Source organism: Symphalangus syndactylus, chromosome 16, assembly GCF_028878055.3.
Source record: "Symphalangus syndactylus isolate Jambi chromosome 16, NHGRI_mSymSyn1-v2.1_pri, whole genome shotgun sequence".
Taxonomy (NCBI): Eukaryota; Metazoa; Chordata; class Mammalia; order Primates; family Hylobatidae; genus Symphalangus; species Symphalangus syndactylus.
The window spans coordinates 25900759-26044937 of NC_072438.2; the positions used below are offsets into that span (position 1 = coordinate 25900759).

Genomic DNA, 144179 nt, shown 5'->3' on the forward strand with positions numbered 1-144179 from the left:
GGAGAAAGAAAACCCCCTTTCTTTCTTTTTTTTTTAAATTTAATTTAATTTTAAGTTCTGGGATACGTTTGCAGGACGTGCAGTTGTGTTACATAGATAAATGTGTGCCATGGTGGTTTGCTGCACCTATCAACACATCATCTAGGTATTAAGCCCCACACGTATTAGCTATTTATCTTGATGCTCTCCCTCCCCTCACAGGCCCTCCACCCCTGCCAACAGGCCTGAAAATCCCCTTTCCACAGGAATAAAATAAAGAAATGGAGAAACTCGGCTTTCCCGTTTACTGTCCCTGAGCTCCAAGTCCAACCTTCTAAATTTTTCTCTGTTGTGCTGGGGCTGGGGCAGGTTCCCAGGTTCAAACTGCAGTTCATAGTTTCCTTTGCCTGCTTTCTTCTGTCAATAGGGAGCACTAAAGGAGGTTGGGAGGCAGGAGCAGAGGGAAGGAACTTTCTTGTGGTTTGTTGCTGTTTATGTCTGTTATCCCTGCAGCTACACTGCCCCAGTAGGGGTGGTTAGTTCTACTCTTCTGCTTCTAATGGAATCCTTGGAAACAGCTTTGTTTTTCCCCTGAGGTATGAGCCTCTACTCTTCTAGGCTCCTCTTCTAAGGTCCTAGGTTCTTATAACTCAACTCCCTTTCTCTTTGTGGCTTCATTTCTAGGGATGGTACCAGCATTCTGCAATTATCTCTTGCTGTGCCTCATTGCTCCCTTCTTGTTCTTTCACCTTTTCAATACCTATGTCATTCATTCGCTATTTTAAATTCCATCTGATGAAATATGCAGTGGTTCTTTTCCCCCGACTTACCCTTTTGTGGTTCAGTTTCCTCAGATGTAAAATGGAGATGATGATGGTGATGACAGTGATGATGACTGACAGTGATGGTGACAATAATCCTTACCACCTTAGCCTGTTGTAAAGATTAAGTGAGTTAATGTTGTGACTTCTGAGAACTATGGCACAGAGTAAGCCCACTATAAATTATTATGAAAAAGATTTACCCACCCACTTCAACTTCCTCAGAAAAGCACCAGGCCTTGACAGATTTACAGGGGACTATTACAAAAACTTTAACAGGTAGATGCTTCTATTACTATTTAATCTATTCTAGAGTGCTCAGAAAGAGGGAAAACTCCCACATCAGTTTTTGTGATATAAGTACAACCTTGATAACAAAGCTTAAGAAAAATTTTATAAAAATGATAATAGTCTCACTTTACAAATAAAGATGAAAAATCTTAAATAAAGCATTCACAAAGAAAACTTCCAGCACATTAAGGAATAATACATCATGACCATGTCAGAAATGAAAAAAGTCTCAATATTAGAAACTCTGTTAACATAATTCATCATATTAATAAGTATCATTAGTGTAATTTACTGTTTGAGGCCTCAGGCCTGGTTTAGTCTGTGATATTCTTCTATCTTCACTCCCTTGGAGATCTCAAGTTCTCTTGACTTCAAATGCTATCCATGTCCTGTTTTTCTATAGACTTCAAGTTAAGAATTGCTTTTACATTTTTTTTTGTAAAAAATAACAACAGAAAAACAATGAAAAAAAGCCCCAATAGAGACCATGTGTGCCTCAAAAAGCCTAAAATGTTTACTATCTAGCTGTTTGCAGAAAAGGTTTGACTGCCTTCTTGGATACAATATAATGGCTTTTGGGGTGGACTTACTTTAACATTTAAAAAAATTTAAACATAGCACACATTCAGAAAAGTGCACATACCCTGTGTGTACTGCTGTATGAATTTCATAAACTGATCACAGCTATGTAACCAGCACTCAGCTCAACAATTACTTGGTCTCCAGAAGCTACCTTGTTCCAGCAGTGGCCTGGCTTTTCTACTGCATTATAATCTTTAGAGCACAGTTTTCAAATGTGTCTCTCATATTCTTGATTAATTCTTTACCAATTCCCTTCCCACCAGAAATAAATATGCCTTAACTTTATCATCTTGCGAAATTCCTTTTAACAACTTGAAAATTTTAACAGAAAAGAAAATTCAAAACTATATCAAGTCGAGCAGCATGAAACTAACACAACAGCATCGTGTAGGATGGCAGTTTATATTTTTTCCTAAATAGACCAGAACATAACGCTGAGAAATAACATAGTACTTCACTTTAAATAGATGAGAGGGAATTATGCTTTGTGTCTTCAAGGTAGCACATACACAGTTTAATGCCAAAGTTGCTATGGAAACTATTGAATGATAGGAAAAATAGTTGCATAAATCTGTATAATTCATGAATTTCTGAGAATTTTCAGCTCTAAGTTTATAATACACAGAACTTCTTACCCAATGAAGCATTCATCTATTTGGTAAACATATTTTTTTTGTCTATATGTGCTGAAATACTTCTATTGATTGAATTAGTCTGAAAAACCTACCTGAATTTTCAAAATTCTGTTTTGAAGGCTTAAAATTCTTAAACATTTTTTATTTTTTTGAGAAGGAGCCTCTCTCTGTTGCCCAGGCTGGAGCGCAGCGGCACGATCTCAGCTCACTGCAACCTCCGCCTGCCAGGTTCAAGTGATTCTTGTGCCTCAGCTTCCTGAGTAGCTGGGACTACGGACACCTGCCACCACGCCCAGCTGATTTTTGTATTTTTAGTAGAGATGGGGTTTCACCACATTGCCCAAGCTGGTCTTGAACTCCTGACCTCAGGTGATCCGCCTGCCTTGGCCTCCCAAAGTGCTGGTATTACAGGAATGAGCCAACTTGCCCAGCCCATGTATATATATATATATATTTTTTTTAAAGAAAAATATACACACATCTTTTACTTATGTAAAGAATCAATAAAGTTCTATCAACAATTTAAATTATTATATTAAAGGTACTGTGTAGCCTTTTAGAAATTTAACAGGGATAAGTGATCTGTGGGAGAATGAGAAGCCTGATCATTTAGAAATCAATATATTACAAATACTAATTTTTGATTCCAAAGTGGATCTGAAATCAGTTTAGAAAAGATAGGGGGAATCTGTGTCCTAGACTACAGAGAGTTTCATTTACCTTTTAATATGAAGATGTTAATTCAATAAGCCTTTACTGAAGCCTTCTCTCTCAGCATTTTTCCAAGCACCGAGGATAGGGCAGAAAACAAGACCTCAGGAGCAGAATTACTGTTCTCACTGATGCTTTCGTTCTGCCAGTGGTAGACAAATGATAAACAAAAATATTAGCTAGTAATAGGTGTTCTAATGAGAAGCAAACAGAAGGGCTATTTATTTTACTAGTGGGTAGTCAGGGAAGTTCTCATCAGGAGATTACATTTGATCTTAATTCTGAATTGCAAAAAGGAGGCAGTTGGGGGAAGATTTGGGGAAATACCACTCAGGTGGAGGAAAAACTGGGACAAAAGGCTCTAGGAAATGGATGAGTATAAGAACTGCAAGCCACTTTTAGTACTTAGTGTCCAAGTCCAAGTAAAATTCAGAGATCATTGTGTTTTTGGACATTTGGGGTATGCCATTAAAAGGAAAGAAAAGTTATGCCTTTTCTGTTGACTACCTTCTCTGCAATCACAGCCTTGATGCTTCAAAGTGATCTCCTGCCCTCAGAGAGGATTCAACCACAGAATTCAACCACAGTATTCTAGCTCAGCATGCACACTTAGACATACACATATCTTTTTCTTTTCCATTGCCTCCTTTTCCTTGCCCACTCTCCTTCCTTCCTTCCTTCCTTCCTTCCTTCCTTCCTTCCTTCCTTCTTTCCTTCCTTCCTTCCTTCGCTCCTTCCCTCCCTCCTTCCTTCCTCTCTTCCTTCCTCCCTCCTTCCCTCCCTTCCTTCCACAAACATCTGTGAAGTGCTCAGAGTGTATGTATGTGACAAAGACACAATAGAGGAGGTTTGGAGCGGGCAGATCCATCAGTTGGAGGTCACCAAGAACAGGTGGTCCTCATCCAGCAAATTCAAATGCACAACTTGCTTCAGCCTTGGCTGATTTTCTGAGGCAGAATTTAAAAGTTCCAGATTCCTAAATTTCAAAACACAATAACCTCTTCTGTTTGTTTCACTTATTATAGCAAATGTCTCTCATTTGTGAGATCAACATTTTTGGTGTGCACATTATGAGGTAGGAGTGTGGGGGAAAGTGTTATGCCAACAGTGAGGGGGAAACCAAACTTCGTTCTCTAGCATGAAAATAATGACTCATTCCTCTACATCAGGGTTGGCCTTTGGGATATTGATTTTAAAAACTTGACTCATTGGTGGCAAAAATATAAAAAATAACATACACACAACAGACATACCCACGAAGCCATTAAAAAGTCCAAAGTGGAAAATATGCTGAAGATGACTATAAAGACATATCATAGCATGTAGCTCATCCAGACAGGAATACATTTTAGAGCATCTTCACAAGCGTCTTGGGAAGGATGACTTATCTGTTTTACCCCCTCTGGGTTACACAATGTTGAATACAACTGTTAAGAGTGTCAACAGCATTTGGATATTATTATTACTATTATTGTTGTTTTAATTAACACTATGAGGAGCTTCTTTAACTGGAAACATTATGAAGATAATTGAAGGCTTAGCTGAGAATAGCTGAATCCACATTAGCAAGTGAAAACTATGTACAGTTTATTCACTACATATATAACTTAATTTGTAGCTCATTATAAATAATAACTAGATATTAACTTTCTATCTCCTTCCACTAAGAGGTAGTGTAACCCTTAGTTTTGCCTTGCAAGGGAAAGGGCAGCTCTGGGCTGATGTGGATTCTCTCTTTCTTCAATGTCTGTTGATCCATGCCTGGCCCCCCACGAGTTGGTCATGGAAAAACTGCTTCAGTGCATTTGGCATATTAGGTCAAGAACTATTTGGACAATTCTCAGTCTCTGCTTCTCCAATTTTGGATGTTCAGTCTGTAACCACAGTTTTTGTTGCTTTTCCTCAACGTCCTTTTAAAAACACTGGCTGCTCAAGGCTGCTGTTGTGTGGCCCAGTGTTCTCAGCAAAATCTCTCTTCTCTCTCATGGGCCCTTCTAGACTTGAGCATGGGGAGGGCTTGATCAATCCCGACTTTTTTTGTGTGCAAAGCAAACACACAAATGATTCCCCTTTTCAGTGACTGTCTGTGGACCCCGCACTTCTCCCTGGTGCCTTGATGAACAACACCTCTAATTGCCTATAACCTCTGATCACTGTCCACCTGCTTCCACCTACCTTCCTACGTACTTCTGCCTTCATTCTTGTTCTCTGTGCTTCAGATACGCAGGACTTTTCCTAGTTCCTGGAAAATGTTCTACCACATTATCTCCTGTCTCAGGGTTGTCTTACATGCTGCTGCCTCTGCCTGAAAAGCTTTTCTGCTGTGATCAACCTTTTCCTCTGCTCCAGCATACCTGCCTGCTTGTGCTAGTTGATTCCTCCCCACTTCTCAGATTGCTGTGAAGTGCCTCTGCCGTAGAGATGCTGTCCTCCACCGTGTAGTCTATACTGGACTTGCTTATAATATGTTCTCTGCATTAGTCAGGGTGGTGCTAACTGTCGCAACAAATACACTTCCAAATTTCAGTAGTTTTACACAAAGTTTATTTCTTCCTCACTGTTTTAGGTTCTTAGGACTAACGTAATAAAGTACCAAAACTGGGTAGCTTAAAATAACACAAACACATATTGTCTCACACTTCTGGGAGCTGGAAGTCTGAAATCAAGGTGACAGAAAGGCCATGTTCTCTCTGATGGCTCTAGGGGAGAATCCTTCCTGGGCTCTTCCAGCTTCTGGTACTTACCTGCAATCCTTGGCTTGTAGCCTCATCACTCCAGTTCCATGGCCCTGTTCTCCCTGTGTCTTCACACTATCTTTCCTCTGTCTGTGTCTGCCCTTGTGTCCAAATTTTTCCTCTTTATAAAGGACATCAATACTGTGGGATTAAGGCCCATTCTAATGACCTCATTTTAAGTTGATTACCTTTCTAAAGACCTCTTTCCAAATAAGGTCACTTTTTAGGTACTAGGAGTTACGACTTCAACATATCCTTTTTGGGGACACACTTCAACCCATAATACCAACAATACTCTCAATGTTTTTGGTCAGTGGGCAGCTTTCCTACCCATGACGAAGGAGAAACCAGACTCCTCCCACTTTATTGCGCTACTGCTCCCTTAGGCTTTGGCATCATCTGTGTCTAGCTGATGAACAAAGAAAATGTGCAAAGGCACATTACCCCACACCCACGCTGGTCCAAGAGGTGGTAACATCCTTCTCACCCACATGCCCTTCTGGAGGACGGGTCTCAGGGCCTCACCTAGATGCAAGGGAAGAATGGAAAATGTAGTCCCTGCTGGGCAGTGCTTCTTAAGCCATCTGTGGTGAAGAGCTGGTATTTCTATTTACAATTCATCACAGGCCAATATTTTATAAAACAGAATTAAAAATGTACTATATTTAAAAAATGAATGAAAAGCATGCAAAATACAAGCTCCATTTTAGAAATTATTAAATTTAACAAACCTAAAGTTACTTCACCAAAATTCTCTAAGTTGCTAAACACTTAAATTCTCAATTTCCACACTTATTCTTGTCATCGACCACTAACAGTTTGCGGATGGGCACTGGTCTGGGCCCACACTTTGAGTAGCACTGCCTTACATTGTGGAAGGAAGTATCATATTTGTCGTGTAGATGGCCATTTCTGCCTCACTCTAATAGCCCCTGGCACTTACCCTAACCCTGTTGTTAGACTTTATTATGCTTATCTGTTTGACAGTTGTATTTCCTGCTCATCTGGACTCCAAACTCTGTGAGGTCAGAGACCACGTTTGTTTTGTTTATGGCTGTGTCCTTAGCACTCAGTTGAGTGACTGGCATAAAGTTAGAGATTAAGAAATACTTGACAAAATTTTGTTTCTGGTATGTACCTGGAACAATCCCTATGAAAAATACGTTTACATAAAATTTGTGACATTAATTTACTTAACAAAAGCTCCATTATTTTCATCTGCTTTTAAATGTTTTCCCTTTGCCTTGTTTATCAAACACTCATGCCCTAAGTCTATCTAGTACAGAAAAGAAGGAGCTCTTTGAAACAATGGGCCAATAAAATGGCAAGAAGGGGGTCAAGCTGGATGGCTGGCCTTTGTTAAAGCAAGAAGAATAGTAATAGTTTTCCAAACTCTTACTGAACTTACGAAGAATAATTTTGTAAGCAAAGTAAGAATATTTTGCTAAAGAAGTAAATACTGAGAAATAAAGAGAGGGCCTGGTTAGTTGCCATAATCAATCAGAATTCTTTTTTTTAAATTTTATTATTATTATACTTTAAGTTTTAGGGTACATGTGCACAACGTGCAGGTTTGTTACATATGTATTCATGTGCCATGTTGGTGTGCTGCACCCATTAACTCGTCATTTAACATTAGGTATATCTCCTAATGCTATCCCTCCCCTCTCCCCCCAACCCCACAACAGGCTCTGGTGTGTGATGTTCCCCTTCCTGTGTCCATGTTTTCTCATTGCTCAGTTCCCACCTGTGAGTGAGAACATGTGGTGTTTGGATTTTTGTCCTTGCAATAGTTTGCTGAGAATGATGGTTTCCAGCTTCATCCATGTCCCTACAAAGGACATGAACTCATCTGTTTTTATGGCTGCATAATATTCCATGGTGTATATGTGCCACATTTTCTTAATCCAGTCTATCATTGTTGGACATTTGGGGTGGTTCCAAGTCTTTGCTATTGTGTATAGTGCCACAATAAACATACGTGTGCATGGGTCTTTATAGCAGCATGATTTATAATCCTTTGGGTATATAACCAGTAATGGGATGGCTGGGTCAAATAGTATTTCTAGTTCTAGATCCCTGAGGAATCGCCACACTGACTTCCACAATGGTTGAACTAGTTTACAGTCCCACCAACAGTGTAAAAGTGTTCCTGTTTCTCTACATCCTCTCCAGCACCTGTTGTTTCCTGACTTTTTAATGATGGCCATTCTAACTGGTGTGAGATGGTATGTCATTGTGGTTTTGATTTGCGTTTCTCTGATGGCTAGTGATGATGAGCATTTTTTCATGTGTTTTTTGGCTGCATAAATGTATTCTTTTGAGAAGTGTCTGTTCATATCTTTTGCCTACTTTTCGATGGGGTTTTTTTTTCTTGTAAATTTGTTTGAGTTCATTGTAGATTCTGGATATTAGCCCTTTGTCAGATGAGTGCAAAAATCACAAGCATTGTTATACACCAATAACAGAGAGCCAAATCATGAGTGAAATCTCATTTACAATTGCTTCAAAGAGAATAAAATACCTAGGAATCCAACTTACAAGGGATGTGAAGGACCTCTTCAAGGAGAACTGCAAACCACTGCTCAATGAAATAAAAGAGGATGCAAATAAATGGAAGAACATTCCATGCTCATGGGTAGGAAGAATCAATATTGTGAAAATGGCCATACTGCCCAAGGTAATTTATAGATTCAATGCCATCCCCATCAAGCTACCAATGACTTTCTTCACAGAATTGGAAAAAACTACTTTAAAGTTCACAGGGAACCAAAAAAGAGCCCGCATCACCAAGTCAATCCTAAGCCAAAAGAACAAAGCTGGAGGCATCATGCTACCTGACTTCAAACTATACTACAAGGCTACAGTAACCAAAACAGCATGGTACTGGTACCAAAACAGAGACATAGACCAATGGAACAGAACAGAGCCCTCAGAAATAATGCCACACATCTACAACCATCTGATCTCTGACAAACCTGACAAAAACAAGAAATGGGGAAGGATTCCCTATTTAATAAATGGTGCTGGGAAAACTGGCTAGCCATATGTAGAAAGCTGCAACTGGATCCCTTCCTTACACCTTATACAAAAATTAATTCAAAATGGATTAAAGACTTACATGTTAGATCTAAAACCATAAAAACCCTAGAAGAAAACCTAGGCAATACCATTCACGACATAGGCATGGGCAAGGACTTCATGTCTAAAACACCAAAAGCAATGGCAACAAAAGCCAAAATTGACAAATGGGATCTAATTAAACTAAAGAGCTTCTGCACAGCAAAAGAAACTACCATCAGAGTGAACAGGCAACCTACAGAATGGGATAATTCTTCCATGAAGACAGAAAAAGAAAATTGTAGATAATAGTGTTTGAAAACATGTACCCATGGAGAATGGAATACTGCTGAGTTCTGTAAGGAAAAATTTAGTGACTATTCTAAATGCAAAATTCAGAAGTGGCCCCATTAGTCAAGCAAGAATTTAATAGATGATTTGAGCAGGATTATTTGTAACATTTTTCTCTAATAACTGGAAACACTATTGTTCCGTAGAAAGAACTTTGGTGGATTTTTTTTCTAATTTTATATCTCATAGTCTTTTTTAAGAGTATAGTTGCTACACACAGAAAGGAACATATAGTTAACTTGTATACATTGTGAAAAATAGCTAACATTTATTCAGAGGTTACTTTTGTCAGGTACTGAACTACATACTTTTCTTTTTGTTTTGGAGACAGACTCTCGCTGTATCACCTAGGCTGGAGTGCAGTGGCACAATCTCGGCTCACTGCAACCTCCACCTCCTGTGCTTAAGCGATTCTCCAGCCTCAATCTCCCAAGTAGTTGGTACTACAGGCACCTGCCACCACTGGTATTTCTAGTAGAGACGGGGTTTCACCATGTTGGCCAGGCTGGTCTCGAACCCCTAACCTCAAAAGATCCACCCGCCTCAGCCTCCCAAAGTGCTGGGATTACAGGTGTGAGCCACCATGCCTGGCCTACATACTTTTTATGCATCGTTCATTTAACCTCAACTACGGGTCTACAAGCTATTATCATCTCCATTCTACAGGTGACAGAACTGAATCTGCAAGAATAAGTAATTTTCCAGAGGCCTCCGAACTAGTTAAGTGAGAAATATTTATCCAGTTATTAATAGCTTCCTATTTGAACAACGAATTCAATCATCCAAAAGTCAGTCCTCCCGCCAGGACAAATCACCACAAATTCCTTTCAGTTTTAGAAACAGTGACATCTGTGAGCATTTATTTTCTTTCTGAAACTCTTTATATGATCTTAGGTTATATTATGTTATGTTGTGTTACACCATATTGTGTTATTTATTTTGGGTGACAAAGATTTTCTTAACTGATAACTGTGATAACTGATGTGGGATCACACAGAATTTTCAGAGTGAATACAACTCAGAGTCACAGGAACAAGATAATTTAGAAGAATTTAAATTAACATCACTCAGGATCTCATAGGCAACAACTGCTTTCATATATTACCCCCAGGAGAAGATCTTGGGGAGAGATAAAAATGTGAAACTCCAGTAACAATAAACCAGCAAAATAATGTGTTAAAAATGTTTACTGAAGACACAATTTGATGAAATAAAAGTTGTTGCCGCAAGAAAGGAGATAATGGTGACTTTCAGTGACTTAATTTCTTTCTGGAAGCTAAATGTGTTTCAAACGCCCAAGCTTCTATTGTGTATTGCTTGAGTTTCCTGTTTAGCAATCTCATTGATTTAGTATGGCATGGCCTTTCTTTGTTCCTTTAAAGAGACAATCAACTCAGGTTTGCGTGTTCCTTCCCTTCTTTTCCTCTGTATCCTCTGGCTTTAGGACAGATGTGTGTCTCATTGGTTTTGCAGGCATTTCCAGGCCACTTGGAAGTGAACTCTGCAGCTGGAAGGCACCTTGCTTGGCCTATTGTCTGGGACACAGTAACCATGATACAGTGTGTTATGTCTCTCAAAGTATTAAGCATAATGGGTGCACAGAAGAGGGAATTAGTTATATTTATATGAATGAGGACACATTTAACAGACAAGAACAATTTGAAGGCCGAGTTTTCAATACCCCAGACAAATAGCTCCATGAAGACAAAGCTATTGCCATCTGTTGATCACTGTATTACAGAGAGCTTATGACAATTCTTGAAACATAACTCATTGAAAAAATATTTGCTGAATTGATCAATAAATGATTTAAAAATCATTGTGGTGTAATGGAGAAATGTAAGGCCAGTAAAGTTAAAAATTGTAGGATTTTTTCCTTCTTGAGGGTGCTCCTCATCGGCTGTGCAGTCTTGGTAATGTCACCTACTTCTGAATGTTAGCTTCCCTCCCTATGAAAAAGGAGAAAGCAAAGTAAATGCTCAAATATTATTGTGAATATTAAATGAAGTAAAATGTGTCAAAACCACACACAAATACACACACACACACACAACATACCAAGATCTCTGGGATGTAGCAAAAGCAGTATTAAGAGGAAAGTTGATAATGTTAAATGCCTACCTCAGAAAGTGAGAAAGAGCTGAAATTAATGATCTAACATCACACCTAGAGGAACTAGGAAAACAAGAACAAACTAACCACAAAGCTGGCAGAAGAAAAGAAGTAAATAAAATCTGAGCAGAATTGAACAAAATTGAGACCTCAAAATCCATACCAACAGATCAACAAAAATAAAAGTTTGTTTTTTGAAAACATAAATAAGACTGATAGACTGCTACCCAGATTAACAAAGGATAAAAGATCCAGATAAACATAATCAGAAATGAAAAAGGTGACGTTACAACTGATCCAATGGAAATACAAAAGATCCCCAGACTAACATTAATACTCTACACAGAGAAACTAGCAAATCTAGAGGAAATGATTAAATTCTTGGAAACACACAATCTGCCAAGATTGAATCAGGAAGTGAAATACTGAAAGATTTTGAGTTGTGAGATTGAATCAGCAATAAAAAACCTACCAACTAAAGAAAAAGCCCAAGACCAGATGGATTCACAGCCAAATTCTATGAGACCTGTAAAGGAGATCTGGTATCAATTCTAGGGAAACTATTCCAAAAAACTGAGGAAGAGGACCTCCTCCCTAACTCATCCTATGAAGCCAGCATCACTCTGATACCAGAACTTGGCAAAGGCATAACAAAAAAAGAAAAGTACAGCCAACGTCCCTGATGAACGTAGATGCAAAAGCCCTCAACAAAAATGCTAGCAAACCAAATTCAACAACATATCAAAAAGTTAATTCACTGTAATCAGGTAGGCTTCATTCCTGGGAAGCAAGGTTGGTTCAACATATGTGAATCTGTAAAATGTAATTCACCACATAAATAGAACTAAAAACAAAAGCCACATGATCATCTCAATAGATGCAGAAAAGGTCTTTGATAAAATCCAACCTCCCTTTATGATAAAAACCCATAATTAATAAGAATTATTCATTATTTTGATGATATATCCACAGTAAGTGCATAGTAAATGGGTGAAAACTGGAAGCATTCTCCTTGAGAACTGGAACAAACAAGGATCCCCACTCTCACTATCCCTATTAAACATAATGTTGGAAGTCCTAGTGAGAGCACTCAGGTAATAGAAAGAAATAAAAAGCATCCAAGTAGAAAGAGAAGTCAAACTGTGTCTCTTCATGGATGATATGATCCCATGCCTAGAAAAACCTGAAGACTCACCCAAAAAGTTTCTGGAATGGATAAATGACTTCAGTAAAATTTCAGGGTACAAAATCAATGTAAAAAAATCAGTAACATTTTTATACACCAACAACATCCAAGGTGAGAGCCAAATCAACAATGCAGTCCCATTTACAATAGACACACACACACACACACACACACACAAGCATCTTTAATCACACCACTTTGTGAGACCAAGGCAAAAAGATTGCTTGAGCCCAGCAGTTCAAGACCAGATGGGGAAACATAGGGAGAATTTCTCTCTACAAAATAAATAAATTAAAGTAATAAATAAATAAATATTCTGGGCATGGTGGTGCACACCTGTGGTCCCAGCTAAACTTAGGAGACTGAGGCAGGAGGAATATCTGGGCCCAGGAGGTCAAGGCTGCCATAAGCCATGATCACACCACTGCACTCTGGCCTGGGCTACAGAGCAAGAGTCTGTCACTAAAAAAATTAATAAATACATCAAAATAAAATATACTATAATTTACAGAATACTGTTCATGTTGTATTAAAACTCTTGACACTTTAATTATGTGCAAAGAAAATAATAAAAACATAAAGCAGTGAAAAAAATAAAAATATGGTATAATCTTATGGGACTGCTGTCTTATATGTGGTCTATCATTGACTAAAACGTCATTATGCAGCACATGACTGTATACAGCCATATACAGATATACAGGAATGAAGAAATATATACACACACACATATATATGGGCATATAAAAATGAAGGAATGCAATTCCTTCAATATAATAAAGTATAAATAAATGTAACCTTAATATAATGAAGGCCACATATGACGGGCCCACAGATCATGATATATTAAATGGTGAAAAGCTGAAAACTTTTCCTCTGAGATCAGGAACAAGCTAGAGATGCTTGCTCTCACCATTTCCATTCAGTATAGTATTAGAAGTCCTAGTCAGAGCAATTTTAGGCAAGAAAAAGAAAAAAAGGCATCCAAATTGGGAAAGAAGAAGTTAAATTGTCTCTGCAGATGACATGATCTTATGAAATCCTAAAGGCTACAAACAATAAAACTATTAGAACCAATAAACAATTCAGTAAAGTTGCAGGATACAGAATGAGCACACAAAATTAATACACAAAATTAATAACATTTTTATACACAAACAATGAACAAGAAAATGATTCCACTTATAATAGCATAAAAATACTTAGGAATAAAGTATTTAACTAAGGAGGTGAAATATTTGTACACTGAATAATATAAAATATTGATGAAAGAAATTTAAGATGGCACAAATAAATGGAAAGATACCCTGTGTTCATGGACTAGAAGAATTAATAATGTAAAAATGCCATGTTACCCAATGTGATCTACTGATTAAATGCAATCCTTATCAAAAGTCCAGTGACGTTTTTTCAGAGAAATAGAAAAAAAAAACCCTAAAATTCATATGGAAGCACAAAGGACCTTAAATAATCAAGGCAATCTGAAACAAAAAGAACAAAACTGAAGACATCACACCATCTGATTTTAAAATATACTATAAAGCTATAGTAGTCAAAACAGTATGATACTAGCATAAAAACAGACATATAGCAGAATGGAAAAGAATGGTAAGTCCAGAATAAATTCATGCATTTATGGTAAATTAGTCTTTGACAAAAGTGCCAAGAACACATAATGGGGAAAGGACAATCTCTCCAGTAAATGCTGTTAGGAAAGCTGGATGTCCACATGCAGAAGAATGAAATTTTACCCTTATTTCACAATATAAACAATAATCAGTTCAAACTGGATTAAAAACTTAAACCTGAAACTGTAAAACTAGTAGAAGAAAACACGAAAAAAATCTTCTTGACACTGGTCTGGGCAATGACTTTTTCAATATGACCCAAAAGGACAGTCAACAGAAGCAAAAATAGACAAATGGGATTACACCAAACTAAAAAACTTCTGTATAGTAATGAAAACAATCAAAAGCATAAAGAGACAACTTATAGAATGGGAGAAAATATTTGGAAAACATACATTTGATAAAAGCTTAGTATGCAAAGTATATAAGGAACCCATACAACTCAATAGCAGGAAAACAGTAACTCAGTTAAGAAATGGGCAAAGGACCTTAACAGACATTTCATAAAAGAAGACATACAAATGGACAATAGATATTAAAAAAAGCTCAACATCATTAATTATCAGGGAAATTCAAATGGAAACATCTTGTTTTAAAACAGACTCTTTCAGACTTTTCTTAGGGTTAGTTTTCAATTACTATTTTAAGAAACCTTTTAAGCAGAAATACACTTAGACATCACCCAGTGTTGTATAGTAAGTGGTGATGTAAAAATAAAATATTTCCTCTCATAAGGGCAGGTATCCTTTCTTCTTGTTGGGACGTGGCTCAACATAGACAATTTGCATAACATATGTAAAAAGTGTGCTGTCATTTTCTAAATACAAATATTGATTTTTTCCCTAGTTGACTGTATTTATTTGAAAGGATATGATTAGGGAGTCTCATATGACAATACTTGCAACTAGACCATTAGAAATGCAAAGAGCTTGTCACAAGCCAATTGGGCCTCTTCCATGGTTTAAGACCTGTGTCTATGAAATCTCTCCCTCTCAAATAAACCCAGAGACCTAGTGTTTGGTTTTCTTATGAAAGACAATTCAACAAAAATATTTAAGTTAAAGAGATTTCCATTATTTGTTGTCACTTGTAAAAATTATTAAAAGGATTCAAACTTACGGGGCAATGAACAGTACAGTATTTTAAGATGACTGCCAAGATTCCCATCCTGGGGGTTGCATATTTTATATACTCTCTGGAGCCTATGACTATGATGTGATATCATTCACATGATTGGGTTACTAATTAACTCTGTGTTACTCAAAAGGGGGGATTATCCTGGATGAATCTGATCTAATCAGGCAAGTCTTTAGAAGAAGTACTAATGTGATGTGATGATGAGACATGAAGCAAAAAATTGAGAGTGCTCTCCAGCCTCTAAGAGCTAGCAAGAAAATGGGGACTTTTCCAGTCCTGCAATCACAAAGGGAATCCAGTCAACAACTGAATTCAGTGAACACCTTGGAAGAACTTGGAAGAGAGCCCAATGCTCCAAACAGGAGCTGTAGCACAAGAGGCACCTTGATTCCAGGCTTGCGAGAGGCTGGACAGAAGATCCAGCTAAGGAGTGCCTGGACTCCTGACCCAAGAAAACTATGAGATAATAAATTTCTGTCGTTTGAAGTCTCTACGTTTGGGGTAATCTGTGATGCAGCAATAGAAAAACAAATAATACAGTTTTTGCAACATTCACTAGAATCCCTTTTCCTGCTCTATACTGTTCTCTCACCTCCACAGGCTCATTCATCTCATTCACTTCTCTAAAAGCTTCCTCCTTCATATCCAGTCTGATTAGCTCTCTTAAGCTTTCTTCCCTCCTAATGCCCACTCAGCATTTTAATGGGAAGATTAACTTAACTTTCCTTCCAGCAGGAATCTTTCCTCCCCTAGAAGAAGTAAGGAGGTAGGTTAGGCAGGCAATTTTAGGAATCTCTTGCACCCAAAAAGGAGCAGATTAGTCTATGTCCAGGCTTTTGTGACAGTTTTTGGACCTATGTGCACACGCTTACACAGACTGCACATGCATGATGATGCTTAACCATTTGCTTTTGACTTCTAAGTGAAAACAAAACATTTTTAGCCCACTCAAGTTTTTCCCCAGACACCTAAGAATGGCTTATCTTCATTTTGGTCTCTTGGTGAAAACGGAATTGTCTTCCAATATCTCTTCGCTTTTTTCCATGTAGTAGAAGTTTTATCATTGAGCACCTGACCAGTCAGTTATATAGATTTTCTCACCTCTCCTATAGCTAGAATATGATGAATAGGATGTATGAGAAGGTGATATTTGCAACTTCTAGGACATGCCCATAAAGGAAAGGAGTTTGCCATTTCACGTTTTCCATTTCCTGTTGGCAGGAATGTGGCAATGATGGCAGGGCACTGTTCAGCCATATTGCATGAAGAGATGGAAGTCACATGAGGACAATGGCAGGGCCACAAGATAGAAGAAACCTGGGTGCGAGGGAATTTAAGGGTAGCTTCTTGTGACATCAGCTACTAATTGTCCCCAATATTTGTTCTCCATTTCCTCTCCTATTTAGCATTGGGTCTCTGCCTCCAGACTTATCTAGACACATAGGAAACCAGCTGGATAACTCATTTCCTAGCCTCCCTTGCAGTATGGTCATGTGACCAAGTCCTCATCAATGAATTTTAAGCAGGAATGGTGAGCTGAAGTTGTGCCTTTTTCTAATTAAAACATGGTCATAACCCTTGTTATCTTTTTGGGATAGAAGTTAGGTCAGTCCCGTCCTGGAGATAGCCAAGGTGGCTTACTGTTCGAAATTTTTGTATCAATTGGACAAACCATCTAGTATCTGTTACCAATATGTAGAATAACAACAGCAAGCAGGCCATTTGGTTTACCTGCTCTTCCTTTAGGCTTCTTTGGTTCCCTGTGAGACCTTTATAAAATACTATACTGACATTGTTTCTTTAGTCGTCTGTTTTGTACACTAGATTGTGGTTCCTGGAAGACTAAAGTTTATCTTCATATTTCTCTGAATTCTCAGTTCCTGGAATAGCACCTGATACACAAAAGGCATCCAGCCGATGTTTGCTGAACAAAGAAATGAAGGTAATGTTTGAAATAAAGGTAATGTATGAAGTTGAGAGGGAATGATGGGAAGGCAGACTAAACACAGAATTGAGAATCAGGAAAACTTGAAGAGATTATTTCCAAAGCTCTTATTGGTTACAGAGTTGGTTGGTGACATATCCAGAATATAATTATGCTGGCTAACTTCTAGTCTATATTTTTACTACACCAATGTAGCTACAGTTACATTCAGATCAGGAGACATTTAGGAAGGACATCTTCTTTCTTTCTTTCTTTTTTGAGACGGAGTCTTGCTCTGTTTCTCAGGCTAGAGTGCAGTGGAACGATCTCAGCTCACTGGAACCTCTGCCTCCTGGGTTCAAGCGATTCTTCTGTCTCAGCCTCCTGAGTAGCTGGGATTACAGGCGCCCACCACCGCACTGAGATAATTTTTGTATTTTTAGTAGAGACGGGGTTTCATCATCTTGGTCAGGCTGGTCTCGAACCCCTGACCTCAGGTGATCCACCTGCTTTGGCCTCCCAAAGTCCTGGGATTACAGGTGTGAGCCACTGCGCCTGGCCAGGAAGGACATCTTAAGAAGAGGTTATTGACAGGAGCAGGAGACAAAAGAGAATAGAAGTGGGTACACATACCAATGAGCATGGGTGTTGATATGGTTTGGCTGTGTCCCCACCCAAATCTCATCTTGAATTCTAATTTCCACAATTCCCACCTGTCATGGGAGGGACCCAGTGGGAGGTAATTGAATCATGGGGGTGGGTCTTTCTCGTGCTGTTCTCATGATAGTGAGTAAGTCTCACGAGATCTGATGTTTTTATAAGGAGTTTCCCCTTTCACTTGGCTCTCATTCTCTTTTGCCTCCTGCCATGTAAGACACGCCTTTTGCTTTCCACTATGATTGTGAGGCCTCCCCAGCCATGTGGAACTGTGAATCAATTAAACCTCTTTTTCTTTGTAGACTGTCCAGTCTCAGGTATGTATTTATCATCAGTGTGAAAACGGACTCATACAGGTGTGTACCTCTAGAGTGGATTTTGGCAGAATGCATTAATGCCTGAATTTTCATTTCTCTATTTATCCATGCCTATTGCCATGTAACTTTTCAGTTTATTCCATTAAAGAGGCAGAGTAAGTTTCTCTGCCCCTTTAGTTTGGGTTCAGTCACATGAGTTGCTTTTGCCAATGGAATTTTGGCAGAAATGACATGACCAAGCTTGCTCTATTTTGTCTCTGATATGGTCAGGTCACAAAACGTGAAAGGCTGCCTGCTGTTACTAGGAGAAGGATGACAAGCAGATGGAATAGAGAAGAGTTTCTACGGTTGAAGCCAGGCCAGGATCTGCTGCATCCCTGACTGCCTTCAGATGTGTGAATGAGACCAGGTGAGAGCAGTTGAGTGGCTCATTTGAGTCCAGGGTAAATCAATCTACACTGTAGCCATGAGATAAATTTTTAAAAACCTCTTTTATTGTATGCTGCTGATATTGCACAGCACAATCATAACCATAATTACCTGATGGGGGTAATGGCTAGAAATAGGTGATATGGATGAAGGGGAATGATGTCAGCAATGCTCTCTTGTAAAGGACTTGTTGGAATTTAGGATTGCATTTCAGTGGTAGGGTGAAGGCTGTGAAATGCCACATTTGCATGTTAGTCTCCTAGTGGTGTCCTCATCACATAAATTTCAGTTCTAGATAACAATATTTCAATCTAGAAGTGATTATTTTCATTTTACAAAGACCAAAGAGTCATGAAATAGCACCTTTCCTGAACTATGCCATAAAGGCTAGATAGGGATAAATGAGAAACAAGATAAATAAGTAACTGACTCTAACTGACTCTCAATTATTGCTACATGGTTGAACAATTAGAGGAAAATGTACTTTATTAAAAGATGGGGAACTCAAAATTATTTGTAATATTTGAACAATAAACAGCCTTTGCTTAATGGATAGAGATACTATTTCACTTCACCAACATGTTTGACCATATGATTGGAGAACTTGGGCACTGCCAAAAAATACATTATTGGCTTTAAATTATCATAGAAAAGTGAAATGCTCCTAGCTGGGTATTTTTCAAATTCCTCTTGATTTACATCCAGGGACTCAATACTGGGAAGACACTCTTTTCTCCCATTTCTCCTTCTTCAGCCAAGTCCTCTGCCTCTATCATCCTTAAATCTCTTCTTTTTCTTTCATTTTGTTTTTGCCTCTAGATGGAATTTCCTCCCATCAAAAAGGCTTTTTTTTTTTTCTTTTTGAGATGAAGTTTTGCTCTGTCACCCAGGCTGGAGTGCAGCAGCAAAATCTCAGCTCACTGCAACTACCACCTCCCAAGTTCATGCAATTCTCCCATCTCAGCCTCCAGAGTAGCTGGATTACAGGTACACCATGCCTGGCTAATTTTTGTATTTTTGGTAGAGACAGGGTTTCACTATGTTGGCTAAGCTGGTCTCGAACTCCTGACCTCAGGTGATCCACCTGCCTCAGCCTCCCAAAGTATTGGAATTACAGGTGTGAGCCACCGTGCCCAGCCCCAAAAGGCTTTTCAACTTTAGTATTTTCACATTCCCATGCCTTTTATTCATAACTCATCCCACATCTGGTTTGTTCCAAGAAAAATACCAAATTCAGTTAGGGTAAGCCTCCCCAACTATCTGAGAAGAGGCCAAGCTACTATAATAAGGAGACTGCTAACTACAGAGGCTCATGGAAGAGAGGTTTATTTCTCTTACTTAATGGTTCAAAGGGAGGCAGTAGTCTAAGACAGGAAGATCACTTTGCCTCACAAGGGTCAGCTGGGAATCCAGGCTGGGTCCTTTGATCATGTTGTCCTTCTATTGACTAGGGTGTTGTCTGCATTTTTGACAGTGGTATTCTATGACCACATTTATGTTCTAGTCTGTAGGAAGAGGAAAGCAGAGAAGTAGAGGAAAAGTGATTCCCATTTAATGAAGTGATATAAAAGCTTCATGCAAAACTGCTGTTTACATTCCACTAGTGAGAACATAGCCACATGGCCATATTTAGCTGCAAGAGAGTCTTGGAAAAAGGATTAGACAATTAGTGGACTACATGTCATGCAAAAATGTGTTGTAGGGATGCAATATTAAAAGAGAGAAGGGAAGACTAGATATTATGGTCACTTAGCAGGCTCCCTTAATTTCCCAGAAGGGCACACATATATATTGCATGAGTGCTTTTCTCTAGTACTAAGACTCCTCAGTGGAGCTAAGGGGGAAACCTTGATACACCAGCTACTCCCATCTTATGAGGGATAAAAAATGCTGTAGAAATCTTCTGGACTGGATTTTAAGATCTGGTGATGCTGAGCCCATGAGCCAGTCAGTGAACTGCCCCCTCCTTCAACTGAACCAGTCAATTAACTACTTAAAATGGGAAAATAAAGACATCACCATACTTATAAAATACATAGGGAAAAATTACATAAAGTATTTTTCTTCCTTTAGAAGTACTTCCCTTGAACAAAAAGTCTGAGGAAAAGTTTAGCAAAACATATTACTATATAATAATTGTTAATCCTGTTTCACCGAATACTAAAGCATCCTGAAGGTGTTTTCTCCTCATATATTGCAGTGATAAGGTCCCTAATAATTTTCTTGTTTATTTGGAGAGGCTTTTTGGGGGGGTCTTTAAATTTTTTTATAGATTCAGGGGGCACATGTGCATGTTCATTATAGGGATATATTGTGTAGTGGTGGGGTTTGTGCTTCCAGTGCACACATCATCCAAACAGTAAATATTGTACCCACTAGGTAGTTTTCAACACTCACCTCCCATTTTGGAGTCCCCAGTGTCTATTATTTCCCTCTGTATGTTCATGTATACCCATTGTTAAGCTCCTACTTACAAGTGAGAACTGCAGTATTTGATTTATTTTAATTAATTAATTAAATTGTAATTAATTAAATTTTGTTAGAGACAGAGTCTTTCTATGTTGTGTAGGCTGGTCTTGAACTTCTGGCCTTAAGTGATCTTTCAACACCTCACCTGGAGCCAGGAGTCACTTAGGATAATGGCCTCCAGCTCCATCCATGTTGCTGCAAAAGACATAATCTTATTCTTTTTTATGACTGCATATTATTCCATGGTATATATGTACCACATTTTCTTTACCCAATCATCCACTGATAGACACTTAGATTGATTTCATGACTTTGCCATTGTGGATAGTGCTGCGATAAGCATATGAGTGCAGGTGTCTCTTTAATATAATGACTTCTTTTCCTTTGGGTAGATACCCAGTGGTGGGGTTGCTACGTCAAATTATAGTTCTATTTTTAGTTCTTTGAGAAATCTGATGTCCACAGTTTGCACTAATTTATATTCTTACCGACAGTTTATAATCTTTCCCTTTTCTCTGAATTCTTGTCTACATCTGTTGTTTGACTTTTTGATAATAGCCTTCTGATTGGTGTGAGAGGCGATCTCATTGTAGTTTTAATTTGTATTTCTCTGATGATTAGTGATGTTGAGCATTTTTTCATATGTTTGTTGGCTGCTTGTGTATCTTCTTTTGAGATATGTCTGTTCACATCCTTTGTCCACTTTTTAATGACATTGTTTTTTCTTGTTGAGTTATTTAAGTTCTTTGCAGAGTCTGGATATTCTTTGTCAGATGCATATTTTGCAAATATTTTTTCTCATTCTGTAGATTATTGGTTTACTCTTTTGATCATTTCTCTTTCTGTACAGAAGCTTTTTAGTTTAATTAAGTCCCATTTATCTATTTTTGTTTTTGTTGCATTTGCTTTTGAGGCCTCTATCATAAATTCTTTTCCTAGGCCTATGTCGTGAAGAATTTTTCTAAGTTTTCTTCTAGGATTTTTTATAGTTTCAGGTATTACATTTAAGTACTTCACCCACCTTGAGCTATTTTTTGTATATGATGACAGATAGGAGTCCAGTTTCATTCTTTGGCATATGGCTATCTAATTTTTTCAGCACCACGTATTGAATAGGCCGTCCTTTGGTGGGGGATCTTTGAAATAAATGCAACTTTTCCATTTTGCTTCATTCTGTTCATTTCCTTTTACTTTCCATTTAATTCCAGGCACATGTTTTTTTCCTTTTTCTTTTTAAATTTGTATAAATTTAAGGGAGTACAAGTGTAATTCTGGCACCTACATATATTGTATAGTGGTGAAGCCCTGGCTTTTGGTATATTCATCACCTGAATAATGCACATTGTATCTATTAAAATTTCTTTTTTTTTTTTTATTATACTTTAGGGTTTTAGGGTACATGTGCACAATGTGCAGGTTTGTTACATATGTATCCATGTGCCATGTTGATTTCCTGCACCCATTAACTCGTCATTTAGCATTAGGTGTATCTCCTAATGCTGTCCCTCCCCCCTCCCCCCACCCCACAACAGTCCCCGGAGCGTGATGTTCCCCTTCCTGTGTCCATGAGTTCTCATTGTTCAATTCCCACCTATGAGTGAGAACATGCGGTGTTTGGTTTTTTGTCCTTGCGATAGTTTACTGAGAATGATGTTTTCCAGTTTCATCCATGTCCCTACAAAGGACACGAACTCATCATTTTTTATGGCTGCATAGTATTCCATGGTGTATATGTGCCACATTTTCTTAATCCAGTCTATCGTTGTTGGACATTTGGGTTGGTTCCAACTCTTTGCTATTGTGAATAGTGCCGCAATAAACATACGTGTGCATGTGTCTTTATAGCAGCATGATTTATAGTCCTTTGGGTATATACCCAGTAATGGGATGGCTGGGTCAAATGGTATTTCTAGTTCTAGATCCCTGAGGAATCGCCACACTGTCTTCTACAATGGTTGAACTAGTTTACAGTCCCACCAACAGTGTAAAAGTGTTCCTATTTCTCCACATCCTCTCCAGCACCTGTTGTTTCCTGACTTTTTAATGATGGCCATTCTAACTGGTGTGAGATGGTATCTCATTGTGGTTTTGATTTGCATTTCTCTGATGGCCAGTGATGAGGAGCATTTCTTCATGTGTTTTTTGGCTGCATAAATGTCTTCTTTTGAGAAGTGTCTGTTCATGTCCTCTGCCCACTTTTTGATGGGGTTGTTTGTTTTTTTCTTGTAAATTTGTTTGAGTTCATTGTAGATTCTGGATATTAGCCCTCTGTCAGATGAGTAGGTTGCAAAAATTTTCTCCCATTGTGTAGGTTGCCTGTTCACTCTGATGATAGTTTCTTTTGCTGTGCAGAAGCTCTTTAGTTTAATGAGATCCCATTTGTCGATTTTGGCTTTTGTTGCCATTGTTTTTGGTGTTTTAGACATGAAGTCCTTGCCCACGCCTATGTCCTGAATGGTATTGCCTAGGTTTTCTTGTAGGATTTTAATGGTTTTAGGTCTAACATATAAGTCTTTAATCCATCTTGAATTAATTTTTGTATAAGGTGTAAGGAAGGGATCCAGTTGCAGCTTTCTACATATGGCTAGCCAGTTTTCCCAGCACCATTTATTAAATAGGGAATCCTTTCCCCATTTCTTGTTTTTGTCAGGTTTGTCAAAGATCAGATAGTTGTAGCTATGCGGCATCATTTCTGAGGGCTCTGTTCTGTTCCATTGATCTATGTCTCTGTTGTGGTACCAGTACCATGCTGTTTTGGTTACTGTAGCCTTGTAGTATAGTTTAAAGTCAGGTAGCGTGATGCCTCCAGCTTTGTTCTTTTGGCTTAGGATTGACTTGGTGATGCGGGCTCTTTTTTGGTTCCATATGAACTTTAAAGTAGTTTTTTCCAATTCTGTGAAGAAAGTCATTGGTAGCTTGATGGGGATGGCATTGAATCTATAAATTACCTTGGGCAGTATGGCCATTTTCACGATATTGATTCTTCCAACCCATGAGCGTGGAATGTTCTTCCATTTGTTTGTATCCTCTTTTATTTCATTGAGCAGTGGTTTGTAGTTCTCCTTGAAGAGGTCCTTCACATCCCTTGTAAGTTGGATTCCTAGGTATTTGATTCTCTTTGAAGCAATTGTGAATGGGAGTTCACTCATGATTTGGCTCTCTGTTTGTCTGTTATTGGTGTACAAGAATGCTTGTGATTTTTGTACATGAATTTTGTATCCTGAGACTTTGCTGAAGTTGCTAATCAGCTTAAGGAGATTTTGGGCTGAGACAATGGGGTTTTCTAGATATACAATCATGTCATCTGCAAACAGGGACAATTTGACTTCCTCTTTTCCTAATTGAATACCCTTTATTTCCTTCTCCTGCCTGATTGCTCTGGCCAGAACTTCCAGCACCATGTTGAATAGGAGCGGTGAGAGAGGGCATCCCTGTCTTGTGCCAGTTTTCAGAGGGAATGCTTCCAGCTTTTGCCCATTCAGTATGATATTGGCTGTGGGTTTGTTGTAGATAGCTCTTATTATTTTGAGATACGTCCCATCAATACCTAATTTATTGAGAGTTTTTAGCATGAAGGGTTGTTGAATTTTGTCAAAGGCCTTTTCTGCATCTATTGAGATAATCATGTGGTTTTTGTCTTTGGTTCTGTTTATATGCTGGATTACATTTATTGATTTGCGTATGTTGAACCAGCCTTGCATCCCAGGGATGAAGCCCACTTGATCATGGTGGATAAGCTTTTTGATGTGCTGCTGGATTCGGTTTGCCAGTATTTTATTGAGGTTTTTTGCATCAATGTTCATCAAGGATATTGGTCTGAAATTCTCTTTTTTGGTTAAGTCTCTGCCAGGTTTTGGTATCAGGACGATGCTGGCTTCGTAAAATGTGTTAGGGAGGATTCCCTCTTTTTCTATCGATTGGAATAGTTTCAGAAGGAATGGTACCAGTTCCTCCTTGTACCTCTGGTAGATGACCCTCCTCTCTTAAACCTCCTTACTCTCTGAGTCTCCAGTGTCTATCATTTCACACTCTATGTCCATGCGTACACGTTATTTGGGTCCTACATATAAGTAAGTATATGTGGTATTTGACTTTGTTTCTGAGTTGTTTCACTTATCATGGCCTCCAGTTTTATCCATGTTGCTGCAAAACACATAATTTTAATCTTTTTTGTGGCTAAATGGTTTTCCATTGTCTATAAACACCACATTTGCTTTATTCAGTCATACTTTGATGGATACTTAGGTTTATTTCATATGGTTGCTGTTTTTTCCCTCCCTCCCTCCCGCCCTCCCCCCCTCCCTCCTTCCTTCCTTCCTTCCTACCTTCCTTCCCTTTGTTTCTGTTGTAACAGTCAAGGTTGAGTCAGGAAACAGACCTCATTCAGTTATTTATTTTATAAACAACCTTACTGAAGTAGAATTGATTTATAGTGAATTGTGCATATTTAGTGTGTAAAATTTGATATTTTGACATATGCATACATGTACAAAATCATTACTGTAATCAAGATCATGACCATCTCTGTTCTCTCCAACAGTTTCTTTTGCCTCTTTGTAATTTCTCTTTTCCTTCTACCCAACCCCTGTCTCATCCTCAGGCAACCACTAATCTACTTTTGTTATTGTAGATCACTGTTTGCATTTCCTAAAACTTATGGAACAATGTGATATAAGTTTATGTTTTTCTGTCTTCCTTCATACATCATAATTATTTTGTGAGTAGTCTATGTTGTAGCATGTATCAATAGTTCATTCCCTTGTATTGCTGAATAGTACTGATCTAATTTGCATTTATTGGTGCATAATATTCACAAAATTCCTTTCTTATTTTTTAATATCTGTAGAATCTGTAGTAATTTCACTTCTCTCATTCTTGATATTGTAAGTTGATATTGGTCAGGCTAGAATTTTATCAATTATTTTAATTTTCTCAAAGAACAAGATTTTGGTGTAATTGTCTCTCTTTTTTTCCTATATCATTGATTTCCACTCCAATTTTTGTTATTCTTCCTTTCTACTTAATTTGAGTTTAATTTTCTCTTCTTTTTCTAACCTCTTAATGAAGAATTAAAGTTTATATATTTGAGAACTTCCTTCTTTTTAACTTAGCATTTAGTGCCATAAGTGTCCCACTAAGTACTGCTTTAATGGCATCCCACAAATTTTTACATGTTGTGTTTTCATTTTCATTTATTTCAATTAAAAACACTTTCTAACTTTTCTTTTGATTTCTTTTTTGACCTATGTGTTATTAGAAATTTGTATTTACAATTCAAATATTTTTATCTTTTCCAGAGATGTTTATACTATTGGGTTCTAATAAAATTCCCTTGTGGCCATATAACTTACCTTTAAATTCATTAAATTTTTTAAATGCCCAGAATATGATAATCCTAGCAAATGTTCTGTATACATTTGAAAAAGAGTTTACTCTGAGGTTGCTGTGTGGACCATACTACAAATGTCAATTAGATCAAGTTGGTTGAAAGTGTTGTTCAAATCTTCTGCATCCTTACTGATTTTCTGCTTATTTGTTCTACCAATTATTGAGAGAGGGGTATTGAAATATCTCATTAAAATTAATTTCTTTTTTTCTACCTTCAGTTCCATCAATTTTTGCATCTTATGTTCTGAAACTCTGTTATTGGTGAATAGACAAACCTAAATATGAAAGCCAAAATGTTAAAACTTCTAGAATAAAACACAGAAGTAAGTCTTTGTGACTTAGAGTAGGCAAAGAGTACTTAGGTCAAGCACAATAATCATGCATCAGAAAAGAAAAATTGATAATTTGGAATTCAACAAAATTAAGACCTTCTGTTCTTGCAAGACACAGGAAATAAAATGGGAAGCTCTGGTGTATTAGTTGGCTTGGGCTGCCATAACAAAATCCCATTGGTGAGGTGGCTTAAGTAACTTATTTCTCACAGTTTTGAGGGTTGGAAGTTTGATCAGAGTTACAGCTTGGTTGGTTTCTGGTTAGAGCTTTCTTTCTGGCTTTCAGATGGCAGCCTTCTTACTATGTCCTCACTTAGCAGAGAGACAGCTCTGGTATCTCTTCCTCTTCTCATAAGGGCACTAATCCCGTCATGAGGGCTTCACCTCCTGAGTGCATCCAAACCTAATTATCTCTCAAAGGCCCTGTTTCCAAATTCTATTACATTGGGGGTTAGGGCTTTAACGTTTGAACTTTGAAGAACACAATTCAGTCTGTTGAGCATGAACTCTGAGAAAATATGACAGTATATAAATCTGATAAAGAAGTTGCTCTTAGAATCTATAAAGAACTCTTGTACATCAATAGCAGAAGACAAATACTTAATAAGTGGACAAACAAAATATTTAAACAGGTACTTTACAAAGAAGATATCTGACTAATAAACATTGAAAAAATGCTAACAATTATTAGTTATTAGAAAATACAATTCAACCACAATGAGATACCCCTACACACCCCTGGAAAGATGAAAATTAAAAGACTGACCACACCAAATGCTGGTGAGCATGTGCAGGAGCACAAAGGTACTTTTTGGGATGATGAAAATGATCTGTATTTTAATTGGAATGATGATTACATTAGTATATGTGAAAACAAAACTTTAAAATGGAACTAGAACTTAAATGCACTGCTGATGAGAATATATTACAATCACTTTCAAAAGCAGTTTGACAGTTAAGCTAGATACACAACCACCGTATTACTCACCAATCTCATTACTAGATATTCACCCAAGAGAAATAAAAATATGTCCATTCAAAGTCTTTTACATGAATGGCATAGTAGTTTCATTCATAATAGCCCCAAACTGGGAAGAGCCATATGTTCAACAACAGGTGACTAGATAAATAAACTATAGTACATCTATGCAAAGAAGTATTATTGGCAACAAGAAAAATATTACTGATTCTTACCACCATGTGGATGAATCTCTAAGACTGAAACCACATTTTCAAAATTATGACTGAGACAGTGAAATAGATCTGACCCAACCAACTCCATCTTGCTTCTAACCTCTAAGCTATTCTTGTTCATCCTTGGGTGTAGGCTAAACTTACTTTGGGAGAAACTTAGTTTATAATTTAAAACAAAGACAATAACAGCCCTTTCCCAAAGCAGACCTCCTTCTTGTCTAGGGACTAGATTGCATTTGCATGACTAATATTAGCTACAAGATTAGAAATTATGGTTTAGGAGTCATGCAGCTGGAGGCTACAAGATTCTGACCCTCCCTAAACTGCTTCTAAGATCAGTGATTGAAATATTTTGCAGACTCTGCACTTAATGGATCAGCTGGCACCACCCAGATTGATTAACTGGCTCATCTGATCTTATGGCCCCCACCCAGGAACTGACTCAGCACAAGAAGACAGCCTCAACTCCCTGTGATTTAATCTCTGACCAATCAGCACTCCTGGGTCACTGGCTCTCTTTCACGCACCAAATTGTCCTTAAAAACTCTGCTCCCCGAATGCTCAGAGACTGATTTGAGTAATAATGAAACTCCAGTCTCCTGCGCAGCCTCCTCTGCGTGAATTATTCTTTCTCTATTGGAATTCCCCTGTCTTGATAAATTGGTTCTGTCTAGGCAGCAGTCAAGGTGAACCCATTGAGCAGTTACAATACATGATGTTGAACAAATGAAGCCAGACACAAACGGATACATACTTCATGATTTCAATATATGAAATTGTAAAAAAAAAAAAAAAGGCAAAATTAGACAATGGTGAAAGAAAATACATCATTTGTTTTCTGAGACCTTCTGTGAAGAGAGGTATTGATTGTAAAGGAGCACAAAAGTACTTTTTGGGTGATAAAAATGACCTGTATTTTTATTGGAATGAAGATTACATTAGTAAAGGTGAAAACAAAACTATTAAAATGGTTACATTTTATTTTATGTAAATTATTACTTAATAAAGTTGATTGGGAAGAATATTATAGGGAATTTTGAAACTGATTGAAACTCAGACTTTAGTGGAGGTGCACTAATTTCCTGGTACTAGTCTCACCAAGGTGGCAGGGTGAGGCTGGTTCTACCTGGGGGAAAAAAACCCAAACTGCATTCAGCTGCTGTTCTAGGAAAGAACTGCTGGGGAAGAAGCTTTTTTAAGGTGCTGTTCACCTAGGAATGGAGAACAGACAGGATGTCAATAGGAAGCAAACAAAAATGAGCAATTCCTTTCCTCCTCTTCAGGCCTTGTATTCTCCCTCTAGTGTGCCCCAGAGCAGAATTGGGTTGCATAGTCTTGATCCTAGCATCATGTAGTGACTATAGCATCACGGGTTTGGAGGTGAGAAACAATGGCTTAATAGCTGGCACCCCTAATATGTGCCAAACAGTGTACTAAGCCTTGCAGGTTGGACAAAGATGAAAAGGCTAGTGTTTGCCTTCAAGGAGCTTACGGCATCACAGGGCAGATAAATCTCTGTGTCAATAGCTATAACCAAAGTTACAATGAGATATTGCTATTCTAGGATTGTAGAAACAAAGTGCTGGGGTGACCAGAAGGATGATGAGTCATTTTCAGATGGGGATTTGGAGAGAGTTCTTTAGGACAAGTGGTGTGTCAACTGGGCTGGGAAAGTTGGATAAAATTATTACTGTTAGAAGTCAGGCGACAGTGGAGTTGATGGTGAGGATGGTAATGGGTTTAGTAGGAAGAGCATTCTACCCTGGCTGGTAAAGTTCATGTTATTTCATTTGAACTTAGGATATTAGAAGAGCAGCCCAGAGGAATCGAGATGAGTTGAGGCCAGATCATGGGGAGTCAGTTATAAACACCATGCTGAGAAATTTAGGCTTTTTTTGTACAGGTAGTGGTGTGAAATCAAAGCCTTCTAACATGAACCATAAAAATTATTGTTTTATCATTTAAACTAGTGATTTTAAAACCTGAGTGTTTATCAAGCTCAGTTGGGGCAACTTCTGGAACTTTCATACACTCAGGTACTATTTGAGACTTTTCTGAATCAGATTGATAATCAGCTCAAACTCCATTTTTCTCATGGAGTACTTTCTTGATCACTGTACTGAAAGTGGCTCCCCAGTTATTCTATATCACATTTTATTATTTTATTTGCATAGCATCCCCTAATCATCATTTGACTAGTTTTGTTTACTTATTTGATGACTTGTTTTTGTTTCTCCCAATTAAAATACACGTTCTGTGTAGGGAGGGACATGGTTAGTCTTCCTCACTGCTGAAACCATGGTGCCTGCAGTGGTGCTGGCCATATGACAGGCCATCAGAATAATATTTTTGGTGAATAGATGAAAAGTCCAGGTTGTATTTTAAGAAAATCTATTTTAAAAATGCTCATCAGTCTATTTCTGCTATATTTTTGAACCACTGATTTAAATAACCCCAAATCTGTTCCAATTTAGATGACAGTAAGATACAGGGGTAGTCACTCTAGGAAATTAACTATACTTTCAGGGTTCCTGGGGCTTTCTAAACCTTAGAATATCAGGCTGGCAGGGGGAAGATAAATGTTAATTGAATTAAATTAAATTATTTTAAGTTGATCCAAGTGAGCATGAAAACTTCTTGAGCAAAGAAGCCATGTTTCTCTGCTTAAATGTCTTTAATTCTCCAGGTGACCTCTTATTCTTCTTTCAAGAGTCCTTGGAAAGGTCTTCTCTTTTGGGAAAGCTTCTCTGACTCTCAAAGCAAATGGATGTTCTTTCCCTTGCATTTCCATAAAAATAATACCTAGCACTTATTAAACATTTATTATGGGCCAGACCTGCACTGTCTAAACTCCAGCGTAGCTATTATTGCTTTTAATCTTTACAGCAATCTTATGAAGTTGTTCCCATTATCCCTGTTGTATCAAGGAGGTAGCTGAATATAAGTAAATTGCTTTATTGATAATAAGGGCACAAGGCATCAGTTCAGTCCCTCTGACTCTGGAATTTTGCACTGACTTATCAAATTTGGCTGATTTTCCACTAAGCTCTATTCATATCTTCATTAGAGAACCTTACTATAATCTTGTTATTTGTATAACAACCTGTCTCTTTTGGGTTTGTTTTATAAAGTATTATTCAATTTTCCAGCCACAGTATCTAGCCCAGTGTTTGGGCATAGTAGTTCTTCCATAAAGGTTTTCTGAATGGATGAATATGGTTGCTTCTATAGTGCTTGGATCGTAGGAAGGAAATTACATAGTGGTTCCAACCTAGTAGACTCAAAGAACAGGGGAGTGTGTATAGCACTCAGTGTTCATCCAGGAAAATGGAAAACATTAAATATTTAAAACAGAGGCAATTTAATGTGGAGGGTTGGTTGTGTGAGTTTTAGAGGAGGAGCTGGGAAGTCAAAGAATGATGTAGCAACCTCCAGATTAGCAATGGCTGGAAGCCCTCACTGCCTTAGGCAGAAGGGACACATGGAGGAGGTGCAGGTGGAAACAGTGCCAGGCCTGTGCTGAGGGGACTTGAGGATCTGAGGAGTTTCACTGGCTACTGCAGATTCAGCCTAAGGCAGAGTGGGAAAGTGAGGCCTATCCTACTTCTCTTTCTTCCTGTCTTATAATCTTTTTCCACTACCTTTCATTGGCTTTCCATGGGCACCTGGGAAACTGAGCCTGCAGGAGCCAAGGCCCTTCTAACACAAAGCAGAGCAGGTAGAAGGTGAGAAAGATCTCAGGGCAAGCAGACCCAGCCCTGGCACAGAGTAGAGGGCTTCGACATCAGCAGAATGTGAGTTGAAATTTGCGGTAGGCTGCAAAAAAAATTTGTGGTAGAGGCGAAATAGCCTCTCATGAGGTAAAGACTCTCTCTACTGTGAGCTTAAATCTGGGCTGGTTTGGAGGCTGTGCTTGGCTAATGGGAGAGTAGCAAATGTCATGCAAGCAGACCATTAAGGGGCTTGGGCTGTAATCCTGAAAGACCTAATCCCAAATGCCATAACATCAAAAATAAAGTTCTGGGAAAAAATTTAGAAATTCTTTAAAAGACATTTATTTTCGTTTATAAAAGGGGACTTACTTGAGAAACATAAGAAAACATGACAAAACACTTCATAGGCCACTTTAAATGATAAAACAGGTAATAATAACCTACACATTTTTGTAAGCATGAAGACTCATGTACACTGACAGTGCCAGGAGTATAACAGTTATGAGTAGATGAACCATAGTCATAAAGGAATAGCTTATATAACTGTGGTCATCTGAAATACCATGATGAACGACCTTTTGTTGAGATCAAAAAGAGCAGAAGAAAAGTCTGTCCCAGTGCTCAGAGGGAGATGGATTTTCTTTCTGTGTGTGTTCTCTCTGGGCCCCTGGTCAATTGGATGTTGCCCATTGATATGGTTTGGCTGTGTCCCCACCCAAATCTCATCTTTAATTGTGGCTCCTATAATTCCCATGTGTTGTGGGAAGGACCCGGCGGGAGATAATTGAATCATGGTGGCGGTTTTCCCCATACTCTTCTCATGGTAGTGAATAAGTCTCATGAGATCTGATGGTTTTATAAGGGGAAACCCCTTTCATTTGGTTCTCCTTCTCTCTTTTTGCCTGTTTCCATGCAAGACATGACTTTGCTCCCCATTTGCTGTCTTGATTGTAAGGCATCCCCAGCCATGTAGAACTGTGAATCAATTAAACATCTTTTTGTTTATAAATTACCCAGTCTTGGGTATGTCTTTATCAGTAGCATGGGAACAGACTAATACACTCACCAATATTGAGGGGAGATTTTCTCCCCTAGTGCACTTAGACTCACACAGTTATCTCTTCTGGAAACACTCTACAGACACACCTCAAATAAGGCTTGACCAGGTTTCTAGGTATTTCTTAATCTAGTCAAGTTGAAAATTAGAATTAAGTTCACAAGTCTACCCCTTATCAACTTGGCACATATATGTATCTCCTTAACCTTACTAAATTCCCAATAAGATAACAACAAGGTAATAGTTCCACCTAACATGATGAAGGTAACATGATGCAAGTATCATGTATACAATAAAAAAATGCATTACTTGTGATTTTCAGAATTTTAAGATGCCAGATATTTCAGATTTTAGGGATTTAAATTTTAGGGACTTTGGTTGGGATTTCAACATTTGGGATTGTGGCATTTGGGATTTTGTCTTTTAAGATTATGATCAGTACTGAGGATCAAAAAGTGTGTGCACATTGGGACTTGCCTTCTCTAGCTGTGAGTGGAACCCTGCAGCTACCATATGAATGAGTCTGAGCTAGGTTTCTGCAAAATGGGAAGCCATGTGGATGAGAATCCAGGTATTCCAACTAGTCAATAGCTGACTGCAGGCACATGGGTGAGGCACAAGTGAGATCAATTGAGTCCAGACCAACTTGCTGACCTAAGGATTTATGAGTTAAATAAATTATTAGTGTCTTAAACCACTATGTTTTGGAGTAGTTTGTTATGCAACGAAGCTAACTGATAGGTAATCCCACTATCTTACTAGCTATATGACTTTGTGCAAACCATATAATCTCTAAAGGTCACTTTCCTTCTTTGTAACATGGGAATAATAGTAATCCTGGCACCACAGGAAGCTTGGGGAGATTCAGTGAAATAATGCATGTGAACTAGAGCCACAGTGCTGGACACATGATGAGGGCTCAATAACTGTAGCCAGGACAATGATGATTTCAGGCTTTTCCAGCCTATCTGCTCTAATTGTTGACCCTCCCTTTGTGTAAAAACAAAAAAAAAACAAAAAAAAACAAAACACCAAAAAAAAAAAACAGTAAGGAGGTTATTACTTAACAGGATAGGAATTGACACAAATGTCTTATTAAGAAGCTGTCTAATTTTCCTACTGGCAGAAGGCAAATGAAGAGGGAAGTTTTTTTTTTATTAGAATTTAAAAAATACACAGTTGTCTCATCAGAATAAGTCTATATGTAACTCTAAAGCTAAATCTCTGAAACAGAGGATATTCACTAAGGTGCGGATTGAATGACAATTGTGATTCACATGGATTGTACATTTGTATTAGAGATGCTGTGGATAAGATTATGTCAAAAAGTGCAGGATACTAAATTGCTGAAACTCATCAGTTCACATAAAACTGACATGCACTGCCATATTCCAGATGCTTGATTGTGGTTCTTTAATATAATGAGTTGCCAATTCCTCTCTCTAGAGAACGATTGACAGATTGTAATGCAATCTGTTGATGTTCTTTGACGGTGATTCTCAGTCATTGCCACCACTACTAAGGAGCTTGGGAGTCTGACCACGGAGCTTTGCTCTGGGAACTGTGTCTCAGTGTTGGGTGTTGCGGCAATTCCAACTGATATTAAAAAAGATAAACTATCAGCTAAAGAGTGGGATTTGAGGAGCTTCAAAAAATAAGCAGAAACTGGCTAAGTATATTACACAAAGAAGCCAACAATTAAATTACTGTGTGTGTTTTACAGAACAAGATGTCTTCACGGAAGACAAAGAAAAGCTGATAAAAATGAATTATAGAATGAAATATAGGAGGATTAAAAGACTGTAAAATCTAGAGCTTGTTGAAGCTTGTATCGTTAAATCTTTGGGCAGGGATGACGCTGGGAAAAGGCTTGGTGTGGCTAAGAAGGTAAGCCTCCCCGTGGGAGGAGTAAGCTCACAGGTCGCAATGCTATTGATCTTTGGTTATTATACTTAATGTTGCTTTCAGTTGATATTTAAATCTTATTTTATTTAATCAAATTATAAAAAAGTACGTGTTCATAGGTGGTAGTATGGTACAGTAGTTAGTTGTAGAATCAGCCTGCCTGTGCTCAAATCCTTCATAGCTATGGGATTTGGGGAAAGGTATTTCACCTCTCTTAGTCTTGTGTATATTGTAGGAAAAATGGTGGGACTTGCCTCATCTGCTCATTTTGAGGATAAAATGAAACAAAGCTTGGAGACTGCTTAGAACAGTGCCTGGAAAATAGAATGCACTCTACAAATATTAGCTATTAGAGAAAACTTGGAAAGAACAGCAAGGATAATAAAAAAATCATCTATCACCCAGAAAGCAATTACCATTAATATTTTGATGTATTTCTTTTTGGAGTTCATGCCTTCTTAAAAGGATGTTGGTGAACTCAGACAAACTCTGAAGAGACTGGCATCTCTATTACTTGGAAGAATTTCTTTAGGGAGAAAATGGAAAATAAAATCAGTTCAAATGAAAACAATTTATATACTATAGCAGGTGGAGATTTAATAGAATGCAAATTCAGAAGATGCATTGGGATTGAAGAATCATTTTTATAAGCTGGTTTTGAACATGTACAACATGCAAATTTGGAAAGTTCTATAATAAACAGCGTGGGTGACGGTATGGGGAAAAGGTTTAATTTTAACACTGTTTTTGGAGTGAAAATTGGTGTAGCCCTTTGAAAGGGCTGTTTGGCAATGCCATTTTTAAATGTAAGATTTTAATGTACATACTATACCCTTAGACTTAGCAATATCATGCTTAAATCTTTTCAAAACAGGGCAAACCCAAGAATTGGCCATTGTTAGCAATACTGAAAGATTAGAAACAACCTAAATGGCTGTTAAAAAAAATGGGGTAGTTATGATGAATGATGGCATTTCCATAATATGGAATACTATGCAGGCATTAGAATTAGTGAAGTAGGTCTACCTAAATGGCTTCATAAGAATACCTGCACCACAACATTTTAAGGGGCAAAGGTCAGTTGCAGAATAATACAGATATTACTGTATTACTCCATTCTCACGCTTCTGTAAGGACCTACCTGAGGCTGGTAATTTATAAAGGAAAGAGGTTTAATTGACTCACAGTTCCACATAGCTAGGGAGGCCTCAGGAAACTTAACAAAATCATGGCAGAAGGGGAAGCAAACATATTCTTCTTTACATGGTGGCAGGAGAGAGAAGTGCCAGCACTGGAAATGGCAGAGGCTTATAAAACCATCAGATCTTGTGAGAACTCACTCACTATCATGAGAACAGCATGGAGAAAACCACCCCTATGATGAAATCACTTCCCACTTGCTCCCTCCCATGACACATGGGGATTATGGGAACTACAATTCAAGATGAGATTTGGGCGGGAACCCAGCTAAACCATACCAACTACAATAGCATTGATGTTAAAAGTAAAAACAAGTCATACATTTCTATGTATACACAAGGTGAAATTGAACAGAAAAAACCCTGAAATGATACGCATCAGACTAAGTGCTTAACTCCAGGTCAGGGAGGGGAAGAGGTGGGGAATTTGGACTCAGAAAGGGCTTCACCTTGTCTATATTGTTTGCATTATTTACAGGGAGAGGGCAGTTATGTATTTTTTGAATCATTATTAACTGAACAGATTAAAAGTTTACAAAAACCTGAGTGTAAATTTATAAAAATATTTTTTATGGAAAATGACACTTTTGATTATGTTAAGATATATTTTCACAGAAGTGTCTAATTTTGCAAAAGGCTGGGGAAAACCATATTTAGTACATTTGGCAAGTCATTTATGAATAAACAGAAAAATACTCAAATATAAGATAGTTTTTATAGTTCCGATTCAGAACTTCTACTCTGTCTCCATTAAGAAGTTTTTAAAAAAAGAATTAGAATTTCTGGCAAGGGGAAGGTTTTCAAGCTTTCATTAAGAGTTATTTGGAGGTGAAGCCTTTTGTGTTATTGTATGAGAAATTAGTGTAAGGATTATGGGTGCTTTGCAACAAGGCTGTTGGCTTCCTCATCTACTTTGCCAGTTTCTTTCAAGAATTCTCAGGAATCCACTAGACTAGTGGTTCTCAAAATATGGTCCCAACGACCAGAATCTACATTACCTGGACCCATGTTAGAAATACAAATTCTCAGCTGCACTTCAGCTCTTTGGGTGAGGTAGTTGCTCAGTAATGTTTGAGAACCATTGTCTTAGACAGTAAATACTTTTAAGTCAGGGGCCATTGTATTGCCAGACACTCACTCAAGCCCTAGGATGCTATATTTATTCAATGAATGAGCAAGTTTTGGAGATACAGAAAGTATGGGTATAGCAAGAGAGGTGTTTGTAGGCTACAGAGGTCAACGTGATGAATTACTAACCTTGGAGGTACTGAGTTAGCACCCATCATACTGGAAAATTAAACAAAAAGTAGGGCAAGATCTCTATTTTCTGAGAATAGAGATCTTGCCCTACTTTTTGTTTAATATTCCAGTAGAACTGTATATTCTTCTTGGAAGGAAAAAACAAATATATGTGGAATATTCAGAGGCAATAGAAGTGCCGATTTTCTCATTTCTTAGGTTGAGTTTAGAAACAGGAGAATTTTCTGATGGGTTGAATCTGAATAGCTCTTTCTTTGACCTATTTAGTAAATTGTAGACTATTATATATTGCTTCTAGGAAGCTAATAATGGTTAAATAAAATAAGCATGCTCTTTTAAAATACCAATCTGATGATGCCATTCTCCTGCTCCAAGTTTTTTTAACTATATGCCCACTTTCACAGTGATTTTGCACATTAGCCTTTAAAAATACAAACCTTCATTCAATTATTCATTTATTCATTCATTTTTCACAAATATATATTGAGCATTTACCGTGTGCCAGGCAAATAATAATTTTTCCAAATGTGAGTAATAGTCCTCAAAGTGCTGAATTTAAAAAATGTGAATGATATGTAATAAAATCCTTCTTTGCCTCAAGTGAAATCACTCACTCATATAATCAGTCCCATTATGTAGTGAAGATTTGGTGATTATTTAATAAATTTCAATCACAAGGTCAAATGGGATAGCTGATGCTGCAGAGTTGGTTCCCTGGATCAAAAGACCTGATTTTGCTATCTGCAAAGATCAAATAAATGGAGAATTTCCAGATACCTACTTTATTTTGTGTTTGGTGGACACAGACAGAGATGAGCAATAAAGCTGAATTTTAAAAGATAAGAAAACCAAACACCGCATGTCCTCACTCATAAGTGAGAGTTGAACAATGAGAACACATGGACACAGGGAAGGGAACATCACACACCAGGGCCTGTCAGGGGCTGGGGGGCTGGGGGGCTGGGGGAGGGATAGCATTAGGAGAAATACCTAATGTAAATGATGAGTTAATGGATGCAGCAAAATCAACACGGCACATATATGCATATGTAACAAACCTGCACGTTGTGCACATGTACCCCCGAACTTAAAGTATAATTAAAAAAATATAATTTCAAAGATGGAATAACATTTAGGGGAAAAAACTTTGTTACATGGAAGAGCATTGATCACACTAGGTCAGAGGGAGCTGGGTTGATAGACAGGAAGACCAGCGATCTAAGACTCTGGAATGATCAAGGGGCGTGCTAGAAGGTGGTACAGAGGACACTTGGGCATTAAAGTCTAACCATTAGGAAAAAGTCCTCCATCATAAAATGTCTTTTGCTTGCTGCTGAAACCTTCAGATTCAGGTATGTTGGGAGGAGTATATCAAAGCAAGTTTTCTGTGATCTCAGATTTGGCACTTTTATTTGTGACCCAGAGTTAGTGGCTGGGAAACCTGGCTTTGGAGTTTACCAGGAATGGAGAATTCAAGATTGTTTTTAGGTGGCAAGATGGGTCAGAAATCATAAATTGTTCACAGTTCTGGTCCTTGATCTCCTCCAGCACAGGGTCTGTGTCCAGCTCACCTTTGTATTCTGGAGGCACCCAGAACCAGCTTAGTGAAGATCACTGAAAGTCATTGGATTGACTGCATCTTTTATTTCTTTATTGCTCTTCAGATAAAGTCCCCTCCTGAGAGAACTCTTCCCAAAGATCAAGAATACCCAAGAAAAAAACACTTGTTTCTGAAGATATATTTTCACCCTGGAATCTCATCTTTACAATTTTAATAGAAAATATCTGACCATCAGTGCAATGAATTTTAAAGACTTTTAAAGAGTTTAAAAAATGTAGCAGCTTCTTGCAAAATACACACTGATTTATTTACTTTAATATTTATTAAAGTCACCAAAAGTAATTTTTTAAAACTTTTTAAAAAATTGGTAAAAAATATTTGACTGGTTCATTTAAACTCCTCCCTTTGCTGTCTTAGCATGTTTGGGTTGCTATAACAAAATACCGTGAACTGGGTAGCTTATGAACAACAGAACTTTATTTCTCACAGTTCTGGAATCCAAAATCAAAGTACCAGCAGATGTGGTGTCTGGTAAGGGCTTGCTTTCTGACTCATAGATGGAGCCCTCTAGCTGTGTCCTCACATGATGAAAGAAACAAGGCAGCTCTGTAGGACAGCTTTTTAAATGGCTCTAAATCTCATTTATGAAGGTTCCACCATCATGGCCTAATCACCTTCCAAAGAATCTACCTCCCAACATCATCACATTGATGACTACAATGACTACAAATTTTGGAAGAACCCAAACATTCTGACCATAGCAACCGCCCACAAACATCCAAATACTACCCTGGGGAGTGAGATGGGAGGAGAAAACCTGAAAAACTGAACATTTTTCAGAATCCTTCAGGAAGACACTAAGATAGCTAAGGAAAATAGTAGCATGGGGGAACCTGGCGTATACTCCTTGGATGAGCTTGAGGCAATTAGGTAAGAAGTTTGTCTTTACTTCTTCCAATCCCAGCTCCTCGTCTTTCTCTCTGTGCCTTTCTCTGCAACAGAAAGATCAGATGAATGAGGCATGTGGCTAAAGAAGGGACTGAAACTTCCTCTAACAGAATATACTTTGTGCCATTGCAGTACAGGTGGACTTTAAGAACTGCCTGCCCCTTTTCCTATCCTCCCCTGCATGTCTTTCTTCAAGACTCAACTTTTATATTGTCTTGAAGACTTCATTCCCTTAGGTAGAATTTCACTTCTGGGCAAACTGTATTGTAATTACATGTCTTCATGTCTATCTTCATGAAGGCAGGAGTCTATAAGATAGCACTTTCTGATTTATTGTTGTATCTTCAGTGACAAGTAAGAGCCTAACCTATAAAAAGCATTCAATAAACTGAATGAATAAATTAGTCATAGCTTGAAGCATCTACATTGGAAACTGACTTTTCAAGCTTAAACATTAAAAGGGGCATTCCAAAGGCGGAATGAAGAACCCATGAAATGTTAAGATCTTGACATCATACCTGGGACGTGTTTTGAGCCCAACAGCTGAGTGGAGGCCACCCTAATTTAAAGAGCTCTATGAAAGGTTTGAACAACTGCTCTACAACTTTATTAAAATTGACTGTGACATATTGTATGCAGAGGAGACATTGCTTCTGGCCATTGCCCAGAACTCTTGGGAAAACTGGATGAGAAAAAAATCAAATGACAGTTTTATACAGTGCTTTACAGTTTATGAATTCTTTCCATAGGTTATTTCATTTGATACTCATAAAATACTGTGAAGTAGGCACAGATTTTTATTCTCATTTTAGAGATACGAAAAGTGAGGGTCAGAGATGTTAAATGACTTGCCTAGGTCTCAGAGCCCTGTGCTTTTGTCATTCCACTTAGGCTCTGAAAAGATGCCATCTCTTCCGTCTCTTTATCTATCTGAGCAGAGCCAACATATAGCTTCTGTGGTCGAATAATAAGAGCTAACATTTATCAAGTGGCCATTTTATGCCAGATGCTGAGTTAAACACTATTTGTGCATTGATTCATTTAATGCTAATAAAATGCATCATTATTGCTATGGTTTGAAAAGATCTGGATAGACATTTCTCGAAAGACATACAAATGGCCAACAGATATATGAAAAAATGCTCAACATCACTAGTCATCTGGGAAATTTAAATCGAAACCACAACGAGATATCATCTCACCCCAGGTAGAATGGCTTTTATAAAAAAGACAGGGAATAAGGATGCTGGTAAGGATGTGCAGAAAAAGCAATCCTCATACACTATCGGTGGGAATGTAAATTAGTACAGACACTATGGAGAACGGCGTGGAGGTTCCTTTAAAAACTAAAAGTAGAACTATCGTATGATCCAGCAATTCCACTGCTGGGCATATATCTAAAAGAAAGGAAATCAATGTATCAAGGGGATATCTGCACTCCCATGTTTACTGTGGCACTATTCACAATAGCCAAAATATGGAGTCAACCTAAGTGCCCATCAATGGCAGACTGGATAAAGAAAATGTAATATACATACAGAATGAAATTTTTTTTAGATATAAAATGATGAAATCCTGTCATTTGCACTAACATGGATGGAATGGAGGTCATTATGTTAAATGAAATAAGCCAAGCACAGAAAGACAAATATCATATGTTCTCACGTGTATGTGGGAGCTGAAAAAGTGAATCTCATAAAGATAAAGAGTAGATTGGTGGTTGCCAGAGCCTGGGAACAGTATGGGGGAGAGAGGGATAAAGAGATATTGATCAATGGGTACAGATATACAGTTATATGGAAGAAATAAGACTTGTTGTTCAATAGATCAGTAGGGTGGCTATACTTATTAATCTATTGCATATTTCAAAATAGCTAGAAGAGAATAGTTCAAGTATTCATAGCATAAAGAAATGATAAATATTTAAGGTGCTGGATAGCCTAATTACCCTGATTTGATTATACAAATATATTAAATTATCACACATACCCAGAAAAATATGTATCTATTATGTATCAAAATAAATAAAAGGTACAAAAGAAAAAAAAAGCACATAAAATACTATATATAGTATGCCACAATTTGTGTGATAGAGGAAAAAAATAATGTGCATACATTTATGTTTATAAATTCACAGAATCTTTCTGGACATGCCTATAATAAACTGGCATTAGAGGTAGTCTTAGGGAGAAAGATTAGGAAGCTGCACACAGCAGAGAAATGAAGACTTACTTTTGACTGCATTCCATTTTGTGGTTTTAAAACTTTTTACCATATATCTATATAACCTCTTCACAATAAACAATACATTAAAACGAATTTAAATATAATAAAATTCCGAGAATGTTTCTCTTTAAAAAGATTAACTTCTGTTCTTTATAAATAACTCATTCTGTGGTTATCTGTTACAGGAGCATAAAACTGACTAAGACAATTATTATCCCCATTTTATAGGTGTGGAAACCAACGCATAAAGAAGTTAATCACCTTGTCCATGATTATGTGGCTGCTAAACAGCAGTGCTAGGTTTAGAATTTAGGCAGTCTGACCTCAGAGAACATACGCTTAATCAGCCTACTACATTGTCATGCAAGAATACAGGTTCTGAAGGTAGACCACCAAGGCTGGAATACTGGCTGTTACTCTTGCTAACTGGGTGGCCTTGGCCAAGAAATGTAATCTCTCTAAGCCTCAGTTTTCTAATTTATAAAATGAGATTAGAAGAATGAAATAAGCCATACCATCTGGCACACAGTAAATGTTCATCAAATATTAGTCATTTATTATTATTTATTCTGCTTTTCAGCCCTAGAACTGTTAATGGCAGACAGTGACAGGAAGTCATTTCTGGAACTCTAAGAGTTTGGTCCATGAAATCAGAACACAGCAGATGAGAAAAGAGCCCTGTAACTCACTCTAAGGAGAGAGAATAACTCTCAGGTTACCAAAACTTGATGATAGTTTAAACAATAGATTGCCAAAAAGTGTGAGGATGAAAGAGCAGTTCTCAGCAAGGAAGTACATAAGTATATACACTGATACATGCATGCATGCATAATTCATTTAGAGTGGCAACACTTGGGTGTGTATGGCCAACACTGTCCGGGGAAGAGGACTTAACTTGGCTATCTCCTTTCTGGTGCTTGGAAGATACATCAATTCAGGATTAAGTATGGCTGCATAAAATACAATGCTGACTCCCATGACTTAACCCAGTGGAGGATCATTTTTCTCACATGGAAGTCTGGTGATAGACCATCTGGGGCTGCTACTACTAGAGATCCAGCCACCTTCCATGTTTCTGCTTTGCTGTCGTTGGTTGTCATCCTCAGTTTGCCTCATGGTAACAAGATGGCTGTTATTCCTCTAGCTTCTGTGTATTCAGGTAGGAAGAAGAATAAATGAAGTACAAGAAAGAAGAAATGGCATTTATATTTGGAAGAGAAAACATTTCCAAAATTTTTTTTTTTTTTTTTTTTTTTTTTTTTTTTTTTTTTTGGAGATGGAGTTTTGCTCTCATTGCCCAGGCTGGAGTGCAATGATGCGATCTCGGCTCAATGCAACCTCCACCTCTCAGCTTCAAATGATTCTCCTGCCTCAGTCTCCTGAGTAGCTGGGATTACAGGCATATGCCACTATGCCTGGCTAATTTTGTATTTTTAGTACAGACAGGGTTTCACCATGTTGGTCAGGCTGGTCTCGAACCCCTGACCTCAGGTGATCCACCTGCCTTGGCCTCCTGAAGTCCTGGGATTACAGGCATGAGTCACTGCTCCCGGCCCATTTCCAAAAATTCTAAGCAGACTTCTTACATGTAGTTGTCCAAAACTGTGTCAGCAGGAGCTATTAAAAAGAAAATAAAAACAACCATGGGAAATAGATAAGCAGTTGTGCAGAAATTTTGTCCCTGTTGATCCATTTTCTAACCTTCTCCATCCTTTCTGCCTGTGGAAGCTGATCTGTATGGATTGCATCATTGTGCTCCCAGACCTTTGGCTTCCAGGCAGGAGACTGGAGGGAATAAAGGGAGAGAGGTCAGGGTATATTTCTTCCTCAGCTCCTTCATTGCAAGGTTACCCAGAGGTAGCTGTGCCCTCAAACAGTGATCATGCATTTTCTCAAGATGGCCCTTTATATAAACCTTTTTCCTGGGTTCCAGCAGTCATTCCTTCCCTTGTCTCTTGAGGCTTATGAGGTGGCGACAGCCTGAGGATTATGCAATTTTCCTACATCTTCCCCACACTTTTGTAAATATTAATATTCTCCTTATTAAATTTCCCTTAACTCATCCTAACTTACATGTATGCTCTGAGTTTCCTGATGGAACTTTGGCTGACATAGTAATTATCAGTGTCTTCCACACAATACATATTCTTATGATGGGAATGGGTGCATTAAATAACTACGGAAAGTGCCATTATTTATTTGGCCAGTATTTATTGAGCATCAATGTACCAGACACAATGCTAGATAAAAGTTCAATTTCTTTCCCTCAAGTAGCTCAGTTATTTGGACATATATGTCACCCAGTTCACTCTTTTTGCTTCCTTTCTAAGCTTCTTGTCAACTCTAAATGACAATTTGGCTTTTCATGTAGCCAAATGGGCTAGCATAAAGAGTGAATTTAGTATTTATAGGAAAATTGAAATTGAAAATTGTATGGCATTAATATTTGGGAGAGAAAACATTTCGAAAAAAACTTCTAAGCAGACTGCTTCTTACATGTCATTATCCAAAACTGTGTCAACAGGAGCTAGTAAAAAGAAAATAAAAACAACCATGGGAAATACATAAGCAATTGTGCAGAAGTTTTCCTATAGGTATAAAATTCACTCTTTATGCTATCCCAAGATCTGGCTGACTAACAATTATATTCTTACTGAAAATGAAGACATCTAATATGGTGTCTGAGGAAGAATTTTGGAGTCAGATCAACATTCAAAATGAACTCACCAGGCAAATTACATAATCTCTGTGAACAAAGCAGCCTTACCTAAGACAGGGGTTCACTTGCATTTACTTCCTCCGGTTGTAGTGAGAACTAAAGAAGTTCATGTAGTTCATGTCTATGAAGCTCTTAGCACAGTGTCTTGTTCAATAAATAAATGGCAGCCATTGCAGGTTATTTATTATTTTCTTGTGAGTTTGTTTGGTCAAAGCTATCCTTAAATGGCTGATCGTCATTTGAGAGACTGACTGTTGAATTTCTTGACCTGCACAACTTAGGAACAGATCCCGGTCTCTGATGACCTCACCCAGGAAATGCTACCAAGGAAGACTTTATCTCTGGGCAGCCAGCAAGTTAGTCTCAGTCCTTTGCTTTGCTTGAGGATCCAATTCACCTTAACAATAAAGTCCCAGCCATTGGAAGTTTGGAGTTTGGAGACTAGATGAGGCATGATAGTTCCGCAGGTAGGAAGCAGAATATTCAGGGTGAGCACAGGTTAACAGGACTAGATAGAGGCATTAGGGCCAGGCAGGCTACAGGCAGGGGGCTATTTGAGTTCAGGTAAGTCAGAAAATGAGGGAGGGAAGCATCAAATAGTTTAGATGAGCTCAATCCAGGGTACAGGAAATCAAAAGGCTAGGAAAAATGCCTCTCAGGCAGGGGACACCAAAGATGAATCTTGACTACTTGCTTTCTTCAATCTTTTATGTTTTCTGCTCTGGCATAGGCAGGCAAGTTCAAAGATATGTGATTTTAGCCAGAGGAGGAAAGAGAATTGAGAAGGTACAGTTAGAATCGGATGAAAGCAAGAAGAAAGGGTTAGGAGTTCCAGAATTTCTTCCAGTAAGACCTTGGACAGTTAACAGCCTGTTTTGAAAGAATTTCTTCCTGGTTGGCTATTTAATTCACATAACCAATAGGCTGGAAGTAATTCCAAGAGTCTCTCATCATTAAGAATCCACAGAAAAGCAGCATTGTACTCTTACTCTTCTATGTGGTTATGATTGTACATTGTTTTTAACTTAATAATACCTAATGACTCCATAGCACATTATAGTTTTCAAAATGTTTTTACTTGGATGATCTAATTTAATCCTTACAGCAACACTGTGTGTGTGTGAGGTAGTTATTATTATCAGTCTATTGTAGACTCTGATCAGCTCAATTCCACTGAACATTTATTTATTGAGCACCTACTCTGTGCCTGGCATTCTGTTAGCTGCCGCAGCTTAACTTCCTTCATGCATAAACAAAAGCCACCCCAACGAGACTAAACAAAGATTATTTATCCAGAGCTTGCTATAGCAAGGGAGTCAGCTACCATTGCTCGTGTTTGGCAGATCTCAAAGGCAGGCAGAGGAATGAGAAAGCTTTAATGTGAATAAAGAGGAAGGTTTCAGCTATGTCCTGATCGGAGGTCATCACAGGGACTCTGGATGGGCTATCTAGAAGAGGGGCTCCTCTAATATTGGTTAAGAGAACAATATTGGCTTTCTTTGGTGGGTCCTGAACTGTAAGTGGGGACAAAAATTAGGAAAGCCATTAATTATTTATCAAATCCTGGATAGTATGGGCAAATTGCTACAGAGATTGTGGTTCATCTCTTGGACTGGTGGCTGCTGAGATTGTGGGTCAGGGCTCTATATCTATAGATGGTCTGGCTATTGTCTGTTTATATATTCAGTTGATATATTCAGTCTCTCAATGGTGTGGGTGACAAACATGTAATGACACTAATCGGCCAAGGAGCAGTGAGCGTCTGCCTGAGAGGATGAAGACATTGATGCAGGGGTGGAAGGCCGCTGATTTGCCCAGAGTCGTGAAGCAAATGGAGTGAAGAGCTGGGTTTTGAATCTGGGTTTTCCAACTCTCTGTTTGATATGCTTCCTGATCATGGCTTCAGGAGTGTCTAATTAAGTTTGCAGAAGAGGCGAGCACAGAGCTTTCTTTTAATTTAATAGCAGGGCACTTCTGAGCATGAGTAAAATGTTCCTTTTGTATCTTCTATCTGTGTGGCTGTAGATGGATGATCAATGAGACAGCTTCCTATGTCTACTGAAAATTTGGCAAGAGAAATCTGGTACAATTAGCAAAGATGTTGCAGAGACTAGCACCAGGTCCCTAACCTCCCAAACCCATGTCTCCTTTTGGGGGCTGCTTGACTGTTTTCCATTCTCCTGGAGATTATCACCATTATTTGCTAACCTCCCGAACAGACTCTCATTTCTTTTTTGGTTTTAACGTCTTTCCATCTTACCCTACACTCCATCTCCGCCTACCATCCTCAGAAAGTGTGACAACTGTGCTGACCACTCTTCCGTTATTATGGCTTCACACATCCTATCTTGTTTTTTTCACTAGACAAAAATTTAGCAGGCGATGACTAGGTGTCATGGACTATTCTATTGTGAGGAATACAGAGGCGAAAGATAGTAAAAGTCCTTGCCCTAGTGATGCTTACACTCTAGTGGGGGAAGCAGACAAGACACAGATAAGAAAATGGATAAATATGTTATGCCAGGTAGTGATAAGTGCTATGAAAAATACTAGCACAGGTCAGAGTAGTACGGTCTGGTGTGCGTGTGTGTGCAGGTATGTGGGTACAGTTGCTTTGGGTAGCATGGTCAAGGAGGTGACTTTTAAGCAGAGGCTTGAATGAAGAGGAGTGAGCCAAGAGATGTTCTAGAGGGACATAATTCCAGTTAGCAAGAACAGCAATTGCAATGACCTGGGAAAAAGTTTGGCGTATTTGAGGACTAACAAAGATGTTTATTGGCCTACAGTGGGTTAGTGAGGGAACTTGTGCTATCAGTTTAATAAGTAAATTTTGAATCTGAGAAAGAAGTGTCAATAAAAGCAGGAGATCATTTGTTTGCTAATCCCACTGGTTAAAGGAGACACACATAACTGATGTCCATTATGTTTTTAGTATCAAGGATGCATGTGTCTCTCCAGTTCCTTGCTCCTTTCTATTAGGAATATTATCATGTATTAATTTAAAAAAACAACTGTGAGAAGCATCTTTTTAAAATTTTATTGTGTTTTGTTATTATGCCCACATTTTTTGACCTTGACCTGAAGTTGTATATTGTTCATGAACTTGAGAATATATAGTCAATAAAGAAATATATATTCAAGAAATACAGAAAAAAATGAGAGGCATGAAAGGAACCTGGCATATAGTAGACGCTGTTGGGTTGCCTACCTGGCACTTCCTCCTTCTTACAGCACTGCCTTGCCCTTTCATCTGAGAAATGTGCTTAACTCCACACCAACTGTATAGTTTTAATAAAGCTGCCATCTTCTTCTTATGAAAGTCCCTCACCCCCTCACTTCTAAACTCTAGGTTCTTCAGCACAGTTGATGATCCCAGATGGACAGTTGAACTAAGCTAGCTAAATAGAGAATTTTCATAGATGTTTTCTGGGCTGGAGCTTGAGAAAAACTTTCGAATCCACTTGGATGACAAAACCCGCAGATGAGTGGAGGGTTGAGATTTATTCATAGCCATGTACTTGGCTTTGAGGAGGTACCTTCCCAGAGAAAATGAAGCAGACAAGCTGAAAATAACAAGGATGAGAGGCTGGTGGCATTTTATCTGGTTCTATTAATCTAAGAAGCCTGTGCTCTTATTCTTTCCTTGGTAACCTGAGCCTTCACATTCATGTCTCTTTTTAGTTTAAGCAGGTTGGAGTTGTCACTTTCAATCTGAAGATTCCTAAGAAATGCAAAGTACATTGTAAAATATATAATAATGAGTTTGGGTACATGGTTTTTTCCTTCAAACTTGTGGTTGTAAGTACAGTCATTCCTCAGTATCTGAGGGGGATTGGTTCTAGGACCCCTGCAGATATCGAAATCCGTGGATGCTCAAGTGCCTCATATAAAATGGTATAGTATTTGCCTATAACCTACGAACATCATCCCATATACTTTAAATTATCTCTAGATTACTTACAATACCTAATACAATGCCATCACATCACTACATGGCAAATTCGTTTTGATTTGGAATTTTGTGGAATTTTTTCCATTTGCGGTTGGTTAAATCTATGGATGTGGAACCCAAGATATGAAGGGCTGACTGTAATCCTGTAAATACCTGAAGCAATCCTTAGAGTCAAGTACAACAGACCTTCTCAAATTATAACGTGCATGCAAATCACCAGGAAATCTTGTGCAAATGCAGATTTTGATTTAGTTGATCAGGGTGTGTCCGGAGAGTTTGCATTTCCAGCAAGCTCCCAGGGGCTGCTGATGGCACAGGTTTGCAGACCACAATTTAATAAGAGAGGAATCAGAGTGCAGCAGTAAAGCACCTAGCATAGAGGGCTGGTGGTCACAAATCTCCTCTGTTACATACACACCTGTTGAGCTAAGAGAAAACTTTCAGATCCCCAGCCATCTGTTGAGGTTGGATAATTACATGATGCCGTCAACTAGAAAAACAGTTTAATACTAGTAGTCATTATGAAGTTTACACACCAGAAAAACACATTTTTTGTAAAAAGATTTGAAAATGTAAATAACAAATTAAAAAAAAAATCCTCTCACAAGCTGAGACAGAGTCTTTTATAAGGACTGCACTGTGCAGTGGAAAGAACAATCATTCCCGAGCCACACAGCCTGGGGTTGGAAATGTGCTCCGTTACTTTCCAACTGTGAGTACCAAAAAAGCCCTAGTTCTCTCATCTGTGTATTATGGGTAATTTTATGGTCAAAAGTGCAAATAAGAAATTTTCTTTGTTTCTCTACAACTGAACTGAGCATAATTTTAAAACCTCCCTGTTTTCCTAAGAGCAGAAATTGCAATCTTACCAAACCTACGTAAATTCAGGCACATTTCTCTTAGTCCCTTTTGGATAAAATTCACTCAATTAAAGTTTCCTTCACCCCACGTCTGGTCCTATTCTCTCAGAAGAGGTCTCAGTTCCGGAGGGCTCAGGTATGGTCAGGCATTGTTGGAATGCACCTCTACTTCTCACACTCAGTCTTTCTCATTTCTGTGATGGTGTCTGATGCTACTGTCTTGTACATTCCTTATCAATCTCTTTCCAGGAAGTATCTGTGGCTAAAGTAGCTACAGTGTCCTGTGCTTCTGACTCCTAGTTCCTAGTTCCTTGCAGGCCATTTTGCATCCTTTTTGCCTACTGGACGACCTTTGTAGGTCAACTGACACATTCTTGAGAACTCTCAAATTTCTCAAGGATGTATTTTATCCATCTTTTATGTATTGTTCAATAAATATCAAATGTCTAATATATAAAAGACCTGTGTTAGGCACTAGGATCCATATTCTTTTTTTTTTTTTTTTTTTTTCTTTTTTTGAGACGGAGTCTCGCTGTCGCCCAGGCTGGAGTGCAGTGGCGCGATCTCGGTTCACTGCAGGCTCCGCCCCTCGGGGTTCACGCCAATATTCTTAACATAGTGCTTAGCTTACAATAGATGTTTACTGAAAGGTTATTGGACAAACAGGTATTTATTAACATAGAAAACTTCTAAGAAGAAGTGGAGATATTTGTACAGATAAATATTACCCAATATAACAACTGGTCATCTATGAAGATAAGTTGAAATGTTTCAGAATATTTTATTTAATACAATACGATCTTTCCAATGGCAGAGTGAAAATGTCCTGTGATATTTTAACAGGGCACTGAAGATGCACATTTGGATTATATTTGAGGCTTTAACGATGTCAGACTTTAGACATGGGTAAAAAGTTCAACTGTGGTATTATTATTATTAATATTTTTTGAGATGGAGACTTGCTCTGTCACCCAGGCTGGAGTGGAATGGCACGATCTCTGCTCACTGCAACCTCCACCTCCTGGATTTAAGCAATTCTCCTGCCTCGGCCTCCTGAGTAGCTGGGATTACAGGCGCACGCCACCACGTCCAGTTAATTTTTGTATTTTCAGTAGAGACGGGGTTTCACCATGTTGGCCAGGCTGGTCTTGAACTCCTGACCTCAGGTGATCCACACGTAGTATTATTGACCGACTTAATTGAATCCTTGATTTACTTAAACCTTAACTTGCTTTTAAAAATGTCACTAATTTCAATACTTGATCATTCAAGCCTGTGATAGTCTCTGCTTCCTGCCCCTTCTGCTTTACCTGGGCTGTGTCCATTCCTCCGTGTGCATTTTGTCATTTATCAGCAACATTCATGCGAGTGCATGGGGAGGGACACATCACCAGACACACTTATCAACATGGAACATGTCTGATTGTGTTCTTGCGACATCTCTGTCCCATGCTATTCTTGAGTCTTGAGGGCTTGGAGGGAGAATTGGAGCTGCTCAAGCTTTCTTTGCCTAAACATGGCTCTTCAACTGTCTATGGCTACTTGATGTTGGAGCATGCGAGGGATCAGGAAGGGGGCTTCATCTGGAAGGAACTTACAGATTGCCTCTCCTCAGGAAACACCTAGCCTATGTGGAGGTTTTATTAGTCTTTCTTGAGCTGGCTGGATATGGGCAGAAGGGTCCTTTACACAGCCATTACCTAAAATTAAGTCTTATTCCTTTGACTTCTTTCCTTTACTAGCTTTTTGAAATTTAATAGCTTTTTGTTGAGAAAAAAAAGAAAGAATTGTGAAATACACTTTATTCTATACTCTATTTCATAGTTGATGTTATAAATTTTCTTCTCCGAGTCTCCCAAGCCATTAGCTTTTTAGGGTTCAAACTCCATTTTCTCTCTCTAAAAGTCTGACTTTAACATAGGAAACTTCAGCTTTCAAAACGATTTCCCCAGCTCTGAATTTTAAAAACTCCATTCAGAGAGTCATTCCTGGCTCTTAGCTCTTATTGCTAGGAGGGCTCTTATTTGCCCTCTTAGCAAAGCTTTTGAATCTACAGGGCAACCTGAAGATTAAGGGGAAGATAAACCTCATTCATTCTCCCAGAATTTTATCTCTTCACATGTAAAAGGGGCACAGGGTCATGAAATAGCCTGACATGGGGCAGGGATGGCTTTCTCCAACAGGGACATTAGTACCTCTTGGGCTCCCAGAAATGCACTACAAAGCATGCAGAGGAAAGAATAAAGGCAACAAAAGATACGAACAATCAATTTTTATCACCTGGTAATAATCTAAACCTTTCAAGAACGTACTTTATAGGTATGTATATGTATAGCAAAAAGTTTTCTTCAAATTTCAAGGTGGCATCCATGATTAAAATATTAAGCTTGAGGTGGACTATTTAAGCCTCTCCCTCCAGCCCCTGAGGGTACCTGCTGGTGCTTTTCTGCTATTAGGTGTACATAGTGGATGTCTTGCAAAAAAACTGGATAAGGAAATTGTTCTAAATTGCTTGGCTGTGTATTAAGACTTAATTCTCTGCTCCCTCTTGAAATAAATCCTCTATTTTATCAAATGGCTAAAGCCCAATCTGTCTAAAAGAGGGAGCTGGCTGTGCTACAAGAATTCATGTTTCCATCCTCCCAAGTCCCATCTGTGCCCCGGATGTCACCTGGAGAGACGGTGTTTGGAAGAGCAAGGCAGGGACAGGCCAAGGACAAAACGTGGATGAGTCAGGCAGGAGCCATCAGCAGGGGGCAAGGCCTCTTCCTTGTCTTCTAACATTGTTCCAGAAAATGGGGGGGTGTTGATTTTAACTTTCCTTTTTTTCTGCTTTTGGAGAGTGCTTTGTGAGATTGCAAAAGCTGTCTGAGACCTTTGGAAACTGCAGGTTTACCTATCTCTGAGCTCTTTTGAGGTGGAACCCAGAGACATTTGATACCCTCCCCAGGATTATATTTATAATTTTAAGGTTGTTTCTAATGGGCCATGATTCCGAAGAAACAGAAAAAAATAATTTTTCATGGAGTTCCCTTCCCCCTACCCAACATACACACACATGCACAAACACTGCAAAAGGGAAAAATGTTCGAAATAGCGGCAGACTCTAATTACCCAGGTTGGAACAGGGCCAGGATATTGGTCATTGGATTCTCTCTCTTCTCCCCCTCGCCCCCTCCCCCAGTTTCTTTTCTTCTCCCTTCTGTCATCTTTCTCCAACCATCAGGTGGGTGGGTGGGTTGCTGGCTGGCTGCTGCTTGGCAAACAGAAATAGTTTAGGAGCAAGTGTTCTTGGGGTATGTTCACTGAAGGATGAACCAGAGCAACAAAGAATGATTTTTCTCTCGACATTCAGCCAATTTACATCCAAGGAGAGCAGGTGGGGAGATGTGATGCATAAAGGACGCAGAAATTTAAATCTGAGTGAGTGATAGTAAGACTTTCCAAAGTGAAGAGTTGGAATGTAGAAATTAAATAATCTTGGAGAAATATAAGCAGGATGGGAAGTGTTTGACCCAAAGAGCAATAGAAGATGCACGTATCCATCTCTGCAGACAATAAATCACTCCATTCTGATGGATGCAGGAATGAATGTGGATGCTTTGAAAGAAAATGAATTTTACTGTGAGATGGGCAAGAGGGTAGTTAAAATCCAAGAAGTTGAAGACACCAGAAGTTGAGCAACTAAAGTGGACCAGGTGTGTTTAATTAACTGGTTATTTCTTGTTTGGTGATAAGTCCTTATGTTAGCAACATCACATTGTTTGTACAAAAAAAATTCTGTTCGCAGATTAATTCAGTCATCAAAGATACTCCCAGTGAGTGTTACGATTTGTAATCTGGATTTCAAAGCTGCAGTCTGTTGATGTTCAGACAGTTTAAGAGGATTTGCTCAATAAGCAGAGATTTGTCTTGCAACAAGACTGTCTGGGCCACCTACAGAAGAAAGCAAGTTACACTCCTCAGATTTGCCTTTGAAGAATTCTAGCAACTGGCTGTCTCACACTTACCCTTGCACATGCGTTGCTGGTTTCGTTCAGCTACACGATCCCTTTGCTGTAACTAGGATGGTCTCCTCACCACCACCGGCACCAGTCTGCCTGATTCTGGTCAGTGTATCTTGGCTGATGGTTTTTCTCTTTTTCTTCAATCTTGGCCAATGTGTGCACATAATTTTTCTCTGGGCTTCTCTTTTGGAGAAGCCTATAAAACATTTCCATTCTGGGATGACAGAAGCTCCTGCTTGGGAGGGAGAGATCTCAAAGATTATCTACTGGAATGCACTATTCATTACACAGTGCAGTGAAAGGGCACAGCCTTCGGAGCATGAGCTCCACTCAGTAACATTAGCTATATAGTTTAGGCATTTCGTTGAGTCATGAATAGTCATTATCTCATTTATTCCTCACTAGCAATCCAATAGGAGAAAAGTAAAGCACAGAAAGACTAAATAACTTGCTGGGGTTCTGTAAAGTAAGTAATTGATCTAGAATTATAACCAAAATCTATCTGACTCCCACACCCAATGCCTACTGCTACTCTTGTCTTTTTGGCTTTGGGCAAGTTATTTTCATTCTCATTGTCTTCTGGGCCACATTCATCAAATGTGGATAAGGATTAGAGACGATGCACATTAAACACCTAGTACAATGCCTAACAGTATGAGGTATTTCCTAAATGCTAATTAGATTGTTATTAGTTTTCATGTGTCTAGTTCACTTTTTCCTTGCTACTCAGAGTTTGGTGTGTGGGCTGGCAGCATCGGCTTCCCTTGAAACCTTGTTAGAAACACAGGAACTTTGGCTGGCCCCAGACCTACAGAATCAGAATCTGCATTTTAACCAGATGCTCAGGTGAGAACTGTAGGCACTTTAAAGTTTGAGAAACACTGGGCTGGCCTATGTGGCTGTATCCACTAAAAATGAAATTTACTACCTTTTTTTTTCTTTACTGTTTATTTAAAAATAATCTCACACTTACTGAAATATGTCAGTAGTACAAAGAACCCTGGTTTCTTTAGTGGAGAATGGTATTTATAATTTAAAAGACATGTGCCAGGTGTGCCCAAAACCACAGGATTCATTCCAGCTTCCCCTCTTTCTGTAACTCCCTTCTCTGATGGTGAAAAACTGTCTCCATTACCCTCATAATGCATAGGCATTTGTTCACTCCCTTCACGGGGTACCAATTTTCTGATCTGCTTATCTTCCCATTTGACCACCTGCCTTGTGAGGGTCCCTCCCTCGCCTGCCAGCTCACCATTCTCTACCTGGCAGCCTGTTTGTTTCTTCTTAAAGCAGCTCCTTCTAGCCCAGAACAGCACGTACCAAGAAAAGATTCTTTCTTACATTGAACTAAAGCCATCCTCCTGTAGCTTCCTCTCCCTGCTCCTCCTCCATGGGAGTCTGAAGTGTAAGTGTGCTTAGATGTAGTGTGATGTGGTTGCAGAGAGTATGGCCTGGGGCGTGGAGACATTGCTCTATACTTGGTCCCTGCGAGAATTGCTCAAGTTATTTAATCTCCTCTTGCCTTCGTTTCCTGCAAAACTAGAGATAACATGTCTACAGATGGCCCCCAACTTAGGGTTTGTCGTGAGATTTTTCCACTTTACTATGGTGCGAAATTGAGATGAATTCAGTAGAAACTATACTTTGAATTTTGAATCTTGACCTTTTGCTCTGTTAGCAATATGCGGTATAATATCCTCTCATGACACAGGGCAGTGGGAACTCCCAGTCAGCTAGGTGATCACGAGCGTAAATAACTAACACTCTACCATGTCTGCGATACCAGTGTTTTTTTGTGATATTGTCTTTTGTGTTTTTGAATCCCTTCATGTCTACATAACACCCATTTTCCACTTAAAATATTTTTGAGTTAACAGTGAGTTTATGGGGATGTAACCACATCACAAGTCAAGAAGCATCTGTATTTGCAGGTAATTGGGGACAAAATGAGAAAAGAATATAAATGGCATGGCAGAATGCCTGGCCCATATTAAGGGCAAAATAAATGAGCTCATTTTTCTTTGCCTTCTCCATTGCTTCTTTCCTTCCCTCCCGTCTTCTTTTTGCCTTCCTCCTTTCCTTCCTTCCTTTAATAAAATATGTGCTAAGTGCCTAATGTGTGTTGCATAGCAGTAAGCTAGACAGTCATGGTTCCTTCTCTCACATATCTTATAGGGTAGAGGATAAATAGGTATTTTTTTTAAAAAATTACATAAACATGCAATTTGAAATTTTGGAAAGTATATGTTCTAGGTCCTGGGATACAGAAGCAAGCTGAGAGAGGAGCTCTGGTTTCATGGAGCTAATACTTTATGGGATGAGAAAGATAATAAACAAGAAACAAACAAAGGCATTAGATGATATCAGATGATAACCAGTGCCGTGAAGAAATGCAAGCAAAGACTGGAGCTCAGTGGGTGAGGAATGAATGGTGTGAGATGGGGCTGGAGAGACAGCTCCAGCTGGGTCATGGACAGCCTGGGAGGCAGAGTGGGCTGTATTGTGCCATGTCACCATAGACAAGAAGTGCAGTCTTTTCAGTGCTCTGTTTCCCTGCCTATAAAAGGGAGATAGGAATATTTGCCAAACTGACTTTGTAAAATTTGTTGTGAATATCAGCAAAAATGAAATACGAGAATTTTGTAAAGCACAACATGATTTTTGTTGTCATATCTAGTAGGCATTTGATAAAACTCTTGGTGGGTAAAGAGAGATGAACAAAAGAATAAGATAACAAAGGTGCAAAAGACGGCCAACTGTGCAGTCTTTCTTTGTCATTCCTAGAGGGAAAGAATGAGAGGCTCTTGGAAAAGGGCTACACATTTGAGATCACAAGAGAAAAAGTTTTTTTTTTTTTTTTTTTTCAAACAGAGACATAATGAATTTTTAGAGTACATTTTCAAGGAGGCAGGTAGACAGCATTTAAATGGCTTGACAAAAACACTTTCTTCAAAACGCAGAAGTAAAAAGGTTAACAATTTGAATCTATCTTGACATTTCCGAGTGTCAGCCCCAGGGCTATTTTCTTTCTTGCTTAGAATCATCATCTTTCACGTTTGTTTGAGATTGGTATTTCCTGGGCTGGACCATCCGCCCTGGAGTGGAGGCTAAGCATTCATGGAAGTGGGAACCGTGATTGGGCAGCATCCACACCCTCATGTGCTTTTCTCTCCTCTTCCTTTCACTTTCTCATCCTGTGTGATTGTGACCTGGTGGCCACATGGACCATTGTGGTCTTGGACTGGAGCCTATCCTTACGTGTGCTACAAACATGCCTGCTACATGGAGCAGGTCCTGTGTGCCATTGACACCTAGATGGCCCTCCAGGGAGCTTGGAAACCAGCATAATATATCTGGTAACCTTCAGGAAATGGGTTTGTCTTAGGGAAAACCAGGAAGAAAGCAAAGGTTGTTTTTCCCAATTTTGTCTTTAAAAAAACAAAACCAAAAACCCAGGGCAATGCTGTATATCTTCCATTGGCTTCTCCTGACCCCCTCTCCATTCTCTTTTCCCAGTTCTGTGCCCCCGGAGGCTGACTTCTATGGACTACAACAGAGCTGCCCTGACTCCTGGCTTCTAGTTGGTCTGCCTAATGTGTCCCTGACGGGAGACACAAGGGAGAGAGGAGAGTAAGGTTAGAATACTTCAGCCTTGTGCCTTGGGCTGAAGGTCACTACTTCTCAGGAGGGGGTGATCTCCTTCTTCTGAAGATTTGGGTGACCACCCCCTCCCTTGATCTCTTTTGGCCTAGGGATGATAAATAATTGTTGCTGCAGTTAGTTTCATGTTGTTGCACTATCCCTATAGTTCCTATACACCCACACTTTTACGAACTGTCCCTTTGGTAAATAAACAGTTTTCAAATCCTCCCTCCTAATTAAGTGTCCTGTCTGTGTGGGACCCCAATGAATACAGATGCCAGAGTTTCTGGCTGACAAAGCCTGTAAGCACAGCCTGTCCTTGGAGGAACCCCAGCTTTGAGCTCACATGAAGTGTTTGAGTTCAGTTTTGTGACATCCAAGTTTGTAACTGGGCAAACTGTGTAATGTTTCTGGTCCCCAATTATAAAAATAGGATATCTCTTTATAGAGATACAGTTGTTTTAATGATTATGTAAAATGCTCACACGTAGAAGAGCCTCAAACAGTGCTGGTTTCCCCTATTTTATCAATGCTCTTTTAACCAAGACAAAAGGCCAAATGGGATTAGGAAAGAGACAGACAAGCAAGCTGATGAAAAGTTGAGTTAGGCCAATGCCTAAAAATCTCTCAGGCCAGCTGCAGCAGCCTTTGTTTCTGTCTTTCCAGCAGGCCCCTTTGCAGGTGAGGGACTGAGGATAGGTGTGTTTCTCGTCAGGGTGGGGACACATTGGGACACATTATGTCTGATTGGAGAAGTCCTTCTCAAACAGCCAATCAGAGCCCAGCTCAGCCACCACCGTTGTCACCCAGGCAGGGAAACGCTAGTCTCCTGGTGCTCAGCATGTGGCAGCCATGATTGGCTGCTATAACGAAAATACCACAGACGAGTGACTTAACCAACAAACCTGAATTGGTCACCATTCTCAAGGCTGCATTGTCCTAGATCAAGGCATGGGCAAATTTGATGTCTGGCCAGGGCCTGCTTCTTTGTTCCTAGAAGGTCGTTTTCTCACTGCTTCCTCACATTGAGGGCAGGGGCCAGGCAGCTCCTTCAGGCCTCCTTTATAATGGCACCCATCCCATTCATGAGGGCTCTGCCCACATGACCTAATCACCTCCAAAGGCCCCAACTCCTAGCACCATCACTTTGGGGTGGAGGATTTCAGCATACGAATTTTGAGGATACACAAACATTCAGTCTATCACAGTGGGTGACGGGTTTAGCCAATGGTGATACCGGAGAGTGACTGGGTTCGAAAATGCCCCTTAGGCTTGGAATTGTGTTGAACTTCTCTCAGATGCCACATGTCTGTGGCCATGCTTTGCCTCACAGAAGATTTGCTTTCCATATAATCGAAAGTCTGCTTTTGAAGAACCAAGGGATACTTGGGGTAGGGAGGGCAGCTGTAAGCCGCTTCCCCATAACCTGTATCTGCAACCCCATTCCAAATCAACACATGATTTAACAAAAACACTGAACTTTTACACAAATTCGAGCCATATTTTTGTAGTCTCACCTAAGTATGCTGCCCCTGAGTCCTTCCCTCTGGGAAATTTTGGAGGCCTCCATGGCTTCTCTCCACTTTTCCTGAACCCTCCCTGAATTCTCATGTCTTATACCAGTGCCCACCTTGGAAGTTCTCTGAGCTCTCCAATTTAAACATGACAACCTTCTGAAATAACTTATTACTGGATGTCTGATACAGAGCAGATATTTTATTTTTTTCTTTCCTGTAAGCTTCCAGAAAGCTACATACAACCTGATTCATTTGGAAAGCTGGGGGCCATCTAACCATCTTCTCCTTCCCTCTTTTCTGAATAAGGCTGCTGATGCTACCTCAAAAGAATTTGGAGACACTCCAAAAAATAGTTGTTTTCAATTTTTTCCCCTCCCTAACAAGCATACATTTTTGTCTTGTATAATGATTAGTGTTCACATATATCAAACACTACTGAGGGAATACATAGATTTATCATTTACATTGAATAAATGCATTCTGAGCATCTATGTGCTAGGTTCTGTTTTAGGCACCGGGGGATATGGCAGGCAACAAAGCAGATAAGGGCCTTGACCTTTAGAAGCTTCTATTCCAGAGATTAACGATCTCTTCCCCTAGTCAGCAACAAAACAAAGCAAAGCAAAACAAAAACACACAGAAGTACAGCGCAGGGTACCTCAGCCTTTTCTCGATGATTGGAGAAGGGAATTCAGTCATGGCAGTTGGTGACAGGACACGCAATTGGAACTTTGCATGTCCTGCCACCTCCCAAGGTATTTGTCTTTGGTGGTCGAGTGAGCAGAATCTGTTATACAGAAAAATGAGGATGCCCCACTGATTTATGTTACAGCCTTATGGCATTTTTTTCTATTCCCTATTTACTTCTTAATACAGCATAATTTATGCACTTTTTTGATCGTGGCCATGCATTCAGCAAATGTCTTTATCGGGTGGTCCATAACAATGCTTGGATCTGTTTCTTGTGAGGTGGCTATAAATTTAGATTTATTGGTATGAGAGCATTCTGGTCTTCTCTCCAAAGTTCTTCTATTGAAATCTGAATGTGAAAGATTAACACATTTAATTAATAGACAAGACTCATTTGTTCCTAAGGCTGACTATTCAAATGAGAGATACTCATTTTACAAGATATAATTCTAATTTTGGGCTAGGAATTTTACTGATATTTCTTTATAATGTATAAAAGCATGGTATGGCAATTTGAGATGTTATTATTCCTCAAAAGCAGTTACATATGGAGGTATTTTGAATGAATCAAATAGTCTCTGACTTTCTCTGCTTTTTGTTTTACACACATTTAACACATGTACATGCCTTAAATTATGACACATGTGTACACACACTCATACCCACACATGCACTCACACAATGCTATTGACCCAAATTCAATAGAGTAGGTGATTTTTCCTATCCCTGCTAATAGATTTTTACTGATTTATCCATATCATTTTTTCTGGTAGCTGTAATCATCTCTTTTTGGAATATCTTTCCATCCTCTATCTCCTTAGAGATTCTTTCCCTCCTTTAAAGCTTAGATTAAATCCCACTAGTAAACCCTGCTTTGATTGACCCATTCTATTTTCTCCTTTGTTTTTGTTCACATGAGATTCACAGTCAATAACATACCACTTGAGATAGCAGTTACTATCTAACTGCTTCAGGTGAATTATGTTGCCCCAAAAAGATTAGGAATCCATGAAGAACTCTGATGAGATGGATCTGATAGTGCCTGGAATAGAGTAGGTGTCCAAAAATTTTAGTTGCTTCCAATATGAAATAGTAACTGTATTATTTCATTTTCCCACTGCTATGAAGAACTACCTGAGACTGGGTAATTTCTAAAGAAAAGAGGTTTAATTGATTCATAATTTTGCATAGCTGGGGAGGCCTCAGGAAATTATAATTGTGATAGAAGGTGAAAGGGAGGCAAGGTACGTTTTACATGATGGCAGGAGAGAGAGAGATGGAGAAAGTGCCACACATTTAAACTATCAGATCTCATGAGAACTCACTCACTATCACGAGAACAGCAGGGGGGAAACCGCCCCCATGATCCAATGACCTCCCACCAGGTCCCTCCCTCAACATGTGGGGATTAAAATTCAAGATGAGATTTGGGTGGGGACACAGAGCCAAATCATATCAGTAACACTTTTTGTCATTTTTATAAGCCTTGACTACAATTCTGGGGCTATAACTGATGTCAATAAATATTTTTGTGGGTGATTCATTGCTAATTAAGTAAAGACAATAGCCTGTGATAAAATACTAGACTAAGAAAAATTGGAACATGTTTAGCACAAGGTAATTTTTTCCTAGAACAGGAAGTTTTTCACCAACATAGTTTTTATGAAACTACATGTGCAGGAGTAGCCTTTGGGGGTGTTTAGAAAAGATTTGTCTCTGAAGACCTCTTAAAAAGCTGGCTTACAGTCAACATTGCCTCTGGGTTGTCCTCTGCAGGGAGAAGCTGATGAATGTGCAAAGGGCTGGAGGAAGCAAGGGCTGGAAGGAAGTGAAAGGGGAAAGGATTCCTCTGTCCTGGTGCAACAAGCCCATTTTCCTCAGTACCTAGAGTGGCGCCTGGCCCTAGTAGGGATGCAATAAATATTTATTAAATTAATATAGATATACTTTACCAATGCTGATGTCAAGCAAGTTTTTGTGATTTCTTAGACTATTGATCATAAATATTTATGCCATGCAGTACTTCTGGAGGAAATTACATCTACAGAATGTAAAGTCCCAAGACAATCTTTGGATAACCAGTTGGCTGTGTTTTGGTGTTAAGTACTGACATGCTCTATAGATTACTTTACATGGTAAAATTACAATTTCAATACCAGTTAAGAACTTGAATAAAATGTGCCAGCATCAGGACCTGTATATTTCTATCAGCTGGTGGATTCCTGTTTATTACTTACACAATTTACCGTTTTGTCTAGAGAAAAGGCTTACAATGCAGAGAAGCTTGTAACAGGTGTAGTGTACGTTCTTGTTTTTCCTAGTAGCAGATGGTGCTGAAAGAAGATCATCTCTGTGGGGCCATTACAGGATAATGCACAGAAATAAATAAGCACAATGATAGGTCTCAGCAAATGCGGCCAGGTCTCAGGGTCGGTCTAGCATTTGGAAGTGATACATATACACAGAGTGGGTTTATCTATCTGCTCAGCAAGGCCTATTTAAAACTCGATTTCTTTCCTTGTAATTTTCCTCCATATAAAATCCCCTCCCCCCCGATAAATCAACCAATCTTCTCACTTGAATTATAGGTAGTATATTAAAAAGGATCTAAATAAAGGGAAGTTCTTTCTGACAGTGCTTTGTACTAAAAGGGAGGAGGTAATTTTCCTTGGAGTTTTTCCCCAGCCCCCAGCAATTTCTGTTTTTATATTAATGGATTTTATGGGACCTTGTCTTTGATCTTGCCCTCTTAAAAACCAAAGGAGGAATGGAAGGTTAATTCCAGCAATTCTACCCTAGTGTACCTCTGCTATTTTGCATGAAGAACACGAAATGAATAAAATTGAGCCTAGAATTGTACTGAGGATATGATTATTTTCTTCTGTGCTAGGATAATTTTCATCTTTCCTGAAAAAAAGACCCCCCATGGTTCTCAGTATATATATATATATATATATATAAAATATGAAAATATTGACTAAATAGTATATATACTGATATATATTATATATATAAATTCAGTAGAAGTACTCGTATATTTCTCATATTTAAATATATGCTTAAAAACTTGACAATGCCAGGGCAGTATTTTGCAGGACCTAGGCTCAGCTTCTCTCTCCCCTTGTATAAATTTTATTTCTTATTATCCTAGCCTCAGCAGTATTTGAGGAATATTGTTCCCTTGGCTTAATGCAATTTTTTCCACATGATGTATTCTTGGTCTGTCCCTTATCTCCCCTTCACTTGCTGACACCAGGGTTTAGTCCATTTGGAACTAAAATGCATTGAAAGCAGATCCATACTATTTTAACATTTTGCCTGATTTTTTAACGTAGCTGTGTTCATTAGCAACAAATTCTGTCTAGAAAGTTGGTTAAATGGCCTTCATCCCTTTTAAGAAAAAAAGGCAAGAATTTTGTCAAAGATATCTTTGCCAAATATGGAGCCTAGATACAAGCTTCTCAAAAATATTAACATTTTCCAAAGCATCTGAGTGTGCATGTGTGTGCATGCACATGTGGCTTTATGCATATAATAATTATTCACAACTAGATTTATTTTTCTTATTTCTCAACATCCTAATTATTGACATTTCCTGAAATTTCATTGTGTATCTGAATCTAATATGTATGAAAATTTTTCATTTCCTATATTTAAAAAAATTATTGTACTTAATACAAGCATTTAAAATGTAGCTTTTGTGTGGCCAAACTTTACATCAATATAGGTGTTTGCCCCATGGTTACCCGCTGCAGTGCAAACTTCTGTGGGCCCCAGTGGGTTAATTTTTTGATTGCCTGCTCTACCTGCATCCTCAGAACTGAAAGAAGCGTGCATGAGAAAGAACAAAAACAGACTGTCTTTGTGATGTCACGTGCATCTGCCTCTAAATTTCAGTATGGAACATAAATGGCAACAAGAATTGAAAGAGAAAACAGAAGAGAGCTCTCTTAAACTGGGATTATTCCAATTTAAATCTCAAAATTAATTATCTCTTTAGGTTTTGCAATTTCTCAAACACTGGGTGCATGGCATGTATGGGTGGTGATGGGGTGTGTGGGGCACAGAAGATTCATAAGAATTGGCTAAATCTGAAAAAATCCTGTGCCATCTTCCTTCCCCTGACTCCCTCCAATTTGGCTAAACTGCTAAACAATAATCACTGGAGTATAAACAAAGTTAAGATAATAATTTTTTTCAAGGACTTATGTCAAACAGTAAGGAACACACAGAGAAGCAAAATTATTGTAATGCTGATCATATAGACTAAGTTTATTAAATAAAAACAATACATTCTATAACAGAATCACATAGAAGAAAATCAGTGCTTTAGTTGGACAACTTAATATGAATTCCTTTTATTGTTTGCCATGTCTAATTAGTCTTAGCTCCATTTTATAGGCAATATTTAATTCTTGGTATTTTTAATTTATCTTTTTGTTAATATTATCATCTTACCTTGAGTACAATTATCTATTCCTGTCTAGTAGGAATAAATTTGCTCAGGGGTAACAGCAAGATAAGCATTGCTTAGAAACCATAATTTTTCTATTGTATTTGTCTAGTTAATAAAGAGATGCATTTTATTTTTCCCTGGTGACCACTTGTACTTTGTTCAGTAATTAAGGAAGTAAGTCAGTGCTCCTAGATTTTCACCTATTCCATAACCTCTGCAGATTTGTCCAGGATGCCAGAGGCAATTGTGTTATGTTGTTGGGTAGTTATTAAAAAGCCTGGGATGAAACCAGGGAGGATTCTAACAGTAACACCTTAAACTAGTATCAGTAATTTTCTCAATATCAAATATATCAAATATATTCTGCCTGAGAGTAATCTGCAGGTTTCTTTTCAGCACTTATGTTTTAGATTTTTCAGAAACATCTCTTCAGCCTCAACGAAATAAGTTAAAAAACGCATGTCATCCCTGTATATTTTCACGTATACATTTGCTTATAGGGGAAGCTGCACCTTTGCTGTTAAATGATGGTTTGAATCCTAGCTCTACTACTAATTAGCTGCATGACCTTAAGCAAGTTACTTAACCTTCTTAAGCCCTTGTTTTCTCTTCTATAAATTGATACTAATGACATTACTTACCTCATGGTATTGGGGTGAGGGTTAAATGAGGCAATGCACATAAGATACTTTCTATGGTGCTTAACACACAGTAAGGGTTTAATAAGCATTTTAATTATTATCATTGTTAAAGTGTATTTATATATAGACATGTAGACTCTGCATTGCACTGTGAATTCATGATGCTGATTTTTGCACAAAGTTCATAAATTCATTCTACTTACATTCTTCTCACTCTATCAAAACAAAACAGTTACTAGCAATCCTCGCGAAGTGTGCTTTTTTGCCTTGTTTTTGCCTATGTTTGAAGTCTCCACGCTGGTGTCCTCCCTTCCTGGGAGCTTCTCCTTACTCCACTCTCTCCAGCTGGTACCCTTTATTCTGCACAGCACAGAACTCTGAACCCACCTTGGTGAAGGCTCTGTCATTATAAGGACATCGCTGGTTTCCCTGTCTTTCTCTCCAGAAGGTGAACATCATGTCTCGTTAATCTCAGCATTCCTGCTGCTTTGTGCAAATGTGGTTATAGTAAGAGACCAATAAAGGTTTCTTGAACAAATGAGTGTAAAATACCACTATTTATGTTACGCAAAGACTGATCTTCTTTCAGTGTTGTTGTCCTCTTTTATATTACTTTTAGCTGTAGTTTTGTTTTTTATTCAAATAATCTTCAGAACTTGTGGCACATCCTTTAAAAATTTTATGTCAAAGTGAAAGACTTTTACACTGAAAACGACAAAATGTTGCTGAAATTTGAAATGAAAGAAGACACAATTAAATTGGAAGACCTCTTGTGTTCATGGACTGGGAGACTTGATACTGTTAAGATGTTCATACTACCCAAAGCAATCTACAGATTCAAAGCAATCCCGGTCAATACCGCAATGACATTTTTGCAGAAATAGTAAAAGTCATCGTAAAATTTCTATGGAATTTCAACGTACACTGAATAGCCAAAACAATCTTGAAAAAAAAAGATGAAATTGAAGGTCTCACACTTTGTGAATTCCAAACACTGCAAAGCCACAATAATAAAGAAAGTGTGGTAGTGGCATAAAGACAAATAATCCAATGGAACAGAGTAGAGAGCCGGGAAATAACCCTCACGTACACCCTAACATCACAATTAAAAGAACTAGAAAAGCAAGAGCAAACACATTCAAAAGCTAGCAGAAGGCTAGAAATAACTAAAATCAGAGCAGAACTGAAGGAAATAGAGACACAAAAAACCCTTCAAAAAATTAATGAATCCAGGAGCTGGTTTTTTGAAAAGATCAACAAAATTGATGGACCGCTAGCAAGACTAATAAAGAAGAAAAGAGAGAAGAATCAAATAGATGCAATAAAAAACGAAAAAGGGGATATCACCACCGATCCCACAGAAATACAATCTACCATCAGAGAATACTACAAACACCTCTATGCAAATAAACTAGAAAACCTAGAAGAAATGGATAAATTCCTCGACAAATACACCCTCCCAAGACTAAACCAGGAAGAAGTTGAATCTCTGAATAGACCAATAACAGGTTCTGAAATTGTGGCAATAATCAATAGCTCACCAACCAAAAAGAGTCCAGGACCTGATGGATTCACAGCTGAATTCTACCAGAGGTACAAGGAGGAACTGGTACCATTCCTTCTGAAACTATTCCAATAGATAGAAAAAGAGGGAATCCTCCCTAACACATTTTACGAAGCCAACATCGTCCTGATACCAAAACCTGGCAGAGACATAACCAAAAAAGAGAATTTCAGACCAATATCCTTGATGAACATTGATGCAAAAATCCTCAATAAAATACTGGCAAACCGAATCCAGCAGCACATCAAAAAGCTTATCCACCATGATCAAGTGGGCTTCATCCCTGGGATGCAAGGCTGGTTCAACATACGCAAATCAATAAATGTAATCCAGCATATAAACAGAACCAAAGACAAAAACCACATGATTATCTCAATAGATGCAGAAAAGGCCTTTGACAAAATTCAACAACCCTTCATGCTAAAAACTCTCAATAAATTAGGTATTGATGGGACGTATCTCAAAATAATAAGAGCTATCTACAACAAACCCACAGCCAATATCATACTGAATGGGCAAAAACTGGAAGCATTCCCTCTGAAAACTGGCACAAGACAGGGATGCCCTCTCTCACCGCTCCTATTCAACATAGTGCTGGAAGTTCTGGCCAGAGCAATCAGGCAGGAGAAGGAAATAAAGGGTATTCAATTAGGAAAAGAGGAAGTCAAATTGTCCCTGTTTGCAGATGACATGATTGTATATCTAGAAAACCCCATTGTCTCAGCCCAAAATCTCCTTAAGCTGATTAGCAACTTCAGCAAAGTCTCAGGATACAAAATTCATGTACAAAAATCACAAGCATTCTTGTACACCAATAACAGACAAACAGAGAGCCAAATCATGAGTGAACTCCCATTCACAATTGCTTCAAAGAGAATCAAATACCTAGGAATCCAACTTACAAGGGATGTGAAGGACCTCTTCAAGGAGAACTACAAACCACTGCTCAATGAAATAAAAGAGGATACAAACAAATGGAAGAACATTCCATGCTCATGGGTTGGAAGAATCAATATCGTGAAAATGGCCATACTGCCCAAGGTAATTTATAGATTCAATGCCATCCCCATCAAGCTACCAATGACTTTCTTCACAGAATTGGAAAAAACTACTTTAAAGTTCATATGGAACCAAAAAAGAGCCCGCATCACCAAGTCAATCCTAAGTCAAAAGAACAAAGCTGGAGGCATCACGCTACCTGACTTTAAACTATACTACAAGGCTACAGTAACCAAAACAGCATGGTACTGGTACCACAACAGAGACATAGATCAATGGAACAGAACAGAGCCCTCAGAAATGATGCCGCATAGCTACAACTATCTGATCTTTGACAAACCTGACAAAAACAAGAAATGGGGAAAGGATTCCCTATTTAATAAATGGTGCTGGGAAAACTGGGTAGCCATATGTAGAAAGCTGAAACTGGATCCCTTCCTTACACCTTATACAAAAATTAATTCAAGATGGATTAAAGACTTATATGTTAGACGTAAAACCATTAAAATCCTACAAGAAAACCTAGGCAATACCATTCAGGACATAGGCGTGGGCAAGGACTTCATGTCTAAAACACCAAAAGCAATGGCAACAAAAGCCAAAATCGACAAATGGGATCTCATTAAACTAAAGAGCTTCTGCACAGCAAAAGAAACTATCATCAGAGTGAACAGGCAACCTACACAATGGGAGAAAATTTTTGCAACCTACTCATCTGACAGAGGGCTAATATCCAGAATCTACAATGAACTCAAACAAATTTGCAAGAAAAAAACAAACAACCCCATCAAAAAGTGGGCAGAGGACATGAACAGACACTTCTCAAAAGAAGACATTTATGCAGCCAAAAAACACATGAAGAAATGCTCATCATCACTGGCCATCAGAGAAATGCAAATCAAAACCACAGTCAGATACCATCTCACACCAGTTAGAATGGCCATCATTAAAAAATCAGGAAACAACAGGTGCTGGAGAGGATGTGGAGAAATAGGAACACTTTTACACTGTTGGTGGGACTGTAAACTAGTTCAACCATTGTGGAAGTCAGTGTGGCGATTCCTCAGGGATCTAGAACTAGAAATACCATTTGACCCAGCCATCCCATTACTGGGTATACACCCAAAGGACTATAAATCATGCTGCTATAAAGACACATGCACACGTATGTTTATTGCGGCACTATTCACAATAGCAAAGAGTTGGAACCAACCCAAATGTCCAACAACAATAGACTGGATTAAGAAAATGTGGCACATATACACCATGGAATACTATGCAGCCATAAAAAATGATGAGTTCGTGTCCTTTGTAGGGACATGGATGAAACTGGAAACCATCATTCTCAGTAAACTATCACAAGGACAAAAAACCAAACACCGCATGTTCTCACTCATAGGTGGGAATTGAACAATGAGAACTCATGGACACAGGAAGGGGAACATCACGCTCCGGGGACTGTTGTGGGGTGGGGGGAGGGGGGAGGGACAGCATTAGGAGATACACCTAATGCTAAATGACAAGTTAATGGGTACAGGAAATCAACATGGCACATGGATACATATGTAACAAACCTGCACATTGTGCACATGTACCCTAAAACCCTAAAGTATAAAAAAAAAAAAAAAAAAGATTAAATAATCTTCAATGAAGGTGCTGAGAGCACTCTGTGAGGAAAGCACATTCTCTTCAACAAGTGATGTTGGAAAAACTGGATAACTACATGCCATACATGCGAAAGAATGATGTTGAATCCTTATCTTATGCCATTTACAAAAATTCAATAAAAAATGGAGTAAAAACCCAAATGTAAGCTCTAAAACTATGAAACTCCTAGAAGAAAATGTAGCAGTAATTGCACAATATTGGACTTGGCAATAATTTCTTGACTATGACAACGAAAGCACAGGAAACAAAAGCAAAAATAAACAAATGGAATTACATTGAACTTAAAACTTTTGTGCATCAAAGGATACGATAACAGAGTAAAGAGGCAACCTACAAAATGGGGGAAATATTTGCAAATCATATATGTAATAAGAGGCTAATGTCCGGCACATATAAGAACTTCTACAACTCAATAACAACAACAACAAAACATACAGTCTGATTTAAAATTGAACAAAGGACTTGAGTGGACATTTCTCCAAAGATAATATACAAATGGCCAATAAGCACATGAAAAGATGCTCGACATCACTAATCATCAGAGAAATGCAAATCAAAGCTAGGCAACATAGTGAGACCCTGTCTCTACAAAAAAATTAAAGAAATTAGCCAGGTGTGGTGGTGCATGCCTGTGGTTCCAGCTACTTGGATGGCTGAGATAGGAGGATGACTTGATCCCAGGAGGTCAAGGCTGCGGTGAGCCGTGATCACACCACTGCCCTCCACCCTGGGTGACAGAGCAAGACCTGTCTGTAAAACACACACACACACACACACACACACATCACAAAAAACAAACCATACCCCGGTAAGATATCACCTCACATCCACTAATTGACTACTGTAAAAAAACAGAAAATATAAAGTGTTAATGAAGATGTGGAGACATTGGAACCATTGTAGACTGTTGGTGGGATTGCAAAATGGTGCAAACATTAGGGAAAATAGTATGAAGTTTCCTCAAAAAACTAAATTACCATATGATCCAGCAATCCCACTTCTGTGTATCTCTCTAAAGGATATACAATCAGTATATTAAGAGATATCTGCATTCCCATGTTCATTGTAGCATTATTTAAAATACCCAAGAAGTGGAAGCAACTCTTTTTTTTCAGTTCTGTCATATATATGTATTTTTTCTTTCCAATTTTTGTTTCAGGTTCAAGGGGTACATATGCAGGTTTGTTATGAGTAAATTGCGTGTCACAGGGGTTTGGGGTACAGATTATTTTGTCACTCAGGTAATAAGCATAGTACCTGATAGGTACAATCCTCACTCTCCTCCTACTCTCCACCATCAAGTAGGCTCCAGTGTCTATTGTTCCCTTCTTTGTGTCCGTGTTTAGCTCCCACTTATAAGTGAGAACATGCATTATTCGGTTTTTTGTTCGTGTGTTAATTCACTCAGGATAATGGCCTCCAGCTGCATCCATGTTGCTGCAAAGGACAAAATTTTGTGCTTTTTAATGGCTGTTTAGTATTTCATGGTGTATATGTACCACATTTTCTATATCTAGTCCATTGTTGATGGGCATTTAGGTTGGTTCCATATTTTTGCTATTATGCTGCAATGAACATACAAGTGGGTATGTCTTTATGGCAGAAAGATTTACATTCCTTTGGGTATGTACCCAGTAATAAGATTGCTGGGTAAATGGCAGTTTGTTTTAAGTTCTTCGAGAAATTTACAAACTGCTTTCCACAGCGACTGAACTAATTTACATTCCAACCAACAGTGTATAAGCATTCCCTTTTATCTGCATTCTCACTAGCATCTATTATTTTTGACTTTTTAATAGTAACCATTCTGACTTGTGTGATTTGCATTTTTCTAATGACTAGTGATGTTGAGCATTTTTTCATATGCTTGCTGGCTGCATGTATGTCTTTTTTTGAGAAGTGTCTGCTTGTGTTCTTTGCCCACTTTTAAATGAAGTTGTTTCTTGCTTATTAATTTATTTAAGTTTCTTAAAGTTTCTGGATATTGGACCATTGTCAGATGCATGGTTTGCAAAAATTTTCTCCCATTCTGTAGGTTGTTTATTCTGTTGATAATTTCTTTTGCTGTGCAGGAGCTCTTCGATTTAATTAGATCCCATTTGTCAATGTTTGTTTTTGTTGTGATTGCTTTTGGAGTCGTCATGAAATTTTTGCTAAGACCTATGTCCAAAATGATATTTCCTAGCTTTTTCTAGGTTTTTTTTTTTATAGTTTTAGGTTTTACATTGAAGAGTTTAATGCATCTTGAATTGATTTTTGTATATGGTGTAATGAAGGGGTCCAGTTTCAATCTTTTTCATGTGACTAGCCAGTAATCCCATCATCATTTATTAAATAGGGAGTTCTTTCCCCGTTGCTTCTTTTTGTTAGCTTTGATGAAGATCAAATGGTTGTAAATATTCAGACTTATTTCTGGGTTCTCTATTCTGTTCCATTGATCTATGTGTCTGTTTTTGTACCAGTATCATGTTGTTTTGGTACCAGTATCATGCTGCTTTGGTTACTGTAGCCTTTTAGTATACTTTGAAGTAGGGTAGTGTGTTGCCTCTGGCTTTGTTTTTTTTGCTTAGGATTGTTTTGGCTACTCAGGTTCTTTCTTGGTTTTGGTTCCATATGAATTTTAGAATTGTGTTTTTCTAATTCTGTGAAAAAGTCATTGGGAGTTTGATAGGAATAGCACTGAATCTGTAAATTGCTTTGGGCAGTATAGCCATTTTAACAATATTGATTCTTCCTATCCATGAGAGTGGACTGTTTTTTATTTGTTTGTGTCATTTCTCATTTTCTTCAGCAGTGTTTTGTAATTCTTGTTGTAGAGATCTTTCACCTCCCTGGTTAGCTGTATTCCTAGGTATTTTTTGTGTGGCTATGATGAATGGGATGGTGTTCTTGATTTGGCTCTAAGCTAGGATGTTGTTGGTGTATAGAATTGCTACTAATTTTTGTACATTGATTTTGTATCCTCAAACCTTGCTTAAGTTGTTTATCAGATCCAGGAGCTTTTTGGCAGAGACTATGGGGTTATCTAGGTATAATATCATATTGTCTACAAAGCAAGGTAGTTTGACTTCCTCTTTCTTTTAGATGTCTTTTATGTCTTTCTTTTGCCTGATTGCTCTTACTAGGACTTTCAGTACTATTTTGAATAGAAGTGGTGAAAGTGGGCATGCTTGTCTTGTTCCAGTTCTCAAGGGGGATTTCTAGCTTTTGCCCATTCAGTATGATGTTGGCTGTGAGTTTGTTATAGATGGCTCTTATTATTTTGAGGTATGTTCCTTCAATGTTTAGTTTGTTGAAGTTTTTAACATGAAAGGATGTTGAATTTTATTGAAAGCGTTTTCTGCATTTATTGAGATGATCATGTGGTTTTTGTTTTTAGTTCTTTTTGTGTGATGAATCACATTTATTGATTCGTGTATGTTGAACCAACCTTGCAACCCAGAAATAAAGTGTACTTGATCTTGGTGGATTAACTTTTTGTTGTGCTGCTGGATTTGGTTTGCTAGTATTCCGTTGAAGATTTTTGCATTTATGTTCATCAGGCATATTGGCCTGACGTATCCTATTTTTTGTCTTTGCCAAGTTTCAGTATCAGAATGATGCTGGCTTTCAAGGATGAGTTAGAGAGATATCTCTCTCCTCAGTTTTTTGGAATAGTTTCAGTAGGCTTGGTACCTGCTCCTCTTTATACAACTGGTAGAATTTGGCTATGAATCCATGTGGTCCAGTGCTTTTTCTGATTGGTAGGTTTTCTTTGTTATTACTGATTCAATATTGACACTTATTATTGGTTTGTTCAGGTTTCAATTTCTTCCCAATTTAATATTGGGAGGTTGTGTGTTTCTAGGAATTTATCCATTTCTTCTAGGTTTTCTAGTTTGTGTAAATGGAAGTGTTCATAATGGTCTCTGAGGCTTTTCGTTTCTCTGTGGGGTCATTATTAATTTTCACTTTGTCATTTCTGATTGTGTTTATCTTTCTTTTTTTCTTTATTAGTCTAGCTAGTGGTCTATGGATCTTATATATTCTTTCAATGAACCAACTTTTGGTTTTATTGATCTTTTGTATGGTATTTCACATCTCAATTTCATTCAGTTCAGGTCTCATTTTGGTTATTATCTTTTCTTCTGCTAGCTTTGGGGTTGGTTTGCTCTTGTTTTTCAAGTTCCTCTAGATGTGATATTAAGTTGTTAATCTGAGATCTTTCTAACTTTGATGTGGGCTTTTAGCACTATAAACTTTCCTCTCAACACTGCTTTAGCTGTGTTGTAGAATTCTGGTATGTGTTATCTTTGCTTTCACTAGTTTCAAATAATTTCTTGATTTCTGTCATAATTTCATTGTTTACCAAGTCATTCAGGAGCAGTTTGTTTAATTTCCATGTAATTGTATAGTTTTGAGAAATTTTCTTAGTATTGATTTTTATTTTTATTGTGCTGTGGTCTGAGAGTGTGATTGGTATGATTTGGCTTTTTTTTTTTGAATTTGTTGAGAATTGTTTTATGGCTGAGGGTGTGGTCCATTTTAGAGTATGTGTCATGTGCAGATGAGAAGGATGTCTATTATGTTGCTGTTGAGTGGAGTGTTCTGTAGATGTCTGTTAGTTCCTTTTGGTAAGTGTCAAGTTTAGGTCCTGAATACCTTTGTTGGTTTTCTGCCTTGATCTGTCTAATACTATCAGTAGAGTGTTGAAGTCTCCCACTATTATTATGTGGTTATCTAAGTTTCTTCATAGGTCTCTAAGAACTTGTTTTATGAATCTGGATGCTCTTGTGTTGGGTGTATATATATTCAGGATGGCCAAGTCTTCTTGTTGAATTGAACCCTTTATCATTATGTACTCCTCTTTTTGTCTTTTTCAATCAGTTTGTTTAAAGTCTGTTTTGTCTGAAATTAGAATAGCAATTCCTGTTTTTTTGTGTTTTCCATTTGCTGGTAGGTTTTTCTTCATCCCTTTACTCTGAGCCTATGAATGTCATTGCTTGTGAGATGGGTCTCTTAAAGACAGCATACAGTAGAGCCTTGCTTCTTTATCCAACTTTCTACCCCATGCTTTTTAATGGGGTCTTTAGCCCATTTGTATTCAAGGTCAATATTGATATTTGTGGATTTGATCCTGTCATCATGTTGTTAGCAGATTGTTATGCAGACTTGATTGTATTCTTGTTTCATAGTGTCAATTATCTATGTGCTGAAGTGTGTTTTTGCCATGGCCAATAATGGTCTTTCCTTTCCATATTTAGCACTCTGTGAAGGACCTTTTGTAACGCAGACCTGGTGTTAATGAATTCACTTGGCATTTGCTTGTCTGAAAAAAATTTTATTTCTCCATTGTTCATGAAGCTTAGTTTGGCTGTACATGAAATACTTGGTTGGAATTTTTCTTTAAGAATGCCAAATATAGGCCCCCAACCTCTCTTCTGGCTCATAGGGTTTCTGCTGAAAGGTCTTCTGTTAGCTTGATGAGGTTCCCTTTGTAGATGACCTGCCCCTTCTATCTAGCTGCCTTAAATTTTTTTCTTTCACATTGACCTTGGAGAATCTGATGACTGTGCGTCTTGGGAATGGTCATCTTGTACAGTATCTCACAGGGGTTCTATCAATTTCCTGAATTTGAATGTCAATCTCTCTAGCAAGGTTGGGAAAATTTCCATGGACAATATCCTCAAATATATTTTCCAAGTTGCTTGGTCTCTCACTCTCTTTCAGGTAAACCAATGACTGGTAGATTTGATCTCTTATACATAATCCCATATTTCTTGAAGGTTTTGTTCATTCTTTGTTCTTTTTCTTATTTTTGTCTGACAGAGTTGACTTGAGAAACCAATCTTCGAGCTCTGAGATTCTTTCCTCAGCTTGATCTACTCCGCTGTTAATGCTTCAGATTTTATTATGAAATCCTTGTAGTGAGTTTTACAGCCCTATCATATCAGTTTGGTTCTTTCTTAAAATGACTCTTTCACCTTTAACCTTTTGAATTATTTTATTGGATTTCTTAGATTCCTTGGATTGGGTTTTAACTTTCTTCCAAATCTTGAAGATCTTAATTGCTTTCCAGATTCTCAATTCTATGTATATTATTTCAGCCTGGTTAAAAGCCATTGTTGGGGGGCTAGGGTAGTCATCTGGAAGTAAGGAAACACTCTGGCTTTTTGAGTTGCCAGAGTTCTTGTGTTAGCTCTTTCTCATCTGTGTGGGCCCAGATCTTAGAGTTGCTCTCCTTTGGATGTGTTTTTTTCTTCTTTTATATCCTTTGGTGACCTTGAAGTTTGATTGTCATATAAGCTAGGTTTAGTCTACTGGCTTCATTTCTGGATGATTTCTAGGGGCCAAGGCTTAGCTCTGCACTCCTGGGCTGCATGCCCTTGGAGGGCTGTTATTAGGACCACAAGTTTGTTCTCTGACCCCTTGAGGTTATGCACCTGCTGTGCTGGAGGAGCCAAGGTGTTCCTGGTTGGCTGGCAATAACACTCAAATGGGGGTTGCTGGCAAAAGTGCTTTGTTGGTGCATGTGCCACACATGTGGCAGTGAGTTCCACATGTGTGTGCATGCTCCAGTGGCAGAGGTGTGGTAGAGTCTGCACATATGTATGAGTGCCAGGGTTGGTGGGGCTGCAGGGTCTGTGTGCATGTGCTGGCAATGATGATGTGCTGGTGTCTGCATGTGTACATGTGCTGGCAATGACAGTGATTCAGTGGAGTGTGTGCATGCTGGCAGTGGCACAATAGTGGGTGTGCATGCTGTTAGGGAGAAATGGTGGCATTCACGCTTGAGCTGGTGGCAGCAATATGGTTGTGTCCATGCATGTGTATGCTCCAGCAGCAGTGGTGGCACAGCAAGGTGTGAGTGTGTATGTTGGTGGTGGGGTTGGTGATGGTGAGGTTCGTGCCTGTGTGCACTGGTGGCAATAGGGTGGTGAGGTGGTGCACACACACTAGTAAAGCAGTGGGAGGAGGCTGTGAGTGGTTGCATGTCAGTGGGGGCCCGTCTGCTTAAGTTCCTCGATGGTCAGGCAGGGTCTGCCAGCAAAGGAGTTATGGTAGTGGCCATCAGGAAGCAGCCCAATTGGACATCTCAGGATGCATTGCAAATGGGAGTGGACAGGCAGGGACCTTGGAAGAGGCCAGCAGATAGCAGGTGCTCAGAACAGACTGGCCCCATCACATGGGCAAGACTTCCCTTCTCTATTCAGGTCCAACAGTTAACAAAGGCCAAAGTCACCTAGAGGAGTGTGTTGAGACTTGGGGGATGGGTATCCCTGGCTGTGCTCCAGTGCAGCTGTTGCTGTGTCAAACCCTGTGGACCATGCTCAGGTTGGAGTATTATCCAAGGAGCAACTCTTGATGTATAAACAGATAAACAGAATGTGGTGTATACATGCATAGAATATTATGCAGCCTTGAAATGAAGAAAATCCAATCACAGAGTAAAACTTGAGGGACATTGTGCTAAGTGAAACAAGCTAGTCACGAAAGACAAACACTGTATGATTCTACTTATATGAGATATCTAAAGTAGTTGAATTTTTAGAAACAGAAAGTAGAATGGTGGTTTCCAGGGGCAGAAGGGAGGGGAGAAAGGAAATTATTGTTTAGTGGATATAGAGTTTCAGATTCACAAAATGAAAAAGTTCTAGAGATCTGTTTCACAACAGTGTAAATACACTTAACACTACTGAACTGTACATTAAAAAATGGTAAAGATGGCAAATTTTATGTTATGGTTTTTATTACCACAATAGAAAATGTATATCATATACAATTTAGGAGAATTACATGTCATTTCATTTTCTCCCTTAAGATCCCATGAAGTAGATATTTATCTGGGTGGGGAAGCAAACATTTCTGAAATCGTCACATATCCAACTGTTTTAGTTAGTAAGTTGACATGCCAATTGTTAAGACTAAGATGAGCAGAGACTAGAGGAAGTGGAGTAAATGCGAAATTGTCATTCAGGGATGGCATTGTTTACAGAATTTGACTTGCTACTTACCAATAGCACAGATGCCAGATCTCCAAATAGGACCCATGAACAGATTTTTTTATCCCAAGGCGAGAAACTGGCTACATGCCTTCCTCAGGCAAGGTTTCATTAGTTTACACATGAACATCTAAGGCTCAGAAGGATCATGTACTTGCGGAGGGTTGCACAAACAGCACAGAATGTGTGGTGATTCAAGCCAAGGGTTATCTGGCTCTAGTCAGGCTCCAAGCTTTCTCTGTATAACAGCTTCAGGGTTGAAGTGAAGTCATCATTTCATTTGCCAGTGGGGTCAGTGGTGCCACTCCCCCAAGGTGCCTGCTTGGCCACTGTCTGAAGAGCCCCATGTATTGCTGCAGCATCAGCAAACCTGAGCTGAAGAACACAGCCCTGGAGAGCATCTTCTGTCTCAGGCTGGGAGATAAGCAGGAGGGGAGGAGCAAGGCTGGGTGGAGGAGCAGCTAGTGGGGAGTTTCCAGGGTTGCTGATCAAAAAAGAGGCAAATATATCTGAAATAAACAGCAAAATATAGTATTTTCTCTCTTGCCAAAATAGACCGTACACCTGGTCTCCCAGTGTGTACATATGTGTGTATTTGTGTATGTGTGTGTGTGTGTGTTCGTACTGTGATCTGTCTTCTTGGATGCATGTACAATAGCAGTGATTTAAAGTCTACAGACCCAGCAAAAATTCTGTAACTGAAATGCAAGAGTCTGTGTTATATGTTATTACCAAAATTTCAAGCCCTTAAATATGTGTCCTTAGACTTTTAAAAATATTCCCCCTCCAAACAACTTATAAAAGAAAACTGGAGAGAGAACAAGTATTACACAAAAGTGGGGAAATGTTTTATCTCTGCTCCCTCTCCCCAGTGTTTTTTTTCTGGCTATAACTGAATTTGGCTGTGTCAATAAATTAGTTAGTAAATCGATTTCTTTTTATAATTTTATTATGTTATGTAAATATAATTATATTTTAATATAATTTTATTAATTTTTTTCCTGTTTCTCCCAAATAACTGTTGGATGAATATTGAAAGAATATTGTTTTTGAGGGGTCCCAAATGATTAGCTAGCTCTGGGAACCAAATTGTGTGACTGCTGGGGTATTGTCACAGCCAGGAAGGGAGCTTTGCCCCTGCTGTGGTTTTGGGCATTTGGGTTCTTTAAAAGTTTCTTTCCTTCTTCTTAAAGAACTCCTCTACCCAGCACAGTGGCCCCGGCCCCAGACTTGAACATAAACTTTGATTGTTTCCTCTCTGCTCACCAGCTATACCAGGTAATCCATCAACAAATCCTTTCAGATGTACATCTACTTTTAAGTACATCTACTTTTAACTACTTGTCTGAGTTTTATCCATATCCCTTTTCTGTTTTCCCGCTTCCATCTTTTTGCTACCTACTAGGCATGACGTACTAATTCTTTTTCTAAGTATTTACTCAACAAGAAATGAAAATACATGTATATAAAAAAGGCTTGTATAAGAATGTTTACAGCAGTTTCATTCATGATAGTTCAAAACCTGAAACAATCCAAGTGTATATCAATAGGTGAATAAACAAATTATCATATTACTATAATGAGAAACTTTAGGGTAAGTAAAAGAAAACAATTATTGATACAGCCACATTGATTAATCTCAAAAATATGCTGAGTGGATGATGCCAACCACAAAAGAGTATTTTCTATATAGCTCAATTTGTTTGAAGTTATAGACCAGGCAAAACTAAGCTATAGTGTTAGAAATGAGAGTGGCAGTGTAGGAGGGGTTGTATGAATTAGAAAGGGGCATGAGGGAAATTTTTGAAAGTGATGGGAATGTTCTATATCTTAATTAGAGTGGTGATTACATATATGTACATTTGTTAAAACTCACAAAAATTTATGCATGTTACTGTATTGAAATTATATGTCAATTAAAAAACTAGATACACGCAAGAGCTGCTAATGAACTAAGCATACCTTCTCTGGGTCATGGAAATTGTCACAAACTGTAGTCTTTGTACAATTTTGTTCCAAATAGAAGTATGACCAGAGAAGGTAATATTTCAGTATACTATTTCAAATGTTGGCATAATATTTGTAAAATGTAATTGATCCTATTACTACCACTTGTTTCTGCCTTCCCAGCATCCAGACCCTCTAAATATAGCTTGCAATATCCCACTTTTCTTTTCTTTTTTTTTTTTCTCAGAGATGGGGTTTCTCTCTATTGTCCAGGCTGGAGTGCAGTGATGTGAACATTGCAGCCTCTAACTCTTGAGCTCAAGCAATCCTCCGGCCTCAGCTTCCTGAGTATCTGAGACTATAGGTACGTGCCACCACATCCAGCTCCACTTTTTGTTTTGGAAGATTCTCCTCAGCATTGTAAGTGATCTTCTTCATTAAGTTGTCCTGATCACTTCCAATAAAATATTGGGCAGATGACCCAAAGAAATCGGTCAATGAGTTATTCTCTCCTGGAAACCAGAGTCCCTGAGAAGAGTGACACACAGTTGGAGCCCAGTTATTCTGTTGGCAGTGCCCTAAAATATTTCTCTCTGAAATCCTCAGGACTCCCTGGCTCCTGCCTTTCCTGAGGCTTGGAGTATTAATGTGTCCTTTGTGTCTATGAATTTCCTTGCGTTTTTCCAAAAAATTGTTTGACTTTCTGGTTTATATAGGTGGAGTTACTTTCTGTTGTTTGTAGCCAAAACCCTAAACACTTGTCAGTGGCTTCCCACTGTCCTCACAATAAAGCCCACATCCTTTCACATAGCATTTCAGGTTGGGTTCCCTGAGAAGGAGAACCTGGGGATTAAGTGTGAGTAGTTCTTTTGGGAAGTGATCTCAGGAAGAACTGGCAGAGGAGTGGGGACGTAAGATGGGGAAGGGAAAGAAACTAATAAAGGGCTCGGAATCACTTCTGTTGACCTGTGGGTGACTGAGATTCAGTTTGGCAGGGAGTTCTGGGAGGTAGTGTAAGAGACAATAAGAGCTATTTCACCTGCGAGGCAGGAAAGCTGGAGGTATTTGTTTATCCTCCCACTCCCATTCATCATTAGTCAAGGACTGCTCCTGCTGCCTGAACTCCCTAGAGCTCTGAGCCTGCTTCTCTTAGGACTGAGAGAAAACTCTCAGGTGCAGAGCCACAGATGTGGGTATTAGAATGTGATCAGCATGGACTGGAACAGTGGTGCCAAGATGATCTGGTTGGGCAATGAGGACATCTGCCCGAACAACTTATGGGGCTCCTGACCCGTGTAACCTTGACTCCTCCCCTTGTAGCCTATGCTCTCACTGTACAGAATTTACTTTTGTTGCATGAGTGCACCACACTCTCTCAGCTCTCTAATCCTCATGCCTTTGAACAGGTAGAACGTCCTTCAGTCTGGGACACTATGCCTTTTAATTATAAATCTCTATACAATGAAAATTATAAATATAATTTATAAATCTCTGTGCAATGGTTAGTTATTATGGAAGAGGACATACTGACATTGTCCAATCCAAGGACTGCAAATAAAAAATCATTGCATAACACCAACTAAAAACTGGGGATATTTATTTATTCTGGAGCAAATAGTTCCCTGTATCTTAGTCTGTTCTCCTCATTCTTTTATCTTCTAATGGGGTGGGAGACACCTCTTTGAGCCTCAATTTTCTTACCTGTAGTAGGCAGAGGGACATGGTAACCACCAATTCCACCATTAGGATAAGTGATAAGATTCAGAGAAGAAGGAGAAACATGCTTGGTGGTAAGGGACAGTTTCCCTGAGGATGTGACATTTAGCTAAGTTGTAAAGGAAGAAAAAGATATTAACTGGCTCTGGGGGTGGGACATGGGAGAGCAGGAAGCATCCTAGTGTCCCGCCAGTCTGAGAGAACCCACGTGTGCCTGCAGAGACAAGGCTATGGAGAGAAAGGAGATGAGAAAGGTTGCAGGGGCTTGTAGACCATGTCAAGGATTTGGGATTTTATCCCAAATCTGTGGGAGGTCCTGCACACACTGCCAGAGGAGCCTTCCTGAAACACAGCGAATCCTGCCATTTCTCTGCATAGGCACCTCTAGCGATTATACCCCTCAGACCAAAGTTTCAATTTCTTAAATATGTTATTGTCTTTCTTCATGATTGGGAACTAACCTAGGTGTTTGGATGTTTCTCCCATTTCTCCCCTATGTAGCTCTTACTCCCACCAACTCGCGTATTTCCTATGCCTCAACACTACCCCAAAAATGTCCTTTTTCACAGCTTTGGTTACATGATTTCCTCTTCCTGAAATGTCTTCCCATTTCTTTCTGTCCTTCTACCCCTGGTAAAGTCCTACTCATATATATATATATATTTAATGTGAATTTTATTATTATTATACTTTAAGTTCTGGGGTAAATGTGCACAACGTGCAGGTTTGTTACATAGGTTTACATGTGCCATGTTGGTTTGTTGCACCCATCAACTTGTAATTTACATTAGGTATTTCTCTTAATGCTATCCCCCCCCAGCCCCCACCCCTGACAGACTCTGGTGTGTGATGTTCTCCTCCCTGTGTCCATGTGTTTTTATTGTTCCACTCCCACTTATGAGTGAAGACATGAGGTGTTTGGTTTTCTGTCCTTGTGATAGTTTGTTGAGATTGATGGTTTCCAGCTTCATCCATGTCCCTGCAAACGACATGAACTCATCCCTTATTATGGCTGCATAGTATTCCATGATGCATATGTGCTACATTTTCTTTATCCAGTCTATTATTGATGGAATTTGGGTTGGTTCCAAGTCTTTGCTATTGTGAATAGTGCCACAATAAACATACATGTACATGTGTCTTTATAGCAGCATGATTTATAATCCTTTGGGCATATACCCAGTAATGGGATTGCTGGGTCAAATGGTATTTCTAGTTCTAGATCCTTGAGGAATCACCACACTGTCTTCCACAATGGCTGAACTAATTTCCACTCCCACCAACAGTGTAAAAACATTCCTATTTCTCCACATCTTCTCCAGCACCTGTTGTTTCTTGACTTTTTAATGATTGCCATTCTAACTGGCATGAGATGATATCTCATTGTGGTTTTGATTTGCATTTCTTTAAGGACCAGTGATGATGAGCATGTTTTCGTATGTCTGTTGGCTGCATAAATGTCTTCTTTTGAGAAGTGTCTGTTCATATCCTTTGCCCACTTTTTGATGGGTTTTTTTTTTTTGTAAATTTGTTTAAGTTCTTTGTAGATTCTGGATATTAGCCCTTTGTCAGATGGATAGACTACAAAAATTTTTTCCCACTCTGTATGTTGCCTGTTCACTCTGATGGTAGTTTCTTTTGCTGTGCAGATGCTCTTCAGTTTAATTAGATCCCATTTGTCTGTTTTGGCTTTTGTTGCCATTGCTTTTGGTGTTTTAGTCATGAAGTCCTTGCCCATGCCTATGTCCTGAATGGTATTACCTAGGTTTTCTTCTAGGGTTTTTATGGTTTTAGGTCTTACATTTAGGTCTTTAAACCATCTTAATTTTTGTATGAAGCAGAAGGAAGGGATCCAGTTTCAGCTTTCTACATATGGCTAGCCAGTTTTCCCAGCACCATTTATTAAACAGGGAATCCCTTCCCCATTGCTTGTTTTTGTCAGGTTTGTCAAAGATCATATGGTTGTAGATGTGTGATGTTATTTCTGAGGCCTCTGTTCCATTCCATTGGTCTATATATCTGTTTTGTTACCAGTACCATGCTGTTTTGGTTACTGTAGCCTTGTAGTATAGTTTGAAGTCAGGTAGCAGGATACCTCCAGCTTTTTTCTTTTTGCTTAGGATTGTCTTGGCTGTGTGGGCTCTTTTTTGGTTCTGTATGAAATTTAAAGTAGTTTTTTCCAATTCTGTGAAGAAAGTCAGGGTAGCTTGATGGGGATAGCATTGAATTTATAAATTACTTTGGGCAGTATGGCCATTTTCATGATATTGATTCTTCCTATCCATGAGCATGGAATGTTCTTCCAATTGTTTGTGTCCTCTTTTATTTCATTGAGCAGTGTAGTTCTTCTTGAAGAGGTCCTTCACATCCCTTGTAAGTTGTATTCCTAGGTACTTTCTTCTCTTTGTAGAAATTGTGAATGGGAGTTCACTCATGATTTGGCTGTCTGTTATTGGTGTATATGAATGCTTGTGATGTTTGCACATTGATTTTGTATCCTGAGACATTGGTGAAGTTGCTTATCAGCTTAAGGAGATTTTGGGCTGAGACAATGGGGGTTTTTTAAATATACAATCACGTCATCTGCAAACAGAGACAATTTGACTTCCTCTTTTCCTAATTGAATACCCTTCATTTCTTTCTCTTGCCTGATTGCACTGGCCAGAACTTCCAATATTATGTTGAATAAGAGTGGTGAGAGAGGGCATCCTTGTCTTATGCTGGTTTTCAAAGGGAATGCTTCCAGTTTTTGCCCCTTCGGTATGATATTGGCTGTGGGTTTGTCATAAATAGCTTTTATTATTTTGAGATATGTTCCATCAGTACCTAGTGTATTGAGAGTTTTTAGCATGAAGGGCTGTTGAATTTTGTTGAAGGCCTTTTCTGCATCTATTGAGATAGTCATGTGGTTTTTGTTGTTGGTTCTGTTTATGTGATGAATTACGTTTATTGGTTTGCATATGTTGAACCAGCCTTGCATCCCAGGGATGAAGCTGACTTGATTGTGGTGGATAAGCTTTTTGATGTGCTGCTGGATTTGGTTTGCCAGTATTTTATTGAGGATTTTCATATCGATGTTTATCAGGGATATTGGGCTAAAATTCTCTTTTTTTGTGTGTGTCTCTACCAGACTTTGGTATCAGGATGATGCTGGCCTCATTAAGTGAGTTAGGGAGGATTCCTTCTTTTTCTATTAATTGGAATAGTTTCAGAAGGAATGGTACTAGCTCCTCTCTGTGCCTCTGGTAGAATTCAGCTCTGAATCCATCTGGTCCAGGACTTTTTTTGGTTGGTAGGCTCTTAATTAATGCTTCAATTTCAGAACTAGTTATTGGCCTATTCAGAGACTCAACTTCTTCCTGGCTTAGTCTTGGGAGGGTGTATGTGTCCAGGAATTTATCCATTTTTTTCTAGATATTCTAGTTTATTTGTGTACAGATGTTTATAGTATCCTCTGATGGTAGTTTGTATTTCTGTGGGATCGGTGGTGGTATCCCCTTTACCATTTTTTATTGCATCTATTTGATTCTTCTCTCTTTTCTTGTTTATTAATCTTGCTAGCCGTCTATCTATTTTGTTAATCTTTTCAAAAAACCAGCTCCTGGATTCGTTGATTTTTTGAAGGGTTTTTTGTGTCTCTATCTCCTTCAGTTCTGCTCTGATCTTAGTTATTTCTTGTCTTCTGCTGGCTTTTGAATTTGTTTGCTCTTGCTTCTCTTGTTCTTTTAATTGTGATGGTAGGGTGTCAATTTTAGATCTTCTGTGCTTTCTCTTTTGGGCATTTAGTGCATAAATTTCCCTCTACACACTACTTTAAATGTGTCCCAGAAATTCTGGTATGTTGTGTCTTTGTTTCCATTGGTTTCAAAGAACATCTTTATTTCTGCCTTCATTTCGTTATTTACCCAGTAGTCATTCAAGAACAGGTTGTTCAGTTTCCATGTAGTTGTGTGGTTTTGAGTGAGTTTCTGAATCCTGAGTTCTAATTTGATTGCACTGTGGTCTGAGAGACAGTTTGTTGTGATTTCTGTTCTTTTACATTTGCTGAGGAGTGCTTTACTTCCAATTATGTGGTCAATCTTAGAATAAGTGTGATGTGCTGCTGAGAAGAATGTGTATTCTGTTGATTTGGGGTGGAGAGTCTGTAGATGTCTATTAGGTCCGCTTGGTCCAGAGCTGAGTTCAAGTCCCGGATATCCTTGTTAATTTTCTGTCTTGATCTGTCTACTATTGACAAGGGGATGTTAAAGTCTCCAATTATTATTGTATGGGAGTCTAAGTCTCTTTGTAGGTCTCTAAGAACTTGCTTTATGAAACTGGGTGCTCCTGTATTGGGTGCATATATAGTTAGGATAGTTAGCTCTTCTTGTTGAATTGATCCCTTTACCATTATGTAATGCCCTTCTTTGTCTCTTTTGATCTTTCTCGGTTTAAAGTCTATTTTATTAGAGACTAGGATTGCAACCTCTGCTTTTTTTTTTTTTGCTTTCCATTTGCTTGGTAGATCTCCCTCCATCCCTTTATTTTGAGCCTATGTGTGTCTTTGCATGTGAGATGGGTCTCTGAATACAGCACACCGATGGGTCTTGACTCTTTATCCAATTTGCCGGTCTGCGTCTTTTAATTGGGGCATTTAGCCTATTTACATTTAAGGTTAATATCGTTATGTGTGAATTTTATCCTGTCATTATGATGCTAGCTGGTTATTTTGCCTGTTAGTTGATGCAGTTTCTTCATAACGTCGATTGTCTTTACAATTTGGCAGGCTTTTGCAGTGGCTGGTACTTGTTGCTCCTTTCCAAGTTTAGTGCTTCCTTCAGGAGCTCTTGTAAGGTAGGCCTGGTGGTGACAAAATCTCTCAGCATTTGCTTGTCTGTAAAGGATTTTATTCCTTCTTCACTTATGAAGCTGAGTTTGGCTGGATATGAAATTCTAGGCTGAAAATTCTTTAAGAACATTGAATATTGGCCCCCACTCTCTTCTGGCTTGTACGGTTTCTGCAGAGAGATCCGCTGTTAGTCTGATGGGCTTCCGTTTTTGGGTAACCTGGCCTTTCTGGTTGCCCTTAACATTTTTTCATTCATTTCAACCTTGGTGAGTCTGATGATTATGTGTCTTGGGGTTGCTCTTCTCGAGGAATATCTTTGTGGTGTTCTCTGTTATTTCCCAAATTTGAATGTTGGCTTGCCTTGCTAGGTTGGGGAAGTTCTCCTGGATAATATCCTGAAGAGTGTTTTCTAACTTGGTTCCATTCTCCCTGTCACTTTCAGGTACACCAATCACGTAGATTTGGTCTTTTCACATAGTCCCATATTTCTTGGAGGCTTTGTTCATTTCTTTTCACACTTTTTTCTCTACTCTTGTCACTTTATTTCATTAATTTGATCTTCAATCACTGATATCCTTTCTTCTGCTTGATCGAATTGGCTATTGAAGCTAGTGTATGCTTCACAAAGTTCTCGTGCTGTTTTTCAGCTCCATCCAGTCATTTATATTCTTCTCTACACTTGTTATTCTAGGTAGCCATTCGTCTAACCTTTTTTCAAGGTTTTTAGCTTCCTTGCGATGGGTTAGAACATGCTTCTTTAGCTCAGAAGAGAGCAGTTTGTTATTACTCACCTTCTGAAGCCTACTTCTGTCAACTCATCAAACTCATTCTCCATCCAGTTTTGTTCCCTTGCTGGCGAGGAGTTGTGATCCTTTGGAGGAGAAGAGGTGTTCTGGTTTTTGGAATTTTCAGCCTTTCTACTCTGGTTTCTCCCTGTCTTTGTGGTTTTATCTACCTTTGGTCTTTAATATTGGTGACCTACCAATGGGGTTTTGATGTAGATGTCCTGTTTGTTGATATTGATGCTATTCCTTTCTGTTTGTTAGTTTTCCTTCTAACACTCAGGCCCCTCAGCTGCAGGTCTGTTGGACTTTGCTGAAGGTCCACTCTAGGCCCTGTTTGCCTGGGTATCACCATCGGAGTCTGCACAACAGCAAGTATTGCTGCCTGATCATTCCTCTGGAAGCTTCATTCCAGAGGAGCACCTGCCAGATGCCACCCAGAGCTCTCCTGTATGAGGTGTCTTTCTCCCATGCTGGGAGAACAACTGCTGTCTTCAGAGCTGTGAGGCAGGGATGTTTATGTCTGGAGAAGTTGTGCCCAGAGCTGCCCCTTCCCCCAAGTGCTCTGTCCCAGGGAGACGAGGGTTTTGTCTGTAAGTCCTTGACTTGGGCTGCTGCCTTTTTTTCAGATATGCCCTGCCCACAGATGCGAAATCTAGAGAGGCAGTTGGCCTTGCTGAGCTGTGGTGGGCTCCACCCATTTCAAGCTTCCCAGCAGCTTTGTTTACACTGTGAGCATAAAACCACCTACTCAAGCCTCAGTAATGGTGGACACCCCTCCCCACTCCAAGCTCCAGTGTCCCAGGTCAATCTCAGACTGCTGCGCTAGCAGCAAGAATTTCAAGCCAATGGATCTTGGCTTGCTCGGCTCTGTGGGTGTGGGACGCACTGAGCCAGGCACAGGAGAGAATCTCCTGGTCTGCAGATTGTAAAGACTGTGGGAAAAATGCAGTATTGGGGCAGGAGTGTATCCTTCTTCCTGGTACAGTCTCTCATGGCTTCCCTTGGCTAGGAAAGGGAAATCCCCCAGCCCCTTGTGCTTCCCAGGTGAGGCGATGCCCCACCCTGCTTCGGCTTGCCCTCCATGGGCCTCAGTAACTGTCCAACCAGTCCCAGTGAGATGAACCAAGTACCTCAGTTGGAAATGCAGAAATCACCCATCTTCTGTGTCAATCTCGCTGGGAGCTGCAGACTGGAGCTGTTCCTATTCAGCGATCTTGGAAGAGTCCTCCCAAGTCCTACTCATATTTTGTGACCTAGTTTCAAGGCCATCATCTCCAAGAAGACTTCCCATATGCTCACAAACATAGAGGGTCTCTCAGGGCTCTGAACTTGCTTACAACTTGATGCCTTTCCTAATGTGGCTGATCGTGTTCTGTCTGGTTATTTCTCTTCTCTCCTATACTTGATTTGAAAGCTCTTTTCTTTGCCTCAGTTGTCTTTGTGTTTCAAAGACAAAGACAAACAAAGGCCCCAAAAATTAACCTCATCATTAGCCTTTGTTTATTCAAAGATAAACAAAGGCCAAATAAATTAAACTCATTGCTCAGCCCAAAGTATTGCATTTTTAGTTCTTTTGTGTGTTTTGTTTTGTTTTGTTTGAGACAGAGTCTTGCTCTGTCACCCAGGCTGGAGTGCAGTGGCACAATCTCAGCTCACTGCAACCTCTGCCTCCTTGGTTCAAGCGATTCTTGTGCCTCAGCCTCCTGAATAGCTGGGATTACAGGCATATGCCAGCATACACAGCTAATTTTTGTATTTTTAGTAGAGATGGGATTTTACCATGTTGCCCAGGTTGATCTCGAACTCCTGGCCTCAAACAATCTGCCCACCTCAGCCTCCCAAAGTGCTGAGATTAACCACGCCTGGCTGCATTTTTAGTTGTTAATATGATAGTCACTGACGTTATCCTATAAAAGTAAAATAGCATCTGAGAGATTATCATTTTTATTTGAAGTTAATTTATAAAATATCATTTACATAATAAAATTTTCACATATTTTTGCTGTCACACAAAATGTCACCTACAATATGTTAGAGAGCTGGCAACTCCTTCTACAAACTAAGAAATATATTTTCTCTATGAGAAAGAGAGGGTGTTTTCAACAGTTCTTGGTGAGTTATTTAAAGAAAGCTAAAATACAAATAATCAAAGCTACATAAATTAAATAAAATCTACCGTTAAGCATTTGTTTTTCTCCCTGCAGTTTATATAGTATCTAATCAGTTTCTATTAGTTGGTTTTGAACTTTCATACAGGCTAATCTTTCAAATCTACTGTGCATATTCATTAGAGACTCACCTATGGTTAAAAAAATAATAATTCCCTTTTCTTGGTTTCATACATTTTTAGGAAGAGAGAGACATCAAGTAATTGCCTAGTTTAGACCACATTCTATAAGCAAGACTCTAGGTTTTCCCAGAGACTTGAGCATCCATGACATGCTGAAATATATACTGGGAAAAAGACCCTGCAGCCCCTTCATGAAGGTAAAACATTCCACGTCCAATAACATTTAAGCAGCATTTAAGATTTTATTTTTAAAATTTAAAAAACTAGCTTTAAAATTCAGGCCAGAAAAATATATATTTTTAATATTAAGTAGAGAAGTATGTGCAGAATTTGGTAAAATACAATACGAAAAAGTCCAAGTTTATAAAGAGACATTATCCTGAGATAGGGTATTCCAGTGTCTTTGAAGTGAGAAACAACTGTGCCCTCAATGGACAATAGTAGAGTTGCTCATAAGAAATTAAGGATCAAGAAAGAGGGCAGTGTATAGTAGAGCATGGGGAAGTGATAGAGTGGGCAGAAAAAAAACAGTGTGCCCATAGTATTGGCAGCAAAGTTGTCAACCTGATCCTGAAGGCTTAAGTCTCACCCATCCATCCACAATTGATACTGCCAACAGCAAACACGTGCCAGGGAGCCAGGCACAGTGCACCATTATGTTAATCCTCTTATGTTCACCAACGTGGACCCTCTTATTTCATTCCTACTCTGTCCTTGCCCTGTGATCATGTATCTGTTTCTTCCACACACTGATTCATTTGGACATTAAGTGCTTAACTGCCAGACTCTGTTCTTGAATGTGGGAACACCTGGTCAATATGATGAGGTTTTGACCCTCATAGCACTAAGAATATAATAAGAAATGCAGAGAAACAAACATTTATTATGGAAGCATTCAGTCCTGGGATACATAAAAATGGGTTACAATGGAAGCCAAGATAAGGAGGACCTACTCCTGTTCTATGGTTGGTTCAGGAAAGGGTCACTGGAGCAAGAGGTCTCTAAGCTGATAGCTAAGGTAAGAGTTAGTCAGGAAAGGACAGAAGGAAAAGAACAAACTGAGACTTTAGTTTGTTCCTTTTGACATTGAGTCCTGGTCTTTTGATTGAGTTGTTTCTCCTCTTAAGTAGAATATCATGAAAAGAAATTAATACAAGTGCAAAAAATGCTATGTAGTATGTAGCACAAATATTCAATATTCAATTAACATATGGAGAAATGGTAGAAGAACAGATAGCCTGACTAAAAGAATGAAATGAAGTCAGATTAGGACATTGATGCACTTCCAACTTCTTAGAGAGCAAGATTTCTTAAAGTCAATTAGAAAAATTGGCTAGGAAAAAAGTATTTAAATCCTGCCTAAATGACCTCAATTTCTATTCCAATAAATTACTGGTCTTTTTTGCAATTAGTCATCCAGCTTGTCAGCCATATGAACAGAGGATTTATTTTCTGTTTCAGGCATTGAGCAGATGGGCAGCCTGCCACACTAGAACCTGGCTGTGCTTCCAGGTAATATGGGGGAGGGGGCATGGGGGAAAGGAGGTAGGAACTGGGATTATCACCTCGAGAAATTTCCTTGTTGTTCAGTCAGCTCTGAGTTGATATTCCAGCTTTGTTCTGAAATTCAGTTTTAGATCTGTTGTTTGAAAGTTGAGAGATTTTTTCATATTGTTATGTCTGGCTAGAGGCCAGTGGGCATAGGGAAAACCAGAATGTGTGCAGTCTTAGTCCTAGAAAGTGGTGAGGGAGGAACATTTAGCTCATCACCTGAAAGGCAGGGTCTTGAGAGGCAGCCGGGTTTAAAGACTTGGAGGTCACTGGAAGATGCTGTGGTCTGAAGCAGGAGAGGAGCTAGGTATCAGAGATTGGGAAAAACAGAGGAACAGGAGACTGAAATGTGGCCAGAAGTGGTCACAGAGCTGTGACTGATCCTGCCAGAGGATGTTGCTCTTGCCCAGGGTGATGCTCACTGGGTTGTTACATGGATGGCCATTCTTGCCCATTAAGTCCTCATGGTGCTTTCAGTCCAGATAGTTTCTAAGTTGCCACAAACACCTCAGGTCAAGTTCCCCACCCCAAGTCCTATGAAGGCACTGTGCTTAGAGTTCCACCAAACCAGACATCATGTGCAGTAAAGTTTCTATGGGCAATTTTATTAGTCCATTCTCATGCTGCTATAAAGAACTGCTTGAGGCTGGGTAATTTATAAAGAAAAAGAAGTTTAATTGACTCACAGTTCTGCACGGTTGGGGAGGCCTCACGAAAATGACAATCATGGCAAAAGGGGAAGCAAACATGTCCTTCCTCACATGGCAGCAGGAGAGAAAAGTGCAGAGTGAAGGGGGAAAAGCTCCTTTTAAAATCATCAGATCTCATGAGAACTCACCCACTATCACAAGAACAGCATGGGGGAATCACCCCCATAATCTAATCACCTCCCATGAGGTTTCTCCCACAACATGTGGGGATTATGGGAACAATTCAAGATAAGATTTGGGTAGGGGCACAGCCAAACCATATCACTCCACTCTTGGCCCCTCCCAAATCTCTCGTCCTTATATTTCAAAACATAATCAGCCCCCTAAAGTCTTAACTCATTCCAGCAAAAGTCCAAGTCCAAAGTCCCATCTGAGATAAGGCAAGTCCCTTCGGCCTGTGAGCCTGTAAAATCAAAAGCAAGTTAGTTACTTCCTAGATACACTGGGGGTACAGGCATAGGGTAGATACACTCATTCTAAATGGAATAAATTGGCCAAAACAAAAGGGCTACAGGCCCCCATGCAAGTCAAAAATCCATAAGGCAGTCATTAAACTTTAAAGTCCCAAAAGTTCCATTAAACTTTAAAGTTCCAAAAATAGATCTCCTTTGGCGCTATGTCTCACATCCAGGTCACACTGATGCAAGAGGTGAACTCTTATGTCTTTAAAGAGCTCCACCCCTGTGGCTTTGCAGATTATAGTCCCACTGCTGGCTGTTTTCACAGGTTGGCATTGAGTGTGTGTGGCTTTTCCAGGCACATGGCGCAGGCTGTTTGTGGATCTACCATTCTGGGTTCTGGAAGATGGTGGCCCTTTTCTCACAGATCCACTAGGCATTGCCCCAGTGGGGACTCTGCGTGGGGGGTCCAACCCCACATTTCCCCTTCACTGCTGCTGTAGCAGAGGTTCTCCATAAGGGCTCCACCCCTGCAGCAAACTTCTGCCTGGACATCTAGGCGTTTCCATAGATCCTCTGAAATCTAGAAGGAGGTTCCCCAACCTCTTTCTTGACTTCCGTTTACCCACAGGCCCAACACCACATGGAAGCTGCCATATTCTTTACTTAATACATTTATTTATTGTCTGCTTCTCTCTAAAGTTCCACTGGGGCAGGGATTTTTGTTTGCTTTTTATTTTAATTTTTAAAATGTATTTTCAGTGCCTGGTACTATGCCAGGCATTGGAAGGCATGCAATACATATTTTGATAAATACATAATCTTACCTTGGGCAAGGTTCTCTGGTTTTTTTTTTTTTTTTTTTTTTTGACAGAGTTTTGCTCTTGTCCATTGTACCATGTGCCTGGAAAAGCCACAGACACTCAATGCCAACCTGTGAAAGCAGCCAGGAGTGGGACTATAATGTGCAAAGCTACAGGGGTGGAGCTGTTTAAAGACATGAGAGTCCACCTCTTGCATCAGTGTGACCTGGATGTGAGACATAGAGCTAAAGGAGATCATGCAATGGCACGATCTTGGCTCACTGCAACCTCTGCCTCCTGGGTTCAAGTGATTCTCCTGCCTCAGACACCCAAGTAGTTGGGATTACCAGTGCCCACCACCACCTCTGGCTAATTTTTATATTTTTAGTAGAGACGGGGTTTCACCATGTTGGCCAGGCTGCTCTCGAACTCCTGACCTCAGGTGATCCACCTGCCTTAGCCTCCCAAAGTGCTGGGATTACAGGTGTGAGCCACTGCGCCTGGCCTGCTCTTTTTGTTTATTCATTCATCTCTCCATCCATTCATCCATCCATTTAAATCAACAATTCATGACCTAGTCTCTCATGACTTCCTCTCATACTGCTTTCCTTCTTTATTATTCTCCAACTTTATTGGCTTCCTTTTTGTTTCCTTATAAATCCAAATTGGTTCCCTCCTGAAAGTCTTTGCGCATGTTTTCCCATTGCCTGGGGGGCTCTTTCTCTAGGTCATCTCATGGTGAGTCCATCACACCACTCAGGTCTCAGTTCAAATGTTCTTTTTAGAGAGGTCTTCCCTGACCACCCTACATAAATTCTCCTCTGGCCCCTACCTCAATCACTCCAGTCACCCTCACATTTTCCTGTTTTAGTATCATTATTTTGATAACATATTATGATCTGAAATGATCACGCTCATTTATTTGTTTGCTTGTTTAATGCCTCTGTCTATCTCCTCCTGTCTTGCCCCCGGTAGAATATAAGTTTCAGTAAAACAGAGAGACCCCAGTGATTTTGTTTCCCATTGTATACCCAATCTCTAGACCAAAACTTGGAGCATGTTTGATGCTTAATAAATATTTGTAATTGTAATATTTGTAGTTAATAACAAATATATGATCAGGATTATGCTTCTTACACTGCCTATATTGAAACCCAGTTCTGCCATTGACTATCCCTGTCACTTGAGAACAATGCTTGACTTCTCTATGCCCAAGTTACTTACTAATATATGAGAACGATAATAGTAAATGTGCCCTGTGATTGTTGTGGGGGATTAGTGATAGCAATAATAACAATAGTAATAACTACCACTGAGCAGTTTCAATATGCCAAGAACTGTTTTATTTTAATCCCTTTACCTGCATTTAATTGTTTAATTCTCATCACAAACCTATGAAATGGGTGTTATTATAATTCCCATTTTTTGGTGACTCAATTAAGATTTGGAAAAGCAAATAACATATAGTTACTAAGAGGTGGAAAAGGGATCAAAACCCAGGCAGTTTGGCTCCAGAGCCTGTACTTTTACATGTGCTAGGAACATAGTAATCACTCAATAAATGTCAGCCATTATTATTATTAGCTATGCAACATTACAAGTGAATATACTATAAATCTTTTTTTTCTCAAAAATGTCAACTGTGAAACAGGCAGCTTAATATTAGAGTCTATAAAAAGCAAGAGGAAATTCACACTGATGTAAAAAAATAATTTGAAAATACAATCTTTTCATTACAAGGGGAGCTATTAAAATACATATAAATAATAAATTTCATATAAAATAAATATATTTTATTGAACATTAAATCTTATTGAAGATACGGCATGTGCTGCATTATACTGGCAACTGACATCTGTTAAAAACAAGCTTCCAGAATGCCAGTTTGGCTTAGGTAATTCTGTGAAAGAGGTTCTGGATTATTCCCCAACAAAAATATCTTGGCAAATTATGACATACAAGCTTTCAGACTTGCTAGTGAATAGTTAAAACTGAACTGCAAATCCTTAAATGTCAAGGGAATACTATGTTTTTTTCCTTGTACTTTGAAACTTGTATTATGGACATTTTTATACTTATCAATATTTACTATATTGCACTATTTTTTAAAAGCAGGTAATAAATATTTTCTTCATTATTTTTCTCATTATATTTATATGAGTCTTGCATTTAGTAGGGAGTATATATATATATATTTTGCCACTCATTGTTAAATTGTGCATACTTGGGTTTTCTTTGTTATATTCAGGAAAATTGTTTTTCCTAAAATTAAATCATGACATTGAGTGATTACATGTATACATGTGTCAACTATGACTTAGAGCAAGTAACCCAACTCTGTTAAAAAAGATTTGTGTTTAGATTCTCTATTCAGGCAGTGGGTTTACTGAATGAAGGAATTTAGGAAATGACAGGATTTTAGAGTTGGAAAGGACATTGGGCCACTATAATCTGGTTTCTCTCTTTTATAGGTGAGTAAATGGAAAATCAGAGAATTTAAGTGACTTGTCTAAAATCTCACAGCTAGTTAGTACCAGAACTGGGACTGGGAGCCAGGTCTCCTGGCTCCTGTTCTGATGCTTTGTTGGAAGGCAGAGATTATATGCTCCAAGAATTTTGCTTTTCTGTTACAGACAGTAGAACTTAGAAAATCTAGATGAATGGATAATGTGCCCATTAAACCATCTGTTTCAAAGAATAAATGTGTTAAGCAAAATTCTCATGAGTCTTTTGATTGAATTTGCTATTAAAAATCTGTGAGGAGAGATATATGTTATAATTTTACTAGAAATAATAAATTTTCCCAATTAAAGCTTATTCACATTCATTATAGAAATTAGTAGCATAGAAAAAACCATGAAGGTAAAATAACAGGACCCATCATTTCAGCACTCTTAGACAACCATTGTTAACTTATGGCTATTTGGTTTCTATATTTCATGTTATATTTGTGTGTATAAATATGTGTATAAAATAATTATAAGTAGTATGGATTATATTTAAACATATTATATATTAGTATCTATCAATACTAGGTTATATTAGTATATGCAATACATATTACGAAATGATATATAATTAACATTTGTTTAATTGGGATCATATAATATAATACATTATTTAAAAATTTACGAATGTGTTTGGGAATATTCTTTTTTTCTTATCCTTTGAGTTTATTTAACTTTGGAATTATTTCACAGGTTGGTAGAACATAATTTGGGCGTAATGATTTTTGAGGGGTAGATGTTTTAAATATGCACTCACTCACTCTTTTAAAAGTAGGGATTTATTCTATATTTCTACTTTTTCCTAAGTCACTTTTGCTATGTAATAATTTTCAATATATTGGCATAAATTTGTTCATAATATTCTACTTTTGAAATTTTTTCACTTAGTTTTGTCCTATTTTTTTTCTGATATTTTTGACCTTTTTTGTTTTGGTCTCATTTATCTTGTTTACTTTTGGGTCAGACATGTCAGACGAGAGTCAGTTTTATTACATGTTTCAAAGAACCAACTCTGCTGGACGTAGACTTGCACTGCCCAGAGTTTTCTTTCAGGAAGACATTGTTGCCCCAGCTACTGAATGTACCACCTTTGGCATCTTCAGCTGTCAACCTGTTTAGGTCCCACCTCAGCTACAGAGAACCACCTTGGCCAAGGCCACACCCTTTCTTAGGGCATATCCAATGACTGATTGAGGTGAAAGTATATAGGCCAGCTATTTTGGTTTAATGTGGGAAAATGTTGATGGATCAGTTCCTTTTCAGAGCTCCCCATAGGGTCAGCTGAAGTTATTTGGCTTATATGGCAAATCAGTTTCTCTCTTTGCACAGTTCTTCTTCCCCTTTGTCCCTTCCACAGGTGTTAATCACAATAGTACTTTCTAACAAATATCCTAAACATTAAACTCTGTCTCAGAATCAGCTTCTTGAATAACTCAAACTTTGACAGGTCAAGAAAGCTGGTATTAAGATGGGATTTTGGAGTTGTATTATTTACAGCCCAGATGGCAATGAGGATCCCATCACAGGTGGTAGGAAGAGCACAGATAGCCCCTGGATAAAGGTGCTGGTCCGGTTGTCAAAATATCCATTGGTGATGATTTGGGATATTTTGTTAGAAAAGAATGCACTAGCTGGTGTGAAGTATTAGACATTTGTAAAACATGTTGGAAATAGTAAGTAAAAGACAATGGGATTGGATAGCTATTTCTATGCTCTACTGAAGCTCTAAAAACAGATACTGAGAGACTAAGAATGAATAAAAGGCTATTTTGAAAGCCAAATGTGAAAGCCAGAGGCCTCTTTTGTAGCCCGTAAAAAGGATCACATCTCTTGCAATGAGAGAGGAGAGAAAACTGAGCAATATGCCTATGACTTAATCAGAGTAGTTGAGGTCCAAAGAGTAAACTTACAACCAAAGCAAGTCTACGATACCAATGGCAGGCCCTCAGGTGGGAATGAGCGAGACCCTGACACTTGAAATGGGAACCTCTAGATTCATCCTCCCTTTCCCAAACCTTCATCTAGGAATCATCTGAGTGTGCCTAAGGAGGCTATTGTATGAATTAAGAGCCAGCACCTTATCCCCTTGCCTGAGGCCAAAGCAGTAGACCCCTTTCCCAGGATAACATGTGTCTCTTCAGAATCTTCCCTCACTTCTCCTTGTCACTAGGCTTGTAACTAGGTTAACTTGCTGAATAACGCAACTGGGAATATACTAGGCCTGATAAGGGAAGAAAAAGACCATACCCTTAAGCAGCCACAAGACCTAGCCAATATGTACTAGCAGAAGCCAGGAAGGAATATATGAGACTGTGTTCTGAGGGTGCATGATGGAGGTCAGAACATAAAATTGAATAAGGAAGAGTTTATTGATTTTAGAACACTCTCCTGAAATGCACAATTTAGGACCTTGGCAAGGACTCCTGGAGATAGTGTGAACTTGCTACTAGAATGGCTTCTGTGCAGGCTCAGTGACTCAGAGTATTAGAAATCCATGTTAGACAGCAGAAAAAGGTATTAAAAGACTCAGGGAAAGAATTAGATTGGAAAACTATGTTAAGACTGGATAACTTGCAAGATGATTATGTTCCACGGGAAAGCATGACATATGGTCCCTTTACCAAGACCATCATGTATGCATTGGTGAAACGGACACCAGTAGCATTACAAATTTCACTGGTACTCTGCTCTATAGGCCAGGGGTGTTGGATGAGAGGCTACTACAGAACAAGACTCACTGGTAGCAGTAAGAATATAGACCCCAAAACAATAGAAGTTAAGATGACACTACCTTACCATCAGAAGCCAAGTGGATACAACTATTGTAATCAGTGACTAAGTCAGAGTGGCAGCCAAGGGGAACTGAGTTGCAGAGAGTTACAGAGATGGTTAATAGCATTGATGTCCCTAGATGGGTAGCCAATAGGGTTCTGAACCATCAGAAGAAATCAATAATAGATGGTCAGGAAGCTGAGGGCAACCACCACAATGAAATTGCTATCCTTTGCCCAGTTTTCAGATCTGAGCCAAATTTCCAGAGCTGGAATCGGTTGACTGAAGGAGAGGCTGGTGATGAAAAATATAATTACTCAGATGACTGAGAAACAAATAGAAAACACGAATAGTTCTATAAGTATTAAAAATTGAGTTGGTAGTTAAAAATCTTCCAACGAATAAAATAATCTTAGAAAAATCTATAGGTGAGCACTATGAAACAATCAAGAAACAGAATCCCCTGGGAAAGGCAAGGAAGCAGATTTTCCCCTAGAGCCTCCAGAAAGAACATAGCCTTACTGATTCTCTGATTTTAGGACATCTGACCTCTAGAACTGTAAGAAGGTAAGTTTGTGTTGGTTTAAGCCACTAAGTTTGTGGTAATTTGTTACAGTAACAATAGAAAACTAATACATAAGCTATTTCCAAATACATATAACAAAGGTGTCTGAAAACTTTATGAAGGGAATTAGTAAAAATGATTAAAGAACTTAAATGGAGATATATAAGTGGAAAGCTATACCGTGTTCGTAGATAGAAATACTCAGTATCATAAAAATGTAAAATTAGAGGCAGTTTTACGAATTGAATTATATTCCCTCAAAAGGACATGTTGAAGTTTTAACCCCCAGTACGTCAGAATGTGACCTTATTAAGAAAAAAATAGGGTCTTTACAAAGGTAATCAAATTAAAAATGAGGTTTCTTGGGATGAAACATAATTCAGTATGACCGATAAACTTATAAAAAGGGATTATTTGGGCACAGAAATGAGTATGCATAGAGGGAAAATAAGGTAAAGATGGAGGCAGAGATTGGAATTATGTTGCTATAGCCAATGAGTGTCTGGGACTACCAGAAGCTGGAAGAGGCAGGGAAGGATTGCAATCATACAGGTTTCAGGGGGAACATGGATAAATTTGCCACCATGATACAGGCTTCTAGCCTACAGAATTGTGAGGAAATAAATTTCTGTTGTTCTGAGTGGTATTTTGCTACAGAGGTCCTAGAAAGCAGACACAGAGGCAGTATCAACAAAAGGTTATGAATAGAGTTACTGGAGTGAGACCACCTGTATTTAAATTTTGGCCCTATTACTTATTGGCTTATGTAATCTCAGTATTATTTCATATATAATCTGTGTAACCTCTCTCTGGGCCATGGTTTAATTATGTAAAATTGTACATAAATATACTTAAAAGAGGGCCTGACACATAGTAAATACTATGTAAGGGCTTGCTTTTAATGTTATTCTTTCCATATTAAAATTCAATGGAATATCAATAAAAATTCCCAGGAAAGTCTTTTACTGACATAAAATCGACAAGCTTCTAGTAACATTTTTAGAAATAGCTAGGGCAATCCTGAAGAAGAACAATGGTTTCAGAGATGCAGTGGGTGCTTGCCCTACTTGGTCTGAAGAATTATTGCAAAGCTTAAATATATAAGATGGTAGTATACTGGTATAAATTTAGAGCAATAGCACAGTGAAAGATAAGAACATGTTTTGAAATAGACCCATACATATGGGGCACTTGATATATGGCAGAGGTAGCATTGAAATCTGCTGGGGAAAGATAGATTACTCCATCAATACTCGTGGGACAAATGATTCTTTAGGGGAAAAACCTGATGTCTTCTTTACATCATAAAAGTCAGTTCCGGCTGGTGCGGTGGCTCACGTCTGTAATCCCAGCATTTTGGGAGGCCGAGGTAGGTGGATCACAAGGTCAGGAGTTCAAGACCAGCCTGGCCAACATACAAAAATCAGCGGGGTGTGGTGGTGTGCATCTGTAATCTCAGCTACTCAGGAGACTGAGGCAGGAAAATCGCTTGAACCCGGGAGGCAGAGGTTGCAGTGAGCTGAGATCGCGCCACTGCACTCCAGCCTGGGCGACAGAGCAAGACTCCGTCTCAAAATAGAAACCAAAACCAAAATAAAAAAGTCATTTCCAAGTGGATTCAAGATTTACATTTATAGAAAAAACAATTAGAACTTTTTAGAAGCTATAGGATAATCTCTTAATAGCTCTAGCATAAGTAAAGTTATCCTACACAACACACAAAACACAAAAAACATTTAGTAAAAGACTGATAAGTTCAAATATAAAAATTAAAATTTAAAGAATCTTATGAAAACAAAGAGGTGAAACTAGAAGCTACAAATTGAGATATGAAATTTCAACACATAAAATAGGATATTAGAATCTACATTAACAACAACAACAACAAAACCTTCCTAAAAATCAATAAGTAAACACAAATAATACAATAGAAAAAAGAGCAAGAGACCTGAAGTGTAATTTCATGAGTAGGAAACAAGAATAACTCTTAAACCTGTGGAAAAACATTAAACCTCACTAGTATTCAGAAAAATATTAGTGAAAACTACAACTAGAAGACACACTTGATGTCTGTAAGTTAGCAATAAACAAAATATGTTGCAATAAAAATCGCCAATGAGGCTTTTAGTTACTGCGGGTGGAATATAAATTGAAAAAACTACTTTGCAAAACCCTTTGAGATGATATTGCATGGTTTAAGCTGAAAGTGGTAGGTAGACTCTAAGGCAGCTTCCAATGCATCCCTCCTTTTCGTATTTATGCCCTTGTGTAAGTTTCCTTCCCTGGGGTGTGGATAGGACCTGTGGCATGCTTCTAACCAATAGAATATGGCAAACGTGATGGGTCGTCACTTCTGTGAATAGATTACATAAAATCTGCCTTCCAAGTTGTTCACAGGTGCTCTTTCTTGCTGGCTTTGATGATGCAAGCTGCCATGCTCACGCTGTGAGTTGCCCTATGCTAAAGACCATATGAGAAGGAACTCAGAACAGTCAACAAGAAAGTGAGGCCTTCAGTCCAACAACCCACAAGAAATTGAATCCCATCAAAAACCACATGAGTTTGGAAGCAGATTCTTCCTCAGTGGAACAGTCCAGTGAGACTCCCACTCTGGCCAATGCCTTGTCTGCTGCCTTATGAAAGACCCTGAAGGTGAGAATCCCACTGGTATACAGATTCCTGACCCAAGAAACAGTGAGATAATAAATGTGTGTTGTTTCATGTTGCTAAGTTGATGGTAACATTGTTACATAGAAACGGATAACCAATACAACAAATTTCCTATAATTCAGCAATTCAATTCAACTAGAAACCCTCAAAAATGTCTTATACTTCTCCAGGAGACATGTACAAAAATATACATTGCAGTATTATTTGTAAAAGTACAGCTATAAACACTTGTCTAAAAATAGGATAATGGATACATAAATTTTGATATATACATATTATCAAATACTAAAGTGTCAAAATAAATGAACTACAGTCACACACATGAACCTGGATGAAGTTCACAAACTGAAGAATACAAACAGAATGATTTCATATGGAGTTCAAACAGTGCAAAACTAAACAATATGTTGTTTGGGGATGCACACTTTTGTGAAAGGCAATTGTAAACATAGAATTGAAATAACTGTTATTTTGGGGTGGGTTATTATAGGAATTAGTATTTCTGTAGAAATTAGATTGAAGGGGGCACATAGTAGCCTTAAGAACTATAGATAGCATTCTATTTCTTAAACAAGATTAGTGGGTACTCTGATTTTTAAGAAAACTATTCTTTATGTGTTAACATATATTTTATATATGTTCTTTTATCTGTATAAAATATTGCACAATACAAATTGATTCAAGACTGTTCCTATTGTTAAAAAATTTATAGAGAACTATATTGAGAGGGGCCTTTTCTTTGACTTAACTACAACGTAGCTCTAAATACTCAAAAAATTTATAGATTCTTGGCTGTCCTATCAGGTACTTATGGATAGTGAATACCTTTATCTTCTAGTCTAGAGACAGGGCTTAGGAACTTAGTATCTGCTAGACTTTTAGGGGCTTTTCCAGGTTACTTTTAGTTGTTTTTTTTTTCCTGAAACAATTACTAAAAAGGAGAAATGAGAGCATACAATATATATCTAATAGGAACTTGAGGTAGAGACAACCGGAAAGAGGTCATACAGGACAGATATAGACTTGAATGGCATGAACACTAAGCTTCAGGAAATTAAAAAAAACTTAATCAGGTTAAATAAGACCCAATAATTTATAATACAATTGTAGAACACCAGAGGAAAAAGAGATCTGAAAAGTAACCAGAGAGAAAAATCAGATTACTTACAAATGACTCTTGTTAGAATGAGAGCTGTTTCTTGGTAGCAACAATAGAAGTTAGAAGGCAACAGAATACCTTCTCAAAGAATAGTCTCCAGATTCCTGGAGAATGAAACACTACATATTATTATGTTTAATTATAAGCCCAAGTCAAGAAGCTTCTGGTAGAAAACGCTGGAGAGAGTAGGATTCAGAGAGCACTTGATTGACATTTATGACCCACTATTTAAGATCATAAAAGCAGCATGTTTGTTTCTTATTGCTATTAAACAATTATCACAAATTTAGTGACTTAAAACAACAAAAATGTATTATCTAACAGCTTTGGAGGTCAGAAATCTAAAATAGGCTTTACTGGGCTAAATTCAAAGTATTGGCCCATATTCCTTCTGGAAGCTCTACGAGACAATCTGTTTGCTTGCCCTTTTGTGCTTCTAGGGGTTGCCTGTATTCCATGAGTCACAGCCTCTTCCTCTATCTTCAAAGCCAGCAATGCCTGGTTGAAATTTCCTGGTGCCCTATCATTCTGATACTCCTCCAATGTAATAAAATCTCACGCTGCCTCCCTCTTATAAGAACATTTGTGATTATACTGGGCCTACCTGGATAATCCAGGATAATCTCCCATCTCAAAATCCTTAAATTAATCCCATCTGCAAAGTCCCTTTTACTATGTAAGACAACATGTTCACAGATTCTAGGCATTCAGACATTGAAATCTTTGGGGGCCATGATTCAGTCTAACACAAGCAGACGGAAACCTTTAAGATCAGTATGTCTAACCCAGCTATATTACAATGTGAGGAATGATAGATTGTCAGGGAATCAGGGTGCATTAGTTTCTTCCCTGTGACTAAAAACTATAGAACTATAGTGACCTTGGGGAGGTCGCTTCACTTCTCTGAACCTCTGATCTTTCCTTCTTTCCTTCCTGTATTAATTCAGTAAATATTTCTTGAGTCATTCCTCTATGCTAGATGCTATTGTAGGCTTTGTTAAATGGTACTTTTTCTTATTCTAAATGAATGAGAAATAATATATATGCTTAAAACATTCAGTAAGGTGTCTGGCATATAGTGAAAACTTAATAAATGAAAACTGTAATTATGATTCTGAATTGAAATAGAGAATTAAGATATTTAAATTGCAACTATGTCTTTAGAAGTTGAGTCCAAGAGGGTAAACATTTGCATGGCATGCATTTTTGCATTGCACCTAGTGTGTGCATTGTGCTAGGCACTGGCAATACAAAGATGAGAAAGCCCTGGTCCCTGCTCTTAAAGAGGATGCATGCACACAAGTAACTCTATACAAGGTAGAGTGTCATAATTTTCTGGTAGAAGTACAGAGGAACTGTTACAGGAGCACAGAGATGAAATTGCATAAACAGAACCCCAGACTGAGCCTGATCTGACTCCAAAGGGTAGAATTCTTCATTTTATTTTTTATTTTATTATAATTTCAACTTTTATTTTAGATTCGGGGTACATATGCAAGGTTGTTCCATGGGTATATTGCATGATGCTGAGATTTGCAGTACAAATGATCCTGTCACCCAAGTAGGGATCATAGTACCCAATAGGTAGTTTTTCAACCCTTGCCAGCTTTCTTCTCTCTCCCCTCTAGTAGGCCCTAGTGTCTATTGTTCCCATCTTTATGCCTATGTGAACCCAATATTTAGCTCCCACTTACAAGTGAGAACATGTGGTATTTGGCTTTCTGTTCCTGCATTAATTTATTTAGGATAGTGACCTCAAGCCACATCCATATTGCTGCAAAGGACATGATTTCATTTTTCTTATGGTTGTGTAGTATTTCATGGTGTAGACATACCATATTTTCTTTATCCAGTTCACCACTGATGGGCACTTAGGTTGATCCCATTCTTTGCTATTGTGAATAGTGCTGCGATTAACATACAAATGTATGAGTGTTTTTGGTAGAACCGTTTATCTTCCTTTGAGTATATACTCAGTAATGGGATTGCTGGGTCAAACAATAGATCTGTTTCAAATTCTTTGAGAAATCTCCAGACTGCCTCCCACAGTGACTAACCTAACTTACATTCCACAAAATGTGAAAATTTTCTCCTTATAAATGAATCCCAGTTACAGGAAAGGCCAGTCAAGCTGAGGACTCTAATGCCCTTTGTCTTTTATGCTCTTGCCACTCCCAAGCCTCACTGGGGTTGGCTTCCCCATTACCACAATGTTCACACGTGTGGAATTACCCTCGTTTTGTGCTTTGCTTGTGCTATTCCTCTTTCTGTATATTTTTAGATCCTTACATCAGGGGAGTTCCCTCTGCCCTTTGAAATTTAGATCCAGGTGACTGAAGTCCTATTTTTATATTCACTGGGAAGTTCAGTTCTCTTCCACAGGTCTTTACTCTATGGTGACTTCTGGCTCTGAACTCCTTCCTCAGCTGAACTCCATATGTATATTTTTTTGTTTTGAGACAGGGTCTTGCCATGTTGGCCAGGGTGGTCTTGAACTCCTGGGCTCAAGCAATCCTTTTGCATCAGTCTCTTGAGTAGCTGGGATTACAGGCTTAAGCCACCATGGCCAGATTCTATATTATTTTTGTCTCACTTTCCATGGTAGTTTCTCTCTCTTTTCCATGACACACCACATATGGAATTGTTTTTGTTCTTTTTCCATGGATTTTTCTCTAAACTACTAGGCGTTCGTGCTTGAAATAGATGATTATTTGCTTTCATTCACTTTTTTTTTCCCCCACTTAACTTGTGAGTAACTCTGGGGAGGGACTAAATTTTACTTTGTATAAAACCAATGTGTTATTTATGCCTGGTCCAAAGTGACTATGAATTGACAATTGTTGAATGAATGCATTCTTGCAGTATCAATGCAGAACCTTAAAACAATTAGAAGGCATGCAGAATTGAATGGACTTCTTTTCTCAAAACTCAGGGTTTCTCACATTTAAGCCTGGCCCAAGAAGGAAGTCTTGCCTGTTTTCTTTGTCTTTTAGGCCAATTTGTATTTATTTAATAAAATATTTGTCAGGAACTTTATATGTGTTATCTCCCACCATCCTTAAAACAACCTGATTATGTGAATACTAGTATCTCCATTTCAAAGATGTCAAAACTGAGGCTAAATAACTTGTTCAAAATCATATAGTTGGAGAATGGTAGAACAAGGATTCAAACCCAGACCTGTCTGACTTTAAAGACCAGCCTATTCCATTGCATTCCATTCTTCACTTGCCTGAGTTGTGCAGCCCAGATGTGATCACTTGGCTTTCTTTGGGGAGTAGCCTGGGGGATAAGGAGGGTCAGTTATGACACCACCAGAGGGCTGGTGCCATCACGTTCAAGAGTTCATGATGACTGCTGCTGTCAAGATGATCTGTGACCACTTTGAGCAGAGGCCTGGCTGCTTGGCTGCCTCTTAAGTTAGCAGAATGTATTTTTTTTCCTAAAATAATCCAGCAAGCCTGGTTGCTTGAAGCAGTGCTTTGGTCTGTCTTTATAGCCTTCCTTCTGTCTGCCTTGCTTACAGCTGCCTACTCTCACTTGCCATTCAGTGATATTTTAGACATCCCACAGTGACTACCTGGAGGATATTGACAGCCTTTTCACTGGCAAATGCTCCTGACATATTGACTGTTCTGGAGGCGATCTTAACTAATGTTTCATGATACTAATGAAATTGTTCCTGCTTGAATGATTGGAATTGCATTATTGGAAGATTAATCTGGCAGCCTTGGGAAGGATAGATGGGAGTGGGGAGAGATAGCAAGTAGACAAACCAATTAGGAAAGCATTGCAACTGTCTGGGAGAGAATAGATCACAGCCTGAACTAGAGTAGCAGCAGAGACAAAATAAAAGACAAATGCAAAAGACTCTGGGGACATAACTGAGGTGATAGTTGGAACTGTTCCATATCTCTCAAGCGTACAGAAGTCAGGGTATTGCTACTGCCTTATCTCTTTACTTTGGTGTTGAATTCGATGAGGCATAAATTCAACTTAATTTAACAACTATTTGTCGAGCACATGCTATGTGCCAGGCAGGCTGTTAGAGGCTGTGAGACCTTCTCTCAAACATCTTAGAATGTAGTAAGTGATAAAAATAAGATGGTAAAAGATACTTCACCTGAACTGGGACAACTGAGGGAAAGCCTTATGAAGTTGTTGGTAATAGAGATGGGTTTGACAGGTGGAAACGACTTTTAACAGGCAATAATAAAGAGGAGAGAGAAGGTATTGGGGTGGAAACAGACTGTGTGAGGGCAAAAATGGTGTTAAATTTGCAGTACAGGTATCCACAGGAGATAAAACTGGAATCCAGGCTTTAGCCATATTTTTAAGGTGAGGAATTTTATTTCACTTAAGAGGGAGTCATTGAAGAGTTTTATGCTAAGGGACAATAATACGTGCTGTATTTTAGGAAGATTAGAGTCTGGCAAGCATGAGACAGCATGCTGTTAGGAAAAAACTACCAGATGGGAAGCTGTGTACTTGGGTCCTTGGTCCAGCTATTTTATTCATTAGTTGAGCAACCTTAGATAAATTATTTAGTATCTCTGAATTAGGATTTCCTCATGAACAAGAACAGATAATAATTTCTGAGTTCCACAAAGATTAGTATGAACTGATATCAAATAAGATGTGGGTGAAAGATTTAATAAGCAAGTAAGATAAATAAAATTATTTTTAAAGATGAGAGTAAACCTAGAAAAAAATGGGAGACCAGCTTAGAGCATATGGTTGCTGTTTGAGGTAATAAAGAAATGGATAGGATCAACTAGATTGGCAATGAAGGAAATAGACAGAAATAATTTAAACTAATAGTAGTTAATACTTTCATACTACTTAACGAAAGATGTTCTTTTTTTTTGTTTTGTTTTTGAGATGGAGTCTCGCTCTGTCGCCCAGGCTGGAATGCAGTGGCGCAATCTCGGCTCACTGCAAGCTCCGCCTCCCGGGTTCACGCCATTCTCCTGCCTCAGCCTCTCCGAGTAGCTGGGACTACAGGCGCCCGCCACCACGCCCGGCTAATTTTTTGTATTTTTAGTAGAGACGGGGTTTCACTGTGGTCTCGATCTCCTGACCTCGTGATCCGCCCGCCTCGGCCTCCCAAAGTGCTAGGATTACAAGCGTGAGCCACCGCGCCCTGCCAACGAAAGATGTTCTTTCAAGCACTTTGCCTATATTAATTTAACAACCCTATGAGGTAGGAACTTTACTATCTCTACACTTTACAGGAAGTTTAAAAGTCTTTCCCAAGCTCATTCCACTGGAAAGGCTGTGATTTGAACCCAGGTAGGTGGCTCCAGATCTTCTACTTTTACTACTATGGTACTGACTTTCAATGTTGGATGATTTGATTAGCATGGAGCATTTGTCTTCAGTTTTGCTCTTAACACTTGTGTAGAAAAGAAAATATTGTATAATGGTTAGTCTCATGAATCTGGAATCAAGCAGTTTGGATTTATATTCAAGCTCAGCTAGTTTTCTCAGGTCTCTGACCTTTGTTTTTTTTTTTTATTATTTTTTATTTTTTATTTGTTTTTATTTTTTAGTATACTTTAGGGTTTTAGGGTACATGTGCACAATGTGCAGGTTTGTTACATATGTATCCACGTGCCAAGTTGATTTCCTGTACCCATTAACTCGTCATTTAGCATTAGGTGTATCTCCTAATGCTGTCCCTCCGCCCTCCCCCCACCCCACAACAGTCCCCGGAGTGTGATGTTCCCCTTCCTGTGTCCATGAGTTCTCATTGTTCAATTCCCACCTATGAGTGAGAACATGCGGTGTTTGGTTTTTTGTCCTTGCGATAGTTTACTGAGAATGATGTTTTCCAGTTTCATCCATGTCCCTACAAAGGACACGAACTCATCATTTTTTATGGCTGCATAGTATTCCATGGTGTATATGTGCCACATTTTCTTAATCCAGTCTATCGTTGTTGGACATTTGGGTTGGTTCCAACTCTTTGCTATTGTGAATAGTGCCGCAATAAACATACGTGTGCATGTGTCTTTATAGCAGCATGATTTATAGTCCTTTGGGTATATACCCAGTAATGGGATGGCTGGGTCAAATGGTATTTCTAGTTCTAGATCCCTGAGGAATCGCCACACTGACTTCCACAATGGTTGAACTAGTTTACAGTCCCACCAACAGTGTAAAAGTGTTCCTATTTCTCCACATCCTCTCCAGCACCTGTTGTTTCCTGATTTTTTAATGATGGCCATTCTAACTGGTGTGAGATGGTATCTCACTGTGGTTTTGATTTGCATTTCTCTGATGGCCAGTGATGAGGAGCATTTCTTCATGTGTTTTTTGGCTGCATAGATGTCTTCTTTTGAGAAGTGTCCGTTCATGTCCTCTGCCCACTTTTTGATGGGGTTGTTTGTTTTTTTCTTGTAAATTTGTTTGAGTTCATTGTAGATTCTGGATGTTAGCCCTTTGTCAGATGAGTAGGTTGCAAAAATTTTCTCCCATTGTGTAGGTTGCCTGTTCACTCTGATGATAGTTTCTTTTGCTGTGCAGAAGCTCTTTAGTTTAATGAGATCCCATTTGTCGATTTTGGCTTTTGTTGCCATTGCTTTTGGTGTTTTAGACATGAAGTCCTTGCCCATGCCTATGTCCTGAATGGTATTGCCTAGGTTTTCTTGTAGGATTTTAATGGTTTTAGGTCTAACATATAAGTCTTTAATCCATCTTGAATTAATTTTTGTATAAGGTGTAAGGAAGGGATCCAGATGCAGCTTTCTACATATGGCTAGACAGTTTTCCCAGCACCATTTATTAAATAGGGAATCCTTTCCCCATTTCTTGTTTTTGTCAGGTTTGTAAAGATCAGATAGTTGTAGCTATGTGGCATCATTTCTGAGGGCTCTGTTCTGTTCCATTGATCTATGTCTCTGTTGTGGTACCAGTACCATGCTGTTTTGGTTACTGTAGCCTTGTAGTAGAGTTTAAAGTCAGGTAGCGTGATGCCTCCAGCTTTGTTCTTTTGGCTTAGGATTGACTTGGCGATGCGGGCTCTTTTTTGGTTCCATATGAACTTTAAAGTAGTTTTTTCCAATTCTGTGAAGAAAGTCATTGGTAGCTTGATGGGGATGGCATTGAATCTATAAATTACCTTGGGCAGTATGGCCATTTTCACGATATTGATTCTTCCAACCCATGAGCATGGAATGTTCTTCCATTTGTTTGTATCCTCTTTTATTTCATTGAGCAGTGGTTTGTAGTTCTCCTTGAAGAGGTCTTTCACATCCCTTGTAAGTTGGATTCCTAGGTATTTTATTCTCTTTGAAGCAATTGTGAATGGGAGTTCACTCATGATTTGGCTCTCTGTTTGTCTGTTATTGGTGTACAAGAATACTTGTGATTTTTGTACATTAATTTTGTATCCTGAGACTTTGCTGAAGTTGCTAATCAGCTTAAGGAGATTTTGGGCTGAGACAATGGGGTTTTCTAGATATACAATCATGTCATCTGCAAACAGGGACAATTTGACTTCCTCTTTTCCTAATTGAATACCCTTTATTTCCTTCTCCTGCCTGATTGCTCTGGCCAGAACTTCCAGCACTATGTTGAATAGGAGCAGTGAGAGAGGGAATCCCTGTCTTGTGCCAGTTTTCAGAGGGAATGCTTCCAGTTTTTGCCCATTCAGTATGATATTGGCTTTGGGTTTGTCATAGATAGCTGTTATTATTTTGAGATATGTCCCATCAATACCTAATTTATTGAGAGTTTTTAGCATGAAGGGTTGTTGAATTTTGTCAAAGGCCTTTTCTGCATCTATTGAGATAATCATGTGGTTTTTGTCTTTGGTTCTGTTTATATGCTGGATTACATTTATTGATTTGCGTATGTTGAACCAGCCTTGCATCCCAGGGATGAAGCCCACTTGATCATGGTGGATAAGCTTTTTGATGTGCTGCTGGATTTGGTTTGCCAGTATTTTATTGAGGATTTTTGCATCAATGTTCATCAAGGATATTGGTCTGAAATTCTCTTTTTTGGTTAAGTCTCTGCCAGGTTTTGGTATCAGGACGATGCTGGCTTCGTAAAATGTGTTAGGGAGGATTCCCTCTTTTTCTATCGATTGGAATAGTTTCAGAAGGAATGGTACCAGTTCCTCCTTGTACCTCTGGTAGAATTCAGCTGTGAATCCATCAGGTCCTGGACTCTTTTTGGTTGGTAAGCTATTGATTATTGCCACAATTTCAGAACCTGTTATTGGTCTATTCAGAGATTCAACTTCTTCCTGGTTTAGTCTTGGGATGGTGTATTTGTCGAGGAATTTATCCATTTCTTCTAGATTTTCTAGTTTATTTGCATAGAGGTGTTTGTAGTATTCTCTGATGGTATATTGTATTTCTGTGGGATCGGTGGTGATATCCCCTTTTTCATTTTTTATTGCATCTATTTGATTCTTCTCTCTTTCCTTCTTTATTAGTCTTGCTAGCGGTCCATCAATTTTGTTGATCTTTTCAAAAAACCAGCTCCTGGATTCATTAATTTTTTGAAGGGTTTTTTGTGTCTCTATTTCCTTCAGTTCTGCTCTGATTTTAGTTATTTCTAGCCTTCTGCTAGCTTTTGAATGTGTTTGCTCTTGCTTTTCTAGTTCTTTTAATTGTGATGTTAGGGTGTCAATTTTGGATCTTTCCTGCTTTCTCTTGTGGGCATTTAGTGCTATAAATTTCCCTCTACACACTGCTTTGAACGTGTCCCAGAGATTCTGGTATGTTGTGTCTTTGTTCTCGTTGGTTTCAAAGAACATCTTTATTTCTGCCTTCATTTCATTATGTACCCAATAGTCATTCAGGAGCAGGTTGTTCAGTTTTCATGTAGATGAGCGGTTTTGAGTGAGTTTCTTAATCCTGAGTTCTAGTTTGATTGCACTGTGGTCTGAGAGACAGTTTGTTATAATTTCTGTTCTTTTACATTTGCTGAGGAGAGCTTTACTTCCAACTATGTGGTCAATTTTGGAATAGGTGTGGTGTGGTGCTGAAAAAAATGTATATTCTGTTGACTTGGGGTGGAGAGTTCTGTAGATGTCTATTAGGTCCACTTTATGTAGAGCTGAGTTCAATTCCTGGATATCCTTGTTAACTTTCTGTCTCGTTGATCTGTCTAATGTTGACAGTGGGGTGTTAAAATCTCCCATTATTATTGTGTGGGAGTTTAAGTCCCTTTGTAGGTCACTGAGGACTTGCTTTATGAATCTGGGTGCTCCTGTGTTGGGTGCATATATATTTAGGATAGTTAGCTCTTCTTGTTGAATTGATCCCTTTACCATTATGTAATGGCCTTCTTTGTCTCTTTTGATCTTTGTTGGTTTAAAGTCTATTTTATCAGAGACTAGGATTGCAACCCCTGCCTTTTTTTGATTTCCAGTTGCTTGATAGATCTTCCTCCATCCCTTTATTTTGAGTCTGTGTGTGTCTCTGCACGTGAGATGGGTTTCCTGAATACAGCACACTGATGGGTCCTGACTCCTTATCCAGTTTGCCAGTCTGTGTCTTTTGATTGGAGCATTTAGCCCATTTACATTTAACGTGAATATTGTTATGTGTGAATCTGATCCTGTCATTATGATGTTAGTTGGTTATTTTGCTCGTTAGTTGCTATAGTTTCTTCCTAGCCTCGATGGTCTTTACAATTTGGCATGTTTTTGCAATGGCTGGTACCGGTTGTTCCTTTCCATGTTTAGTGCTTCCTTCAGGAGCTCTTTTAGGGCAGGCCTGGTGGTAACAAAATCACTCAGCGTTTGCTTGTCTGTAAAGTATTTTATTTCTCCTTCACTTATGAAGCTTAGTTTGGTGGGATAGGAGATTCTGGGTTGAAAATTCTTTTCTTTAAGAATGGTGAATATCGGCTCCAACTCTCTTCTGGCTTGTAGAGTTTCTGCTGAGAGATCAGCTGTTAGTCTGATGGGCTTCCCTTTGTGGGTAATCCGACCTTTCTCTCTGGCTGCCCTTAACATTTTTTCCTTCATTTCAACTTTGGTGAATCTGACAATTATGTGTCTTGGAGTTGCCCTTCTCGAGGAGTATCTTTGTGGCGTTCTCTGTATTTCCTGAATCTGAATGCTGGCCTGCCTTGCTAGATTGGGGAAGTTCTCCTGGATAATATCTTGCAGAGTGTTTTCCAACTTGGTTCCATTCTCCCCATCATTTTCAGGTACACCAATCAGACGTAGGTTTGGTCTTTTCACATAGTCCCAAATTTCTTGGAGGCTTTGTTCATTTCTTTTTATTCTTTTTTCTCTAAACTTCCCTTCTCTCTTCATTTCATTCATTTCATCTTCCATCAGCGATACCCTTTCTTCCAGTTGATCGCATCTGCTACTGAGGCTTCTGCAATCTTCGCGTAGTTCTCGAAACTTGGCTCTCAGCTCCATCAGCTCCTTGAAGCCCTTCTCTCCATTGGTTATTCTAGTTATCCATTCTTCTAATTTTTTTTCAAAGTTTTTAACTTCTTTGCTATTGTTTTGAATTTCCTCTCGTAGCTCAGAGTAGTTTGATCGTCTGAAGCCTTCTTCTCTCAACTCATCAAAGTCATCCTCCATCCAGCTTTGTTCCGTTGCTGGTGAGGAACTGCGTTCTTTTGGAGGATGAGAGGTGCTCTGTTTTTTAGAGTTTCCAGTTTTTGTGCTCTGTTTTTTCCCCATCTTTGTGGTTTTATCTACTTTTTGTCTTTGATGATGGTGATGTACAGATGGGTTTTTGGTGTGGATGTCCTTTCTGTTTGTTAGTTTTCCTTCTACCAGACAGGACCCTCAGCTGCAGGTCTGTTGGAGTTTAATAGAGGTCCACTCCAGACCCTGTTTGGCCGGGTGTCAGCAGCGGTGGCTGCAGAGCAGCGGATTTTCGTGAGACCACAAATTCAGCTGTCTGATAGTTCCTCTGAAAGTTTTGTCTCAGAGGAGTACCCGGTTGAATGAGGTGTCAGTGTGTCCCTACTGGGGGGGTGCCTCCCAGTTAGGCTGCTCAGGGGTGAGGGACCCACTTTAGGAGGCAGTCTGTCTGTTCTCAGATCTCCAGCTGCATGCTGGGGGAACCACTACTCTCTTCAAAGCTGTCAGTCAGACAGGGACATTTAAGTCTGTGGAGGTTCTTGCTGAGTTTTTGTTTGTCTGTGCCCTGCCCCCAGAGGTGGAGCCTACAGAGGCAGGCAGGCCTCCTTGAGCTGTGGTGGGCTCCACCCAGTTCGAGCTTCCTGGCTGCTTTGTTTACCTAAGCAAGCCTGGGCAATGGCGGGCGCCCCTCCCCCAGCCTCGCTGCCGCCTTGCAGCGTGATCTCAGACTGCTGTGCTAGCAATCAGTGAGACTCCGTGGGCATAGGACCCTCCGAGCCAGGTGCGGGACACAATCTCCTAGTGTGCCGTTTTCCAGGCCCGTTGGAAAAGCGCAGTATTAGGATGGGACTGGCCCGATATTCCAGGTGCTGTCTGTTTCCCCTTTCTTTGACTAGGAAAGGGAACTCCCTGACTCCTTGCGCTTCCCGAGTGAGGCAATGCCTCGCCCTCCTTCGGCTCGCGCACAGTGCGCTTCACCGACTGTCCTGCACCCACTGTTAGGCACTCCCTAGTGAGATGAAACCGGTACCTCAAGTAGAATTGCAGAAATCACCCGTCTTCTGTGTCGCTGGGGCTGGGAGCTGGAGACGGGAGCTGTTCCTATTCGGCCATCTTGGCTCCACCCTCTCTGACCTTTGTTTTTATCTACCTGTAAAATGGGGATTTATTTAGTACATGACTCCTAAGTTTGTTGCAGAGATGATTTAAGGTTATCTGGTTAAGTACTTGGTACAAAGTTGCCCAGTCAATTTTAGCCACGCTTATTTTTGTTTTCTGAACTTATTTTTCAAAGCGTCACTCCATTTCAGGTTATACTCCTCTGGCTGATTTTTTTCTGTTGCCTTTGTGTGTGCCAATTCTTCAATATCCTTTGCAGTTGGATTTCAATAAGAGCTGCATTGCTCAATACAAGCACTCCACTACTTGTGAAGCACTGTTGTCTTTCAGTGTGTGACTTCCGGTAGTGCACTTAACCTTTATGGGTTTCAGGTAGCTCCTTTAGGAAATGTTGCATACTGCTCTGCAAAATACTCAGTTTACTGGTATGGAGTCAGGGTGGCTTAATCCTGGATGAGAAAGTTTCAGAAGGGTTATGAAAGTGGTCAGAGACTTTGATTCCAAGAAAGAGGAAGTGACAGATGGATTGGTTTCTCTCATTTATGGTTTTAGGCCTACAGAAAAAAAGATATTGGTCTGAAGGAAATGCCAGCTCTGGATAGTGGCAAAAGACTGGAATCACGTAAACCTGAGTTTCAATCCTGTCTTTTCACTTATTGTTTGACCTTGTGACTTGACATCTCTGATTGTCAGTTCTCCCGCTTTAAAATAATAAGAATAATGATAACCTCATGAGGTTACCATGAGGATTAAATGAGCTAAAATTTAATGGATCTGAAACAGAGTAGATACTAATACTGTGATCAATTACCATATTTAGGCTACTGAGTGAGAAAGGAAAGTATGTGATGATCATTGCATTTTCTCATATTTTTTGGAATGACTCTAAATGCCACAATATTGCCCACTTAAATGAGAAACAATTTGAAAAATTTTAGAGAACCACTTCTTTTCAAATTTATTTGGGATTACTGAGGCCATTGATCTTAACTTCAATTAAAATAAAGTTACCTTGCAGAGATATAGCATACCAAGTGACCAAACTTAGCACCACTAATAGTGGGGCACTCTGACATGATGGGTCACCTTGTGTCTGGAGTTGGTTCCTGCTGGTGGGTTCATGGTCTCTCTGACTTCAAGAATGGAGCCGCGGACCTCCGCGGTGACTATTACAGCTCTTAAAGATGGCACAGACCCAGGTAGCAAGGGGTTTTGTGAAGAGCAAAAGGACAAAGCTTCCACAGCAAGGAAGGGGACCCAAGTGGGTTGCCGTTGCTGGCTGAGGTGGCCAGCGTTTATTCCCTTATTGTCCCCTCCCATGTTCTGTTTTTGTCCTATCAGAGTGCCCTTCTTTCAATCCACCCCACGATTGGCTACTTTTAGAATCCTGCTGATTGGTGCCTTTTACAGAGCACTGATCTGTGCATTTTACAATCATCTTGTAAGACAGGAAAGTTCCCCAAGTCCTCACTCGACCCAGGAAGTCTAGCTGGCCTCACCTCTCAACCTGATGCCATAGGAGTTCTTAGCATCACCTAGAAAGCATTCTTAATAAAAATATTTAACTTGAATTTGATCAAGCTTCTATAACTCACCTCTAGTTTACAAGAAACACAAAGGGCAGAGAATTGAGAAAAATGACATCATTAGGAAACAATGTAGAATATAGAATATTCTTTAAAACAGCTGGTATGGACTCTTTAAAAAGTCAATTTCATGAGAAAAGAAAAGGCAGAGAAATTGTTCTAGATGTAGAGAAATCACAGAGACATGACGATTAAATGTAAGGTGGGATTTTCAATTGGAAAATCAAACAAAAGAGGTATAAAATACATTTTGAAACTTGTATTAGTCCATTTTCATGCTGCTGTTAAAGACATACCCAAGACTGGGCAATTTACAGAAAGAAAGAGGTTTATTAGACTTACAGTTCCACGTGGCTGGGGAGGCCTCACAATCATGGCAGAAGGTGAAAGGCAAGTCTCACATGGCAGTGGCAAGAGACAGAATGAGAGCCAAGTGAAAGGGGTTTTCCCTTATCAAACTATCAGATCTCGTGAGACTTATTCACTACCACGAGAACAGTATGGGGGCAACTGGCCCCATGATTCAATTACCTCCCACTGGGTCCCTCCTATAACACATGGGAATTATGGGAGTGCAATTCAAGATGAGATTTGGGTGGGGACACAGAGCCAAACCATATCAAAGCTATTGATGAAATTTGAATATTTAAACATTAGATGTTGGAAAAAAATAATTGACATCCCACCTCCCATCCCATCCTCCCACCAACCTCTACCTCTACCCGTATATTTTGATTAGTTATTCAATTACTCTGTGATGGGGCCAGGGCATCAGTAGCTAGTAAAGATTCCACAGGTGATTTTAATGAGCACAACAGCCCTAAAAATAACTCTTGCACCTGTGCACCAGGAACCACCTAAGAAATAGCTCATAGCAGCACTGCTTGTAATATCACAAAATGGAAACCACCCACATGTTCATCAACAGTAGAATGGATCAAGTGCTATTTTTATAAAGAAGGAAAGTGATTGCTTTAATGCCTAGGAATACTTGACGGTTAACTTTTTGTCTCCTCCGACTTGAATTCCCAGTTTTCATTTGATCTGGACCTCAGCATTAATTGTATACAATAGTAAGGACATTTCTAGACATTTCTTTTGGAGATGGCCTTTACCCTTAATTTCTGCAGATTTCACCCACTGATTATCAACTGCTTTAGAGTGAATTTTGCCCTTCTGCTCAAATAGATAATTCCTATCTTCCAGTTTGTGGTTTTTGGAGAACGGGAATCGGCTTGCTTCTTTAAAAGCCATTTGCAGTAGTCTGCCTGGAATTTAAAATTTTATGGCTTATTCCATCAGTCCATGTGATATTACCCCATCTGAATTTAGCTAACTGAGCTAATGTATAATTAGCATTTCTCTCCACTCATCCCTTTGCTCCCTAATGAGTTGGGAATTATGTTTTCACAGTGTGTACTGGGAAGGCAGACATGTCTGGGCTGACATTCTGAGCTGCTATTTCCCCTCTCTACCCTGTAAACTCCCACTTTGCTATTTTGATTATCATTTTTTAAAAGTTTTATTATAGCTGATGGAAATATTATTGTTTAATAGACTTCTCAGGTTTGTGGTTCCTCATAAGCCCAGGTTCCAGCATTCTGACCCTCACTACCAACTTAATTAACTGTGTCTCTCCTAGTGAAAGCAACAGTGTTGTTTTATTTCTTACTGTTGAGATGTGTTAATGACTCATCAGCAGGGTATTAATGTTCATTTTCATCCAACAAGGACCAAAGATACACCTTTCACAGTTTATTAATTTTAAGGTTCCCTGGATCAGAATCATCTATGAGGGTTAGAAGCCACTTAAAAATTGTAATGCACTTACCTGGTTCATGATAATTGGAGCCCATGTTTGTTTTGACAAAGGGAAGTATATTAGTCCATGAGGAGATGATAGTGTGTGATAAAGGTAAACACCTTTGTGAGCTTTCAAGATAATTCCCGGTGTCACTAATTAAAAATCTACGATTCAGGTGCATTTACCTCTATTAGAGAGGGATCTGTGCTAACATTTGGATTTCATTTTTAAAACATTATAGGAGATAATATTGTGGCCCAAAAAAGCATTATCTATAAAAGCCAAAAGGTCTTTATTTTCCTTAAGCTTTTTTCAGAGCACAGGGCTAAAACTCTTCTGTTATGAGTAGTAAGTGTATCAGTTAGCTTTCGCTTCTAATAATAAACCACCCTAAGGTTTAGTAGTTAAAATGAAAATTCTTTTTTTAGTTCACAATTCTGCGGGCTGGCAACTTGGGCCAGGCTCAGCTGGATAATTCCTTTTCTGGTCTGAGCTGGAGCTTACTCATGTGTCTCTGGTCAGTTAGCAGGTTGGCTGGAGGCTGGTTGGTCTAGAAGAAACCTATGATGGGATGGCTGGTCTTTGCCCCATGTGCTTTCACATGGAACAAGCACATGAAGAGGTGCTTCTTTCACAGGAAGAAGTCCAGCTTTGGCTTCGTCACGTGCAGATGATAACAGGAGCCCCAAGAACATAAGACAGGGCAAGCCTTTTCAAGTCTTTGCTTGCATTGTGTTTAGCGTTGTCCTATTGGGCAATGCAAGTCCCATGGCAAAGTTCAGACTTGGTGTGTTTGGGGTGGGGTCGGAGGATGAGGTAGAGGGAGGGTTGGCTACCAAGAGCAGGGATACAGTGAAGCATGAACAAATTGGGGCAACTATTGCAAATAATCTACCAAAGTGAAATAGGGGAAATATTATTTGTCTAAACCGGTATAGACCAATATTTTACCAAGTGGATTCTAAGGAATTCTGGTTCAGGGAATATATCTATATGTTACCAAAAAGGGAGTTCTAGAGTTAAATAATTTTGAGCAATGCTAGATTTAGCAAAGCGAAAGAGATTTATTTATTGCAGGACATCTCATAGCCATTAATATGCTCAGAGTCATGATCAATCTTCAAAAGTAGATGCATAATTTCCCAAACTTAGACTACAGAATTCTCTGTTCCCCACCTCCACTTTCCACGGGTAATCTTTAGAGATAGATGCACTTTAAAACATATTTAAAATGCTGCTGTAGAACAAACAATGAGCTCCTTGACTAGCCTTTTATTTCTCAATCTTTGCTTTGACAAAGGACAAAGATTGAAAAATAACTATATGACGTTCATGTAATCACCACAATTTTTGTGCCTATTTCTCCAGGATTAAAATAGGAGACAATAAATTTTACTATCAGTTTTCTTAGGAAAAAAAACAAAACAAAACAATGTGGGCCTCCAAAGAACAGCGTGCTTTTGTGGCTGGGCTGGTCGCATTCTCTATCATTGTCTCAGGAACCCATTTGCATGCAATTTTACTATGATTAGATTTTGAATATGGAGACTTTTCTATAATTTGAGTCTTTATTAGAATACTTTTCTCCTGATAGCAACTGCAATAAGCCAAGATTCAGGAGTAAGCGATCTCTATATTTAGCCTCTGGGAAGAATTTGCAGTATGTTTTCCATCATTTGATTTGGCATGTAGATAGTTTATTCCAGTAGAGATGAAGCAGGATGAAAGATATGAACTTTGGGGTCTCCAAGTAAATCTTCAGCTAGTCACTCTTTAGCCCTATGACTTTGAACACATTTCTCAACTGCTCTAAGGTAGATACAACAGTATCTATCTTTCAGAGTTCTGAGATTCAATGACATAATGTGAGTACATTTTTTAAAATCCTGGTTCTTAGAATATGGAGGATGCTTAATAAAGGGTAGCCATTGCTCTTGAGGGAAGAATCCTGCTTTTGAAGGTGTGATGGCAAAAATTGGGGGCCTTATGATGGATTGGAGTTCAGCCTAAAGCTCTGATTTTGCAGGGTTACAGCAGAGAGATCCTCTTTCCAGCTCTCACACATGCTAAAGCTTGCATTGACCCCAGGGCCTTTGCACTTTTAGCTTTCTGTCTGAAATGATGTTCTTCCCAAGGTTTGTGCATGGCTTCATGTCATTTAGGTCTCACTTCAAAATTGGATCCTAGACACCCTCTAGCCACATTCACTGATGTAGCCATTCCTTTTACTAATTGCTTCTCCCCAATCTGTATCCCATTACCCAACTGCTTTACTATCCTTATAACAGCATTTTATGATATGACCTTATACATTTATTTGTTATGTGTTTGTTTGCTCCTGTCCAACTAGAAATTAACCTCTGAGAAACTTTATGAGCCCCAGGCCTAGAATGTGGTCTGCCCCATAGTAGCAGCTCAGTAAATATCTGTGGTTGGGTGTAGAATAAGAAATGACTGAACAGAAAGCTCATCTTGTGGATTTGGCAGTGAAGGTGTCTCAAGAAGCAGTCCCTGAGCCCCACCCTCCTTCCTGTGGCTATGGATTTTAGTGCTAGGAGCATGCACATTTCTCTGTCAGCTTAGAACCTGGAGCAGTCAGAGACCTCCCTGTAGAGGGGCCATAAGTGGACATATCTGTGAAGATCCAGGGACAGCAGAGATGAGGAGGTAAAGTGTGGCCTGATGCAGAATATCTTACACTTCCCCAAACAAGTCAAAATGTTCCATGGCTCACTGCTTTTGCTCAGGAAGCAAACCTCCTTGTCTGTGGAGCAAACACCTACTTACTTTTCACATAATTAATTCACAGTATCCTGGCCCCATGTAAGCATCTGAAAGTATTTTATTTTTTTCTTGCTTCTTTAAAATGACCATTAGCTTGTTTTACTGTCATTTGATTCTTTCTCTTTGTGCTGAGGTGCAAGGGAAACAAATTCTCTTTAATTGAGGGTTGCTGTTATGAGGATTTGCATTATTGCTTAGTTTTAACAAACAGAATATTACAGCAACTGGTGATTAATGTGATGGGAAAGAGCGAACATGCTACATGAGTCATTACATTAGGCTCAACATGTTTAATCGTCTGTTATGCTGAGCAGGGAGCAGCAAAGAGCCTGCTGGGGAAAAGAAAAGGCAGAAAGCTCAGACACTGTTTTTTCAAGCTGTCTATCTTACAGAGAGCTGTCACCATTCTCCTAACTGCAAATTAGGCAACAAATCTGAGAAACTATTTTTCTTCCTTTGACCAGTGAATATAGAATGTAAGTTGACCCATGCTGTACAGAAATATTCTAAAGTGATACAAGGATGGTCATGATGGTCAACTCTTGTGATGAGATAAACTCATTAATTCATTAACTTCTGCTTTCCTGCCTGGAAAATGGAAAAGTAGTAGAGAACCAGTTTATAAATTCATCAAACTTGCATAATGAAAACTGGGTTTGCTAAAAGGTTCATTTTTAGGAGAAAGGCAATGTAAATCAAAGTACAAAAGTATTGAAGTCTTGGTCTAGTTTTGGCTCAGCTTCTGTTTGCATGAACCACTTTTGGTAAGATAGTTAACATTTTGATCTGTAGTCATCTCACTCGCCTGAGAGGGTTTGTACTCTATCACAGAGTGGCATGAGTATTGAGAAAGAATTTGTGAAATGTAAGCAATAAAATATGTAAAGAAATTTGATTATAATGTAATAGTATTATTGATAATACTGCAGTTCACACGAGATGTCTAGAATTATGAAAGTATGTTCTCTGACATTTTCCAGAAATGTAAATGAAATTTCCCTCCACTCCCACCCTTGGCATCTCCAGTCCATTCTTTACACTGAAGCCAGAGTGATCTTCTAAAAATATATAAATCTGATTATAACACTCCCAATGCATGATGGACTCCAATGGCTTCTCATTGCTGTTATGTTTGGAACCAAGGTTCTCAACATGGAAACAAGCCTGTATACCATCTGGCACATTTTTATCTCTCTCTTCTCATCTCATAACTTTTTTTTTTCTGTCTGGGTTCTACCCACATTGTCTTCTTTCAGGATCTGAGTGCACTGTGCTTCTTATCTCAGACTTTGCATGCGCTGTTCTTTCAGCCTAGAATGCTCTACCCACTCTGCTTCCCAACCTTCACCTTGAGTAGACTGAATAATGATCCTCTGTCCCCAAAGAAGCCCATGTCCTAAGCTCCAGAAGCTGTGGCTATGTGATATTACATGGTAAAAGGGGCTTTACAGAAGTGATTAAGGATCTTGACATGGAGAGGTTATCTGGATTATCCAGGAGAGCCCCACTGTAATCACAGGCATCCTTATAAGAGTAAAGAAGAAGAATCAGAATTAGTAGTAGATGTGATGATGGAAGCAAGGCAATGGCGTGAATGTAGGAAAGCAGTTACCATAACATGTGGCAGGCCTGCTGGTGGAGCACGGGGGGAAGGGCTCCTAAACCATTTTTGAGAGTGCAGTGAATGGAGGCTTCTTACAGAAAAAGACACAAGCAGAGCTCTGATGTTTGAGCAGGAGGAGGGGGCTGCTTGAAGAGGTGACGACAGAGAATGTTCAAAGTAATATAGACAGCATGGGCATATATTCTTGAGGCAGGAAAACTGGAAAGAGTGGAGAATACTGGTGTGCACAAATGGTGATGGTTGAGGTTGGAGAAGAAATCGAAGGCCAGATTATTAAGAGCCTTATGAGCCAGATTAAGGACTTAGGTAAATACAGGCCAGAGGAAGGGTTTTAAGCAGAGGGGATAAATGATAAAATTTGAGTTGCAGGGATCAAAGTGGAGAAGGGGATATAAAGTGGCTGTTTTAGTATTTGGCAAAGATATGGCTTTGGTCTGAAAAAGTTAGGGGAGATGTGGATGAAGTCAAATGGACTGATCCTAGAGATATTTAGGAGGAAGGTTCAATAGGACTTAGGCTGATAGAATGCAGGAGTGATGAGAAAGGAGGAGCCAAAGATTCCTCCCAGATTAATAATTTGGAAAACTGAATAAATAGGTGGTGATTCCATTCGTTGAGATAAGGGAAAGAGGAATATACTAAAGAGAAAAGTCATGTACTGAAAATGTCTGCAGCAAACAATTACTTGTTAAAAGACTATGAATTCAATATTGATGTAGACAACGTGGATGACAGTTGGTAGAAGGGATTATTGCTTGTGGGTATGGCCTGGAGAGGATAGATTTGAAGGATGGGACACATCTAGAAGATAATTGGGTCATACATTTAAGTTCCATAATTTATCTTCACAGTTTAGGATCAAGGAGATATAATTTCCTAGCACATACAAAATGTTTTGTGTTTTAAATTAGTTTTTATTTTATTTTTTATTTTTCCATTAGTTATTGGGGGTACAGGTGGTATTTGGTTACATGAGTAAGTTCTTTAGTGGTGATTTGTGAGATTCTGGTGCACCCATCACCCGAGCAGTATACATTGCACCATATTTGTAGTCTTTTATCCCTCACCCCCTCCCATTCTTCCCCCTAAGTCCTCAAAGTCCATTGTATCATTCCTATGCCTTTGCACCCTCACAGCTTAGCTCCCACATAACAGTGAGAACATATGATGTTTGGTTTTCCATTCCTGAGTTACTTCACTTAGAATAATAGTCTCCAATCTCATCCACATCACTGCAAATGCTGTTAATTCATTCCTTTTTATGGCCGAGTAGTATTCCATGGTATATGTGTATATATATATATATATATATGTGTGTGTGTGTGTGTGTATGTGTGTATGTATGTATATGTGTGTGTGTATATACATATATATATATGTATATATATATATATATATATACCACAGTTTTTAACCACTCGTTGATTGATGGACATTTGGGTTGGTTCCACGATTTTGCAATTGTGAATTGTGCTGCTATAAACATACGTGTGCAAGTATCTTTTTTGAATAATGACTTCTTTTCCTTTGGGTAGATACCCAGTAGCGGGATTGCTGGATCAAATGGTAGTTCTACTTTTAGTTCTTTAAGGAATCTCCACACTGTTTTCCATAGTGGCTCTACTAGTTTACATTCCCAGCAGCAGCGCAGTTTTCCCTGTTCACCACATTCATGCCAACATGTACTGTTTTTTGATTTTTTGATTATGGCCATTCTTGCAGGAGTAAGGTGGTATTGCATTGTGGTTTTGATTTGCATTTCCCTGATCATTAGTGATGTTGAGCATTTTTTCATGTGTTTGTTGGTCATTTGTATATCTTCTTTTGAGAATTGTCTATTCATGTCCTTAGCCCACTTTTTAATGAGATTTTTTTTTCTTACTGATTTGTTTGAGTTCATTGTAGATTCTGGATACTAGTTCTTTGTCAGATATATATATGGTGAAGATTTTTGCCCACTCTGTGTGTTGTCTGTTTACTCTGCTGACTGTTCCTTTTGCTATGCAAAAAGCTCTTTAGTTTAATTAAGTTCCAGCTATTTATCTTTGTCTTTATTGCATTTGCTTTTGGGTTCTTGGTCATGAAATCCTTGCCTAAGCCAATGTCTAGAAGGGTTTTTCCAATGTTATTTTCTAGAATTTTTATAGTTTCAGGTCTTAGATTTAAGTCCTTAATCCATCTTGAATTGGTTTTTGTATCAGGTGAGAGATGAGGATCCAGTTTCATTCTCCTACATGTGGCTAGCCAATTACCCCAGCACCATTTGTTGAAAAGGGTGTCCTTTCCCCACTTAATGTTTTTGTTTGCTTTGTCAAAGATCAGTTGGCTGTAAGTATTTGGGTTTATTTCTGGGTTCTCTATTCTGCTCCATTGGTCTATGTGCCTATTTTTATATCAGTACTAGGCTGTTTTGGTCACTATGGCCTTATAGTATAGTTTGAAATCAGGTAGTGTGATGCCTCCAGATTCGTTCTTTTGGCTTAGTCTTGCTTTGGCTATGCAGGCTCTTTTTTGGTTCCAAATGAATTTTAGAATTGTTTTGTCTAACTCTGTGAAGAATGGTGATGGTATTTTGATGGGGATTGCATTGAATTTGTAGACTGCTTTTGGCAGTATGATCATTTTCACAATACTGATTCTATCCATCCACGAGCATGGGATGTGTTTCTATTTGTGTTATCTATGATTTCTTTCACCAGTGTTTTGTAGTTTTCCTTGTCGAGGTCTTTCGACTCCTTTGTTATGTATATTCGTATGTATTTTATTTTATTTTATTTTTGCAGCTATTGTGAAAGGGATTGAGCTCTTGATTTGATTCTCTGCTTGGTCACTGTCGGTGTATAGAAGAGCTACTAATCTGTGTACATTAATCTTGTATCTGGAAACTTCGCTGAATTATTTTACCAGTTCTAGGAGCTTTCTGGAGGAGTCCTTAGGGTTTTCAAGGCAAATGATCATATTTTCAGCAAACAGGGACATTTTGCTTTACCAATTTGGAGGCCCTTTATTTCTTTCTCTTATCTGATTGCTGTGGCTAGGACTTCTAATACTATGTTGAAGAGGAGTGGAGAGATTCTTGTCTTGTTCCTGTTCTCAGCGGGAATGCTTTCAACTTTTCCACATTCAGTATTATGTTGGCTGTGGGTTTGTCATAGGTGGCTTTTATTATGTTAAGGTATGTCCCTTGTATGATGATTTTGCTGAGGGCTTTAATCATAAAGTGATGCTGGATTTTGTCGAATGTTTTTTCTGCAGCTATTGAGATAATCATGTGATTTTTATTTTTAATTTTTTTATGTGGTGTATCACATTTATTGACTTGTGTATGTTAAACCATCCCTGAATCCCTGGTATGAAATCCATCTGATCACGGTGGATTATCTTTTTGACATGTTGTTGGATTTGGTTAGCTAATATTTTGTTAAGAATTTAAGCATCTATACTCCTCAAGGGTATCAGTCTGTAGTTTTCTTTTTTGGTTGTGTCCTTTCCTGGTTTTGGTGTTAGGGTGATGCTGGCTTCATAGAATGAATCAGGGAGAGTTCCTTCTTTCCCTATCTTGTGGATTAGTGTTAAAGGATTGGTACCAATTCTTCTTTGAATGTCTAGTAGAATTCTGCTGTGAATACATCTGGTCCTGGAATTTTTGTTGGTAATTTTTAAATTACCATTTCAATCTCACTGCTTGTTATTGCTCTGTTCATGGTATCTAATTCTTCCTGACTTAAGCTAGGAGGGTTGTATTTTTCCAGGAATTTATCCATCTCTTCTAGGTTTTCTAGCTTATGTGCATAAAGGTGTTCATAGTAGCCTTGAATGATCTTTTGCTTTCAGTGGTGTCAGTTGTAATATCTCCTGTTTTGTTTCTTAGTGAGGTTATTTGGATCTTTCTTTTCTTCTTGGTTAATCTTGCTAATGGTCTATTAACTTTATTTATCTTTTTAAAGAACCAGCTTTTTGTTTCATTTGCTTTTTTTTCAATTTCATTTAGTTCTTCTCTTATATTGGTTATTTCCTTTCTTCAGCTGGGTTTGGGTTTGGTTTGTTCTTGTTTCTCTAGTTCCTTGAGGACCTTAGATTGTCTGTTTGTGCTCTTTCAGACTTTTCGATGTAGTCATTTAGGGCTATGAACTTTCCTTTTAGCACTGCCTTAGCTGTATCCCAGAGGTTTTGATAGGTTGTGTCATTATTGTCATTCACTTAGAAGAATTTTTAAATTTCCCTCTTGATTTTATTTTTGATCCAATGCTCACTCAAGATCAGGTTATTTAATTTCCATGTATTTGCATGTTTTGAAGGTTCCTTTTGGAGTTGATTTCCAGTTTTATTACACTGTGGTCTGAGAGAGTGCTTGATATAATTTCAATTTTCTTAAATTTATTGAGGCTCGTTTTATGGCCTATCATATGGTCTATCTCAGAGAAAGTTCCATGCCCTGTTGAATAGAATGTGTATTATGTGGCTGTTGGATGAAATGTTCTGTATATATCTGTTAAGTCCATTTGCTCCAAGATATAGTTTAAATCCATTGTTTTTTTCTGTTGTTGTTGTTGACTTTCTGTCTTGATGACCTGTCTAGTGCTGTCAGTGGAGTATTGAAGTCCCCTACTATTATTGTGTTGCTGTCTATCTAATTTCTTAGGTCTAGTGGTAATTGTTTTATAAATTTGGGATCTCCAGTGTTAGGTGCATGTGTGTTTATGATTGTGATATTCTCCTGTTGGACAAGGCCTTTTACCATTATAAATGTCCCTCTTTGTCTCTTTTAACCACTGTGGCTTTAAGGTTGGTTTTGTCTGATATAAGAATAGCTACCTCTGCTTGCTTTTGGTGTCCATTTGCATGAAATGCCTTTTTCCACCCCTTTACTTTAAGTTTATGTGAGTCCTTCTGTGTTAGGTGAGTCTCCTGAAGGCAGCAGATAGTTGGTTGATGAGTTCTTACCCATTCTATGGTTCTGTATCTTTTAAGTGGAGCGTTTTGGCCATTTGCATTCAATGTTAGTATTAAAATGTGAAACACTCTTGCATTCATCATGCTCTTTGTTGCCTGTGTACCCTTTTTTTTGTTTTTGTTTTTGCTTTTTAACTTGTATTTTTGTTTTATAGGTCCTGTGTGATTTATGCTTTAAAGAAGTTCTGTTTTGATGTGTTTCCAGGATTTGTTTCATGATTTAGAGCTCACTTTAGCAGTTCTTGTAGTGGTGGCTTGGTAATGGCAAATTTTCTCAACATTTGTTTGTCTGAAAATGACTCTATCTTTCCTTCATATATGATGCTTAGTTTAACTGGATACAAAATTCTTGGCTGATTATTGTTTTGTTTGAGGAGGCTGAAGATAGGGCCCCAATCTCTTCTAGCTTGCAGGGCTTCTGCTGAGAAATCTGCTGTTAATCTGATAGGTTTTCCTTTATAGGTTACCTGGTGCTTCTGTCTCATAGCTCTTTAGATTCTTTCCTTTGTCTTAACTTTGGATAACCTGATGACAATGTGCCTAGGCAAAGATCATTTTTTGTGCTTCTTGTATTTGCACATCTAGGTCTCTAGCAAGGCCAAGTAAGTTTTCCTCAATTATTCTCCCAAGTATGTTTTCCAGGCTTTTAGAATTGTCTTCTTCCTCAGGAACACCAATTATTCTTAGGTTTGGTCATTTAGCATAATCCCAGACTTCTTGGAGGCTTTGTTCATATTTTCTTATTCTTTTTTCTTTGTCTTTGTTGGATTGGGTTAATTCGAAGACCTTGTCTTCAAGTTCTGAAAGCTTCTTTCTTCTACTTGTTCAAATCTATTGCTGAGACTTTCTAGAGCATTTCACATTTCTAAAAATGTGTCCTGAGTTTTCTGAATTTTTGATTTTTTTAATTTAAGATATCTATCTTCTTGAATAATTCTCCTTTCACTTCCTGTATCATATTTTGGATTTCCTTGCATTGGGCTTCACTTTTTCTGGTCCCTCCCTGATTAGCTTAATAACTAACCTCCTGAATTGTTTTTCTTCTTGGTTTGGATCCATTGCTGGTGAACTAGTGTGATCTTTTGGGGGTGTTGAAGAACCTTGCTTTGTCATATTACCAGGGTTCGTTTTCTAGTTCCTTCTTATTTGGGTAGCCTCTGTCAGAGGGAAGGTCTAGGGCTGACGGCTGTTGTTCAGAATTTTTTGTCTCATGGGGTGTTCCCTTGATGTAGTACTCTCTCCCTTTTCCTATGGATGTGGCTTCCTGTGAGCTGAACTGCAGTGATTGTAGTCTCTCTTCTGGGTCTAGCCACCCAGTGAGTCTACCTGGCTCTGGGCTGATACTGGGGCTTGTCTGCACAGAATCCTATGATGTGAACCATCTATGAGTCTCTCAGCTATGGATACCAGTGCCTGTTCTAGTGGAGGTGGCAGAGGGTGCAATGGACTCCATGAGGGTCCTTAGCTTTGGTGGTTTAATGCTCTATTTTTGTGCTGGTTGGCCTCCTGCCAGGAGGTGGCACTTTCCAGAAAGCATCAGCTGTAGTAGTGTGGAGAGGGACTGGTGGTGGGTGCGACCCTAGAACTCCCAGATTAAATGTCCTTTATCTTCTGCTACCAGGGTGGATAGGGAAGGACTATCAGGTGGGGGGCGGGGCTAGGCATGTCTGAGCCGAGGCTCTCCTTGGGCAGGTCTTGCTACAGCTGCTGTGGGGGATGGGTATGAGATTCCCAGCTCACTGGAGTTGTGTACCTGGGAAGGTTATGGCTGCCTCTGCTGAGTCATGCAGGTTGTCCAGGAAGTGGGGGAAAGCCGGCAATCACAGGCCTCACCCAGCTCCCACAGAAACTGGAGGGCCAGCCTCACTCTCACTGCCCTCGTCCAACATCCCCAAGTCTGTTTTCAGGAGGAGGGTGAGATGGGCTTGAAAACTTGCCCAAGGCTTTCTGCCTCCCAACTGCAAGAGAAAAGGGCTTCAGTTCTTCCCCTGCCTGTGATGTCTGCATGCCAGATTTGCGAGCTCCCCCGAGTTCTGGCCTGGAGGCTTCTTGCCCCGTTCAAATTGTTACAAAGTTCAGCTAGAAACCTTCTTCTCCTTGTGGAGTTTTAACCCTAGCTCCTCTGGCCACACTCCCAGCAGATCCCTGTGGTGTCAGGCAGGAATGGGCTGCTTGGTGACCCAGTGAGCTCTCAGGGCCTTTCTGCTGCTTTCTCTACCACTGTATTTCACTCGGCTCAGCTCTCTAACGTGACTCAGTTCCAGGTAAAGTCAGAAACTTCTCCTGCAAACGGACCTTCAGCTTCTCCAGTGGGGGTCTGTGTTTCAGAGAGAAGGGTCTCCCTTTCCCAGTTTCACAGTTGGGGCACTCACAGTATTTGGGGTGTCTCCTGGGTCCTGTAGGAGCAGTCTGCTTCCTTCAGAAGTCTATGGGTCCTCTCAGGATTGCTGGTTTGTTCTTGCAGTTGATCTAGAGCTAAAATTTTCAATGCCAGCCTCTGCATGCTGTTCTGTCTGGAGCCATAATCTAGTCCTGCATGTATTTTATTTTATTGTTATTATTTTTTTGAGACAGAGTCTTTCTCTATCACCCAGGCTGGAGGGCAATGGGCCATCTTGGCTCAGTGCAACTTCTGCCTCCTGGGTTCAAGTGATTCTCCTGCCTCAGCCTATGGAATAGCTGGGATTACAGGCACATGCCACCACGCCCAGCTAATTTTTGTATTTTTAGTAGAGATGGGGTTTCACCATGTTGGCCAGGCTGGTCTCGAGCTCCTGACCTCAAGTGATCCGCCCACCTCAGCCTGCAAAAGTGCTGGGATAACAGGCAACAGCCACTGTGTCCAGCCAGTTTTTTAACTGACAAATAAAAAATTGTATGTATTTATTGTTATACAATATATTGTTTTGAAACATGTACACATTGTGGAATGGCTAAAATGAGCTAATTAACATATGCCTCACCTCACATACTTATCATTTTTTTTTTTGTGGTGACAACACTTAAAATCTACTCTGTTAGCAATTTTCAAGAATACAAGACACCATTATTCTCACAAACTCTATAATATTATGTAGTTTCCACAAAGCAAACATTATCTTTGGTAGTCATTTTGGAAGCATAAAATTTAAAATAAACAAGGAGATGTTTCTATTCTACCCTGGGCTGCTTAGTCCATTTCTGGTGTATTATATTCAGTTTTGAATACCATAGATTAATAATAACATGGAACATCTTGAGAATATTTACAGGAGAGTATCAAGGACAGTGAAGCAATTTGAAGCCATTGATACAGAGGAATTTTTCAGGAAATTGACAGTGTTTGCTAAGAAGATAGACTTTGTGTATATTTGTGGGGTATTGGGAAAGATGTGTAATATACAAAAGCTGTAATGTGAAACAATGATTAATCTTATTCTGTACTATTTCAAGGGATATAAATGGAATCAATGGAAGTAGTTAAGGAGGTCAAGAGATTGACAAGCTTCATGTGCAATAGATGGGGAACAGTTTTGCAGTAAGTATTGAATAGAGTTACAGAGTTCCATTCTATGGAAAGGGAGACCATTGAAATAATTGTTTTTTCCAAAGGTGGAATTAGCTGCCTCAATTTAATAGTTATGGAGGTTCATAAGGGGAGCTTCATGTTCAGTTCCCAAAGGATCATTGGGATAAATGACTTGCTGTCCCTTTTGTCCCTGAAGACCACTAGTTGTGTTGAGGATGAGGATCTGAGTAAGCAATATGCTCAGCTAGGGGTTCTAAGGACGAGGGGCAGGGAAGAGGAAATAGTCATGGCTCCCAACTCCAAGCATTCATAACTGTTGTATTGGCTTATCTTTACTAGAAGCCAAAAGAGTTTGGGGGTTGAGGACTGCACTGTCCTTGAGTGTCTCTGTTTACCATCTGTAGTTTGGCTGAGTGAGCCATGATTATGCACTGAATAGGTTTGGGAAGAAGGAAAATAGAGGCTCTGTGACCTGCACTAGACTGGTCCCAGGGCCAGTCTTGATTGATCTCTTTCATCATTTTTTAAAATGCAATATCCTGGAATCTCAATGATTCAAAGGACTATAGAGTTCAGCTTCCCAGGCAAGTTCTGATTCAGAATCTGCTCAGAAAGACAGTGGCTTCTTAGAGACTGGAGTTCCTGAAATAACTCAGGATGACTGAAGAGTCTTGGGTGAAAAAAAAATAATATTAAGTTTTGGATAAAATGGAAACATGTATATGAGCATTTTAAAGTCAGTTAGAAATTGCCCTACTACTCCTTTATGGAATATATAACACATGTATAGATACAGTCCCTATCTGCCTACTAATATAAAACATTTGCATTTTAAATGCATTTGGTTGATCTGTATGAATTTTCTTTAGTTTCTGACAGCCCCCCAAGTAAAATTTTACCAGGAGAAGCTAGGGAGGGGATGTAGGAGATTTTTCTCCTCTTCGGGCCCTGGAAACCACACATTATTGCACAAAAGACAGAATTGAGTTCATTGTCTGCTGCTGAAGGGATCAGCTATTTCCCTGTAAGAGCTGTCATGGAGACATATTTCCCCTCATTTATACTGGAAAGTAGGGCATTTGCTTGTAAGACAGGTTGAAAACAATTTATTTGGCATTTCGATGAAGGTGGAAAATGAACCAACATTTCTCCTTCTCTCCCTCCCTCCCTTTCCTTCCTTTTTTTGACAGTTTGCATGTAGGTAAAGAATATTATAGCTGTAGAAAGGCTAATTAAAACCAATTATAGCTTCACTGACCTGTCACCACAATCAAATTACCAAAAGAACAACATAGCATATTTGGAAAACAGTTTCTTCTAGAGCACATATGCCTGGTTTGGTCACATTTTATTTTAGGGATCTCAGTACAATGATTACTTGGCCACAAACACCATTTTTCCATGATCTCTTATGCATTTATTTTTCTACAGTAGGTCCTACTTTTAGAAAATCTAAAAGAAAGTGAGGAAGGCATGAGGAACAAATGGGAAAGTAAGATAAGGAAGTCAAGGTTGCTTTAGATTAATTGGGATAGAAGAGATACTTTTTAGACTTTACCTTTAATTTAATTATTTTTTTTCCTGTGGTTTGTAGTCTTCAAACTCATTAGTGTGCCATAGGGAGCCCTCGTGGTCTGACTGGAACATTTTTCTCCAGCCTCATGTCTTTCTCTAGATCACAATTCATGCCAGACACACCAACATGATCTCAACACTATTTCATAAAAATCTCCAGATCAACTAAAATAGCTCTATTTCCTTCCTCTTGATTGTTACATAATATTCCATAATGAGAATGTACCATAATTTATTCAACCATTCCCTTGTCAATGGATGTTTACATTGCTTTCAGTTTTTACCACTACAAACAAAATTGCAGGAAGCAACCTTTTACACATATCATCACACATCTGTGGCTCTAAGACAATTCCAGGAGTGGGGTTTCTGGGCAAAAATATGTAGCTTACTAATTTTAGTACATGTTATTCAGCTTACTTTCAAAAGAACTGTGACATTTCATATTTACACCAGCAATTTAGCAAAGTATAATTTCCCCATATTATCATAAAATAGGTGTATTAGTCCATTTTCACACTGCTATAAAGATCTACCTGAGAATGAGTAATTTATAAAGGAAAGAGGTTTAATTGACTCATAGTTCCATAGGGCTGAGGAGGCCTCAGGAAACTTACAATCATAGTGGAAGGCAAAGGAGAAGCAAGCACTTTCTTCACAAGGTGGCTGGCGACACAGAGAGTGAAGGGGGAAGTGCCACTTTTAAACCATCAAATCTCATATAAACCCACTCATCATCATGAGAACAACATGGGGGGAACTGCCTCCATGATCCAATCACCTCCCACTAGATCCCTCCCTTGAGACATGGAGATTACAATTCAAGATGAGATTTGTTTGGGGACACAGAGCCAAACCATATCATTCTGCCCCTGGCCCTCCCAAATCTCATGTCCTTTTCATGTTTCAAAACCAATCATGACTTCCTAACAGTCCCCCCAGGTTTTAACTATTCCAGCATTAACTGAAAAGTCCAAGTCCAAAGTCTCATCTAAGACAAGGCAAGTCCCTTCTGCTTTTGAGCCTGTAAAATCAAAAGCAAATTAGTTACCTCCAAGATATAATGGGGGTACAGGCATTGGGTAAATGTTCCTGTTCCAAGTGGGAGAAATTGTCCAAAACAAAGGGGCAACAGGCCCCATTCAAGGTTTCATTTAATGAGTGCAGGGCCCTCATTAAATCTTAAAACTCCAAAATGATCTTCTTTGACTCCATGTCTCACATCCAGAGCCTGCTGATGCAAGGGGTGGGCTCCTATGACCTTAGGCAGGTCCACTCCTGTGATTCTGCAGGGTACAGCCCCTGTGACTGCTTTCATAGACTGTTGAGTGCCTGTGGCTTTTCCAGGTGAATGGTGCAAGCTGTCAGTGGCTCTACTGTTCTAAGATCTGGAGGGTGGTGGGTCTCTTCTCACAGCTCCATTAGATAGTGTCACAGTAGGGACTTTGTGTGGGTGCTCCAACTCCACATTTCCCCTCTGCATTGCCCTAGTAGAGGTTCTCTGTGAGGGTTTCACCCTTGCAGTAGACTTCTGCCTGGACATCCATGTATACCATACATCCTCTGAAACCTAGATAGAAGTTCCAAAAATCTCAACTCTTGTCTCCTGTGCACCTGTAGGCCCAAGACCAGGTGGAAACTGCCAAAAGTTGGGGCTTACACCCTCTTAAGCCATGGCCCAAACTGTACCCTGGGCGCCTTTAGCCATGGCTGGAGCTGGAGTGGATGAGATGCAGAGCACCAACTACTGAGGCTGCACACAGTAGCAGAGCCTTGGGCCTGGCCCATGAAACCATTTTCCTCTCCTAGGCCTTCAGGCCTGTGATGGGAGGGGCTGCCTTGAAGATCTCTAAAATGCTCTGGAGACATTTCCCCACTGTCTTGGTGATTAACATTTGGCTCCTCATTACTTATGCAAATTTCTGCAGCTGGCTTGAATTCCTCCCCAAAAAATGGGTTTTTATTTTCTACCTCATGATCTGGCTGCAAATTTTCCAAACTTTTATTCAGTGCTTCCTTTTTAAACATAAGTTCCAATTTCTAATCATCTCTTTATGAATGCATATGACTGTATGCTTTCAGAAATATCCAGGCATGCATGTAATCTCAGCACTTTGAAAGGCAGAGGCGGGCAGATCACTTGAGGTCAGGAGTTTGAGACCAGCCTGGCCAACATGGTGAAACTGTGTCTCTACTAAAAATACAAAAATTATCTGGGCGTGGTGGCAGATGTCTATAATCCCACTTACTCAGGAGAATGAGGCAGGAGAGTCACTTGAACTTAGGAGGTGGAGGTTGCAGTGAGCTAAGACTGTACCAATGCACTCCAGCCTAGTCAACAGAGCGAGACTCCATCTTAAAAAAAGAAAAAGAAAAAGAAAAAAAATCCAGGTCACACCTTGAATATTTTATTGGCTAGAAATTTCTTCTTCCAGATACCCTAAATCACCTCTCTCAAGTTCAAAGTTCTACAGAGCTCTAGGACGGGGGCAAAATGCCACCAGTCTCTTTGCTAAAGCATAGCAGGAGTGACCTTTGCTCCAATTCCCAATAAGTCCTTCTCTCTATCTGCCATCACTTCAGCCTAGACTTCTTTGCCAATATCACTATCAGCATTTTGGTCAAAACAATTATCAAGTCTCTAGGAAGTTCCAAACTCTCCCACATCTTCTTCTGAGCCCTCCAAACTGTTCCAGCCTCTGCCCATTACTCAATTTCAAAGTTCCTTTCACATTTCCAAGTATCTTTATAGCAGTGCCTCAAACTCCTGGTTCCAATTTTCCGTATTAGTCCATTTTCACACTGCTATAAAGAGCTACGCAAAATTGCGTAGCTTATAAAGGAAAGAATTTTAGTTGACTCACAGTTCCACATCACTTAGGGGGCCTCAGGAAACTTACAATAATGGTGGAAGGAAAGGAAAAGCAAACACCTTCAGATGGTGGCAGGAAAGAGAGAGAGCGAAGGGAGAAGTGCCAGTTTTAAACCATCATATCTCGTGAGAACTCACTCACTATTACAAGAACAACATGGGGAAAACCACCCCCGTGATCCAGTCACCTCCCACCAGTTCCCTCCATCAACATGTGGGGATTAAAATTTGAGATGAGATTTGGGTGGAGACACAGAGCCAAACCATATCAATAGATATTATAGCTCTTTTCAATTTTTGTCCATTTGATGAATGTATAAGGTGAATTTAATCTCCGTTTTCCTGGCTACTAGCAAATTTGAGTGTTTAAAAAAATTTGGGGGAGACATTTAAATTTGCTTTTAAGGTAAAATATCTGTTCAGGTCCTTCGCCTGTTTTTATGCTAAATTTTCTTTGCCAGTTTATAAGAGCTCTTTGTGTATAATAGACATTATATCTGAATTACAAACTTTTTCAAACAATCATCTGTCAACTGGCTGTGATTTTATCTTTTGTCACATTTGAATTTAAAACATCTTTATATAGACAAATGTTGTCTTTTTTTACTTCTTAAATATCTTCTGGCTCTCCAATCTTGGTTAAAGCCTTCCCTTGCTCCTAATTTGATTATGTAGTTTCCTGAATATATATTCTTGCACTATTTTTGTCTATCTTCTTAGCCAGCTTTGCTAGTTTAATTTATTAAACAGGATATATTATTTCCTGAATGAAACTACTGTGTTTGTCATATATTAAATGTTCTTATATCCTGGGATTATTCTCTATTGCTATGCCAATGTCATCCTCATTTTATTAAAGTGGCTTTATGATATGTTCTGATATCTGGTTGGGTCAATCTTCTCTCAAGGTTGATTGCATTATATTTATCTATTAATTTTAAGATACTTGTGGTTTTAGATTAACTATTTTCACACAGGAGAGATGGTGTGTCTTTAAATATATTCAGATCTTGTTTTAAGTACTTCAATAATATTTTATTATTTTATTTATATGGATCCTGTGTCTTTCTTGTTAAATATGTTCCTATGAGTTTTACAGTAAATGGAATATATTTAGTTTCTATTGTCAGTTATTGGTGCTTACTGCTTAAATAAAACTGTTAAATATATTGTTTAAAAAAGACTATTAAATATACATATATCCACTTGTAACATTTCAAAAAATTAATTATAGCAGTTTCTTTAAAAAAACTACAGTCTCTTAATTTTGCTCTTACCCTTGACTGATAGTTTGACCTCTTATAGAATTCTAGACTGAAATTATATTCCTTCATAACCTTGAAGGCATTAGTTCTTTTGTCTTCTGTGTTGCTGATAAACTTGATACTGGTTGGATTCTCATTTCTTCATAGGTAAGTTTTATTTTTTCTCGGAGAAAACTTATAGGGTATTTCTTTTTATCTGCAGTGTTCTGAAATTTTACATTTCTGATTTGAAGTATTTCATTTTGCCATTTACTCTGCTGGAAACTCAGTGGAACATTTCGATTTAGAAATTTTGCTTTTTTCAGCTCTATATATTTTCTTCTTTAAAAATGTATTTTGTCATTTCCTCACATTTTTTTTTTTCACGAAAGTTCTTACTTTCTCAAATTCTTTTTAGTCTAACATTGAGTGTCCTGAATTCATTTCTTTTGTCCCTATTTTTTTTTTATCTTCTACTTTCTAGAAACAGGAATCTGGGCTTAGCTTCCCTGAGCCAAACCCTTCATGACCACCTGCATCCCTCATGTAACATACGTAAGAATATGTTTGTTGTAACCCACTGAGACTTCGAGTTGTTTGTTACAGAGCAAAAAATGACTAAGACTATGTGTCTATTTCTTTGTCTTTTTGCAATATATACGGGTAGGTTGCCTTTTAAATTATTTGATATATATCTTTCTATTTTTCTAATTGCCCCTTTTTCGTAATGATTTGTATTTTTATTTCTTTGCGTTTGTATTTCTTTAATTTCTCTGAGGATACTATTTTTTAAGTGTATCATCTGTTTTTTTTTGAACTGTATCTCTTTGTGATCATCAATTTATATATAAACTCAAGTAGAGTTTAAAGTAAAAGGATTGAAAAATATAGATCATGAACCACTGTAAGTGTAAGAAAGTGAGTATAGCAATATCAATAGAAGACTAAGCAGATTTCAACACAGAGCATTGCCAGAGATAAAGGGGACATTTCATCGTGATAAGAGACTGCTTGAAGCTATGATAGAGAAAGACAGATTTTTTTTCACTGTTGTGGGAATAGATGAATATTGTATTTTTTAAATCTGGACTTTCACTGAGGATAGAGCCCCATTACAGGTCCTGCTTCATGCAAAGGCCTAGGGTTTATTTTCAAGGGGTCATAGTCTCTTCTCTGTGTGACCACCTGTTGTGGTTTTCCTAGGTTCTGTCATTATCACTCATCAGCAGAGAAGTCTTAGCATCTGCATTTACTTACCACTTACTTACAGCATAGGGCTATTTTTTGGTTCTGGTGGATTTATCTTGCTTTCTCTTGTACTCAGAAATGCCCTCTAAGCCATATTTATCATAACTCATCTAGTATCTACATAATTTTCAGTGGCAGGGCCTTTTAGAATATCTAGTCCAGGCTACTGCTCAAAGAGGAAGCCCTATCTTGCCTTTCAAACTCTAGCTGCATCATTTACAAGTGACCTTGGGCAAATTAATCTCTATGATGTCCAACTTCTTCACCTATAAAAAAAGACAGTAATATCTACTTCATAATTTTGTGTTATATGCTACTATAGTATAACTTGTAGCTGCTTATTTTTTCTGTGGTTTACATTATTAGTAAAAATTAGGGGTTAAATATGTGTATCTTGAATAAAGTAGAATCATGAAACATTCTGCTTCAGGGGTTGGCAAATGACTGCATGTAGGCTGGTCACCTGTGTTTAGAAATATTGGAACACAGTCATGCTTGTTTGTATTTATATTGTCTATGACTGTGGCTTTACAATGGCAGAGTTGAACAGTTACAACAGAGACTGACACAAGTTTAAAATGCGTAATATATGACCTTTGAGGAAAAAGATTGCCTATCCCTGTTGTGGTATATAGAAGCAATGAATTTTCAAGGCTGAGCTCAATGCGACACCACCTGAAGACTTGTAAATATTTACATTAGAACTTCTATTATACTGTGTGGCATTTAGCTTTTTGAGTAATCTGCTTAGTTACTTCCCCTTCATTCCTTCATCAGCCATCAAGCTTTCCACTGTCCTAAACTCAATTTGTCCCATCAACTCCTCAAATAGAAAACTTCCCAAGCATCCTTTTTATCTTTTCCTCAGATTAAGCTCATCTTAGCTCATTTTCTGTTGCTATAATAGAATACCACAGACTGGATAGTTTATGAAGAAAAGAGATTTGACTCATGGTTCTAGAGACTGCACAGTCCAAGAGCATGGGATTGGCATCTGGTGAGGGTTATCTCATGGTGGAAGTGGAAAGTGGAAGTGTGCATGGAGACAGAGAATGGAGGCTATATTTATCCTTTTATCAGGAGCCTACTCCTACAATAACTAACCCACTGCTAAAATAACTCACAATAACGGTATTAACTCATTCATGAGGGTAGAGCCTTCATGATGTAACCACCTCCTAAAGGTCCTACCTCTTAATACTGTAACAAAGGCAATTAAATTTCAACATAAGTTTGGGAGGAAACATTCAAACCATAACAAGCCCCTCTTACTATATCCCTTATTTTTGATGTTCTCATGATTTTCAAATATTTTATTTCTTTTTCTTTATTTTACATTTTGTTTCAAACAAAAACAAAAGCACCAAAGTAAAATAGCACACTTGTGTCCAATCAGTTTCCCAGTTGTGACAATTCTTTTCTCAGCCCGCTGTCATTCTCGAATCTGTTGACTTTCTTTTCATTTTAACTGCTACTGCTCTAGTTTGCACCTTGTTTCCTCATGTCTGGATGTTTTCCCTGTTCTGAGCTTATCTTCCATTCCATCGTCTTATCCCACTGTAATCTTATACACCTTAAACTCTATCTTCTTGGGGCTATTCACTGTTCTTCAAACACCTCCTTTCCTTCCACACCTTCTTGCCTTTGTTTCTGTGATTATATCAGGAGGGTTATCAGCCTCTTCATTTCTCCACCCATCAGTATTTTCCTGCTCATCATTCAAGGCTTAACTCAAACTCTCTCTCTTTCTAGAATTCTTTCACTGTCTCCCCTGGAAGAATTTCCTTCCTTCTTTCAATAGCTAGTGCTCCCCCAGTACATTAGAGTGCTGAGTCTATTCTTAGTGAATTGTATTAGTATTATTTGTTTAAATCTCTCTCTCTGCCACTAGATTATAATTCACCTTAGGGTAAGTGTGCGGTCTCATTCATCTTTATGCTTATTGTGGTGCCTGGTACAGGAGCCTGTTTGATAAAGGTTTGCTGAATAAAAAGGCAAGTTTAAATAGGCTCTAAAGAATTTTAATCAAATTGTGAATAATTGCTCATAAATACTCTTTTGGGGTTGATGACACAGAAAGACAACCACAGCTTCCCACACAAACACTCAGGACTCTTGGACAAAGCTATTACCAACCCTGGATGGCAAATTTTTACATCCATAAATAATCCTGAGCAAGCTGCTCTGTGAAAATTCCCTTTTCCTTTCGGGAGTGAGTAAGCCAAAGATGTTAATTGTGAAAATTCAGAGAAAAGTTGTAATCCGTAGGATGATGGTTTGAACATCTCAAACTTTAGCTAAAAATTAGTAGTTTATTCAGACAGTTTTCCTCTACTCATCTTGAACAGTATAAAAGCCTCATGATAAAAGATTCAGCTAATAATTTCCCCTGAAGTGTAAATAGCATTTGGATATATACTACTTATCATTTTTATAAGAAAAGTGTCTATAAATACCATTTTACAGAAGGATAATCCAATGCCCATAAACATTGAAAAAAGTAGATCTTTTAGAAAGTCTGTAGGAATTGAGGTTAGACAAAACTTATTTTCTGCATTATTTATTCTGGCTATAAAAATAACCTCATGGGCTCTTGCAGGAGGGCTGGAAAACAAATGATGGAGGCTATGGAAGTAGAAGGTCTGAGAAAACAATAATAGAATATTTATATTCTTGGCTACCAGACTCCTAGGAGCCTCAGCCATGACTCCATGCCTAGAGTAGGTTGTAGTTTTGAGTAAGCTTCCTGGGGAAGGTGAGCCTAGTCTAGGGTGGATGGTAGAGCCCACCATTGAGCCTTGGGGTCTCAAAACCCAAGGATAACCTGCTGGCTGCTAGTTTGGTTTGAGCCCAGTGGAACTGATCTGAATAAAGAGTGGCCTGCACCTACTAATAACTACAATAAAGTATGATTAAGTATAAAAGTAGAGACATTTATACAATGCAACAAGAAATGCAACTCCATTTTTCTCAGATGAGGAAATCAAAGCTGAGTATCTTTTCAAGGTCACCCAGTCAACAAATGGCAGAGCCAGAATTTGAACACTGTTCTGTTTTACTTATAGGTCTGTGTTTTAAGTTAGTATGTGAATCCACATTTCTGATAATATATGTATATGTATACATCTTTACACAGACACACACACACACACACATTATTTGCAGTATGTAGTAAAAATTTTTTTTTTTTTTTTTTGAGACGGAGTCTCGCTCTGTCGCCCAGGCTGGAGTGCAGTGGCGCAATCTCGGCTCACTGCAAGCTCCGCCTCCCGGGTTCACGCCATTCTCCTGCCTCAGCCTCTCTGAGTAGCCGGGACTACAGGCGCCCGCCACCACGCCCGGCTAATTTTTTGTATTTTTTAGTAGAGACGGGGTTTCACCATGGTCTCGATCTCCTGACCTCGTGATTCGCCCGCCTCGGCCTCCCAAAGTGCTGGGATTACAAGCGTGAGCCACCGCGCCCAGCTGTAGTAAAAATTTAAGTGGCTCACCACACCTGGGGGACTCTGGAATCTTTAATCTCCCTCTGTGTTTAAGGAGTCTGTACTATTTGGCTATTGCTATGTAACAAATTATTCTAAAACTTTGTAATAGCAATTATTGGTTGTGCTACATTTTCTATGGGTCAGGAACCTGGGAATGACTTATCCGGTTGCTTCTGGCTCAAGATTTCTCATGGGCCGTAATCAAGCCATCCACCAGGATTGTGGTCTCAGAAGGAGTATAGATTGAGAGGGGGTTCTACTTCCAACCCATTCATGTGTTTATTGGCAAGCCTCAATATTTCACCACATGGCCCTCTTCACAGAGTTGCTCCGTAACATGGCAATGAGCTTCCCATAGGGTAAGCAATACAAGAGCAAGCAAGAACACTCCAAGATAGAAGCCAGTCTTTCATAATCTAATCTCTGAAAGTGACATATCGTTGCTTCTGCCATATTCTCTTCATTAGAAGTGAGTCACTAAGTCCAGCCCTCACTCATTTGGGGAGAATTACTTGAGGGCACGAATACCAGAAAGTGTGCACCACTGGGGCCATCTTGGCAGTCTACCACAGGAGATGTTTCTAGTCTTTTTATCATCAGCCTTTTCTAAGACCAGTTTCCTGGGCTCATCAGTACTTGTATTTAGAGTATTGTAGAATCACTATTGCAAGCTTCAGACAGAAGTCAGTGCAATGTGGCATCACATCTTATCCTGGGCAATCCTCACAGCTAGTGTTCCTTTCTGGTGACAGATCTGTAGGTAGTAGAGCATTCTGCTAGGATCAAGAAATCAGGTCATTGTTATTATTAATACAATTGTCTTTGAGAAAAGCAGAGGCATAATAATATTTATCTGTTTTCACACTAAATGAGATGTTAAAAATTTTGTATCCATGTGTTCCATTGTATTTCTAAGAGCAAAATTTACATGAATAAAATTGGTGCTGTGGCATGGCATAGGAGACTTGGGTCTCAGTCCGGATCCTAGCTGTGTGAACATAATACTTAATCTCTCTGGTTCTCAGTTTCCTTATCTGTAAAATGAGGTGGTTAAACAAGAGCAGCGTTCAACCAAAAGCCTACAGGGAGCTTTAGGAAGCAAAGAGAGGGTAAAGAGATCAGCTGTAGCACAAAAGGGAGTAACGGAACTGTGAGAATTGGAGCATGCACACACTATCTCAAGAAGACTACTAAAAGTACAAAAATTAGCTGGGTGTGGTGGTGTGCACCTGTAGTCCCAGCTACTAGGGAGGCTGGGGTAGGAGAATCACTTGAACCCAGGAGGTGGAGATTGCAGTGAGCCGAGATCACATCACTGCACTCCAGCCTGGGCCACAGGGCGAGACTCCATCTCAAAAAAAAAAAAAAAAAAAAAATGACATCAGCCCATTATTGTCACAGGGAGACATGGGCACAGTGTTGCTGGTTCTTTTGACTTTTCAAAAGAAGTTGAAAATTCAGGTCTTTTGTAACTTTTTTTATTTTAAGCTTTGTATAGGCCAAACAATATTCAGCTTGTGAATGGTCAGTTTGAAATCCCTAGAACATATTTTTAATTTAAAGATATAAACTTAGGAATGAATACTATAATATGTAACACATTCATTGCATACATTGGGAAAACATCTTTTTAAGGTGAGACTATCATAGTTACACGTAATATTCTTTGTCCTCCTTTAGGTGGTTTGTTTTTCCAACATTCCAATTGGTTTAGAAAAATCTACATTTCTGCTCCAAGGAAATCAATAAAGAACCATTAATGTGAAAGACACTTCTCATTTCATTTATATTTGACCCTTAGTGCTGCTAGAAAAATAGAATAGGAACCACAAAATGAGAAATTTAAATGAATCTTGATGCTACCAGATAGGAATCTTTACCACTTAGGGTCATGGGCTTAGTGAGAACATCTATCTAATACTTGTTAAAATTAAGTCATAAATTATGTTCATAAAAATTTTTATAAATAACCTCACACAGGGTCAATGTCAACAGAAGAAATTAGAAAAGCAATTCAGGAGTCCTGATGAATGAGCTCGTGGGCCCTGGAACTGACGGCGTGATTGTCAGGACCCAATTTTTATCTAACAAACACGCAAATGCCATCGTTAATATTGATACAGGGAAGTTAAATGGAGACACTCTCTATGATAAAATGTCATTTTGGAATAATTAATATGAATATCATGAGTTTAAATACACAGAAGAGACATAAAATGGAAAATTCAGGGCCCTGTGAGCTGTGAAAGTGATAATTGGGAGGTAGCTATTTCTACAAGGTTCTATGCATTTTCTTTCTTTCTTTTCTTCTTTTAAGTTGGTTAGATGGAAAGGATTGCTATTGCACTAATTTTAGGGAAATTATTGTCTTCATCGCCAGTTTCAGGTTTCAGAGCAGGCACATCTAACTCCAAAGAAATACATTGCCATTTCTGCCTTTATATCAGCTGCAGGCCCCCTACTTCTGTGTCGCGGTTTGCCACAGTTACTACTTGAGGCCGTCACTACAACAGTCACTACTGTTACTACTTAAAACCATCAATATGAGACTGAATGAAGGGGGATGAATGTAGATGTGAAAACTTAAGACAAAAGAAACTATTTTAAAGGAAGGGAACCAGGGAAGAAGAGGAGAACTCCCTGCTTCTAGTGAGCAAAGGCGGCCCCTGAGCTCCCACAGCCTTCTTATTTATTGGGTAGCAAGAGCAGGGAGGAGGAGGTAATGATTTGTCAGCTGCTTAATTGATCACAGGTTCTCATTATTACGAACAGGCTTCACTTATTATGCCTAATCATAAGAAACACTTGCAACTGGGTCGTGACTGCCCTCAGCAGTCCTTCCGGGCGGCAGACGCAGTTTGTCCGTTTGCCAACGTTCTGCACCCGGAAGAAACAGTTTGCTGCCCACTCATACAGCCTCCAGTGGTATACAGAGTTGGTCACGACCCTCAGTCCTTCGGCCTCCAACACTTCTAGTCCTGTAGGGACGGCAGTACACAATATAGATCCAGTGACTTACGTTTCAGGCCCAACGTTGCCGGGAATCCTGTCCAGATCACCTACTTATTGGCTCCGTGGCCTTGGGTAAGTCACTTAACATCTTTCTGCCTTTGTTTCCTCATCTGTCAGGGATAATCTTCGTACATGAGATTGAAGATTAAATTAGTTGATGTATATAAAGTATATAAAGTGCTCGTAAGACACAGCATAGCTAACAAACGGTAAGTGTTCAATTAACTTTAGCTATTACCATTATTATTGCTTTTTCCTAATGCATTTGCTTACCTCAGAAGACTTCCCTTTCTTGCTGCATTTGCTGTATCTACCATGGTGCTTCCTTTTGGCTGGCTCGTGTTTTCTGGCTAGTTCTCTTTCATTACTGTGTTCTTTTTTGTGGTGCGTGTGTGTGTGTGTGTGTGTTTAGAATTGAATCTGCAGCAAGCAATTCCTGGTGCCAAACTTACTTGAAAGGGGGTTTCAGTGGTGAAAATTTCTTAGAGATAACAGGTACCTGTCATACTTAATAGATAGAAGGGCTCCTGGATGTGTTTCCAGGGAGCTGGCTTACCGCAGAGCTCTGTATGTAGGCCTCAAGATGCAGCCATAAAAAATGATGAGTTCATGTCCTTTGTAGGGACATGGATGAAGCTGGAAACCATCATTCTCAGTAAACTATCGCAAGGACAAAAAACCAAACACCGCATGTTCTCACTCATAGGTGGGAACTGAACAATGAGAACTCATGGACACAGGAAGGGGAACATCACACTCTGGGGACTGTTGTGGGGTGGGGGGAGGGGGGAGGGACAGCATTAGGAGATACACCTAATGCTAAATGACGAGTTAATGGGTGCAGCAAAACAACATGGCACATGGATACATATGTAACAAACCTGCACATTGTGCACATGTACCCTAAAACTTAAAGTATAATAATAATAAAAAAAAAGATTGTGATAGGAGGCCACCACCACTGATTTGGATCTTAATATTAAAAAATTTCCAGCTTTCTCTCTGCAAGAAGGGAGCTACACTCACTTCTTTTTCTAGATTTTGCTCATGTTTTACTGTCTTTAAAAAATGTTTCCAGAGTCGTCATCTTCCAAGTAGAATTGACCACTTTCTCTTTGGTGCTGTCACTTCATCCTACACCAACTTTAGGGACTAAAATGACATGGGACTCATGCCATTTTAGTGTAAGGTTTTGTGCCCATGTGTGATCTCCTCTACATATAATTCCCTGGAAGGCAGATATCTCCAGTGCTAAAATCAGGCCTGGCATGGAATGGGCCCTTGGAAAACACTTCTTGAGTGAGGATGAGGAGCAGGTAGGCTGCCAGGAAAATGGCTCTGTTGGTGAGGAAACTTGATGGAGGAGCATTCATTTGTTCATTCGAACTGGATCAGATTCTGTTCAGACATCATTTTTTAAGGAAGATTTCTGTGTGACTACCAAGGAAGTAATTCCCAGGAAGGATACTGTCACCTGGACTTGGCACGGCTACCTTTAACAACACTTGAGTAGGGTTATCTATCTCAAGCATAAAATCACACATGCACACACACAATAATGCACAGATATATAGAAGAGTATTGGGATCT

The 144179-nt window shown here is 38.9% G+C and overlaps 1 long non-coding RNA gene across 1 annotated transcript; it reads left to right on the top strand.

Annotated features, from left to right (window-relative positions):
- The first annotated feature begins 39288 nt into the window (after positions 1 to 39288).
- On the top strand, positions 39289 to 100017 carry LOC129464773 (uncharacterized). Its single transcript, XR_008651730.2, has 5 exons — positions 39289 to 39563; positions 78699 to 78815; positions 88131 to 88267; positions 89532 to 89582; positions 99764 to 100017. It is a non-coding gene; the product is annotated as an uncharacterized lncRNA (long non-coding RNA).
- Positions 100018 to 144179: the final 44162 nt, after the last annotated feature.